General features: G+C 57.9%; 1 protein-coding gene across 1 annotated transcript; it reads right to left on the bottom strand.

The window, feature by feature from the left end:
* Positions 1-22196: 22196 nt before the first annotated feature.
* CACNA1I (calcium voltage-gated channel subunit alpha1 I) lies at positions 22197-124834 on the bottom strand. Its single transcript, XM_032594039.1, is given in 41 exon segments — positions 22197-23064; positions 23067-23532; positions 24476-24534; positions 24537-24674; positions 26193-26241; positions 26243-26359; positions 28155-28277; positions 28650-28748; positions 28750-28797; positions 29067-29210; positions 29212-29406; positions 29854-29975; positions 30604-30682; positions 33754-33824; positions 34708-34841; positions 35492-35601; positions 37093-37244; positions 37829-38021; positions 38591-38680; positions 41110-41235; positions 42539-42665; positions 43125-43309; positions 43842-43910; positions 44194-44317; positions 45054-45154; positions 45473-45943; positions 46596-46798; positions 47803-47896; positions 48367-48522; positions 49269-49386; positions 49669-49854; positions 50517-50668; positions 58364-58785; positions 61357-61669; positions 65014-65106; positions 66659-66974; positions 73149-73308; positions 86155-86252; positions 102923-103056; positions 104749-104860; positions 124596-124834. Coding segments are annotated over 41 exon segments (6549 nt in total). The 3' UTR covers positions 22197-22903.
* Positions 124835-141204: the final 16370 nt, after the last annotated feature.

Below are 141204 nucleotides of genomic sequence, written 5' to 3'. Positions count from 1 at the left end.
CAGAGGGCAAATATCCCAGAGAGAGGCCGGGAGAGATGCCCTCTCTCCTGGCAGTTAAGTCCCGGGATATCCCCCTCATGCTGACAACAAGCTCACTGTATTTAAACTGGGTCAACAGGGGCGCCTGGTGGCTCAGTCGGTTGGGCGACCGACTTCGGCTCGGGACATGATCTCACAGTTTGTGGGTTCGAGCCCCGCGTCGGGCTCCGTGCCGACAGCTCGGAGCCCGGAGCCTGCTTCGGATTCTGTGTCTCCCCCTCTCTCTGCCCCTCCCCCGCACACACTCTGTGTCTCTCTGTCTCTCAATAATAAATAAACATTAAAAAAATTAAAAAATAGTAAAATAAAATAAACTGGGTCAAGAGAGGTTTGCTCCTTCCGATCCAACACAGTGACGATGATGCTTCCCTCATCTGGCTGTGGGCTCCTGGGACAGAGACCCGGCTGTCCCCTTCTGCTCACCCAGCAAATGCTGACTGGTGCCCTTACAGGGGCCTCACCCAGACCCTGTGAGGGTGCACTAAGCCCATTGTCCCCTTGCAGTCAGGACACTGAGGCCGAGAGGGTCCATCATTTGCCAAGAAATGACAGGATCACGTCTCACGTTGGGTCCTGAGTCCACTGCAGCGGCTTCCAACACCGATGTTGCTGACTCAAATCCCATGTCCCCACTTGTACCAAGTTACGTCGAAGCCCCAGCCCAACTCCCTGAACTAGGTGTGCACCCTGGATCCCTCCGAGTCTTGGCAGGGGGGAGGTTTGGGGTTGCACCAGCAGCACTTCTGAGAAACGGAAAGAACCGAAGCAAGGACCAGGCTGCACCCCACGGTGTCGCTCTGGGGTCCCCCAAGGGCTGCTGGGCTGGCCGCGCCCTGACTCCTGAAATCACCTCTGCGGCTGCACCGCAGTCCTCTGCTGGGAGCTTGAGGCCACGGGGTAATGACGAAGAGACAACAGACAGACCGGCCTGGCTCGGGAATGGGTGTGGTTTATTACCCTTCTGAAGCTCTGCATTGTGGGAACAGGGAACAGTGCGCCTTGGAGGGACACATTGCGGCTGCGGCTTGTATCAGTTGGAGAATAAAAAAGTTTTCCCCCAGTGGGCTATTTCCCAACCCCGTCCCCGCCCATCGCCACGACAAGTAGAAGCGAGACTTCCGTTCAAGGCACATATGTGACCCTTGTGCTCAGGGACTCCATCTGGGTCCTTGTCTTCACCCTTCACGGGCTCTGAGGCTCTGGGAGCTACTTGCCCAAGGGGGTTCCAGATGGACCCACATGCTGGTGCCCCTGGGTCCTCTCCCAGGCCCCTGATAAGAACATGTGACTAGAACCAAGATGATGTGACTCTCAGGTGGGTTTGCTGGGGGACAGCGACCCTCGGAGACAAGTGGTCCTCTCCAGGGGGTAAGAAGGTACCTCTGAGAGCAGCCATAACCAAGGGGAATCTGGGAGGAAGGGCTGTTAGCCAAGGTGGGCTGCAGTCCCCTTTCCCTGGAGCAGAGAGCCCAGGGCTGCCCCCTCCTTCCCTCGAGGCAGCTGGTCTCCAAGAGGGGAGGCCGCAGAACAGGTCCCTGGAGCCCTCCAGACCGCCCACCTTCCCCCAGGGTCTCGGCTGGTACAGGATGGACCTCTCACGCTAGTTTGGAGGCTCCATCTGGACGGAAGTCAGTGTCTGTTCTGGAGAAGGCGCCCCGGGAGTGACAGGGTCAGGGAGCCTCATGGGCTGGTATTTGGGTACAGCTGGCTTCCTGGGGCGATGGGACACGGGGGACAGATCTAAAACGAGCAGTGAGAAAACATAGTGTGCTGAGAGCAGGCTGCGTCCTGCAGCTTCAAGAGGGCTTCCTGGAGGAGGAAATGCTACAGACACGTCTTGTAAAACCAGTAGGCGCTCATCCAGCAAAGCCCAGGGAGTTGGGGAGGAGAGGGTACCCAGGCCGAGGGCTCGGCATTAGCAAAAGTGGAAGGAGGAACATGAGTGTGTGAGGTACTGTAGCTAGTGTGAATTTTCGAGACGGGGAGCAGAGAGAAGGCTGGGAGAGTGGGCAGAGGGCAGCCGATGTCAGGGAGGAAGGACACCGAAGGCATTCAGGAGACAGGAAGCCAAGTCCTCAGGGCTTGAAACTCACTTCCCTTTGGCTCAGGGCCTGAGCACAGAGAACTAGAGGCCTGGGCAGGTCCCAGAACAGAAGTGGGCTTCATCCTACAGGTGGAACAATAACAAAAGTCAAGGGCACGAGGCCTGGGGACGGCAGGCAGGCAACAAGGCAGGCTATTACACTCAGAGAGCCCTGGGGAGGGAGAGGCCCTCACAGCTATTAAACCTGGTCACTGATTGAAGAGCTTGTGGAGCATCCGCTAATGATGGCTCCAGGCTGTCCCCAGAGGCCTTGCTTCTGGAAGGTAGGGTGCTGCCAGTCAGCTCCAGGTAACAGGAATTCTATTAACATATAGCCTCAGTCCTCGGAATCTGCTTTCAGGTTCTAAAGACAGAAGATAAATGGCCCTTATCATTTTTATGTAGCTGGTGTCACTGACAAAGCCACACTGAGCTGCTTTTGAACTGTTTATTAGGCACTTCAAGACCTTTCTCCAGGAGGAAGACGCATCTGGGCTGAGAAATGACTCCTCGTTCAATGTGGTCCGACTCCCCAGGATCCAGGTAGAGATGCTCTCGGCTCCAATTAAAGCTGCAGGGCCTGTCTGAGCTCTGGGCACCTGGCCTGGCTGGGGTGATGGCATCCATGCCCCCACCTGCAGGAGGCAGGCATCCTAGACTCAGCTGCTCAGCAGGCAGCCGGCCTCTCTCACCAATGGTGGCAAGAGAGGAAGGGGGCGGTCCGCTGAGAGCAGCGGCCTGATCTCACAGAGAATCCTCAGGGCCACTCCACGGGTAGGATGATGATCGCTGTCCCCCAGCGGGGACCCTGAGGCCCAGGGAGAAGCCAGGCCCAACACTGGCCACGGGCCCTGCGGCACCCTGGCCCCTCCACCTGGCACCTTCCCATCCTTCCGGTCCTTTCCAGGGGCTGGGAAGGCCAGGGGCCTGGAATTGGCTGGGTGAGGCTAATGGGGGAACTTTTTTTTTTCCTAATGTTTATTTTTGAAGGAGAGAGAGACAGAGCGTGAGTGGGGGAGGGACAGAGAGAAAGAGAGAGGAAGACAGAATCCGAAGCAGGCTCCAAGCTCTGAGCCATCAGCACAGAGCCCGACGCGCCGACGCGGGGCTCGAACTCATGAACTGTGAGATCATGACCTGGGCCGAAGTCGGACGCTTAACCGACTGAGCCCCCCCAGGCTCCCTGGCTAATGAGGGATCTTAACGCCACCTCACACTGGACAGAGTCACTTTGGACTCCAGCCTCGTGTCTTTGGGGACCTCTGTGAAGGTCAGGACAGAAGCTGTGAGCTATTTCCAAGTTCCAGACAACTTAATCAGGACACAATCCATCCTTTTGATTATAGACCTAGGTCCTAGACCATCTTTCAAACTAATGAGAAATCTTGTTTGGACGTGTCAGGCTCCCCCCGCCTCCCATTTTTTATTACTTTCTCCCAGAGCCTTGCCTGAATACAAATCTATCGGGTGCGGGGCCGCTTAGCCTGCCCATCCCCTCTGCAGCTGGGTGCTTTAACCCCACATCCGCGCAGGACTCTGGGGAGCCCGAGCTTGCCCCAGGAGCCCGGGGCTGAGACCGGCCGCTGCTCCTGTGGGGGACCTGCTCTGGGGGCGGACTTCACACTTGCCGTTCTTACTCCCTGTTCCCTGTTGTTGAACGCAAATTTTCACGGGTGAATAAAAAATCCCACAAATGAATGGTTCGCGTTCCAAAAGCCACTCTCAGCCAGCAACAAAGTTGCAAAGACAACAGCAAGGTTGTTCTGAAGCAGAAGGCCAGGAAGAGGAGGGGAGGGCAGTGAGGGGAGGGGCGCAGGCACCAGCTGCTGGTCTGGGAGGGGCCTGGAGGTGGGCAGGACACCCCAGACCGCGTCCAGGAGGCCAGATCAGACTGTCCGGGGAGACGGCGGTCAAAGCGAGTTGCGCCAGGGGCCCGTAAAGACCTTCCCCGGAGAAGGACATTTGCGTGAGGACATTTGTGTTTTTCCAGCCCAGTGGCCTCAGCAGGACCCAGGGAAACAGCCCATGCCGGTGCTCAGAAGGCAGGCGGCATATAAGAACACCCACTAAGGGCTAACGCGGACCAAGTGTTTTACGTAACTTTAGCTCCCCGAACACTCGGCCTTCTCGTGGCAAAATGGGGAGAACCAGTCCCTGCTTCCCGGGGCTTCATGAAAACCAAGTGAAACAGCAAAGGCTCAGGGGGCCACGCCGGAGGCTGGCCTGTGGGAGGAGGGCCCTGCGGGCCGCGCTCCCCAAGTCCCCGCACCTCCTCCCTGGCGCCCCCGAGCGGGCACAGCCTGTGCCCGCTCAGGCTGGGCACTGAGTCAGAGCCTGAGTCACGGGCTGCTTCCTCCAGCGAGGAAGCTCTCCTTGGCACACGCCGTCCGGTTACTCAGCAAGGGACCCCGCGTGGGGACGGCATCTGCCACCCAGGGATCCGAGTTCCTGTGAAGCCTGGTGATTAGTTCAGGAAAGTTCCAAGGTGCAGCGTGCTTCCCCGGGGCACTGGGGTGAGATCTCTGGACGTGCTTTCAGGAACGTGGCCGGGTGGCGAGGTCGGCCTTCCCAGTGCTTCCCCCGACCCCGCAGGTCAGTCTCCTAAACTGCCAGGGACCCTAAACAGCTGGGCTCTGGAACCAACCTGCTTGGTGGGCAGGTTGTTGGAAGGCCCGCCCTGCTGTACACCTGCTGTGGTGCCTGCCCGCCCCCCCCCCCCCGGATGTCAGGAGAACAAACCGCTGCCCCCAGGGGAGAGCGAGGCCCGAACTGCACTGCGGCTCACCCCCAGCAGACCAGTGTCCCTCTCTGGGCACCCCCCTCCTGGCTGCTTCCGGCCCCGGCAGCCCCCTGATGCCCCGGCTGGAACCCTCCCTGCCCCGATGGGGATGAGGTGGCCCAGAGAGATCAGGGCAATCGCACTGCCAATCATGAGTTCAGAGAAACGGTCTCGGGCTGAATCCGATTAGCCTCCCCAGGGCCGAGCGCGTCTCCCACGTGTGCCTCCCACACCCAGGCCAGTCGGTTCTCCGCGTCCAAGAAAGCAGGCCCAGCGCTTCCTGCCAGGGCTGGCTTCCAGCCTTAACAGATTTCACAGCCAAGGTATCTTTCCTGATACTCAGCTGCTTCAACCCATCACTCCTCCTTACTGCCGTGAACCTCGGGCTGCACGTTCTCCTCCTCCACGGCTGTGCCCTTCAGAGGTTGGCAGAGCAACTTGTTTCTTGGCTAAGGGACAGGCCATCCGTCTTCTTAATCTGGCCTCATAAATCAGCCACGTGGGCACCCCCAGCTCCCCTGCTGTCCCCCAACCCCTGAATCCTCTGGGCACTTCTCAGGGCAGCGCCAGAAACTCCAGCCCCTCGCGGGGTGGGGGGTGGGGGTGCATTGTGCTCCCAACGTGCCCAGCACCGTCCTCCCTCCCCACTGACGGGCGAGGGGCTCGCAGCTGCTCGGGCGGGAGTCCCACCAGCCGGCAGCCGCTCCTGTCACCAGGGCCTTCTCCTGGAACGGGGACGTCTTAAGCTTGTTGGGATCAGTTGCCCGTGGCGTTCCGCTTAATCCCCCTGCCAGGCAACTGACAGCTTCAGCGGAGAGGAGGGGCAGGAAGGACTGTCTCAGGACCCTAAACCAACCCCTCAGGGGCACGGCCTTCAGTGTGGACAGTGGAGCAGGGTGCACTGGGGGTCTGAGGAGGAGGGGGAGTTAGAAGCATCCCAGGGCCAAAGACTCCATATTTAGAAAAAAGCACCTGGACTGTAGCCCCTCGGGAACCCTACTTAGCCCACTCAAGGGGCAGTGGGATCACCTACGGTCCAGGGCCAGGCCTGGCACACGGCCAGCGCTCAGGAAGGCTTCCTAAGAGTACAGGAGATGTGTTAACTCTGGTGAAGAGAAAAGGTGTGTGTGCGTGTGTGTGTGTGTGTGTGTGTGTCAGTAAGTTCTTGATGGAGGGATTTTTTTTAAGATTCACAAAGTTAAGGGGCGCCTGGGTGGCTCAGTCGGTTAAGCGTCCAACTTCGGCTCAGGCCATGATCTCGCGGTCCATGAGTTCGAGCCCCGCGTCGGGCTCTGTGCTGACAGCTCAGAGCCCGGAGCCTGTTTCGGATTCTGTGTCTCCCTCTCTCTCTGACCCTCCCCCGTTCACGTTCTGTCTCTCTCTGTCTCAAAAATAAATAAACATTTAAAAAAATTCACAAAGTTAAGTATTCAACTAAAATTGATTTAACGTCTGCTCTATTCTGAGCAGGTACGGATGAAAATACAGTCCTTGCTTGATAAAGTGTGTATGCCAGAAGGCTTCCTGGAGGAGTAAGGATTATTAACCCTGCCACAGGCTGGAGAGACTTGGGGACCATTAGGCTAGAGCAGAGGTCCCATGAATTTGGTCTAGTATAAGCAGTGCCTGGGAACTTGTTGGAAATGCAGGTTCTCAGGCTGCATCAGTCACTCTGGGGTGGGGCCTGGCCTCCCCGGCAGGTTACAAGCCCTCCAGGTGATGATTCGGTGAGAACCACTGGGCTGGGGTACAGGAGACCCACAGAATGGCTCTATCATTCTGCAGTTTGACAGTGTGCATCTGGGGAGCAGGCAACGCAGAAACATTTGTGAAAGAATGAGATATTTGGTATTTCTTCAACGAGCATCCAAAGACGGGAAATACCAGAATCTTATGGACATTTTACCCGTTTTATCCTCCAGGTTGGACGTTACCAGAATTGCTCTATAAAGTCGCTCCCCGTTTGCCCACCATCCTCACCCCCATTCTTGCCTCTGGGAACCCCCTTCCTCCAGGCATCACTGTGCTTTAGGAGGGGCTCTCGTGAGGGGCTGTGAGAACTGTGGACCCGCCTGCCTTTGTCTAACGGTGTCTTCCTCTCATTCTTGAAAGATATTTTTACTTGATGCAGATCTAGGATCTGCTCCGTTTATTTTCATATTTGGCGATACGACTTTCCAGATCTAGCCTCTGTGCTGTCAGGCACCTGCCGTTCAGGGGTGGTTTTGTCTCTTCCCTCCGGCTTCTCGTCAAGCGCTGGCCTGCATCCCCGCGATGGGTCCAACTGTGGAATTTTTTCTTTATCCCTTGCTTGGGATTTATTATGCTTCCCGGACTGAAATTCACATCTTTTATCAATGCTAGGAAATTCTCAGCCATTACCTCTTTGAATAATGACTCTCGTCCATTCTCTTCTCCTTCTGGAACTCCAAATAGAGAGGTTCCATTTCTTTTTTGCCCTAACGCTCCCACCTCCTGGCCTCCGTTTCATATTTCCTGGGTCATTTTCTTCTGTCCTGTTTTACGCATCCTGGTCATTGCTTCCGCCTCATCTTGTCATCCCTAATTTTCCCTCCGGAACTAGGTCTATTTGCTGCTAGGGACCCGGTCCATCCGTCGAGTTTCATGTCTCCGTTATGCCATTTTTTCATCTCTAGAAGTTCTACTTGGCTCTTTCTCGTCTCTCTCTGATAACTTTTATAGTCTTCCCTCCCCCCCTTGTCTGTGTTCTCAATCCTTCTTTCTTTAAACATTTTTAACTTGCTTATTTTTATTCTGTTCTGATCAAACATCTGAAATCTTTTGATCTAGTTTTGCATGCGTGGTTTCTGCTGACTATGACTCATCGTGGATTGTCTGCTCCTGTGTTTTGCGATTTGAGACCATGAGCCTGATGCTGTCCTTCGGGGACCCAGGAGGACCCAGAAGAGGGTGGAGGGACGCTCCAGCCGCGTGCCCCGGCCCGGCCAACCCAACACCACTTTATGTCACTAATTGGCTTGGGGTTTTCTGGACCACTCAGTTTACAAACCCGGATCCCAATCCCCAGTGAAGGTCAATCTGAGTTGACACATTCTCAGGAAGGAACGTCTGTAAAATCTCCTACATTGCAGACGCCGGGACAAAGGGGTGTCCTTTGTTGTCTTTCTTGGCCGGCAGTTTGGTCTTTGTAGGTTAGCCACACGCTGAGCATACCACTTTGAAGGTTGCAGCTTGAGGGGAGGGTCTCCCTTCTGACTCTCAATCTTTCGCGAGCTCATGATAAAATGTCTTCGCTTCCCCGTGTTGCGGTTAAAACTCAAGTTCCGAGTCTCCTGTTATGGGCAAATGCTTTGGGACCCCCCCAGAGGGTCGGCGTTTGCTTCTGTTTCTGGTGTCAGCTCCCTCATCATTTCCGGCTCTCGGGACTTTCCCTTCCTTCCTTGCAAACTAAGCTATGTGCTGAATAAAGTTTGTGGTAACTGATCCTACATTTTCAGGCGATTTGTAGCAGGAAGGTGTCCCGCTCCCCCAACCCTGTGCTGGCCGCCGCAGTCCCCAGACCACTTAGATGCGGCCCGGCTCTCAAGGAAGCGCTGGGCGTCAAGGACATAGACGCAGACACAGGTGACCCCAGGGCAAGGACGCGACAGCTGCAGTGGGGCTGAGGGCAGAGGCTGTGGTGACTCGGGCAACGGCCCGGCCCGTTCAGGGCCTGCTGGGTTGTACCGGCTGCACCAACCGGCACACTGGGGACAGAGAACAAAGTGGACCCCACTCTGGGTGCAGCAAGTGGGACTCTAGGGGGACCCCGGCTCCCCTGGCAGGGAGGGGCCCCAGCAGGCAGCACTTCGAGGCCTGCCCTCTGCTGGAAAACCTCAGCTCCCCAGATGGCACCTTGCTTGGAAGCTGCTGGCGTGCTCGGGCCACCCGCTGTGCAAACATGTCCTCAAGAGGCCTCGAGCCTGTAATCACTGCCGAGTCTCCTCCAGGAACGAGGGCTGGCAGCCGGCGACGTTCCCAGGTCAGGGTCTACAGCGACACGGCAGGGCAGAGGACAGGCATCTGGGCCCCTTCCCTCGATGGGCGACGGGTCACAGCCCGCAGGGACAAGGAAGGGTCCCTGCTGGGAACTGACGGGCACACTCTCCTCTCTCACAGGCGGCCCGGCCTCCTCCGCCAGACCCCAGCCTTGGGAGCTTCTCAGTTCCCAAAGGCTGACAGGTCTGACGGACAGTCTCTGTCTTTTAGTCCTTCGTCAGTCTCTCAGGGGAGTTAGACTCATACGTGACGCCAACTCTGAGCGTCCCAGAGGGGGACAGAAGGAAAGACACAGGCGTGGCTGATGCCACGGACGGGTTCAGGGAAGGTGCTGTGCAGCTGGGTCTCTGGGTGAGACCCACACACGCATCTGCAGCAGGAAAGAGAAAGCTGGTGGATTGTGCCCGACCGGCATTCACTCCACGGCTACCCACCCAGGAGGCCAGGTCTGGGGGAAACAGAGTGCCACTTAAAAACCCATCATCTCAGGGGCGCCTGGGTGGCGCAGTCGGTTAAGCGTCCGACTTCAGCCAGGTCACGATCTCACGGTCTGTGAGTTCGAGCCCCGCATCGGGCTCTGGGCTGATGGCTAAGAGCCTGGAGCCTGTTTCCGATTCTGTGTCTCCCTCTCTCTCTGCCCCTCCCCCGTTCATGCTCTGTCTCTCTCTGTCCCAAAAAAAATAAATAAACGTTGAAAAAAAAAATTAAAAAAAAAAAACAAAAACCCATCATCTCAGACTCCCCTCCTGTCCTGCCCCAAGATCCACAGGACACGAATCCCAGAGGGAGGAGGAGGCCTGCGCTGCGGGCTGGAATCGCGGACCCGCTCCAACCACTGCCGCCGAGGGACCGTCCCCGGGGCCACATGGGCCCACGGAGTCCTTGCCACCCCCCCGATTTCCCTCAGCCTGGACCAGCCCTCTGACCTCCGTGGGGACCTACTCTGGTCACCGCACCATCCTCCAGAGAAAAATTGCCCGTCCTCTGGCGACCACGGTTCGGAGCAGAGTGTCTGGGTTTTGGGGATGGAAGAGCAGTGAGAAAGCTGTGAACACAGGTCAGTCCGTTAATTAGCTGTGAAGGACACAGTAAAACCTTGGACCGCGAGTGGCTTAGTGTTACCCAAGCCGAGCAAACATCTCTAATAGATGTTAACTAGATAAACGAGCGATGTCCCGCAACACGAGTCGTGCGCGACGCCGAACGTCATGTGATCACAACTGAGCCAATGGTTCTCGAAATTCGCTTTGATACGCAAGTGCTTTGGATGACAAGCATGTTTCTGGAATGAATTACGCGTGCAAACCGAGGTTTTACCGTACTTAGAAGCCCACAGACATCTGGGAAGGATCCTCTATTTTCTTTTTTCTTTTTATTTTTTTTTTAATGTTTATTTTCAAAGGAGAGAGAGACAGAGTGTGGGGGGTGGAGGGGCAGAGAGAGAGAGAGACGCACACGGAGCCCGACGCGGGGCTCGAACTCACAAACCTCGAGATCATGACCTGAGCCGAAGTCGGACGCTCAACCGACTGAGCCACCCAGGTGCCCCTCTCCTAATCTCTTATTCCTCAAATTTTTGTCTTAACTACTAAATTATTATGTAGTTTATGCTAATTTTTAAAAATTGTTTAATGTTTATTTATTTAAAAAAAATTTTTTTAACGTTTATTTATTTTTGAGACAGAGAGAGACACAACATGAATGGGGGAGGGGCAGAGAGAGAGGGAAACACAGAATCGGAAGCAGGCTCCAGGCTCTGAGCCATCAGCCCAGAGCCCGATGCGGGGCTCGAACTCGCAGACCGTGAGATCGTGACCTGAGCTGAAGTCGGACGCTTAACCGACTGAGCCACCCAGGCGCCCCTGTTTATTTATTTTTGAGAGAAAGACAGAGTGTGAGCGGGGGAGGGGCAGAGAGAGAGGGAGACACAGAATCGGAAGCAGACTCCAGGCTCCGAGCTGTCAGCACAAAACCTGATGCAGGGCTTGAACCCGCGAACCACGAGATCATGACCCGAGCCGAAGTCGGATGCTTAACCAACTGAGCCACCCAGGCGCCCCTAGTTTATGCTAATTTTGACCACCCTATAAGATAATCCAAACGCAGGAGATTATACCAACATTGTATGCCTTTCAGGCAATGCGCACACTGGCCAGAGGAAAGAACACATATTCAGACTCTGCATTTCAATTCCAGCTTCATTTACTACCTGTGGTGATCCTGAAAGTCTTTGGGTTTTTTTTGTTTTTTTCAACTTTTTAAAAAAAGGTTTATTTGTTCTTGAGAGACAGAGTGTGAGTGGAAGAGGGGCAGAGAGAGACAGAGGGAGACACAGAATCCGAAGCAGGCTTCAGGCTCTGAGCCGTCAGCACAGAGCCCGACGCGGGGCTCGAACCCACGAGCTATGAGATCACGACCTGAGCTGAAGTCGGATGCTTAACTGGCTGAGCCACCCAGGCACCCCGAGGATGGTCTTTCACTTACATTCTCCTTAGGACCCGAGGAGCCAGCCAGAAAGAACACAGCCCCTAGAGCTGGCTGATCAGGTGGCTTTGCCTCTCTGAGTCTCCATATCCCTGACCACAGAAGTGGGAACAGTAACACCCACTTCTCCAGGCTGACATGAGAGTGACGGCCGAGAAGCCCCGGGTACACCGGCGGTGCTCGGCCAGCATCCCGTCCCTGGGTCCAGCCCCTGTGCAAATGCATATCTGTGGGTGCTGGTGCACTCAGGGAAGTCCTCCCTGTGTCGCACTGATACTTGCAGGAGCAGGGCCCTGAAGGCTTTCCTCTCAGGCCAGGGCTGCTGATGGACTGAGCAGCCTCCTCCCTTGTGAAAGGAGGGGTGGAGGTGAGGCCCATAGAGCCCAGCAGTGGTGAGGCAACTTCACCTCTACATGTGGGACCGACCACGTGAGAGTGAGGCACCCAGGAGCCCTGGGCAGGTGTCTGAGCCGCTGACCCGGAAGAAAAGAGTCCAGGCTCTCAGGGAGGGCAAGCCCAGCCTCGGCAGCCACACCTACTGTGCACCTGTTCTGGTGGGGGTAGCAGGGGGCGCAGAGGTGAAGTCCACGCGTCCACAAGCTTCTCTCAGCTACAGCACGGAGCCTGCACAGATACTCAAAAGACGTAGCCACGGTTACCTGATTTCACCCGCAAGGCAGTTTGCATCTCTACTTCGGAGACTGGGAAACTGAGGCACAGAGAGGCATGACACCCCCAGGCTGACACAGTTCAACCCTTCTGAGCACTCAGACCTGGGGAAATCCCAGCTCTGCCACTTGCTCACTGCACAACCCTGGGGGAGTGACTCCCCATGCCTCAGTTTCCCCATCTGTAAATTTGGACTCATCATCGCTTTCTTGTACACTGGCCGTAAGAATGAAATGAGATCATGCACGTGAAGGAGCCTCATCAGATGCCTAGCGCAAAACAAACCTCGATTAGAGTTACTATGCACCCCACAATGCTATCCTTCTAATTCTCTCCCATTGAGCACTCCGTACTTGCTAAGCGAGTGATCGTTCCCAACATTTTGCTATGAAAATTGCAAACACACAGCAAAGGTGAAAAGAATTTTTAGTGAACACCCATATACTACACCGGTAAAATTCTACCACTTACATTTAATAATACAAGCTTTATCGATATTCATCCATCAGTCCATCTTATTTTTTGATGCATTTCAAAGTAAACTGAAGACATCAGTCCAGTTCCCCCTAAATACATTAGCACTTACTGCTTTGGATGTGAAATGTACACACACTGAAATGCACACATCTTGAAAGTCATTTGCTGAATTTCGACAAACGCGTATACCCACGTAGCATAAATATCCCTGTCAGAACAGAAGACATTGCCATCATCCCGGAAGGACTTCTCAGGCCCCTTTCCAGTCAGTCCTGCCTCTGCTCCCAGGAGGCCACCGCTCTTCTGACTTTTTCCCAGTTAGAGTAATTTGCCTGTAGTAGAATTTCACAAAATAGAAGACATGATTTCGTAACGCAGGGCAGCATGTACTTGTCTCAGCTGCCGATGGCTACATAACGAGTTACTGCAAAGTTCAGCAGCTTAAAACAACACATTTATGATTTCACAGTTTCTGAAGGCTTAACTCGGTCCTCCGGTCCCCACGGCTGCAACCGACTTGTCGGCATGGGCTGCAGGCTTGCTTTCGGGCTCTACTGACGAGACTTGCATCCGAGCTCACCCAGGAGGGCGTTGGGGCGCCCCCCCCAGTGGATGTTGGCAGGAGGAGGCATCTTTCAATTCCTTGTCAGGTGGCCTCTCCATAGGGCGGCTCATCGCACAGTAACCAGTTCTCATTGGAGGAAGTAAGTGAGGCGGGGCAAGAGAGGACCTACAAGATGAAAGCCAGAAGCTCTTTGTGGCCCAGAAGTGACATTCCTGGGGACGCCTGGGTGGCTCAGTCGGCTAAGCATCTGACTCTTGATTTCAGCTCCGGTTCAAGATTTTGTGGTTCGTGAGATCGAGCCTTGCGTCGGGCTCCACGCTGATTGTGGAGACTGCTTGGGATTCTCTCTCTCTCCTTCTCTCTCTCTCTCTCTCTCTCTGCCCCTCCCCCCTCAAAATAAATAGATAAATAAACATAAAAAAAAAAGATGTGACATCCCTGGAGTGACCCCTGCCACCTGGCTGAAATAGCTCAGATGGGAGAGAATTAGGGTGAAGAAGTGACTTTGCGTTACATTTGCTATTCGTTAGAAAGAAGTCACTAGGTCCAGCTCATGTGCAAAGGGAGGGGGTGACACAGGGGCCTGCGGACTGGGAGGCCGGATCATTGCGAACCACCTGGGAAGCTGCCTATAGCCCTCTCTTGTGGGACGCCATGGCCTGCCCATCGCCAGCCAGATCAGCCTTCCTGGTGACTTTCTCCAGGTGCTCATCTGGTTCTGGGAGATGACCACGGTGCCGGACCTGGGTCTGTGACCCTCAGCCTGGCCTCCTGGGTAGGAAGATGCTCCTCCCTCATCCAAAGCTGACCTTTGCCTCTGCCATCCTCCCAGGAAGAAGTGCTTGTGGGGAACACCCCAAGCAGGGTGCCCTGGGTGGCGGTGAGTAGCTTACCTGGGTCTACGTTTAGCTGGCACTTCCTGATGGCTCTATGTGACCAGGAGACTGCTCGTCATTTTCAACACCAGCACGGCAGGCTGTCCCCTCATTTGCCCAGGGAGGGTGACTCTGGGCCATGGTCTCTCAGTGGGCCGATGGCGGGAAGAAGCCCGTACCTTCCCAGGAGACACAGGAGGCAAAAATGCAGGCACACAAATTCACCGTATGAGGACAGAGAGCACAGAAGCCGGCCCAGGCCATGACTCGCCCCTGGCCTGCCTGGGACCGTGAGCCCAGACCGGGGGCTCTGTCCCTGGTGTGCTTTCTTCCATTGTAAATCTGAGGGAAATGGCCAAGGAGAGCAGCAGAGAACCAGAGATGGAGGGAAATCAGACCAGCCGGAGAGACAGATGGACAGAGAGACACAGGCAAAGAGACAGAGAGGGAGGAGTGAACGGCAGGGAAGACCGAAGGACCAGGGCAGGAAGAGACCGAAATGAACGAAATGAAGCCAACCGAAACATCAGCTCTAGCACCCAGGGGAGACCTCCCTCCAGCACCTGGCATCTGCTTCCAGAGAAGCTCAAAGCCACATCCCCCAGGTGCTTACATCTTGGCTTGACGATAAGGACACCCCCGAAGCTGCCAGCCTGGTCCCCTGCCCTGAGCCAGGGGCCCAGAAGCTGGCTCGGGGACCCCAGGCAGCTGCGCAGGGGGAGATCAGACCCGACTCCCGGAAGAGGGCACAGCCCGGCAGGCACTGCCTCCCACCTCAGGATGGGTGTATCAGTGCAAACCACTTGTGTGCTCTCTCTCTTAAAGATGAACATTAAAAAAAATTTTTTTTTAAAGGACGAACCCCATATGATCTCACTTACATGAGGTCCCTGGTGGCGATGAGTTCCCGGAGACAGAAAGTGAGATGGAGGGTGGGGGAGGGGTGGGGGGTTGCTGTTTCATGGGGGCAGTTTCCGTTTGGGAAAACGAAAATTTTGGAGATGGATGGTGGTGATAGTTGCACAACATCGTGAGTGGTAACGCCGCTTAAGCGGAAACTGCAAAAACGGTTACAATGGTGAATTTTAGATGTATGCTACCACAGGATAAAAATATACGTGGCTAATTAAAAAAAACAAAACCAAACAAAACAGCGAGGTGTTGAGTGAGAATCAGCGGAGAGTGGGGACAGCCTGGAGTCACAGGAAATTTTCCAAGGTGGCAACGTCCAAGTCGAGGCTTGCAGGCTGAGGATCGAGGAGCCTGGTGAAGGAGGCAGGAGTGAGGGGAGTCCAATGGGAAGCCGAGCTGGTGGGTGGGTGAAGACCAGAGCACCCAGGGGCCCTCGCACGGGTGGGGCAGGCAGAGACAGGACCAGAGGGCATTCCCGGCTCAGGGTCAGAAAGACATAGGGTCGAAACTGGCAGGGAGGCCACGAGCAGCCTTCCAGGGCCACCGGGGCAGGCGTATGGGCAGGGAGCTGCCCACCTCTACCACCCGCGGCCCCCCGCAACCCCTTCCCCTCTCCGATGGGCTTGCCAGATTTAGCAAATAAAAATTTGGATATCAGATAAACAACAGATTGTGTTTTCAGTGTAAGAATGTCCCCAATACTGCACACTTCCACTAAAAAATTATTTGCAGTGGAAAATTTCATTGTGAAATTCAAATTTAACTGTGTGCCCTATTTTATCCGGCCACCCTATTGACTTTGAAGGGCTGCTGATGTGTTTGCGTGGCTGGCTCGCTCTCCTCCTTCAAGCCTTGGCTCAAACGACTGGCTTCCCAGGGGGTCGTCCCCGACCACCCTGATGGAAGGGCCCTCCCCTGCCCTGGTCACTCCCTGTCACACACGTACACCCGCTCCACAGCCTTCCTGGCACTGGCAGGCTCGGAAATGACCTCGCCCATGTGTCTGCTCCTTATTCCCGCACTCTGAGATGCAGGCTGATGGGTTCAGGGACCTGTCACTACACCCTCGCAGCTGGCATAGGCCTAGCACGTAGTATATGCTCAACCAATACCTTTGGAAAGACGGAAGGGACACTTCCCTGGAGGGGCAGTCAAGAAGGAGAACCAGAGGATGTGGGTGGCCTGGGGGCACTGTGGGTTGGCTGGTCTTGCCCACGCCACCACGTCCCCCTGGTGATCGGAGCAGCCCTGGCCTGGCCCAGATATGGGGTCTGCAGGTCCGAACCAGCCCAGCCCAGGCCAGCCTTGTCAGCTGCCCTTCCCCGCAGGACCAGCCTCCTGTCCACACAGTCCCAAGGCAGCCACGTTACCATGGCAACAGCGATCGGAGGTCACAGCGCTGGAATCCAGAGGACGCCTCCCTCCTGGAACGCCACCACCTAGTCAGAATCTAATTTTCATTACAGCCATAATAGTGGTTTTGCATAATTGCACATATATTAATACCTAACGTGCCAGTGCCTATTTGGTTAAAATTCATGAATTCGGGTCTAAATAAAAAGTGCTGATGGCTGAAGTTTTTCATTCTCTTAAAGTGTGCTTGGGTCGGTTTTTTAAAGTCAGTCTCTCTCCTTGGCAACAACTTGCTCTTAATCCTATTATTAATGGGTAAGGGAGAGGAAAACAAAGCAGGGCCCGGCTCCCCGGGGACGCAGCAGCTGCAGAGGGGGCCGTGGCCACGCAAGTGACAGTCACCCCTGGCACTGCCTCCCTGTGTGACCCAGAGTACACCATTCTGTCTCTCTGGGCCTCGGCTTCCTCTGGTAGAGAAATGAGAGATGGGTTTAGCTGGCCTCCAAGATCTCTTCTGCTTCCAAAACACAGGCACGTAGCTGACATTTGCTGAGGCTCAGCCTGGCACCAAGGAGGGACGATGGTCACTGTCTTTGAGCTGGGACGCAGCCAGGCAGCAGATAAAGCCACGGAGCAGCTTGGGAGGCTTCCTGGAAGAAGTGACATTTGAGATGAGACCAGAACGGGTAAGTAAGTGTTCGCCAGGGAATGGGGAGAAAGGGAACAGGTGAGGCGCTGGAGGGTGGGCCTCGTCCTACGGGACACTGAGGACAGGCCCAGGTGGTCAGGGCCAAGGCCATGTTTAGACAGAGTTGGGGCAGAAGGAGTAAACCGGGTGCCCACTCAGCCAAGGGGCTACTGCCATGGGGCCTGTGTTCCCCAACACTGGTCACCCTGCCGTGCGTGGGGCTTGGGCACAGTGGCTGGGGCCCGTGTGGAAGGAACCACAGACAGGGCCGCACTGGGTTCTTCTCTGTGGCCCCAGCATCCAGCTGGATCGGGACCCACTAGCTTATCTTCCTCACAAGTGTTAGCGGAGGGAAGGAAGCCAGAGCTTGCCTGAGGCCTCCGATCTGTCAGCTGAGGTCTGTCAGACCGGGGGGCCCCGCACACCTGCCTCTCTTGCCCCAGACCTGGGCCCCCCTCTGGCAGGCGGCAGGGCAAGGCGGCGGCCAGAGAGAGGCCCGGGCTGGGGGGAGAGGTGTGGGGTGGGCCGCGCGTGGGTGGCCCCCAGAGGGAAAGGCCTTGGAAAGGCCTGACCACAAGGGTCCCGGGAACAAGGAGGCAGTGGCGGGATGGGGACAGAGACGGCGGGAGCAAAGACTGGAAGGAGACCGCAGGAAATGAGGCGCTGATCGGGGACGCGCCAGCTGAGGGGTCAGGACTTCATCTCGCCGGCAGCCTGGAGCCCTGGAGAAGGGGCCCCTGGGTCTGTCCAGTGGGAACCCGTGCTGGCGGCTGGGAGCTGTGGATCGGAGGAGCTCGTGCTGGCTCCGGGAGGTCTGTGACCATGCAGGGGCACCCCAGGTGATGAGACGCCTTAGCAGGCAGCAGAGTGGGCGATCCGGAGAGGCTGGCGGCAGGCAGAAGGGCAGGCTTGGTGGTGGGTCGACGGTGGCAGAGGCAGAGGGAGGAGTCGCGGCCAGCATCCTGGTTTTCAGGAGGGGCTGGGTGATTGGGGAAGGCCATCTCGGGGTTTGGGATACATGGGGTCTGAGGCGCCAGGTGGGGGAATCCAGCAGCTCTGTCTCAAGGGGCTGGGAGGGGAGGGGCCGAAGCCAGGGGTCCACAGGAGCCAAGGTTCCCTGGGGACCTCTCGGCCCCGGGATCCACAGCTGGGCGGCTAAGCCAGGCCTCACAGGTGAGGGGTGAGGCTCAGGAGGGGCAGCCCGCTGGTCCAGGGCCCCAGGGTTCAGACGGGTGGAAAGTGGGGGTAAGATCCCTCTCTGGATGACGGCAGGCAGCCGGGTGCTGGGGCCAGGCCTGCTCTCACAGATCCGGGCACCGCAGCAGGTGTTGGGACCTGCACTCAGGTACACTCGCTGCACCTGTGCATACGCCTCAGGTTCGCCCCCTCTCCCTGCACCCCCCGCTTCGTCTGCAGGGAGGCAGATGCCCAGGTAGAAAGGCCTTTCGGGGGTGCCCCCGCCTCGGGACACCCAGAGCAGGGAGAGCCTAGTGCTCTGAGCAGGTTGGCAGTCAGCCTGGAGCACCACGTCCGGCTCCCTCGGAGGAACCTGGACGGTGGCAGATTTCGCTATTATCTCCGAGAGCGGCAGCGGCCACCGGAAAGGGATCACAAGGCAAAAACGGGGGACACGGGGTGAGAGGACAAAAGGTAGCCTTAGCTCACCCCCATTCTTCAGAGTGGGCGGGGCCTCAGAGACGGAGGTGCTGCCCTGAAGGTCACACCCAATGCCCCCATGTCCCTGCCCCGGCCATGCCCCCAGGGAGAGAAAGGATACATGCGGGGGACAAGAGGCCCAGACAAGGCTGGTGGGGATGGGCAGCCCCTCTCGCCACCAGCTTGGCTGTTCTGCTCTCAGCCTGTGGATGTCCAGCCTCCGGACTTCTCTGGGCCTCTTGCCTCATCTTGGAGGGCAGCTGTGACAGTTGCCCATCCCAGGGACCACACCCCAGGCCTGGCGTGTTCCCTCCTCCCGGCAAGTACACAGCAGTCTGTCCTTTCCTGCTCCTAGGCAGGTGGGTCACCCCCACCCCTGGATCCCAGAGTTCAGGCTTGGCCAACCAGAGCATGGCATCTCCATAGCACATACCCAAGTCAGCTGATGAGATTCCATGGACTTTGCCAGACTGTCAGGGAGAGAAACTGTCATTCATCTGGGGATGGGTAGACAGGCCCTAAGCCTGGGCTGCTGCTGGCCACTAGGGGAGGAGGGGAGCAAACGTAGAAGGAAGCTGATCCAAGAGGTGAAGAGAGGCTGTGTCCTATTAACACAGTTGGAGCCCTTGATCCAACTATACCTGAAGCCGACACCATCTCTGGGCTTTTTAGCTACTTGAACCACTAAGTCGTTTCTTCTTATTTTTTTGTTTCCTCTCCTTTTTCCTTTTCTCTCTCTCTGGCTCTTCCTTTTATGCTTAACACTCGTTCGAATTGGGTTTTTGTCCTTGCAGCCGAGAGTCCTAATAAGACCCGTAATATGAATTCAGTTAACAGTGCCAAAGGTGAGTAGATTACTCCCGCACAGGCCCAGCATCTTAGCTACGGAATCAGAGCAGGAGAGCCAGGCTCTGCCTCCTCCCCAGCCCAGTAGACCTCAGCCATGGGAGGACCTTTCCATGGGGGCATTTTTTCTAGGTCCCAGACACCCTAAGCCCCACAGCTTGAACATGATGGAGAAAACCTATCACCACCCCACCCCTGGGACCCCCCCCCCAGCTCGACACCCACCCTGCTACAAAAAGAACAGCACAGACACGTAGAAAATTTCTGAAATAGGCTTCTGGGTTTTTATTCAAAACAACACGGTGGGAGCTGCCACTTGGTTTCTCTATGCCCGGGCCATCTGGGCCAGCAGGGACCAGCGCCGTCAGCAACGAGGAGGGAAGTTCATTCACACCATAGAAACTGTACAGCGACTGGGAGTGCGATAGTCACAGCGGCAGGGCCAGGCTGAGGGCTTCCTGGAGGAGGCGCCCTCCGCCTCCTCTCCAGGCCGCAGCTAAGCTGAGGCTCCACCAGGAACACTGATTATTGCACAAAGACAAAAAAAAAAAAAGTACGTGTATCTGGGCTAAAGAGCGGCTTCTAAGACCCCAAGCCCTTACACAGCGCAGCAAAGAGGGCCGGAGGTGGCCCTGGACACAGAAGGCTCTAGGGGAAGGATCTGGTGGGAGGACGGGCCAACAGGCTGAAACCGTGCACGCTTCATCCTTTAGGGGGCTGCCAGGAGCAAAGGCGGCCAGGGAGGGGACAGGAAGAGGGTTTGACCACGGCAGGCCACGGCCCCTTCGGGTCTTCGGTCCGTCTGCGGGGGTGCCGAGGCTCCCGCCAGCCACCACTCCACAGAGCCCCGCGAGCAGATGGCTTGGGGTGCCGGCACCAAGTTCTCCGCTCTCCCCGGGGCCAGATCTGTGCGACTTAGGGTAAGTTTGTGCTTTTGTGATGAACAGGTCGCAGGATCAGGAGGGCAGAGGGACGGCTAATCCCCTAACTCCTGTACACAGGAGCTCACAGGAACAAAGCCAAGCGCCTGGGAATAGCATCTGGAGCCCTCCAGGAAGAAACGCCGTCTCCCGTGACACCCCCCCCCCCCCCGGCCACCCTGGTTAACCAGGTTAACCTGGTGACACTAAGGAAGCTACTTCCCCGGTCTGTGTGTGCAACAGCAGCACACGCGGCTCAGGGCCGCCGTGCGGATTAAAGAAGATGACGCCTGGGCCCAGAAACCGGACGCTGCTGACCAGCACCGGATGCCAACCCTCGAACCCCAGTCTGTCCTCCACTCGGCCTTTCCGGGTCCCACGTCCCTCTCCCAGGTTCCAGCACACGCCCGTCCAGGAACACGTGGACAGGCACGCTGTCTCCCCTCTGGCCGCGATCGCTCAGGGCCAGAGCAGTGCCGGGAGGGAGGGTGAGGCAGAGCTACCTGTGACCCCTTCTGCCCTGGAGGGGCACCCCGTAACAGAACAATCAGCGCGGCAAGGGAGGCGGCACAAGGCTCCTGGAGCGGGCAGCTTGGGGCGCGGGCCCGGCCTCCCCCACCAGCCGAGGAGCCGGCAGGAGCAGGTGCGGCAAGACCCCCGGGGTCTACACGCTCCCTGAGCGGGAGGCCGCCATCCTGGGAGGGGGGTTCCTTGCTTGGACATCACCTTGGCGTCCTCACGGCGGCCCACCGTCCGCGCTTCTGGGTGAGGACGGCAAAGCTCCAGAGGCTCCAGGGCTCACCCTGTGCCACCCCCCACGCCATCTCCAAAGGGAAACGCTTTACAGACCGCAAAGCTCGAGCCACCCATTACCTCCTCCCTGGGCTGCAGCGTCCAGGCCCCAAGTGCCCAGGAGGGACCGGAGCCCATCCAGGCAGCCAACTGCCCAGTACCATTCGCCAGCCTGGCCTGAAGGCCAGTTCTTTAAGGTCAGGGTTTGGGAACGGGGCCCCCTCGGCAGGGCCCAGCAGAAGCCATTGAGGAGATCTCACGAAGGCGAAGGGCCTGGTTATTGCTGAAGTGCAGTGTCCCCCAAACTTGCAGCCTTCCCCCTCCCCAGGACTCTGCCTGTCTGCAGACGACCTCCTCCGCCACACTCCCAATGTCCTTCTTCAAAGTCGCCTTAAATCCACTCGCTTTTGAAAACTTTGCCTTGACCTAAGCAAGGTCTGGAAATCGTGGGTCCAATGTGCTGTTTATTTCCTAATAAATACTGAAATAAATGCGTAACTCTTCAAATAAAAGAAAAAAACACCCATCTGTGAACCCATTTTGGGAAGCACTGCTATTTGAAACTTGATCTGTAGCCTGGGAAAGTGGTCGGGACAGGGGAGTGGGGCTGGTCCTAAGGCTAGGCAGGTGCCCCCGCCCCTGCTTAGAATCTTATCAGGTCTGCTTCTCCCTGAACTCCACAGGAGGGGGGCAGAGCTGCTCAGGGGGTCAGCGGGGATCAGGACCTCTCAGAATGACCATGAGCCAAGGTCCGCCTGGAGGGTAAAAGGTAGTTAAGTAACTGTCACTGACTGTCTGAGCCCAGGGGGCCCGCAGGGCACCCTGGCCAGCACAGACCAGGCAGGTACTCTTGACCTCCAAGCATCTCATGGCCTGCTTAATACCCTTTCCCCTTCCTCTCTCCTGCAGCCTCCGTGCCTGCCCTCGGCCTTCCTGGGGGCAAAGCCATGGCAGACCCCCACCCCTGGAAGTGCCCACTGGCTGAGCCCCCTGCCCAGCCTTGGAGCTACCCTCCACCCCCACCCCTGTGCTAAGAAATTACAACTATTCACCCCTGATTTTCCTAAAGAAAGACGTCTAACTGGTTGACTAAGAGTGTGCTCTGGGGCATCTACAAAAGACTGTTCACAACAACTAGACAGTCAGGAACAAGACAGACACCCCAATACGTGGGGGGAGGATCTTAGCGGCGTTTCTTCTTTAAAGGAAAAAAAAAACGCACCCTGAATTTCACCTCTTCTTCTGGGCCTGTCTCCCCGGCCATGGGAACTTCAGAGGCCTGAGAGCCTCTCCCAAACTACTCCCAACCCAGGGGAGACACCAGAAAGCTCAGCCGTTATCACGCCAGCAGCCCCATCTGCCCTGGGGTAGGTTTGGCCTGGGTCCTAAGCATCAGGCAAAGGCCCTGTCCGGGCACCGGCCTGCACCCCCCAACTTTAGCACTTTCTGGAAATCATAAGCTCTCAGTAAAAAAAATAAATAAATATATATGTCTGTCTCTCTCTCTCTATATATGCATATATATATTATGTATATGCACGGGAAGGACCACAGCTGGGCCACGGCTGGGGCCACCACCGAGCCTCGGCTAACCCAGACCCTGTTCAAGCCCACCCTCTCGGCGGCCTGGCGCTGGCGGGCCCCTGCGCGACCCCCAGCTTGTGGCCGAAGTATTGCTGCCTGCCCCCCTGGCTCCTGAGGTAAAAGAAGGTGAGACGGGGCGTCCGGCCGGGCCCCTGCAGCCTTCATCTCTTCCTCTTGCTGGCGGCCTCCCCCGGCTGCAGCTCTCCCGGGGCGGGCGGCAGCTCGGGCCGCGAGGGGGCCGGGCCCGGCGCGTCCTTGCTGCGGTCGGCGGCCCAGGAGGGGCTCCGGGCCAGGCCGCGGGGCCGCGAGGGGGCGCGCGGCGGCCGGGGCCGGCGGCCAGGCTGCTGGTGCTGCTGAACCTGCGGGCGGGCGTGAGCCCCGGCGGCGGGGGCGGCGGCCCGAAGAGGGACCGTGAGCGCAGGCTGCTGAGGGTCTCCGAGTGCTCGCTGCCCGCGCCCCCGCCGCCCGCGCCGCCCCGGCCGCCCGCGCCCTCCTCGTCCGAGGGGTCCATGGAGTCGTGGTGGGTGCAGCCCGGGCTGGTGGAGCCGCCGCTGCTGTGGCTGCGCTGGTGCGCCCGCAGCCCGCGCAGGGTGAACAGGCCCCGGCCCCGCAGGCTGAGGCGGCGGCGGGCGGCGGGCGACAGGCCGGCCCGCGGGCCCAGTGCGGGGGCCGGGGGCCCCAGGGCGCGCCGGGGACTGTCGCTCAGGGTCAGGCTGTCCTCCAGCGTGGTCTGCAGGCTGCCGGCCGAGCTGCTGCGGCTGGCCTCCAACGACGTGTCGCTCCCCGTGGCCTGCAGGGAGGCAACAGGGGCTGGGGGCCGCGCAGTGTCCCCCAGCCCTGCCCCTCCTCCGGCGGCCTGCCCATCCCAGGGACACAGGCACGTTCAGCCCCTCCCGAGCCTCAGGAACTCCCTCCCGAATACGCCCAGGACCCCACAGCCTCTCCCCTCCACCACCCATCCGCGCTTCTGGGTGGTCCTCAAGGAGGTCACTGGCGGTGGCCTCCGACTGGGTTCCCTGCCCCACCGGGCTCCTCCGGTCCTCAGCTGGGAACCAGGGTCATTTTACTCAAATGCAATCACATCGGTCACACCGTCACACCGTAGCCCTCAGGGCCCCCACCCCACCCTCTGGGACCTTCCTTCCCACCAATCTCCCCCTTGCCTGCCCCCAGTCCCTAACCCCACCCCCCAGCCCCAGCCCTTGCTGACTGGAATCTCTTCCCCAGACACCCAATAGCTCACACCCTCACTGCCTTCCCAGAGCCTTGAAATGCTCCCCGCAGAGCCCCTTCCCGATGCAACATCCTCTCTAGCATGCATCACTCTCAAATCGACTGTCCTTTTTATGCATTTATTTTGCCTTCCCATCTCCCCTCGCACCCCTGCAACACAGAAACTAAGCAGTCCACCGTGCAGCCTCCCAGCCTAGCACACAGCCTGGCACAAAGCTGGGGTCAGCGGTGGGACCAGCGCCGTGCCCAGCTCGGCTGCTGTCATACTGCGTGAGCCGGGGCAGCTCCTGCTCCTCCCTGAGCCCTGGCACCCACAGAGCCTGTCCGCTCTGTGCCCTCTGCCTGCCCAGGAGGTGGCCCTGGCCAACGCTGTACAGGAGGTCCCGCAGGCCAGACCTCCCATCCCCCAGATCTGCCCCTCCACCTCCACCTGGACATCAAGGTCACACTCAGATGTTTCCCCAGCAGGAGAGCTCCCGGAGACGGGGAGGCGCCCATACCTGCCGGAGGAGGGTGCAGTTGACATTCGGCGACCGCAGGGATGCCCAGGAGCCCTGCGGGCAATCTTGGGGAGCGTCCCAGCGCCAGCCACCTTCTCCTGCCCTTTCTGGCTGGCAGACACAGCAGGGTGGAAGAACTCCGCAGGCATGGGCAGGAGCGGGCTGGAGGCATCCGGGGAGAAGGGAGTCGGGGGTGCAGCTGGGGAAGGAGGAGAGGAGCGGGGGGAGAGGGCTCAGGCTGGTGGGTCCCTGGACGCTGGGTTCTAGGCCCGCAGGCAGAGAGGGCTTCCTAACAAAATGACCGTGAGACCCGTGGGTAAGTCTCCCTCTCTGAGAGTTGGTGTCTCCACCGCGAAACCCCTGTGACCCCTGGCACGCGCAAAGCAAGCCTTTGGAGCCAGCGGACCCAGGCCCCAGGACCCCTGGTTTCCTTCCTCTGCGAAACAGGGACCACAGGCCTACTTGAAGGGGTGGAGAGAAGGCTGTAAGACAAGAGCCAGCTGTGGGGCTCCCGGCCCGGGACCAGGTGCGCGGCAGATGCCTGCTATGATCAGCCACCCTCTGAGGGTCTGGACACCCCATGGGTCCAGCCAAACCTGGGGACCCCTCTGGGAGGGCGGGCAGGGTGGGCACCGCACTGGATGGGCAGAGCAGACGGAATGCTGCTGGACCTGTCTGGTCTGCTCTGCTGGGGATGGAGAGGGGCAAGGAGAGGGTGAGAGGAGGGCTGGGGCCAGACCTGGGGCAGAGCCAAGATGGCTAGACAGCTTGAATGCCCCCACCCGGGGGAGGAGGGGTTCCTGTTTACATCATCTTATTATTGAAGGAACACACAAATGAATGGTCAACTAAAGGGGATGGGATTTCATTCAATCAGAATGGCTCTGGGTCCTGTGCCCTGTCTTCTGGTCCAGGAAGCTGGGGTCTGGGGTCTTGGTACCTCAACCACCAAGGTTGGTTTTAGGGAGAGTCCTTGGAAAAGTCACGCTACCCCCAGCTCCCAGAAGGCACTCCATGCCAGGCCTTCCAGAAAAGTACTTGGGGTGGGCCCAGGGTCTTGGGAGTCTCTCTTCTGCTGAGCTCCTCTCTCTGCCCTCTTCCCCAGCCAGTGCTGGGGAACCAGATTCCCATCACCCTCCAAGGGGACTAGAGGTGAAGGTGAACCCGAACGATGAACAGATGAACTTGGTCCTCTCCTCGTGCCCACAGCCCAGCCAGAAGCTCAAAGCACAACACAGGATGCTGAAGGTAGGGCCGAAGGATACATTTCAGGACATTTTACAAAAGGGCTACTGAGGCCATGAGGCTTTCTGTTGTTCAACATCTCCTTCTGTGAGATCTGTGGGACAAACACCTCTCAATTTCAGCTCTAGAAAATTGCTATGATAATTTGGCGTAATTTTGGATAATTTTCCTTCTGTTTAATGAGAGCTTCGTGTGACCTGTTTCCCTTTTCACCACAGCTCCTAGGAGCTCACCATGAATCTCCTGGGCTTCTGGTATAATTGCTAACTCACCTCTCTGTATTATTGATCTTTCGTCATGGTTACCTCAGACCTGAGAGTCCCATCTTTTATTGTCAAGTACCCATCCGGTTCTTCCTGGACTCAATGTTTAATAGTCTGGGCAAAGACACTAGGAAAGCACTCAGCCAGCCCCTCTGAAGCAGTCGCCGGAGACTGGGGCCGCGGGGAGCTGGTGGGGGCCCCACCCTCACCTCGGCCGCTCTCATGTTTCAGCCAGGACCGGACGGGGTTGGATGGGGCCAGTCTCCCTCTCCCACAGGAAGTTCTCAGGATCCGACGAGACGGCCGTGTTGGACAAGGGGAAGAAGCATTCGCCCCCCTCTCCTCCGTGCATGGGCTCAGGGGCATCCGGCTCACCCTACAGGAAGGGAGGGAGACGGGTCAGGGGGTGGAGAAGGGGACAGAGGCCGAGCCTGCCCCAGATGCCTTTACGCCCCTGCTCCATGGCCCGATGCTCGGGCCGCTCTCACTGCCCGAGATGGCCTTCTCCTCGCCTCTTCCACCTGCCCACAATCGTCATCTTCTAAAACCCGGTGAAAGGGCCCCACTTCCAGGAAGCCCTCTCTGGTGTTCCAAGCAGGATGCAGTTTCCTGCTCCCTCACTCCTTTCTTGACCTCGAGACCCCAAGGGTCTCCTTGTCTCGGTAGCCGAATGCCTGGTACAGAGCTGGGCCCCGTGTAGAAGTCAAGTGCAGGTGGTGAAGGGATCAGAAGACAGGTGGAGCACTGCGGGGCCTCCCTGTGAGCACGATCTCTCGGACAGGTCCCTTCGCTTTCCACATCCATAAATGAAGAGTAACCCCTCCTTCCTGGCTGTGGCGCCCGGAAGCTGCCTGGCAGTCCTTCCGGCACTCCCTAGGCCTTTCCTCAGCCCTGCAGGCAAGGTGACCCCGCCCAGCAAGCTCCTCTAGAGCTGCCTCAGTGCCCCCTTTCCAAGGCAGATGGACCCCCCATGACTTCCTCTATGAGTCCAGAACAAAACCAGACTACACCCACCAAAGGCCAACCAGGCCCCAGAAATGGTGACCCTGACATCCTGTGTAGGGGAGAAGCACAGGGGTGCGGGGAGATGCAGGAAGGGGCTGCAGGAGTTGTCAGCTGTTAGGGAGGGGAGGGAGGGCGCAGGGAGGGAGGGAACTAGAAGGTGGAGCTGATGGACGATGGCCCTGGGGACAGTGGTGCCAAACCCAGTCTGCCCTGGGGGCCTAGGGGAAAGAGCTCTCGCGGGCAGGGCCACTGCACCCCTACCTCAGGCCAGGCAGTGCCCCTCCCCCTCCACAATTCTCTTACATCCCAGCCTCGAGGTCACAAGCCCAGCGGCAGACCCCTCCTGCCTGAGTCAGCAAGATGAAGCCAGTGGCCCTTCCGGCTCTCCAGGCCTCCTCGGACCGCCGATCTCAGGGGCAGAAGCTGGGTACCGGCCCCAGGGCTGGCCTCCCTGTTCTGCCGTTGCAGCTGTGTGGGGTGCACAAGCCGCCTCACTCCTCGGAGCCCCCATTTACTCAAGTGCGAAACGGGGCCAATCCCCAATACCAAGAATCGGGAGACAAAACCTGAGTGTAAACGTCTGACACACAGCAGGCACTTTCATCTGGTCCCACTCCCCTCTGTTCTCTGCAGCCTTGAGCCCCTACGCCCCATGGGTTTGTCCTGCTTGGAACAACTCCCATTAAATGAATAACAAATATCCAAATAGGGGGCGCCTGGGTTGGCTCAGTCGGTTGAGTGTCCGACTTCGGCTCAGGTCATGATCTCCCGGTTCGTGAGTTCGACCTCTGCATGGGGCTCTGTGCTGACAGCTCGGAGCCCGGAGCCTGCTTCGGATTCTGTGTCTCCTCCTCTCTCTGCCCCTCCCTCACTTGTGCTCTCTCCCTCTCTCTCAAAAATAATAAATGTAAAAACTAAATAAATAAAAATAAAAAATATCCAAAGAAACGAGCAGTGGCTGAGGCCACTGACTGCCATGACTGGGGCCCTAGCTGGGTCTGTTGCCGTGTGACTTCAGATAAATCACTCCACCCCTCTGAGTCCCACTGCCCTCATCTGACCCACCAGAGATGGGGACCCACCACACAGCAGGTGCAGCGTAAATGGTGCACTGGGAAGCAGCAGTGTCCTGGCCGGCCAGGCAGAGGCCCCGCGGGACCACTCACCCTGCTGTCTTTGGGGCCGAGTGGGCAGGCCGTGGGGCCCTCCAGACTCAGGTCATCACCCAGCAGGATGGAGGAGGACTTGTCTGAGTTCAGGGAGAAGGCCTCCGTCTCGGCCAGCTGCACCTGTGGGGAGGGGCGGCGGCCTCAGTGCGTCCCTGGGGCAGGGATGGGGCAGGTGCGGTCCTCCGGAAAGACACGGGCAGGTGGTTAGGGGTGCAGAGACCTGCTGAGCGTGGGCGCTATGCCACCACGCTCAGGGAGCCCGGTCCGGGCAAGGGGTGGGGGTCAACACGATGGCATCACAACGGCAGGTGCCAGGCCGGGCTGGGCCCAAGGGCGGGCTTGTTGCCGTGGGCTGCGAATGCTGCAGCTGGCCCACTTGCCCCCAGACCCAGTGCCCCTCGAAGCTGGCCGGCATTGGCCAAGTGGGCCCAGGCTGTTCCCTCGGGTTGGCCCCCACCGCCAGGCGCCAGCTCCCTCCGAGGCTGCCCTCACCTCTTGCTTGTCGTGGTGACACTTCTCGCAGCCGGCCGGCGAGGAGTAGTGATGGAAGATGGAACCGGACAGGTTGTCAATGATGGTCAGCTCCCCCTCACAAGGAGTCCTTGATGATTAAAGAGACGCTGTCCAGCCACAGGTTCTCCTAGGCGGACGGGGACGGGGTGGGGACAGGCGGGATTATCGGCCGGGTCCGGGGACTGTGGGGTGGGCGAGGCTCGGCCGCCCTCCCGGTTCTCTGCGCCCGTGGCCTGGGCCCGACCCCCTCGTCACAGGGTCGCCCCTTCGGCGGGGCAGAGCAGGCCGGGGCCCAAACGACCGAGGTCTCTGCCTGAGGCCTCGGAGGCCCAGCTGCCCCTCCACCCCCGCAGTGCTGCCCTCGGCGACCCTCGCGCCCTCTCCACCCCTGCCCACCTGGGCCGGAGAGTAGCAGCGCCGGCACAGGCGGCCCTCGGCGTCACCCCCGCCGCCCGGCCCGCCCGGGCCTCGGCCAGGCGCCCCCGGGGAGTTGGTGGGCGGGCCGCGGGCTGGACCCAGGCCGTGGGCCATCTCGAGCTCCCAGCTCGGCGTCCATCTCGGCGTCCTCCTGGGCCTCCTTGTTGCTGTCGTCCAGGTGCTTCATGAGCACGGCCACCACCACGTTGATGAGCACGAACTGGGCCGTGAGCACGAAGCTGACGAAGTACAGCGGTGACACAAACTGCAGGCTGCTTAGGCAGCTGCGCTCATCGTGGGTGCAGTCCCGCAGAGTGTCCTGCGCCGGGTGAGGGGCCGGTGAGGACCTGGGGCCCCATCCCCACCCTCCACGAGCCCCGCCCTGCCCAGCCCAGGCCAGACTGGGGCCACAGCCAGAGAGTCTCTGCCAGGTGAGGAGCAGCTCCAGGGCCTGGACCCAGGAGGAGCGAGGCCTGCAGCCCCAGCCCCGGGCTATGGGCCCCGAGTCCTGGCCTCGGGCAGAGTCGTGTCCCCTAGACTCGGAGCACCGATCCCGGAGCGGCAGCTAGGAGCTGACAGAACGCGTCCTGGGCTCATCGCCACCTCGCTGAGCTTTAGAGCCCCAGGCGGGTCCCTCTGCCTCCCTGTGCCCGGCACTCCCCTCCCGCATGCAGTGGGGCGCCGGGCAGGCAGGGGTCCCAGGAGCGAGCGCCGTCAGGAGCCTTGCTCCCAGAACCCAGACTGGTTTCTCTCTCCCCACGGGTACCTTCATGATCCCATTCCAGTTATCGCCAGTCGAGACCTGGAAGAGTGTGAGGAAGGCCATGCCGAAGTTCTCGAAGGTAGCATGCCGGCTCATGCCCTCGCATGGGTTCTCGTCATTGCAGACTGAGAGAAGAGAGGAGGTCAGCCCTGTCTCACTGCAGAGTCCCCTGCCTGGCCCACCCTGCACCCGGGCCTCCCGGCCCCGTCTCGGAATCCCCGATCCTCAGAAGCGCGTGTGGACCGTGCCCAGCCCGCAGATGGAGAAACTGAGGCTCAGGGAGGGCTCACACAAGCTGGCACTCAGACTCCGTGAGCCTGGCTCCCCGCCCCCTCCCCCCACTCATATATCAGGTCCTCAGGGAGAGGATACAGGGGTGAGGGCCAGCCCCCAAGGGAGCATCGCTTTCTGAAACCAGCCCTGTGCAGGGCTGGGTCGGCACGGACTATGTTGCCCTCGGCCTGTGCCCTGCCCGCTCTGCTCTCCAAGTCAGAGGTCTGCTGCAGAGGCCTGGAGGATACAGGTGGATCCAAGCTAGCATCTCTCAAAAGCTACTACCCGTCCCCGGGGGAGGGTGTAGATGGCTGAGGGTCACCTCAGGATGGGGCATCCCCCCACCACCGAGACCCTGATGTGACGCTCTGCGGGTGTCTCAGGCCTCCCCACCCTGCCAAGGCCTTCCTCCAGGCCTGTTCCACCCCACGCCACCCCCCCCCCCCCCACCAGCCCAGGTCTGCTTCCGGAGTCACTCACCCAGCTTCCCGAAGAGCTCCACGCCGAGGGCGGCGTAGATAAAGAAAAGCAGCATGAAGAGAAGGCCCAGGTTGCCCACCTGTGGGGAGAGCAGGCGGGGCGGGGCCAGCCTGAGGGTCAGGCTCCAGTGCCCACGTCTGCCACCCCGCAGTGACCTCCCCGGGGGAGGCCGGGTCCCACACGGGGCACAGAATAGTAACAAAACGCTTGTGCAGCCTTTCCCGTGGGCGGCTGGTTCAAGCGCCTCGCGTTCATCGGCTCGTTCACTCCACACGACCATCCGTGAGCTACGTTTTACTCCATTCTGAAGACAGAGTCGTACTGAGTGATGAAGTGACTTGCCCAAGGTCACACAGCTAGTAAGTGGCAGGACTGGGATCCAAACCCAGCAGGCTGACCGCAGGCTCACAGCTGCCCCTCCACACACCTGTGTGTGGTGGGTACCGTCCCCTGCCTGAATGCAGAGAGGGAGGCAGGGAAGTCTCAGCAACAGGCTGCCTCCTCCCCGAAGCCCTCCTGGGTCCCTCCAGTCTGACAGTGTGCGTGTAACCGGGGGACCCCTGTCCCTGTCCTCTGCTGGTCTGGGAAGTCCTTGAGAGCAAGGACATGGCTGGATTAAGTCGCATCTGCCGCCTCAGGCCAGCACGGGGCCTGGCCGCGGAGAGAAGTGCCACACAGGAGTCGTGCAGGGTTGTGAGCCCAGAAGCTTCCTGCAAAACCCAGCCACCCCCATCCCACAGCTCCTGTGGGAACAAAACGTCCCAGATGACAAACCTATTTCAAATCTATCCATACACCAGAGACCGCCTTTAACTCAGCCAATGGTTAAGACAAGGCTTGAACATACTCTTGCCCTGGAAATGGAATACCTCCTAGAGCCCTCAGAAGGCCTGCACGAACAGAATCAGAAGGGGGTTTGCGTCGATTGCTACAGGGTAAACCACGTTAGCCACAAACTCCTATCGTTCCTCTGCTCCAGAGGAGGATTTCCTTCTGAGCTGCTCTACAATCCTGCCAATTGTGTCCGACTAATTAAAAGATGCCCTATTCATTAACGGTACGAGCACTTCTCAAGCAGCTACAAAGCAAGGCACTGGGCACGGCCCTGGCCCTCGGGTCAGCCTCCCTCCCTACGCAGACCCAGGTGAGCCGCGCTTCTGAACCAGGACGGACGTCACCTTCCCCATCAAGCCCTCCCTCCACCTCCAGCATCTCCCTGCCTTCTCACTGGCCTCCCTGCCCCCAGCCTCTCCTGCGACCCACTCGCCTCACGGTCAGTAGAGCAACCTTCTAAAAGGCAGCTCTGCCTGAGGCCTCCCTTGTCCAGAACCTCTCGTGATGCCCACTGCCCACAGGGTGAAGTCCAAGTTTGCTGTCCTGGCATCGAAGCCCTTTGTGACCTAGCCCTGTGGGCCCCTTCCCGGCCTAACCTTCCAACCCCAGACTCCAGCCACACAGAAATCAGATGCCATTTGCACAGTCTGTTCCCTCTGCAGGGAGAACCCTCCCTCTGCCTTTGCCTGGTAAATGCCTCTGCCCCACCCCTCAAAGCCCAGGTCACAAGTCACCTCCTCTGAGAAGCCTGCCTTGTTGCCTCCTCCCTCTGCATCGGGCGGGGCTTGGCGGGAAGTGTCATTTTCATACCACTTTATATAGAATGGAGGAGGAAAGGTCAGCTAACAGATTATGGGGGATTAAGGTGCTGATGTAATTCTAATGACTATTATGTTTCCTACTTGAAGCTGGGTCCTCCTGGGCATCTCCGTGTGCCCTGTGCAAGCTCAGGATTGCCTAGGGGTCAGGGCATCGGAAAGGCGGAGGAGGAAGGCATAAGGAAGCCAGGGAGGCTGGGGCCTCACGCTCCCCACCCCCATCCCTAGGGAATCTTACAGGGCGCCTCCTATAACCCAAGTCCTGAGCCCTGCTTGATGAGCTTTAATTGATTGTTTCACACAACACCCCTCGAGATAAGCACTGTTATCATTCCCACTTCACAGGCAAAGAAACCGAGAGACGTGAGAAGTTAAGTCGCGTGCCCCTGGTCTCACAGAGGACTAGGCCTTGATAAGAGGCAAGGTGGCTTGAGTCTGGGCCCCAACCCACCTCCTGTCTGCACACCCCCCACCAAGCCCAGCTCACCCCCACCTCCCATGTGCCAACCCCCTCCGAAGACATTTCCTGTTAAGAAAAACCACGTCTCTTTGAGTGCACGCCCCGCTTGCTTTCCAGCCAGACCCGACGCGAGGACCCGTGCGGCTGTCCCTTTGTAAGCAGGCTGCTGGGATGCTCACACCAAACGAGAATGGAACTCGCTAGCACCCACAGCCCAGGTCCCTGAGAGAGTCAGCTCTTCCTCCACCTTCCCAGGGTGGCTAATCTTTCACCCTCATTTTTATCGCGCAGTATTCGTGCCCTTTAAAACGCCTAAAATTCCTGAAGACTAGATGAGTCACAGTGAATAAATGAATGTGCCTGAGGCTCACCTCAGAGCAGGTCACCCTGAGGGGAGGGACGGGGGGGGGGGGGCGGGGGGGGGGGGGACGACTGGGACTGCAGAATTCCCAGGAGAATGAAAACTGCACCCTCTGTGGCCCTGATCCTCTCTCCCTTCCACTGAGCAATGGGATGCGGGTGGGGGGACTTGCCTCCATCCTAGGGTTTCCACCCAGGTCAAGGTCTCACGATGTCCCCCCCAAACATGTCCTATCTGAACCCCCCCCCCCATTCACATCACCACCTCCTTCTGCCAAGCCACTCTATAAGGTCAAGCTCAAAGTCCCCTGACGCCTTCCCTGACTTCCCCCAGGGAGCATCAGGACCCCCATCCCTCTCTCCCACCACTTTGTAGGCCTCCCTACATTGCCCTGCGGCATCTGTCCTTCCGGTAGTCTGTCCTTCCCACTCCCGAAGGCAAAATATGGCTCCTGAGAGCCCAGCTCAGCGCCAAGAACAGAGCAGGCCTTGGCGAGCACCTGAAGTCAGGAAGACAGGGGCAGAAGGGACCTTTCCATCTCCCACAGCCCCTGCCTCACACTGCCTCTCGGGAGACAGGATTCTGCCAGGGCTCCGGGCGGGTTGGAGGAGAAGGAAGCGGAGGCCGGAGTGACACCAGTGAGAGCCAGGGGGGCTGCCAGGAGGAGTGGCTCTTACCTGGGGCAGAGCTTGCACCACGGTGTCCAGCAGGGCCCGCATCCCCGTGGCCATCTTCAACAGCTTCAGCACTGCGGGCGAGACCCAGCCCGGCCCGCTCAGCCCCGGCCAGTGGCGACGTGCGTGTGCACGTGTGTACGTGTGTAAATGAGCAGCAAAGTGAAAAGTGGAGGCGCACGTGAGCAAAGGGGACGGCTCTGTGACGCCACGCTGGAAGAACGTGGGTGCGGCCTGAACGAGGGGTGCACAAAGACACGTGGCACAAGGCGTGGACGTCGGTGTGAAAACGTCCAGGAGAAGGAGGGCACGCGCGGTGGAAACAAAGTGTGTCCGCGAGCACGAAATTCACGAGGTGAGATAAAAGCAAACCAATGGGCGCCCACATTTCTCCCTTCCCTCTGGCTAAAGAGGGCTCCGGTGTGAGGTGCTGAATTTCTCTGCGCCCCTCCCCACCTCAGACCCTGGAGGCCACAAGCTGTGGCAGGTGGAAAAGCAAGAGGCACCTGGGCCAGGGCTGAGGCAGGAGGCTCTTGAAAGCAGTGGAGGGGCAGCCTTGGGGTGAGGTGCGGGGGCCGCGGGGGAAGCCAGGGTTTTAAGAAGCATAGAGGCCTGGGGGTCCCAGCCAGTGCCGGACACATGCCCACGAGGAACTAGAACCGCATCCCGGAATCTTCCCAGCTGCCCCGGGTTCCTTTCATCCCAGCCTGAGACTGGTCTGCACGGGTCACGGTGTTATGAGGAGGTGCGGGTGCAGTGAGCGGTCTGTGGACGAGGATGCATGTGTACACACGGGGGCAAGTGTGTGTCTGGTGTGTGCTCCCCCTGGCTGCCGTTCTTCTCCCTGCTCCGCAGCCCATTACCCACCCACGCCGCACCCCCTGCCTGTCCCCAACCAACTCCTGGGAGTCCCAGCCTGCCCCCACCCATCCCCACCCCATCACCCTCGCCCCTCACCCCGAGCGATGCGCAGAACCCGCATGATGCGGATGATGGTGGGGTTGATGGGCAGTGCCGCGTTGATCTCAATCTCCTCCAGCGTGATGCCCATGACCGACAGCAGCACAATGGCCAGGTCCAGCTGGTTCCACCTGCTCAGCCGGGCAGAGGAAGGCAGGAGTGGGAGGCAGGGTGAGGGGCACTCTGGTTTAGAAATGCCTGGGTTGGGAGGAGGAACTTCCCAGCTCTCCACCCTCCTGCTGTGGCCCGCGGGGATGTGTGGCCACCCTCCCTACGAGCCCCACCAGACCCCACTGGGTCTGGCTCCCTCTCTGCCCCCCACAACCTCCAATCCCTCAAGCCAGAGGCTGACCAGGCTAAATAAACAGCTCTGGCCTCCTGCCGGGGAGGAGGAATGAGCTGTGACTTCTAGATCTCAATCTTGAGCCAGATGCTTCCTCCGTGCGGCCCTGGGCTAATCCATCAACGTCTATGAACCTCATTTGTTCCCTCTGAGAAGAGGGACTAGTGTGAGGTATGCCCTGCTCTGCCTGCAGGTTGCGGAGAACCCATGAGAGATGAGCTGGAGAGACTTGGGAGAATGCCCTGCAACCATCAGGAAGAACCATAATCGCTTCCTGTTCGGGGCCGGAGGCAGCACCCGGGGGCCGCCGGCCATCAGTGCCCAGACACTGATTGGTTCCCCTCCTCTGGCTGCTCCAGGCTTCCCCAGGGGTCGGGACTGCTCCCCCATCCTGCAGCCTACTCAGTGCTGCCACCCCGGCCCAGCCAAGCCACTCACCGGTCCTTGAAGAAGCGCCTCAGCCCAAACGCCACCAGCTTCAGCACAGCCTCCAGCACAAACACGGTGGTGAACATGTAGTTGCAATACTTGAGGGCTGTCTCCAGGGACTATGGGGGGCAGGGGGAGGGGGCAACGAGAAGCATGATCCAAACCCCATGATCTGCCACTACCTTCTTCCACTCAGAAAGCCTCTCCGCCTTGGGGCACCTGGGTGGCTCAGTTGGTTAAACATCGGACTCTTGATTTCGGCTCAGGTCATAATCTCGCAGTTTGTGAGATCGAGCCCCAAGTCAGGCTCCATGTGCTGACAGCTCGGACGGAACCAGCTTGGGATTCTGGCTCTCTCTCTCTGCCCCTCCCCCACTCGTGCTTCTTTCTCAAAATAAAGCAATTAACTTAAAAATAAAGTCTCTGCCTTTTAAGGAGAGAATTTAGTCCACTCACATTTAGTGAAATGGTTTATATATCTCCTTTTATTCCCTCCACTTTAATTAATGTGGACTATTTATTTTACATTGCTGTTTCTTCTTTCTGATTTCTGCTGGTCTGGTCCAATCACCCCTCTTTGGAGACAGTATGAGATAATGGTTAAGGGTCATGGTTAAGAACCAGACTGCTTAGATATGAATCCTGGCCTGGCACATATTACCTATTTACTATGTGACCTTGGACAAGTCACTTGATCTTTCTGGGATTTAGGTTCCAAATCTGCAAACGAGGGATGATAATAGTACCTACCTCAAAAAGTTACCGTGCAAATTAAATGAGGTAATAGTCCAGTGCTGGGCCCATAAGAAATACTTGGTATTACTATTCTACTTCTTCATGTTAGTTTGGAAGTTCTACAATTGCTCTTCATTCTGCCAATGGCTGCCTTCCTTTCCCCTGCACTTATAATATACCTTTCCTGTCATTTAAAGTAAGATATGAATTTCTCACATGGAAGTTCCGCTTCACCCTTCATCCCTCCAGCTCCGGTAAGGTGAGGCTTTTAAAATGCACTTGCCCTTACGTGCTCCTCATGTGGCCCTCACAAACACTGCTGGTAACTAGTTGGGAACTGGGCATCCTCTCCCATGCCAGTGTTTGCCTCCGATGGTCCTGCCACCTGGAAGGCCCCTCCCCCAGGCTCCATATGCCCATGTAGTAGTGGAGGCCACAGAGTAGGCCCTGAATGCAAACCTAAGTTCTAATCCTGGCTCTACGACTTACAGGCTGAGTTATTTGGGTAGCATTTTTTTCTGAGCCTCAGTTTCTTCATCTACAAAATGAGATGAAAGAGAGAAAGGCCCCTGCCCCATCTTGGGCCGCTGTGAGCATTAAAGTTCATGTTTGTAGTGTGTTTTGCAGACACACTGAATACACCACTGTCACTGGTACCCATGTTCAAGGCAGGGCCCAAATGTCACCTCCCCGCTCCCCAGGAACAAGTGACATTTCCTTTTCTCTCATTTGTCCCACCAGGCCATGAGCGCCCTGGGCACAGGGCCCCGAATGGGGGTGCTGCTCAGACCCTTCTGCCTCACCGTGGCCCTGGGTCCTACTGAGGACCCAACCCTCCCATGTGACCTCAGGCTGGGGCTGGGGCTGGGGCTCACCGTGGGCTGGTTGTAGTGCTCCAGGGACATGGTGACCACATTGAGGCAGATGATGAAGGTGATGAAGATGTCCAGGTAGTGGCTGGTACACATGGAGTGGATGAGCAGCCGGGTGGGACAATAGGTGGCATAGTAGGGCAGACGCTGGGCCTCTGCGGGGGGACGCGGGGGGGGGGGGGGGGGGGGGCACAGACCACAGAGGGTTGGGGCCCAGGTAGGGAAACAGAGCACAAGAGGGAACAGCCAAGAGGAGGGAGGAAGCAAGGGGAGAGACGTGAGAACACCCCGGGACTTGAGAGTCAGACTCAGGTCTCCTCCGCCCAGCCAGGGGGCCACAAGGCAAAGGGGTAGGAGGTAGGGGAAGGCAGCGAGGAGGGCGGGACAGTGACCGTCCCTATCTACCCCAAACATGCCCGCGGGGCACACAAGGGCTCCGGGTCTGCTGCTGCAGGGGTCCCACAGCTCAGGGCTAGGCGTCCGGGCCTTTGCCCTCTGCTGGGCTGAGCCACCGGGGAGTCGCCGGTGGACTCCGGGTGGACACCGACAGGGGACGGGGTCACCCAAACAGGCGGATGCGGAAAGAAGGGGCAGGGCCAGGGGCGCAGAGTCTACCCTCTGTTCCCCTCCTGCTCCCAGGGTGAGACCCAGGCCTCGGCCGCCGCACCGGAGGGACCAGGGGCGCAGGCGGAGGAGGCCTGGGCCCGGGCCGGCCCGCCCCGTGCGGCCAGCCACTCACTCCGGCGCTTCTTCTCCAGGCGCCGCAGCCGCTTCTCCTCGCGCCGCCGCGCCTCCTCGGCCTCCTGGTGCTGCCGGCACTTGTGGAAGTTCTCCACCACGACGCCCACGAACATGTTGAGCACGAAGAAGCTGACGATGAGCAGGAAGGAGATGAAGTAGAGCAGCATCCAGGGGTTGTGGTTGGGCACCGGCTGCGGGGAGCAGACGGGGCTGAGGCAGGCGATGGGGCGGCGCGGGGCGCGGCGCTTTGCAGAGGCTCGGGAAGCCCCCCGCAAGCAGACCCTGGCTCCGACACCCTCACGGACTCCCACCGGCCTCGGGCGAAAACTCCGGCCCCTGCACCTGGCTCGCGCGGGGGGGGGGGGGGGGCCTCCCGACCTCGCTGCCCTACTTACACCCTCCACCACCTCCTGCCCTCGACGCTCAGTTCCCCAAACACGCCTCAGGCCTGCCCCTGCCTGCTGCTGCGGCCCCCCTCTTCCTCCTCCTGCCCTTGGTTCTACCCGCACAAGGCCCTGACCCTCCGCGCACAAGCCGGCTGGGAGCGCTACCCTTGCACGGCAGGGGGATTTGCTGAAGCAAACGGAACAATGACTTCCGCTGCCCAAGAGCAGCCTGACGGTGGATGACCCAGGCGAGGATGGTGTGGGCTGGGCCGCGGCGGGGCCGTGGGTTCTGCCGATCCCAGTTTCAGACAGCTGGGCCCCAAAGACACCGCATCCCTCTCCCCCCGCCGCCCCCGGCGCTAGCCCACACGCACCTGCTGGTCCACCGCGACAGCATCCAGTCCGTTGTACATGATGTTCACCCAGCCATCCTTGGAGGCCAGGACAAAGAGGGACATCAGGGCCTGGAAGACACGGGAAGGGGAGGGCATGGGGGGGTAGGTGCAGACAGCTCAGGCGGCTCCTGCCCCATCCTCCAGGAGGCACAGAGACAAAGAGGCCTTCCCCGAGGATGCCAACAAGCCCTTCCTGAGGATCTACTATGTGCCTGCCGTCTACCCGGCAGGCACTGGTGCCGGTGAATGAGGGCTAGACCAGGAGTCCTGGGTTCAGTTCCGAAATTAATTCAAGAAAACTCATGTGCCCTTTTCCCCACCCACAGAACGCCACTAATACTTAAGTGCCTGCCTGCCAGGTCTGCTGGGAGGGGCAGCTGGAACTTTACACCGCAAGGTTCCTCACAAACACGAGGGCCCCCTGCCGCCATCACCCCAAGCTTGCCTCCAGCACCTGGAAACGGGAGGCCGGGGCACAGCCCAAGCTCTGCCACTCACTGGTTGGGTGACTTGGGGCAAGTTCTTCAACTTCTCTGGGCCCCGGCTTCCTTGTCTATAAATGGCGGTAATTACCCCCACTAACGCGAGCCTTTAAATGGAAGCAATGCCCAGGAGACACCAGCCAAGGCTCCTGCACGGACAGCAGGCCAAAGCAGCCTCGTGTCCCCTCCACAGGACTGCGGGCCGGTCCCAGAGCAACAGCACAGCGCCTCACACACAGTAGGTGCTCAGTAAAGGTTTTCTGAGCTGGACGGTACCAGTGCCATTCTTGCAAAGCCCAAGTACGCTGATACCAGACCACCAGGTCTTGACCAGAGGGCTTGACCAGAGGTCGCACACCCTGCCGCTGAAGATCCCCCGTGCTTCCAGAACACTCGTTCATTTGTTGCAGCCCAGGCCCCAGGGCTGGGGAGTGGGTCTCCCGCCCTGCACTGGCCCCTTCCCATCCACCCGGGCACAGACTCATCCTCTTCCCGCCAGGTGGGAATGGGGCAGAGAGCTGCCTGGAAAGGGCTCAGGCCCGGGAAGAGGTCAGAGCAAGGGACACACAGGGAGCCCTCCTTGCCCGGGAGATGCGTGAAGCCCTCACAGGCCAAGGGGCAAGTGTTCCCGTGAGCTCTTGGATCACAGAGGCCTGAAGTGCAGAGCCTGGAACTGAGAATCACAGGCTGGTTGTCACTTCCCCCAGATGAGGACACTGACCCACAGACGCTGGAACCTGCCTGAGGGCGCACAGCCGGTGACGGGCCAGCAAGGAGTCGAAGGCTCTGGGCCATGCTGTGACTCCCTCCAATGGCTCTGCACGCTGAGAACACCTTACTTCCAGGTCCAGGGGCTTCAGCCTGGCATCGAGCATGCCCAGAGTGGGAAAGGACTAGGGATGCTCCATGGGAGCGGGCCGGGGCCTGGCGCTGAGGTCAGGGAGTCACGGACAACCTCATAAAATGCCCTCACGGGCCTTCCCTTGGCTTCCTGGATTTTAAAACCTCTGTTTTATCAACCATTCAGTTGTTAACAACTTGAAAGGCACTGACTGCTTCTGGGAAATCTGGAGGGGATGGGGGGAGCTCCTGTGTCCCGGTTCCTGACCCTCTTTCCCTGCCCACTCACTGCTTCTCAGTGGCCCCACGGCCCCTCCCAGGGGGCAGGTGGAGAGGGATCCCTCATCACGTGAGGGGAGAGTTTCAAAGGCATCCGGCCAGCCAGAGGGTCCCTGGGTCACAAAGACCTCGATCCTGCTTCCTCCTTGTGTGACCCGGGGAAGGCACGCCCCATCTGATCATCCCTAGCCACCTGGGTGGGCCCTCAAGAAACAGTAATTGTGGGGGGAAGCATGAGGCTCTTTGGAGGCAGCCAGGTGGAGGTTCTCAGCTGGGCACTACTCAATGGGTCAAGCCTGGCAGGCCCCCAGGAGAGGAGACGAAGGGCAAGGCAGGAATTGGGCAGGGGGCCTGCCAGCCCACTGAGGTGGAGAGCAAAGTAGATGGGTGCCGGAAGAGGAACCCCCCCCTCTGCCCCGACCCTGGGCCAGGGGCTTTGCTACACTTTGTCACCACTGCCTGCCTGGTAGGCCATCACATTCCCATTTTACAGATGAGGAAACTGAGGCTCAGAAAGCCTACACCCACAATAAGAGGCACAGAGCTGAGACTTACATCCAGGTCTGGCTGTCTCTAAAACTCTTGTCCGGGTCCCCTGGGTGGGGGGTGGGGGCCAGAAACCAATGTCCACTGAGGCACCTACTAAGCGCCAGGGACTTCCGGGACACTCTGCACTCAGGATCTCTAAGCTTCATGCTACCTGTGAGGTGAGTTCCACCCCCCACCCATTTTGCAGAAGAGAAAACTGAGGCCTGGAAAGGAGAAGGCACAGGGTCGGTCCTGGCAGAGCAGGACCAGAGCCCGATCTGTGATCCCAGGGCCGTTGGCACTGAAGAGCCGGCACCCCCACCCACTGGGGGGGCGGGTCAGGGCAGGGGGTACGCAGGTGGCGCTCACCTGGCCCAGGTTGTCAAAGTTGTACTTGTGGTGGACCCAGCGGTAGTTGGCAGCCACGCAGTCAGAGCGGTTGGTGATGTTGCGGGTGTCCACACCCAGACAGTGGTAGAACTTGCCCTTGAAGAGCTGGGGCGGGGGGGGAGGGGGGAGGACCACAGGGTTAGTGACGGGTCTGCTGAAGCTCCCGGAGTGGGGGTCAGGGGGCTGCAAATCAGAAGAGGAACCTGTCCCGCAGGGTCACTCCCTCTGTGCACGACGTGGGCCAGGCACCCGACCACACCACCTCACCGAGTCCCCCAACACGAGGGAGGGCTACTCTCAGCCCATCTCACAGATGCACAGACTGAGGCCCAGCAGTGTTAGGTAATTTCCCCAAAGTCCTAGGAGGTTTAGAAAGTAGCAGAGCCAAGGTTCCCACCCTGGTCTGTCTGACTTCTGGACTCTTTCTCAGACCTCACTTCAGTCCCGGGGATGCGGGCAGACGCTCAACAGGAGAAAGTTGTCTGCGTATCCCCAAGGGTGAGAGACAGAAGTAAAGGGACCCTCCCTAGGGACCCAGGCGCTCTGCCTGGAAGGGGCGGTGTCACTGTCCACATGGAGTCCACACCACACCCCTCCTGCCCAGGTGGCTGTTACAGATCTCTTAGCAACCCCAAAGCACACCTGTGCCTGGAAATCCTCTGCAGCCACAGCCCCAAACCCAGGACCAGGTGAGGAGCCTGGGGGCCTCGGCGCAAGGAAGAGGAAGGTCTCAGCAGCAGCTCAGACCCCAGAGGGCCCAGGTCATTCTGGCCGTTCCCCTGTCACACACTTTTACAATCTGCCTCACTCCTCCTCCCTGTCCAGCCCTAAGGTCCCGTCCTCCTCCCGAGCTCCAAGCCAAAATCCGAGTTAGCTCAAGGCCCTGCCTGTGTCCCAGACTCTCCAAAGTCTCTGCCCCAGAGAAACTGGCCCCAGCTCCTCAGCTACTGTTCCAGGTCTTTCCCACCTTGGCCCAGCCCACCATCTGGCTCATGTCTCTATGCCAGCCAGAGCTCCTGAGCTCACCTCCACGCATGTGCCCACCCTCCCCCGAAATACCTTCCACCCACCATGATCTGCGGGATCACTTTTCCTTCAAGGCCCAATGCCAAGGCCACTGCCTTCTGGATGCTTTTCCTCTTGCTCCCAGCAGCCCTGTGTTTCTGTGTAGCTTGGACCCCTGTGATCCCACTTACCCAGGCTTCTTTGCACTCAGATGTTTAGGTCTGTGTCTGCCTCCCTCCCTGGACTGAGAGCTTACCACTGGCAGGGACGGGGATGCTCTACCAGGGCCACCTGAGCCCCCAGGCTGGTCAACACAAGGGCGGGAGAGTTGAGCAGGAATACGGAGCCCCTTCCCCGACCACGAACTTCACCCCAGCGCCTGCCCAGCCTGAGCACCCCTCACCTGCACCCCCAGGATGCCAAAGATGATGAAGAAGGCACAGCAGATGAGGACGATGTTGCCAATGGGCTTGAGGGAAGAGATGAGCGTCTCCACCACCAGCTTCAGACCAGGCGCTCGGCTGATGACACTGGAGGCAGAAAGGGGCAGAGGCACCATGAGCCCACGGCCATGTCTGGAGACAGCACCCACTGTGCCCAGAGTCACCAGGGTAGAGAACCTCAGACCCCAGATCTATATGCACAGGAAGGCACTATGCCCTACCCCTGTCCCCCTGGGGTCCACGCCACACCATCATCTGGAGACTGAGGGCCAGAAATGGCAGCGAGCCACCCAGGGGCACACAGAAAGTGGGTAGCAGTCCTGGGGGCCACCTTCAGCCCTGCCTCTTCAGCACCCCTCTCCCGCTAGGGTTTCCAGACTCCACCCCCAGGAACAGCTTCAACAGCCTGGTCCCTGTCCCTGCTAATCTGGCACGTGCTATCAGAGGAATGAGTGGGTAAGGAGGGCTAGGGTGAGAGGTCCACTTAGACCCCGGGCGCTTCACCCGAACGTGCAGGGATTCCCCCATCCACGGGCACATCCTCACCGCAGGGGCCGTAGGGTGCGCAGGAGCCGCAGGACTCGAAGGACCCCTAGGATCTTGGCTCCCCCGGCTGAGGCCACAGACACCACTATGTCAATGATCGACACGAAGACGAGAAAGCCATCCAGCACGTTCCAGCTACTACGCAAGTACGCCTGCTCGCCAAAGTACAGGCCCAGCGAGACAACCTGGGGGCGGGGCGATGGGCGGAGTCAGCCCGACTTCGCCGACTGGGGGGCGGGGCGGTGTAGCCAGCCTCAGTGAGGGGGCGGGACGCAGACAGGCAGAGGGCTGGGCGGATGGTCTGGCAGGGGTCAGGTACCCCACTGCCCCCCTGAAACACAGGCCCGGCGAGCCGCCCCATTGCCTACTCGCCGCATATCTGGCAAACCCAATTCGATTCAAAGCCAAGTGCTCTGGGCAGCATCCGGAAAGGGATCCTTCCCCTGCACCCCACACCTCCGGCAAGTATCTCGGTGACACTGTAAATGTTCCCCTGCATTCGCCTTTCCCTCAGGATATGAGCTCCTGGAGAGTGACCCCCTCCGGGTCCCTGGAGCCCAACCTAGGGCCTGGCACCTAGCAGGGGTGGGCCTCCCACACCCTCTGTGGAATGTGGCCGAGGGACAGGTGAGTGACAGGCTTTCTAAGGGGTTTGCCCAGAGCCAAGGGCCCCCACGCTGGGGGTGGGAGAGGGTCCCCGGTGAAGCTGGGGGCTACCTTCAGCGTCATCTCGCCCACGAAGATGGCTGTGAAGATGTAGTTCGACACAGTGAGGAAGATACGTTCCTGAAAGAAGGGAGATATTGTGGGCCCGGGGGCTCCCCAAACTGCTCAGTCCCCTGGTCGGCCTCTTGCCCTCAGCCAAGGGGCACCGTGCTGCTACTTGGGTCTCAGGAGGCATCCCATCTCCAGCGGCAAGCTCCCGCCACACCTCCCTCCACGGCGCCTGGTGTGGGGCCTGGCTGAGCTCTCCTAGCCCCCTCAGCCCCTCACAGTGTCCCATAGCAGGCCCTGGCGGCCTGCCCTTCCGCTTTGTCCCTCGCCCTGCCCGAAGGCTTCGGCCACTCACGGTGCTGCCGGCCTCGATCTGGGGCCTCTCCAGGGCGATGGTGATGCAGTTGAGAAAGATGAAGGCCAGGACCACATAGTCGAAGAGCTTGTGGGCAATGATGGTCTGACACAGGACTCGGAACCTGGGCAGGGTGGGCGGGATGCCACATGAGTGTCAGTGTGCCCCTTGCCCCAGAGGGCCCAGACACACATGGGGACTAGGATGGCCATGAGGAGCAGACATCTCTCTTCTCGGGCCACACAACAGGTGGTGACTTCAGGTCTGTTCAGGTGCCCACTCGGAGCTGCCTCCCCTGAGCACATGGCACCACAGGATAAAGGCCATCCATCTTGCCCTGGCACTCAAGGCCTTCCAAACACCGGTTCAAAGCTCTGAGCCTGGACCTCCAGCCATTTGGACACACATTGCCTGATGCTCCCAGCTTCTGCCCCCTAGGCCTTCCCTCAGGCTCCTCCCTCCGCCTGGACCAGCCTCCACCTCCTCACAACCCCTGCTTCACCTACTGGAATGCTATCTCCATAGCCTCCAAAACCCAGCACAAAGGCCTCCTCCTCCAGGAGGCCTACTGATGCTCCCTCCAGGTGTGAGCACCCCAGGCTACATGAGGATTTGTCCAACCTGGTGTCAGCACAGGAATGGCCTGGACTAGGGATGCCCAGGGAGCCCCCATCCCCCGCCCCTGCATGAACACCTAGACCCTCCCCCAGCCCTGCAGACCCTCCACCACTGGGCCAGAAAGGTCCTCTGGACTATGGAATACCCGCTACCAGGAGCCTTGCCTGGCTTGGCAAGTATCTCTCCCTCCCGGACACGCCAACCCCCTACTCTAACTTCACACCGAGCCTGGCCTCGCCCACCTGTTCTCAGGGGAGAAGAGGTAGACAGACCAGTCCTCGCGGACCTCGCACCAGTCAGGCTTATAGACGTCGATCATCTTGCGGACGCGGAAGCACAGGGTCTGGCAAGGCCAAGATGGGAGTGCAGACGGGTCGGCGCTGCGCAGAGCTGCGCATCTCCTCCCACCCCGGTGGTCAAACACCAAACTGGGGCCGCTGGCCGACCTGCGGCCTCTCCCAGGAGAACAGAACCCTCGCCCCGCCCAGGGAAGGCTAAGAGGCCTCCTTTACCAGCGGGGCGGGCGGGTCGCTGGGGTGGGCAGTTCCGGCCCCGCCCCCTGCCCGCCCTCCTTGAGTCCCCTCCCACTCTAGCCCCGCCCCTGTACCCCTGGGCTCTGGCCCCGGGCCCCGCCCCTAGACCCCGCGCCCCGCTCGCTCACGTAGTCCATCTCCTCCTCGTCCTCCCCGCGATCCCGGCGGTCGTCCATTTTGGTGAAGACATCCTTGGCGATGCTGGGCATCCTGCCATTGCAGTCCTCGTGCCCGGGGGCCGGCCCCACCGCCCTCCAGGTCGCCCGGGGGTGGGCGCCCACGGCGGGCACCAGCTCGGCCAGGTCCATCGAGTCCCTGGTGTCGAGGGACAGCGTCCGGCGGTGGTGGCGGTGCCGGTGCGCCGGGTGGGGACCGTGGTGCACGTGGTGGGCGTGCGGAGCGTGCAGCGGCGCAGCCCGCGGCGGGCCCTCGTCCCTGGGGCCCTCGCAGGCCCGGGGACCGCCACCGCGCTCCGCCGAGAGCAGGGACTCGTGCTCGGCCGACTGCGGCTTGTGCTTGAGGCTGTTCCAGCTGGAGCGGCGGCTGGCCCAGGCCCCGCTGCGGCCCCACGGCCCGTAGTAGGAGCTCCGGGAGCTGGACTGGAGGGAAACCGGGCTCGGGTCAGCGCACCCGCCACACACACGCGACCCACTGTTGTGACTGGAGGCAGCCTGCACACCCGCTGAGGCCTGGCTGGTGGGTGACAGAACAGGCTAGACCCCAGGGGTCCTCTCCCTGCCCGGCTGTCACTCCATCTGCATCCATGGATGTGTGGGCGCCTCTAGGGTGTGGTTACCTCTCCTCCTGCCACCTCACTTCCCTTGAGGAAGCCAGAGCACGTTAGGGTAGTCTTCCCACTTTACAGGTAAGGAAACAGGTTCAGAGAGGGCTTGCTCATGGCCGCACAGCTTGAAAGTGGCAGAGGCTAGATTTGAACTCTGGTATGTCTGACCCCAAAGCCCAGCTCTTTGCCGTCTGCAGTGTGGCCACGATAAAAACCCAGTTCTCCACACCGGACGCACTGGCACCATTCATTCACTCATTCATTCATTCTTTGTTGCCAGGCCCTACTCTGGCACTAGGCACTCAAGAATGCAACACACATGGTCCCTGCCCGGTTCTAGCTGGAGAGTCTGGTCCCCTACACCTGGGCACCAGCCTGAGGCTAGACTGACAGGCACTTCTCCCCAGGGTCCCTCCCCATACACCCCAGCAGGAAGCACCCACCCAGAGCACCCCTCAGGGACTCACCAGGGAGCGCTGGTCACAGCTCATCCTCCCCAGTGACATGACGCTGCTCTTGCGGGAGCCCAGGGCCACCAGGACGGGGTCCGGCTGCAGCGAGAGGCGGGGGGCGGGTGCCGCAGCCCCGGGGGGGCCCAGATGTCCACCCAGTGGGAGACTGGGGTCCAGGTGCCCATTGGGGGTCATGGGGATTGGGCAGATCTTGGGATCTGGAGGGTGAGATGGAGACGGAAAGAGGGGCAAATAGAATAAGAACAAAAGAATTCATGAGACAGACATGGATGGGAACAGAAATAGAGAGTTTTTCTGGGGAGACCTCCCCCACCTTCCCCGTTGGACCCTTCCTGCACAGCTCTCAGCTTTCTTTTTTTTATTAAGTTTTTAATTTTAATTCAGCATAGTTGACATACAGTGTTATATTAGCTCCAGATGTACAAGGTAGTGATTCAACATTTCTTTTTTTTTTTTTTCATTTTTTTTAACGTTTATTCATTTTTTTAGAGACAGAGCACAAGCGGGGGAGGGGCAGAGAGAAAGGGAAACACAGAATCCGAAGTAGGCTCCATCCAGGCTCTGAGCGGTCAGCACAGAAACCGATGTGGCGCTCGAACTCACGAACTGTGAGATCATGACCTGAGCTGAAGTCAAATGCTTCACCGACTGAGCCACCCAGGTGCCCCAGTGATTCAACATGTCTACACATTACTCAGCGTTCATCGTGTCAGCTTTCTCTTTGGGTGAGTGGATCCCCTGCCTCCTGTATTCAGGGCCAGGCTGTGTTCACCCATCATAGAAACCTCACTCCTGGGCCCACTTTAGGAAGCAAGGCAAAAATGGTACAGCCCGGTTTTCAAGGAGGACACTGGCCATGGGTTGGGGAGGCTTGTTCCAAGCTGCCCCATGGGGCCAAACAGGACCAGAAGCCAGGAGTCCTGGGGCCTGAGGCTGTCTCTTCGCAACAGGCCACACCATGGAGGGGTGAGGGTGAAGTGCACCTACCTCTGTGGCTAGAATTCAGGAGGGTTATGAATGTCACTGACTTCTTTTGGGGGGATTTGCCTGTTTCCTTCCATTATGAATGTAAACAAACCACAGAGAATGAGCGGTCCTGGAGCCTGGGCTTAAGGGGAAAGCTGATGCTGAGCCCTGAGCCCCCCTGGATCTCTCTGGGGAAGGGTCCTGGTCCCCCAGGTGACAGTGGAGACCTGTTTACCTCCGCCGCTATCCAGGCCCTCCTGAAGCTTGTCGAACTCCTCCATGTTGGATGAGCTCTGGTCCTCGTCCGAGTAGGAGCGATTGGCGTCACCCTGGGAGACCATCCCTCTTGTTGGAATGCACGTTGGCTCAGCCCTTCCCTCCCTCCTGAATTTTTCAATGGGTCTTTCATGCCCATTTTACAGACAGGGAAACAGAGCCTCAGAAAAGGAAAGTGAGAAGCTAACGAGGACCGAGCCCATAAGCCCACACCCGCCTGACTGCAAGTAACCCCTAAACCTCAGAGAAAGGAGGAGGCAGGATCCAGATCTCGGGGGCTCTAGAATTTCAGAGATGGAGAGACCTTGTCCTACACCTCCGAGGGAGAGACAAGGATCCCGTTGCGGCCTCCACTTGCATGCTTCCTGTGACCGGAAGCTCACCACCTAATTGACAACCCCCTCCTTCGGAAAGTGTTCCCTGCTAGATGTCTGACTTGCAGCCCTCCCCCATCCGGACCCCTCCCCCACCCAGCCTGGTCCAGGCCCCATGCGGGTGCTTCCTCCGCCAGGGCCGCACTCACCTCTGCCTGGAAACCCTCCACCAAGATGGCCACCAGAAGGTTGAAGAGCACATAGTTGCCGAAGGTCATGAGGGCGACAAAGTAGAGGGAGGCCCAGGGGGAGGTAGAGGCCATGCCATTGTAGAGGACAACGTTCCAGTCCTCCTGGGTGAGGATCTGTGGGGGGAGGGGGAGCACAGGTCAGCCCTGGGGTACCCCCAGGCCCCGGCCCAGCCCAAGGGCAGAAGGCATCCACCGGGTAGAGGAGCCTAAAGGCACCCTGCAGCCCGTGCACACCTACAGCACCCTCTCACACGGGCCCCAGCACACCCAGGGACCTCACGTGACACGGCCCCAGCTGGCAGTGTGCCCACCTGGCACAGCCCATGCCCCTCACTCACACACTGCGCTGCCCACGGCCTCCCCGCCCCCCACCCCGCTGGCCCACAACCCACCTCCTGCCCTGATTCTCACTCTCTGCTGATGGGTGCTCCTTCCTGGCTGCTCCCACAGCCCTATCCTCTCTACTCTATCTGCTATCTGCTCGCGCCCCACCCCCCCCCCCCCCGCCCCTCCACGAGCCCACCCTTCTTCCTTCTGCCCTCCGGACCCGTGCACACTCATTTAACCATGGCGAGAAAATAGCCTCAGGGAAGAATCCCGATGCACCCAGGTCTCGGGGCGGGGGTGGAGGGGCAGAGACGGGCACCAGGTGGCCAGCCAGCTCCCAGAGCCAATGCAGTGCCAGCCTGACCCCGCACCCACACCTGCCTGCCGGAGCCCGGAGCTGAGGGGCCTCCCTGGCGAGCCACCCCCCCCCCCTTCTCTGGATTCTCTGAGGGGCACCTCTGAAAAGCAAGCCAAGCGGCGGTCCTGGGAGAAACCCCTTTCCCGGACACACGTGAACACGCGCTGCTGCTCACCTGGAACACTGTGACGATGGCCCACAGCAGGGAGTCAAAGTTCTTCCTGTCGGGGACCGTGTCTCCTGTGTCCGTGCGGAGGCTGAATTTGCAGCCAAAGATGTGCATCCCGAGGATGCTGGGGGAGGAATGGGGTGGCTCAAGGGACCCACCCACCTTGTGTCGTTCGTTCTCAGAACGGCCGGGTGAGATGGCAGGGGCGGCGCTGGTTCCGTTCTACAGAAGCCAACGCTGAGGCTCAGAGGGCAAGTCCTCGCTCAGAGCCATAGGCGATGCAGCGATGCATCGGGACTCGCACCCAGGTCCAGGGTGGCGCCTGGAGAAGCTCAAGCAGCCATGTCCACCCCCCCCCCCCGATCCCGCCCCAGGTCCGGCCCTCCCCAGGGTGGGCAGGGCTCACCTGAAGATGAAGATGAAGAGCATGAGCAGCATGCAGAAGGTGGCCACGTTGTCCATGGTCTTCATGAGCACCACCAGCTGGCGCCGCAGCGCGGGCATGAAACGCACCAGCTTGAGCACCCGCAGCAGCCGGAAGGTCCGCAGCACCGACAGGCCGCCGTCCGCCTGCCCCACAATCTCCCAGATGCTGGGAGGAGGCAGCAGGGGAGAGAGGCAGGAGCGTTCAACGGAGGGCAGAGCAGAGGGAGAGGAGGGCAAGGGGAGGCCAGTGGGGGGGGCAGAGAGGTGGAGAACATCCACTCATTCATTCATCCCACGAATAACATGTTTCACGGGCCGTCGCTGCTCCAGGGCATGCTCAAACCAGGGGCTCTTGACCTGGAGTCCACGGACACCCCCCACGAGCAGTCTCTGGCTAGGTAATTCAGGAGGTCTACGAAGGCCACTGACCTCTCCGCGAGATTTACCACTCTTTAGATCATGAACGAAAACAAGCCACAGAGAATGAGCGATCTTTATGGCTTTTTGACCGATCAAAACCGCTGTTTTTATATCTTACAACAGCTGATGGACATTATTCCCAAACACTATTTATACCCATCCTTTCTTTGGGATGATGGTGGTCCCAAGACCTGCTGCTGGATCTTGCTACTTAATGCATTAATCTAGAAGGCCGTATGTTACTGGAGGACAAATTTGTAAATATTCGAGAACTGGGTTTCTGCGCAATTGATTTCCTTTGTGCCCGGACGTGCTTTGTTTACCGGCGGGGGACAGGGCACTAGATTTCCCCGCCCCCCTCCCCACTCTGCTTCCGGGCCCCCAGCCCGCTGGCAGCAGGGGCAGCACCTGATGATGACGATGATGCTGTCGAAGATGTTGTAGGGGTTGCGCAGGTAGTCGAAGAGCCCGAAGGCGGCCAGCTTCAGGAGCATCTCCAGGGCGAACATGCTGGTGAAGACGACGTTACAGATCTCTAGGATGTTGGTCAGCTCCTCAGGCTGTGGGGGCGCAGGGACAGGGAACGGGGACCCCGGTCAGGCCAGAGCACAGCCATGGATCCTCTGTGGACGCTCATCGGCTGCAGGACCCCCAGGGAGGCGGGGAGGCTGAGCGAGCTGGCAGGTCAATGTCTTCGCTGGACCGCAACGGCCTTGAGAGCCTCACAACTCTGCTGCACCTCTGCTGTCATTAAGAGTCCACTGACATGGGGGGACCCCACGGGGCTGGCCTTCCACACATTTGGAAACGATGCTGGTACTGCACACTGAGGGGACCTATCAGAAAGCAGGCTTGGAAGGGGCGCCTGGGTGGCTCAGTGGGTTGAGTGTCTGACTTCAGCTCAGGTCATGATCTCGTGGTTCATGAGTCCAAGCCCCGCATCGGGCTCTGTGCTGACAGCTCAGAGCCTGGAGCCTGCTTCACATTCTGTGTCTCCCTCTCTCTCTGTCCCTCCCCTGCTCACACACTCTCTCTCTCTCTCAAAAGTAAATAAACATGGAAGGAAGGAAGGAAGGAAGGAAGGAGGGAGGGAGGGAGGGAGGAAGGAGTCTCGGAAGCCGATGCAGAGCAAGACAAGAAGACAGGCCAGTAGACGCCAGAAACTCCCTGTTTGCCCATGACCCTATCCCACTTAGGAAGCACTTGCCACACACAGGACCTGTTTTTTTGAACTTTACAGGCATCGTGTCACTCAATCCCATAAGAGCCCATTTTGCAGATGAAGAAGCAGGTTCGGAGAAGGCCAGCCCCTGCCTTCGGCTGTGGGGCTGGTAAGGGGCAGAGCCGGTATCTGAACTCAGGCAGCCTGCCTCCAAGGCTCCCACCATTAACCTCTGCCTGTGCAGACCCCCCGACGGAGCCCTCCCCACTCTCCCCTTCCCCAGCAATGGCCACGTCAGGATCGTGGGTGGCTGGAGACCACTGTGCCCTGTGAAGGGAAGACAGAGACCATGCGCCTACTGTGTGCCACCCAACTCTTTAATGTCTGCGAGCACCCTGGTCCAGGGGGCTGGCTTCACACACTTCTCAGGGGAAGACACTAGAGCCCAGAGAGGACAAGGGTTAAAGTCACCGGCTGATCAGAAAGAGACTAGCACCTTCTGACCCTGGAGCTGTTTCCCTCCTGGTTTTTAGCAGCAAGAGACACCCGTATAAGCGGAACCATCTGAGCAACCCTGGAATCCAAAACAGACCACACTGCAGGCCATGACTAGGAGACAGGGTTCTAGGGACATTCCCCCCCAACCTCAGTTTTCTCATCCATAAAACGAGGGGGTGGAGTAAGATGATATTCATTCCAGGGCTCCCCGCTAAGAGCCATACGGGGCTCCAGCGCCTCCCTTCTCTCTCTAGGACTGTGAAAGTGCCGGGTTTCTGTTCACCAACAAGCCTGAATCACAGAGAGGGGAAGGGCCGTTTTTTAGGCCTGAGCATGCGCACCGAGCTTGACATCCGGCACAATTACGGACGCCTCCAACAATCTGCTGGTGCCTCCGTTTTTCAGATAAGGACACTGAGGCTCGGGGAGGTGAACTGACTCGCCCTGAGCCACCCGGCCAGGAGGCAGCAGAGCCACAAAATCAGACTCCAAACTGCTCTCCATCACACACACAGAAACTCCACCTGAACTCATCCGTCCTCTCCGCTCGTTCAGTGTTGCATGCATTCTACAGGTGAGCTCAGCACAGTGGGCTGGGCGCGTGCTACCCAGGATGGCCAGTGCTGAATGCATCAGGGCATCCTCCCTGCCCCCAAGAAGCGCAGGTTCCGGTGGCAAAGCCCAACCCCCCGAGCTGACAAACAGCCGTAGGTGCTAAAAACAGAGAAAGGTGAGGGAGCTTTGAGGGAACCGTAATCCTGCAGTCAGGTGCCTGTAGGGGCACCTTCCTGGAAGAAGTGACATCTCAGCAGAGCCCTCAAAGCTGAGAGGGGGAACCCAGTGAGAGGGAGGAGAAGAGAAGGTATCTGGGCAGAGGCACCGGCCAGCGCAAGGTTGGGGAGGGGGGGAGAGCTGCCAACCATCAGCACCCCCAGCCCCAGCCCAGCCCCTCCACCAGGCGACAGGGCACCTTCCGGGCCTGACTGTGATTCCATTTGGGTTAAAAGGAGAAGAGAAAAAAAGAACCGCCCTTCCGCCTTGTGCCGGGAAACCCAATAAAACTGCCAAGTCCTCTCAACGCCCAGATAAAAGAAGGCCCCGTTTCCATCTGTAATTACATTTGACTCACAAAATGGTCCCGAAAGGGAAGTGGGACCCTGAGACGGGAGGGGGGGCCCGGTGGGGGGGAGGAGCTGGGGCCCGGCATCCCCGGCGGAGCCAAGCCACCAATTTCCCAACCTGCCACCACGAGATCAGCGGGGATGAGAAGTGTGGCCGCTGACAGTCCGTAATGGCGGCCACTCAGCTTGGGGCCACACGCGCTGCACACACACACTCCCGCCCACGAGTGCTGGGGAGGCCACCGCTCTCCGGAAAGGTCACCCGCGCGCCCGCCCCTCCCCCCCCACTTGCAGCAGCTGTTTCTCTAGTCAAGTGCACACCTGTTAATCTTTCTCTAATGGACCATCCATCACTCCCGCAGGCATTTTTCTGGGAGAGAGACAGCGAGCGGGAGACAGACAGATGAACGCAGGCTATTCTGTATCGTGAGACCGAGGTGGGAGGGTATGTGAAGAGGGACGGGGTGGGGAGGGGGGAAGCCACGACGGAGATGGACAGACAGACGGACAGACAAATATAGATACGGCGACTGAGAGGCAAAGGTGGGGTGTGGAGACATAAGGCAGAAAGAAAAACACAGATAAAAACAGAATAAGGGACCAGGATCATGACATTGTGGGCGTCGGTGCAGGAGCCAGGAAAGTGGGAGACAGCAGGCAGACAGACCGCCAGGCAGAGGCTGCAGAGAGGCATCTGGAGGTGGCCAAGACCCCAGTGGAACGGGGCGAAAAAGGGCAGAACACCACGCTGAGCTGGAGGCAGGAGGAGCGAGGGCAGGTAAGGAGGGACTACATCCTGGAGGCCCAAAGTGGAGGGAGAGGGACAGGGGCCCACTCCTTCTGGCCCCATGCCAGGCTTGGAGGCACAAGGCTGGCCATTTCTGCAGGGGTGCGTAAGGGCCCTGGTGGGCAGGAGTCCCTAAGCTGTCCGCGGGAACCCCTGGAGCCCGGTACCATCCCATGATGATAATGGCAGCCGGTGTTAAGCGTCTCCCACGTGCCGGTCGGTGCTAAGCACCTTCCATGAATTATCTCATCTAAATCTCAAACGTTACCCTATAGTATCCCCATTTTGTAGAGGGGGAAACAGGCTCAGAGGGAAGTGACTGCCCAGGGCCAGGGCCAGGCAGTGGCGGAATCACATCTCAACCTGAATCACAGGTATTCTCCCTCTGGCCTGTCCCCATCCCCATGGCTGTGACGGCATCACCTGCCCCACTCTTCTGACTTGACGATCCAGTTCAGTACAGACATGTCGCTGCCCTGTTTAGAAGCCTTCCGTGGCTCTCCACTGCCTTGAGGCACTTTGTGGATGGATGGCCCCCTCACCAGCCTCCCAGGCTGTCTCCTGCCCTTTGTGCACATCCTCCTTGAGGGTTCAGGGTCCTTTGGGGGAATGCCTGAGCTCCTGGTCCCTGTACCTGTGCCTCCTCTGTCTCACTGATGAACTCGTAGTCAACCTTCAGGAGCCATTGCCCGTGCCACTGCCTTTGGGAAGGCTTCCCTGACTGCAGCCCATGTTGGCTCTCTCCCCTAAGCGCCCACAGAGCTGGAATGTTGGGCACTAAGCCAGCCCGTCCTCCTCTTCCCAGAGTCCTCCCAGACCTGGGTCAGCAATGATGTGGGGGCTGCAGAAGGGAAAATAAAGACTGCTTTGACCCATCCACTGGTCCGGAGGCCTTGAATGCACTCTCCTGAGAGTAGGGGCCAGTGGACATGCCCCAGCCGGCCCCGGGGGGCTTCCTGCACCCCATCCCTGCTGTCCATCCAGCCAAGCCCTCTGTTTCTTGTTGTCCAACTCGGTGACCTCCTTCAGTTCCAGGATGGGATGGGACTGAGGGCAGCCTTGCCCGCCTTGGGAGGAGTCACGCGCCTGGAGGGGTGAGTGCCGGGGGAGGGAGAAGGGGGCCATAGGGACTGCTCCCGGGAGCAAGGCTTCCCCACCCAGACCTCCCCCACTGCCTCCTGTCTGCTTTGTGGAACCTCCACCTCCACCTTGGCATCCTGGAGCCCTGCTCTCTCAGTTGCTCACCATATCACCTGGGCATGCCTCAGTTTCCCTATCTGCTCAATGGATATGAGACACTCGCCTTGCCTGCCCCATCGGGCAGCCATGAGGATCACAAGGGGAAGAAATGTGGCAACACACAACAGTGAGTGATGATGGAGGAATCTGACCCCATCCGCCTGCCTGTCATGTAGCCTCAGCCAAAGAGCAGACTTCAGCCCCGTCTGACCACCTCATGGGTCACAAGCAGGCCCCTGCCTGGATGACCCCCCCTTTTACCTGTCACCGCCTCCCAGGCCAGTCCCTGCAAGGAACAGCATCTTTGACCATGAGGAACCTAGAGACGTGGGAACCCCTTGTGATCTGGTAGCAAATGGCCACTTTGGCCGGAGACACCTGCAGTCTCACCTCTCATTTGAGCACCTGAGACCACAGAGGCAGGGGTGGCGGATGGAGTAAGAGAGCAATGCCCAGGCTGTGCCCCACTGTCACTACCTATTGTCCCCATGGCCGCGCCAGTCTCCCTGCCAGGCCCCTGCGATGCCTCCCCTCCACGGTCTCCACCCCTGCAGGAAAGGGGCTGTGCGTGTTCACCCATCTTCTCCTTCTCCTCCTCCCCACTCTCCCGGCCCCCCAGTGGCCCTGGGCCACCTCTCTCTGCAGGCACCACCTCAGACGGGGCTGCTCAAAATAAACACGGGGGCGGATCGTTTCCCGCCATGCCTCGTCTGGGAGCAGAGAGGAGTGGGGCAAAAATACCAGCAGGCCCTGAGCAGGCCCCGCGCGGAGCTCAGCAGAACAATGGCTGCCACTCCAGGCTGCTTTAAAAAGAACATTTTAAAAAATTCTCCCTCCCCCTCACTTTTTTTTTAAAATTCATTAATTTTTTGAGGCTCCAGACAGCAGGAGGTAAATTCACCCCAAGGGTGGTGATGTGAGGTTCAAACAGAAGACTCATAAATAATTGCAAATTAGTGAGCACCTACTACGTGCTGGGCTTCTTAATGCACTTAACCCTGCCAGCCCCTCTGTGCAGAGGGTCCGTGTGCCGGTTACAGACAGAGCTGCTGGCTGAGGGAGGCCAAGTGACTTGCCCGAGGCCGCCTGCTGGTCAGCGGCAGAACCAGGGAAGGAGCCCAGGCAGGGGCAGCAGGGGGCGAGCAGGGTACAGGCCAGGCAGGGAGGCCCTGAGATCGGGCTGGTGGGGAGGCGGAGGGGCCGCGGCCCACAGAACCCTGGCAAACAGGCCTCTGAAAAGTGGCCCTGATCTGTAGCATATGCCAATTTCTGTGGTGTAAAGACTCCCACCACGGCCAATTCCAAGCTACCAACTGTTTAAAATCAGGCTTTCGACGTTCCCGAGTGACAGAAAATTGGCTCTCGCAAGCCGGTTCCCACAAGCCCCTGGCGGGAACCGTGCCCAGGCAGCACTGTGACAAGCCGCTCAGAAATTAGAGCCAGGACCCCAACATCACTGTTTCCCCACGAGACCCCCCTCCGGGACCGCTGGCCCAGCCAGGCTTCTGCCCCCACCCCACCGGCAAGCCTAGGCCAGGAAAGGCCAGGAGCCTGAGCCCTAGGCCAGGAGGTCTGGGCTGCCTCTCTCACCAGCTTTACCCTGCAGACAGCCTTCCCCCCAGTCTTCCCCAGAGACCTTTTTAATTAAGCTGGAAAGGCTGGCAAACCAGCAGCTCCAAACAGAGTGTCGCTGCAGCCCCAGGGGCCGCATTTAAGGAAATTGAATGGAGCCAGCGCTTGGAGAGCTAATGAAGAGGGAAATGAGAGTGTGGCCCATCGCGGGGCGCAGTGGGCGGGTAGAGGGCCTCCGCAGAAAGCTGGCGGCAGGAAAGCAAAGGGGGGTGCCACATTCTGAACCCCGTGGGGGTGTCAGTCTTGCCACAGAAAGATGTGGGTTCAGGGGCGCCTGGGTGGCTCAATCGGTTGAGCATCCGACTTCGCTTCAGGTCGTGATCTCATGGCTCTGTGGGTTCAAGCCCCCCTTCGGGCTCTGTGCTGACAGCTCGGAGCCTGAAGCCTGCCTCGGATTCTGTGTCTCCCTCTCTCTCTGTCCCTCCCCTGCTCAAGCTTGCGCACTCTCTCTCACCCACTCAAAAATAAATAAATGTTAAAGAAAGATGTGGGTGGGGCACCTGGGTGGCTCAGTCGGTTGAGCGTCCGACTTCAGCTCAGATCATGGTCTCGCGGTTCGTGAGCCCTGCGCCAGCCTCTGTGCTAACAAACAGCTCAGAGCCTGGAGCCTGCTTCAGATTCTGTATCTCTCTCTCTCTCTCCCTCTCCCCTGCTCATGCTCTGCCTCTCTCTGTCTCTCAAAAATAAATAAATGTTAAAAAAAAATAAAAGAAAGATGTGGGTTCAAACCTGACCCCTGATTGTCTGTGGGACCTTGGATCAGTGACATCCCCTCCCTAGGCCTCAGGGTCACTAGCTGCCAAGCAGGGTGCCCTCACGGGGTAGGGGTCAGGTCAACGGAGGAAACCCACCCAGGGGCTAGGTGAGTCAGAAAACGGTGTTTTTCGAATGGAGCCAGGAATGGACTTGTCACACAGGCCGTCACCCACGGTATGACCTATTTGCTGGGCACATGTGTGCTAACCCCCCACAGCCCTCCTTCCTGTGTCCCTACAAGTAGCCTCTTATCTCTTACACATCCTCCCTGTGCTCCTGCCATCTCCCTTGGGGCCATGTCTCTGAACCCCGATGGCCCAGGGGGCCTGGGACACACCATGAACTCAGCCAACACCCACTCTGCACTCCACGCACCCAGTGCTGAGGACAGAAGAAACCACAGGGTTGGCCGAGGAGGGAGACGGGGGACAGTCTTTGCAGGGCAACCCTGGGGCCACCCTCACTGCCGCCGGGCTGCGTGGAGGGTGGACTATGTGGGGACATCAGGGACAGGAGGACGCCCAACCTGCTGAAGGCACTGCCACAGAGGGACCTTGGCTGTCAGAGGAAAGGTCTGTGTTTTGTGCCGAGGGCAATGGGGAGCTGCGGCAGGTTGGGGAGAGGGGAAAGCCCGGCCTCGGGAAAGACCACGCCAGCTGTTTGGGGGGGAATGGACAGGAGGGCTCGTGGGAAAGGCGATGACCGGAAGTCAGGTTTGGCAGGACGGACAGGGGAAGGGCTGTGGGTGCCTGGTGTCCAGGCCGCGCCACTCAGGAGACGGGAGCTGGATCTCAACCCAGCGGGCCCCAGTACCAGCTCCACCTCCCTCGCTCACTCACCCACTAGGCACACACCTGGAGCTTCCCTCTCCTCTGGGCTGGGCCCGGGGCTGGGCACTGAGGCCACAGGGCAGAATCGGACCCGGCCCCGGTCAGGTGGGAGACAGACACCCAGGGGATGTTCAACAGCCCGGGCTGCGTGGGGCCGGCTTGGGCCTAGGCGTCCAGCCCTCCCCCCACGCCCATGCCCGCCCCCGCGCCCAGCGCCCGCCCCCACTGGCCTGCTCATGGTGTTCGATGCCCATGCTGACGGTGTTAACCAAGATGGCCATCATGATGCCCCGGTTGAAGTACTTGCTGTCCACGATGCCTCGAAGCTTGGCTCGGGTCTCCCGCCACACATCCCCGCACAGCCGGGCCGCCCCGTCCGCCTGTTCCTCCTCGTCCTCCTTCTCCAGGCCTGAGGAGGTCCCATCCTCGCTGCTCCGGGCCCCGTCCCCATCCACCTCCTCCGAGTCACCACCTGAGCCACCAGAGCCCGAGCCCTCCTGGCCCGAGTCGGTGCTGCCCGGGCCCGAGGGCCGCCGGCTCCCCTCGTGCTGGCAGCGGGGACAGCTGGCAGGATCGGAGGCCAGCATGGCAGAGATGGGCTGCACCGGTGTGTGGGGCATCGGGTCCAGGGGACTGTGTCGAGGGCACAGCTCTGCGAAGCAAACACAAGGCAGGGTCGGCGCCTCAGGTTACACAGGCTTGAGGGGCTCCGAGGGGGCAGGACCTGCCCACCCCAGGGGTCAAGCTAACCCTGGGACACATGTGTGCTTCAAGTTCCTGTGGCTCAGGTTCTGTCTGGGTGAGGAGGTCGAGTGGCTTGTAGTTCCTGGGGGATTGGCTTTACCTCTCTGGGCTTGGCTGGCCCCTGTGACAAGCGAGGGCCGTGGGGAGGGTTCTACTGTGGATGTGTTGGCGTGCCTAGAACAGTGCCTGGGGCACGTGTGTTTGTCGCCTGTCCTGGCTACATCATCTCCTGGCCCGAGGCCCAGCCCTCCCACGGTCCTGCTTGCTCACATTGGACTTGGGGAAATGGCTGAGAAAGAGTTTCTAAAAGAGCTTCTAAAAGAGTCAGCTTGATGTGGCAGACGGACGCCCCTTAGAGCCAAGGTGACCTCTCCATCTTCAATTCTCCTCCCACCTGTATGTGGGGCTTGTGTCCCGGGGAGGGAGGGAGGCAGGAGCCCTGGGCAGGAGGCAAACCCTTGCTCTAGAAGGCCCCTGAGAGTCGGGGTGGCTCCAGGGGAAGCAGGCAGGAGGGGCTGACGGGAGGCACAGCAGGGAGTGGGGGGCAGAAGTGTTCACCCCGTGTGCTGCCCCAGGGAGAGTTTAAGAAGCCTGAACCAGTCTTAGACCACAGTTCTGCCATCTTTAACCATTTCAAGGAGGTGTCAGAGAGGTTCTTCCTGGGTGGTTTGGTCTCTTCTTTATGTTTACCTGTACTGTCCCTAAAATACACGTTTTCCTGGTGCGAGCAAAGAAAAGCTATTAGTGATATTAAAGGGAGGAGTGCCTGGGTGGCTCAGGCGTCTGGCAGAGTCCTGGTTTCTGCCCAGGTTATGGTCTCAGGGTTCATGGGATCAAGCCCCATGGGGGCACAGTGCGGAGCCTGCTTGGGGTTCTCTCTCTCTCTACCCACCCTACCCTGTCCCTCCCACATGCGTGTTCTCTTTCTCTCTCTCAAAATAACTAAATAAACATTTAAGAATAATAATAATTAAAGGGAATGAAAAACACGTAATGCCTACCCTCCCTTTCCAGATTTGCCTCCCGATATCTCCTGAAACCCCGGACGAGGCCTTCTGATTCATTCATCCCCTGGGAGCCGGCGTGGGCAGGCAGAAGCCCGGGGTCAATCCCACTTCAGTAAGGCCCACCTCAGCCCCACTCGTGCCTGGGGCTGGGCCCCCTGAAACTTGTTTCCCGGGGAAGCGGGAAGGTACTGAGGCCCAGGGGCAGGGGGCAAGGTCCCCCTCCAGAGAGCCCCCTGGACTTCTTTCCACACAGCTTCCCCGGAGAGGGTGGGGGGCAGCAGCAAGAAGCCCGCGTCATCCAGGGACCCTGCAGGCAGACCCCAGCTGCCCCGTCCACGTGCTGGGCCAGCCCACGGGCCACCTGGAGCCTCCCGCAAGACCACGCCTGGACGGCTGGCGCCCGAGGAGGGGTGGGCGGCAGCTTCGAGCATCAGTTCTCTCTCCGGCTTGCCTCCCAAGAATCTCAGGGCTTGAGAGCTGCAGGGGCAGGGCCCGGGGGTGGCTGACTCCCCCTGCGCGTGAGCCTCATCCTCGACCTGACGGAGCAGGAGACTGAGGCCCACAGAGGGGCCCAGGCTGTCCAGGTCACACGCTGTGCACCTGCTCCGGGGCTGGGACCCTGCTGACTTCCGTCTTGGCACCAGCTGGGGGGCGGGACTCCTCTCCTAGGGCGCATTGGCCTTCTCCGGGGAGCTGAGCGGGAGTGTTCATTTCCCTCTGGACGCAGGCCCAGCAAACCCAGCTCTGATGTCCCTGATGCGGATTTTGTCACGGACACGCTGCGTGACCCCAGGTGACTCCCTTCACCTGTCTGAACCTTGGTTTTCCCATCTGAAAACGGGATAATATAACTCACTCTGCCCTCTTCTCAGGACCGTTTTCTAGAACAGACGAGAGAGTGAATGGAGAGCCCCTTCTGAGCCTAACGGCCCAGAGACAGAAGATCTCTGGTCCCCGACACACCATGCCTCGGCACGGTGGCCACAGCCCCCTTATCCCAGGTGGCTGGTCGTCACTGCTCTGGCGTGCTAGCACGTGGTGGCAGCAGGAAGCCACGTGGGGCGTGAGGCAGGCTGAGAGGAGTGGAGCGTTAGCGTTTTACCAGACAGGATAGACAACCGTCCGTTTCTTTCAAGTGTGAATCCCGGGCAGAGCCTGGGTCCACGTGTGACCCCACTGGGGTCGGAAGGGGATCCTCCAGGGCTCGGGGTGCTGGGTGCCCCCAGCCCGAGGCCAGCCCAGACCGGGCACCGGCAGGGGGTCAGGAAAGCAGGGAGGGAGCAAGGGGCACGGACCGGAGCTCCCGAGGGAAGACCCGGGTTCTCAACCTGCCGGACGGCTCTGCCTGTGCCGAGGAGACAGGGGGGCGCGTTCGCCAGCGGTGCCGTCGCGGGGTCCCCAGAATCCCCCGCTGGAGGCACACGAGGCCTGAGCGGGGCACCCCGGAGGCGGCGGCAGGCGGGACCACTTACTGTAATGCCTGGGCTCCTTGGCGCGGGGCCCGGGCTTGGCGGAGGGGGACGCCCCCGGGCCCGGGGCCCGGCGCCGGCTCTGCAGGGCCTGGTAGAGGCCCAGGGCACGCCTCCTGGCCTTGCGCAAGATGTGACAGACGTACTGGAAGATCTCCTCGTAACAGTCGCCGGGCTCCGCGTAGCTGGCCACCGTGCTGGAGGACAGGTAGCGCTGCCGCTGCTCCAGCATCAGCCGGTGCTCCCGCTGCTTGGTCTCCGAGAACTGGGTCGCTATGACAACGAGGCACAGGTTGATCATGAAGAAGGAGCCCACCTGTGACCAACGGGAGGAGAGGACAGGGACAGGGACAGGAACAGAGGGGACAGATTGGTGGGGGGAGGCAGACGTGGGGGAGAGGGGAATGAAGGGGTAGAGAAAGAGAAAACGGGGAGGCAGAGGTGATGATGCGGTGACAGAGGTGGGGTGAGAAGCAGAGGGGTACCGAGGCAGAAAGGAGGACAGGAGGAAGAGGGGCAGGGACAAATCCGAGGCACGGAGCAGGGACAGGACAGAGCCAGGAGACAGACAGCCAGAGCCAGCAGGAAGGACAGAGAGACGATGAGGAGAAACACCGAGAGGGAGGGACGGAGGCTCAGAGAGTGCAGAAGCGGAGGGCGTGGGAGACACAGGGTGATGGGTGCGAGGAGGCGGGGAGAGAGAGGGGCAGAGGGTGGAGGGCCCAGAGAGACGGAGAGGCACGGGCACAGATAGGGACAGGAAAAGACTGCTGAGGCCTTGCTCTGACAGGAGGCCAGGGCCCCAGGACAGCGGTGGCCCAGGCAGCTCCCCAGGCCCCACTGGGACCCGCTTTGAAGCCCGATCCCCCAGGCCCTCGGACCCCGGCCAGGGACGTCAGTGCTGAGGCCAGGGAGGGAGGCCCACACCCTCTCAGGCTATCCAGGCCCTGAGTCCCACCCCGGCCCTACCCTCTCTCTGGCCTTCACTTTGGCCTCAGTTGGGCATCCAAACAAAAGAGAAGCTTCCTTCAGACAGGGTTTACTTGTGTGGCTTTATCTGTGCTCGGATGGAGGTGGTGGGGGAGGCTACCCAGTCAGTACTAAGAATCCCACCACCTCATGATGCAGGGCCCAGTTCCAGTGGCCTCCACAGGCCGCAGAGGGCACAGGTAGGTCCTAGTTGCCAGAGGGCAGACCCCTCCTCTGGCATTCGCTAAGCCCTTGAAAGAGATCAGCGGCCCTACCAGCAAGGAGGGTCCACCTATCAGCTTTTCATCCTCCTCCGGGCTACCTGCCGGGCAGTTCACGCAGGCCACAGTCCCAGCCACTGATTCACCCTCCCCTCCTGTCCCCACGTCACAAAGAGGGAGCTGGGCTTCTGGGGTTATCGAGGGCTGAGGGGAGGGCTTCCTGGCTGGAGGACCCTGAGAAAATCCCCAGGTACAAAGATGCCCCTCATTGGCCCTCTCGGTTCTATCTTCCTCCAGCGTCTCCTGGAGATCTGCTGCGCATCGGGCCCCTGTGACGGGTCACCAAGGAGGAGAGGGTGCAGACCCTTCTCTCCGGGAGCTCACGCCTATCAGGCTTCTAGACAGCCTGCCTCTACAGCCACTGCCCCTGTGACCCAGGCAGCTCCCCCCTTCCTTCTGGACCTCCGTTTCCCCGTCTGTAAAACCCAAGGCTCAGGCAAGACAAGCTTAACACGTTTCCAACCAGAGGGAGCGCTGGGCACCAGAGTCTGAGGGCTGAGGACCTCTCACCTCTCTGGGGCTCAGGATCCTCACCTGGGGAACAGAATGGGTAGGTGCCCCTGCATGGCCAGGATGGTGAGGGCAAAACGGAAGCCCGGTGGTTCAGGCTTTGCTCTCCGGACCCTTCCCAGCACCCAGAAAAGTTCAACATCCTCAGCCCCCTGCCAGTACCCTTTCTCTTGTGACAGAGCCACCTGGGGCCCAAAAATACCAGCAGTAAAAGTGGCAGGGCACATTTATTGAGGCTTACTGTGTGCCAGGGGTCATGCCCGCCTCAGACTCTGTCTCATCTAATCCTCCTGAGAACCCATAAGCCTAGGTGCCGTCACCATCCCCCACGGGACTCGGGGGAGCTAACAGACGTGGCTCGTGTCACGCTGGGAGTTACCAACTTGACATCCCCACCCCTAACTCTATCAGGAGGGGCAGACCACATTCTCCAGTGCTTCTCTGGAATTCGAGGCTCCTCCAGCAACCCCAGTGGTTCGAAGTGCCTCCAATCAGGACTCTGTCCATGTCAAGGTCTCTGCAAGTTGCCCCCTGCCCAAGAGGCTCTCCCCCCGGCTGCCTGCCCTCAGCCTTTAAGGCTCAGTTCTGGTAATCACCTCCTCCAGGAAGCCTCCCACTCCCCTCTTCCTCCTCCAAGCTAGATTAGAAAACTCCTTTGGGCTCCCTCAACCTCTCAGGATTCCTTCTGCCGTGGCTCCTAATATGCTGTCTGGTCAATGTCAAGCGTAGCCCATCTTCCCGCCCCCCGCCCAAGACTGTGAGCTCCTCGAGGACAAGGCCGGGCCCACCTCACTGCTCAGTGCCCAGTGTTCGGCTCAGGGCCTGGAGCAGGGCAGGTCTCCCTGATGGTGCTGGGGAATGAACAAACCAATGGATGAAAGGCAATGCTGAACAAAGTCTCAACCCCCTTCTTTTTATCTGGGGGTCTCTTTACAGGTCCAAGGCCCCTGCGTCCCCCAGGAAGGCATCAGAGCAAAACCAACAGCAGGTACGTCTCGGGTCACTTGCCAGCTTGTCCTGAACCCCCAGGTCAAGGTGCCACCAGCTCAGGAAAAGGTGCTGCCCCAGAGAGCCAAGCATGCCCTCTCCCACCATCGGGACACCAGAGAATCCAGCCTCACAGCAGTAGGGAGTGAGCCAGCACTGACTCGCCCAGGAGAGAATCACCTTGACATTTTGGGGATTGTGCTGTGGCTGAAGCCGCAGTCAGGCATGACGAGGTGGATAAGCTCGCTCTGGGCGGACTGTGGAGGGAGGCAGGAGGGGCTTCCCAGAAGGACCCTGCTCCGTGAGGCAGACAGAGCCCCGCCTCCACCCCCTAAGCCACCCCCGCCCCCTGCATCCGAGAATTTCAGGGAGCCCTGTGGGGAAGCAGCCCCCGGCTTCTGTTTCAGAGCATCTCCCCTTCCCACCACGGGAAAAGAGGAACAAGCTGGAGCCCTAGACAAGCTCCCATCCTGGGGCTGCACCTAGCTACGGTCGTGAGAAGAATGTATTCCCAGAGACTACGAGGCAGAGAAACACGAGCAGGAGCGACTAGATGGTCTTAAACGCCCAGAAATGAGAAATGAAGGCAATCGAGAGTGATGGATGCTTCCCGCAGCCGCGCTGATGAGTCCCTTCAGTCACCCGCTGCTCGGAGGCATTTAAAAATGGCTTGGCTGGTTCAGTCAGTGAAGCACCCGACTCTTGGTCTCAGGACTGTGAGTTCGAGCCCCGTGTTGGGTGTATGGATGACTTAAAATAAAAGAAAAAAAAGAAAGAAAGAAACCCTGCCCCTCCTGCTCCCTCCCACTCAGCTCTCTTGGCTCTGAGGGGCTCCCTGGGAACCCCCCAGCCCCATCCCTGGCCCCTGGGTCCGTGAGCTTCCCCAGAGAGCCCCAGCTACCCTGACACGTACTATGATAAGCAGGATAAAGTAGATGAAGTTGTAGAAGGAGTGAGCATCCATCACATAGTACATGATCTCCACCCAGCCTTCCAGGGTAATCACCTGCAGCCAGAACAAAGCAGAGGACCGGTGAGCCCGAGACAGGAAAGGCGGCACCCTCAGGAAAGACAGGCGACCAACGCAGCGCCCCAGACAGAGGCCCCACTGTGTGCCAGACTGCTGGGCACACATTCTCTCTCGAACCCTCCACAAGGCTCCACGGGACGGCCATCCTCGTCGCCCATACACGGGTGAGAAAACTGAGGTTCAGAGAGGTTACAGTATTTGCCCTCTGTCACACAGCCAGGAAGGCGGGGAGCCAGACCTGAGCCTGGTCCCTCTCCAGTCTCCCTCACCAAGGCAGGAGGGCTGGAGGCAGGGGGCCCTGGACTCCAACTCCAGCTCACCAGCTGGGCCTAGGGTACAGCTCAGCTGAGCCCAGGAGTGTGGCTATGATGGGGCTGGTGTGACTGTTGCCCCCGTTCTCCTTCCCAGAGAGGGAGGCAGAGCAAACGCTGGGCGCTCCCTAGCAACTGCCCTCTCCCAGGCAACCCATTCACACCCCTGGGGGCTGAGGGTCTCAGAACACAGCTGCTGGGCTGTGATCACATCCCATCACGCCTTGCAGCTCTGAATTCTGTGATCTCGATGCTCCCCAGAGCAAAGCACACAGAGCAGCCGCTTTGATAAGGCCCTCCCCTCTTCTCGGGGCTTCTCAGCCACCACCCCTTGCTCCAGCCCTGTTCTTCCTTCCGAGGGCAGCGGGAAGGTGACCTTTACCAAGCGCTCACTCCACACTTGGCTGACTGTTCGGCTCCCATCATCTAGCTTCTTCTTCTCAGCCACTCAGGGTGAGAGGGGGCTGTTATTACCCCCACGTTAAAGGTGACAAACTGAGGCACAGAGGCAGGAAGCGGTACCCAGTCTTAGAGCCCTCGTTTCCTCAACACGCCCCACCCCGGTCGTCTGCAGCGCAGTGGGGCCGTGCAAGGCACACAGTAAAGTTAACACTGTGAGTGTGTGTATATGTGTGCACTGAGTAAAATGTATTTCTTACTGACTGATCAACGAAAAACGTCCGAGAGATTCTACCCAGACAGACAGACAGCTCCTTGGTGCTCACCTTGAACCTTCCCTGCACTCAGGCCTTGGCTCAGGTGGTCACCTCCACCAGGAATGTCTTTTCCCCCACGTCCTGTGTGCAGGCCTTGCCTGGTCAGCCCCTCTAACAGGCGCGAATCTGGTCTCTCCCCTCTAGGTCTGTACCTCACTGCCGGGATCCATCGGTCCCCAGGCAACCTGGGGTTCCACAAAGAGCACAGGCTTTGGGGGCACCCGGCCCTGGGTTAAAATCCTGACTCTCCACTAACCAGCATGTGATCCATCAAATAGCTTGCTTCCTTTCTCTCAAACCTCAGTTGCTCTGTCTATAATAGGGGCACGATAACGCCCATCGCGCCAGCAAGTCGGGCAGATTTCAATGAAACAGGCGGCCAACACCTAGCACAGAGCCCCCCCTGCCAGAAGAAACTGTTCCCCCCCGCCCCTCACCCCACCCCACTCCAGTCTCCCGGGCCCCAGCCTGTGCGCTGGTGCCAGGCCTGAGCGGCCTCACCTGGAAGATGACGATCCAGGCGTAGCCGATGTTGTCGAAATTGATGGCACCCTTGTGGGGGTTGGCGCTGCCCGTGCGGCACACGTTATAGTAGCGGTTCCAGTTGACGCACAGCCCGCTGGCATTGAGGTCCTGGCGCCCCGCCCCGAAGTCGTAGACATCATCCTTGGACAGGCAGCACTCACGGCCCTGCTCCTTGAGTGGGGGGATCTCGTGGCAGCCCATGATGCCATTGTCCCCCGAAAGGGAGCAGATGAAGGGCATCTCGTCGTCCTCCTCTGGCTGGTAGTAGGGGGGCAGGGCCACATCCCCTTGTCTGTGCACAGGTGATGGCGGGGGGAAAAGAAGAGAAGGGGAGGGGTCACCACCAGGAGGAGCAGGAAGGGGAAAGGCCACATAGTGTGACAGAACTGTCCCAACAGGTCCTGTCACTGCCTCTAGACCTTTGCCTATGTTGTTCCCCCACCTGGGACGCCCTTCCCCATGGTCAAAAAATCTCCCACTGACCCACTGCAGTCAGTTCTAGGGTCCCTTCCCTAAGGGGGCCTCCCCAGGATGGAGCAGGGCTAGTCCCTGACCCGCTGTGGCCAGACTGTGCCCTGCACACACCCGCATTGCTCCTAGGGCATATGTACCCAACTACTCTTGGAGCCTGAAGCTCTTTTAGGACAAGGACGGGGTCTCAGGCTCCCCAGTCCCCATACACTGTTCGGTCAGCACAGAGTACACGTTTAATCAACAAACGTTGAATTCTACTGATCCAACAGATGAGGATCTGATCCTCTGCCTGCCCCACCCCTTCCCATCTATGTAACCTTGGGCTGTTAACTTCCTCTCTCCAGACCTCAATTTCCTCATCTGTAAGACAGAGATGACAATCTCTGCCCCGCCCATCCTGTGAGGTTAAACAATGAGTCATTGCAACCCAATCAAAATCCCAACTTGTTTGTGTCTGTGGAACCTGGACAGATGGTTCTAGGATTTATCTGGATGGAAGAATAGGCAAGACAGTTTTTTTAAAAGGAGAAAGAGGAGTGGAGTCCAGTCTTACAAGACAGCAAAATACAACTACAATTATTACTAGAGTGTATAGTATTGCAAGAGGAACAGAAAGATTCATGGAATACCACAGAGCACAGGGACAAACCCATACATAAAACAGAACTTAGTCTATTACAGAAACACCTTTTCAGATCCATGGGGAGAAGAAAAATTAAACAATAAATGCTTCTGAGACAACTGTTATCTGGAAAAAGAATAGATCCCTACCTCACACCATATACAAAAATAAACTTCTTGGGGCGCCTGGGTGGCGCAGTCGGTTAAGCGTCCGACTTCAGCCAGGTCACGATCTCGCGGTCCGTGAGTTCGAGCCCCGCGTCGGGCTCTGGGCTGATGGCTCAGAGCCTGGAGCCTGTTTCTGATTCTGTGTCTCCCTCTCTCTCTGTCCCTCCCCCGTTCATGCTCTGTCTCTCTCTGTCCCAAAAATAAATAAAATGTTGAAAAAAAATTTAAAAAAAAATAAACTTCTTGAAGACTTGGTATCAAAAGAAAAAAAAAAGAATGTAAATAATCTCATTATTAATTATTTATATTGATTGCACATTGAAAATAGTAATCTTTTGGATATATTAGGTTAACCAAAATATATTACAAAATTTAAAATAATAAACTTCTGGTGGATTAAAAATCATAAATGCAACAAACATAATCACAAAAATATTACAAGAGAACGGGAAATATTTCTGTTAACTCAAGATATATAAGGCCTGGGATACCTGGGTGCCTCAGTCAGTTAAGTGTCTGACTCTTGGTTTCGGGCTCAGGTCACGATGTCACATTTCATGAGTTTGAGTCCCGCATCGGGCTCTGCATTGCCCGTACAGAGTCTGCTTGGGATTCATTCTCTTTCCCTCTCTCTCTGCCTCCTCTCTTTCTCTTCCTCTCTCTCTCAAACGAAATAAATAAACTTAAAAGAAATAATTGAGGAAAAAAAAGATATACGTGTAAGGCTTTCCTGGATAAAATCTACAAATCCAAATTCTACAAAGGCAAAGTTCAAGACTGACTATATAAAAATGTAAAACTTCTATGAGACAAAAGAGAGCATACTAAGTAAAAAGACAAGCTAAATAAATAAATAAATAAATAAATAAATAAATAAATAGTAGAGGCAGGCAAACTTTTTCTGTAAAGGGCCAGATAGGGCCATATGGTCTCTGTGCCAATTACTCAACTGCACTCTTGAAATGCGAAACAGTCATAGGAAATAGGTAAACAAGTGGGTATGGCCGTGTTCCAATAAAACTTTATTTACAAAAACAGGCTAGAGATTGCCACTGTCCTGGGATAAGTATTGGCAATATATAAAACAAATAGAAGACATCTAGACTATGTTAAAACCACCTGTCACTCAAAACCACCTGTGCCCCCACTAGGGGGTAAAAGGACAAAAGAAAAGAAAAGAAAAGAGAGAAGAAAAGAGAAGAAAAGAGAAAAATTTCACAGAAGAAATAAAAATGGCCAAGATGCTTGGCGGGGGGTGGGAGGAAGCCAACGTATCAATATACAGGAAGAGACGCTCACTTGACTGATAACAGGAAAATGCAAACAAAACTAACACTGAGATCATTTTACACCCATCCAAATGGCAAATATTTCAGGCCGATGGTACTGAGTGCGGAAAAGAGTGAGCACAAACACACATGCGCATACACTGTTGGTGGGAGTGTAAATTGATATAAACTTTTTGGGGGGCAATTTAGCGGCATCCGCCAACAATGAACACGTACACATCCAACCCAAATACAAATGGCCACCTGGCAGTAATAAAGGCACCCCTGCAATTCAGTGGAAAAAGGGTGGACTTCTCAACCAATGCTGCTGGGACAACTGAATATCTGTACAAAAAGGGAATCTGTACATACCACACTAAGAGACGGAATACAGACCCAAATGTGAAAGATAAAACAGGAAAGCTTCTAAAAGAAAACACTGGAGGATATTTTCATCACCTTGGGTTAAGAAAAGATTAAACTGGACACAAAAAGCAATACTGTAAAAACGACTGGTAATCTGGACTTCATTACAACTAAGGGCTTCATCGTCCAACAGCACCATTAAGAGACATATCTATCTATCCACCAAAGGACTCAACATATCTATCCACCAAAGGACTCAAATCGAGAATACAAAGAACCACTGCAAATTTATAATAAAAAGAAAGACCACCCAATCTAAAAACAGCGAAAGACTGTAAGAGACACTTCATAAGAGGATACACGTGAAAAGTGCCAACCGTCACTAGTCATCAGGGCAAAACAAATTAAAACCACAATAAGGTACCACTGCACTCTCCCTGGAAGAGTGACAGTGAAAAGGACTGACGTTACCAAATGTCGCTGAGGATGCCGGGCCACCGGAGCTCTCAGACTTTGCTAGCAGACATTGAACGCAACCATCTTGGAAAGCCATTTGACAAAATCTACTAAAGCTAAACGTACGTGCACCCTTAACAATTCCACTCCTGGGTATTTACCCAAAAGAAAGGATGGCTATGTCCACCAAAGATATGTATGAGAATACGCATGAGTCATAAGAGCCAAAAAAGAAAAAAAAAAGAAAAAAAAAAAAAAAAAAAAAGGAACAACCCAAGTCAACAGTAGAATGAAAAAAAAAAAAAAAATAAGTAGTCGTATATTTGCTCAATATATACCCACAGCAATGAAAAAGAAATAAAACCCACAAGAACGTGGGTGAATTGCAAAGACACATTACACTGAGCCAAAGACGCAGACACAAAAGGTAGCATCCTGTATGACTGCATTTAGAGAAACCTCAAGAACAGGCAAAACAAATCTACGGCGATAGAGGTCAGAATAGTGGCCGCTTTGGGGTGAGGGGGACAGGAACCGGCAAGGGGCAGGAGGGAGCCTCCCTAGGCCCCCTAAGTTTCTCTGGGTAGCTTTACACTGGTGTGAACCCACGTAAAACATCATTAAGCTCTACACTTTCGTTGTGTCCACCGCTAAACGCAATTTGTATCTTTAAGAAACAAGCATAAAAATATACATACACTTTGGGGTGCCTGGGAGGCTCTCAGTTAAGCGTCCGACTCTTGGTTTAGGCTTGGGTCGTGATCTCATGGTTCATGGGATCAAGCCTCAAGCTGGGCTCTGGGCTGGCAACACGGAGCGTGCTGGGGATCCTCTCACCCTCCCTCCCTCTCTCTCTCTGTCCTTCCCCCGCTCATGCGGGCACTTGCACACACACAACCTCTCTCTCAAAATAAATAAATAAACTTTAAAATATATGTGTGTGTGTGTGTGTGTGTATATACGCATACATTTTGACCGGCGATGATGAGTCTAGCCATTGATCCCACGTGTATATAAGGATCACACGTGTACAGGATGCGTCCTGCAGCCCCGTACGGAAGAACAAAAACTTGGAAACCACGCAACGTCCATCAACAGGGGCTGGCTAGATGAACTGCCTTTTATCCGTGGAATAAGAAACCCTGGTGTAAAACGCCCTCAAGACACATTGTCAAAGCAATTCGCATATTTAAAGTCTGTCTGGGACGCGAACGGCCGTGTGTGTAGCTAACACTTCAGACGGAACCCGGGAGAAGGGACCAGACGCCTTGCAGAGGACATCAGTCCTGGGTTCAGATGCCGGGCCCCGCCACTTCCTAGCTGGGCAGTACTGTCCTGACTCTGTGCCCCAGAACCCTCAAACAGACCGTGTGGGGTCTCCCCAAGGGCTCATGAGACTGAAGGGGTGCTCTGAGCACCCTCACCGGAGGCAGGCGCTGCAGGCAGGGGAACCTGGGTTCTCACACCGGCTCTGATGTTGCCAACCTTGCCCTGGAGCAAGATACCCCTCTCTTGGCCTCTGCCTCCCAGTCTCCACAAGGGGTCAGATTTCAGCATTACCTCGGTCACACCTGTTGCGCTGGAGCACCTCATCATTGTTAACCAGGTAAATACACCAGTCTAGAGACACCCAACAACCAAGTGAATGAACTCACCAGTGTAATTTCAGGAGGAAATCGAGCAGGCTAATGCAACAGAGTGTCTGGGAGTAAGGGGGTGGTGAGGGAAGGCCTCCAGCAGGTGGTGACCTTGGGGCTGAGGCGGGACGATGAGGAGGAGGCCACGGAATGACCTAGGGAAAGACCCGTGTGGGACAGAGGGGTCTGGAACTGTCCTGAACCCCCAAAGCTGAGAGCTCATACCCACACACCTCCATCTTTGAGGACCAGCCCGGGAGAAGTGGGTGCCCCCCGCTTCCCGCTGCTGTGGGGCCCACCTCTTCCAAGTGACTGACACAAGAGTAGGCCCCCACGTGCCCACGGGATCCTTCCCACAAGGGTGCCCCTTCTCTGGTCCCCGCGGCAATGGGGGCACTGGGAGGGTGAACCGGTCCCCTCCCCCGTCCTCACCCCGGCTCTCGGGGTTAGCTTCCTCTCCACAATTGACAGGACATGTGAGAGAAAGCTGAGCCCACCCTGGAGGGCGTCCCAAGCCTCCCGCAGTCGTCCTCCGTCCACGAGAGCCCCTCGGTGGAGGCACCTGTGACCAGTTCCCCAAGGGCAGGAACTCTGCCTTCTGTTGTGTCCTGAGCACTAAGCACGGGCTTGGCAAGAGCTGACACTCGAGTGCTGCTCTCGAGCGAGAGGCTGGTTCGGTCCCCCCGGGGCCTGGCACAGGGCAGGAGCCCGCCGAGGCGCAGCAACGTGTCAGCATCCTCCCGTCCAGACGCATCCATGCGGGTACGCACGCCCAAAAACGCCGCTCCTCCCTCACCGCGGAAATTCCACAGATGTCAACTCTCCCAGGCAACTCAACCCGACTCCTCCAAGAGCCAGAGCTGGACTTCTGTTGAGATGGCTTTTGACAATCACCTCTCTGGGGTGGGGAGCCCACCCACCCGCTTATCGAGGCAAACGGGCCGACTGTGAGTTGACCTTTCCTGGATGACTGGGAGTCACCAAGAGAGATGTCTGTGCTGGAATTGGGCCAGGTTCGGTGTCTGCCTTTGAGGGTTTCTGCCTTCTTATTCCCTGTTGGCATCACATCTGCTTGGGTCTCGGCTGTCCTTTTCCCTCCTGTTCGAGCCCCCAGTTGGCCGCTTCCACTCTGCTGGCCCCGTTCCCAATTACCGAGTAAGTTAAAACTGTGTATGAAGTAAGAGTCACTAGGAGCTGAATTCGCACCTGAGGGCCTATTTGAGCCCGGGACCCTGTGATACCCATTTTGAGAGCTCAGTGGCCTTTTGTGCTCCTTTTAGTGTCCAGCCACTCACGGGAGACCCACCACCAGCGCACCTGAGCACATTCCTTGGCTTCTCTCCGCTCCTGGGAGTAAGGGTTGGGACCAGGTGCTCCACGGGGAGACCCTCCCCGTCCTAAAACATCCAGCACCCCTGCCGCCCCCGGCAAAGCTGGCTGGCTGGCAGCCACCCGGGTGGTGGGGGCGGCACTCACATGGTGAAGTTCTCCTCCAGGAAGCAGCGGTTACGCAGCAGGCCCGCCCAGAGCTGCACGCCGATGATGCCGAAGATGAAGAAGACGAAGAAGCAGAGCAGGAGGACATTCCCCAGCATGGGCAGCGTGTCCAGGAGCAGGTTCACCAGGATCCGCATACCTGTGAGTGGGGGAGGGTAGAGAGACTGTCAGCCTTGGGAGCAGAAGTCCCAGGAGGACAGAGAGAGAGCAGGGTTAGAGAAACAGAGACAAGGGCACGGAGAGGAGAGGTGGGGACACGCGGGCAGGGGCTCCTTGGGGCTCCCAGCCTGCTCAGGGGCCATTAAGCAGACCTTCTCCTTGATGTCTGCCCCTCTGCCCAGAGGCCGCAGAAATGGCTCTGGGCCCCACCACTCTTTCACCAGATTCCGGATGAAAAAGCAGGTGTTTACGGGACACTGTTTATGTGCCAAACTCTCTTCTGGGTAATGCAAAAATGTGATGTCCTTCAGAGACCTTGAGCCAGTCCCTTCCCCTCTTAGAAGAGAAGGTCCTCAGCAAAGGGGCCCAAGAAGACAGCAGCCACCCTGCAAAGGTTCCCCAGCTCAAGAGCCGCACCCAACTCTCCTGACGCTCCCACCCCACAGAGCAAATGGGGGAACGCACTCCACTTCCAGCCCCATCCCACTCTTACCACCCTTCACATCTACTTCCCTATCCTACCCTTCGGCCCCTCCTGCCCTGGGCTGACCCATCCACATGCCCTCTCCCTTTCCACAGGCTCGGTCCCAACCCCTGGCACCCTCCACCCCTCCGTCTGTCCCCTTGACTCCACGAATGGAGCTCTGGACACCCCAGTCAATGCAGAATCCACAGAAGCACAAACCCCAGGCAGATGGGTCACCTCCCTGGTTTGGCCCAGCCACCTTTCCCAGCCCTAAGAAAACATCCCCACTCCCCCACTCTAGTCCCCATGGTTTGCCTGGGCTGCCGTGGAGATCACATGACATGGGCCTGACCAATCAGCACATCCTGTTCCTCTAGCCCCAGTGATTGGTCCAGAATAGGCATGTGACTCCAGCAGGACCAATGAGGGTCAACCCTGAGACTTCAGCTGGAACTACAGAGGGAAATGCTCTCTTTGTGCAGAGGTTGCGAGCTGGGCAGACTTAAGGCGGGAGCTGCTGGGCCCATCTTGCCTCAGCAGGGCAGCACCCGCCTACAATTGAAGCCAGCCCAGGAAAAACAGAGCCCAGGACACAACAGGGACAATTCTTGACAACAGCCTGGAAGGACTGCAGGAGGTGAACCTTATGAAATTGCTGTAAAATGTGCAGGTACAATACCATGAATTTTTCTTGGGAGAAGATCCACACCAGTGTCTGTGGTCCCAAAGAGGGTCAGGAGTGATGGATCACTCTTGAGTACATACCTTCCAAGCTCCTGTGAGATCTGACTCTACCTACCTCTCTAGCTTCAGATCTCTCTCTCTCTCTCTCTCTCACACACACACACACACACAGACACACACACACACACCCTCTCACCAATTTGCATCCTATGGTTAGCAGTACCAAATTATTTGAAGTTCCCTAAACATATTATGGGATTTCACACCTCCATGCTTTTACTCATGCTTTCTGGAACACTCTTCCATCTCTCTTATGCCTGGTGAATCCCTATTCAACCACCACAGCCCAGCTGAAGCTCTATTTTCCCTCTGTAAAGACTTCCCCTACCCTTTCACATTCCATCCCAGGTAGAGTCCATCCCTCTCTCTTCTGCTCTGGGCAATCTCAGCACCTCTGACCTAGGGTGACTTGCACAGTTGTGCAAGTTGCATACCGCACAATCTTGGAGGCCCCATTCACTACGTAGCCTTCTAGCGCTAGTGTATTATCATTTGTTTACCCCTTCCTCTTCCATTGGGCTGTAAGCTCCTGGGAGCAGGACCTGTGTCCAGTCAGCATTCTCAGAACCCAGCAGTTCCTAGCCCAGAACAAAGCCTCAGCCAACATTTGTTGAATGCGTGATGAGTCATGAGGAAAGAATGGAAGATTGGAGAAGGGAGGATGAAAAGACGGTGACAAAGAGAACAGTGGCCCTATTCAGATTTTTATTTATTCCAGGGGTGATGCTAAGGTGGTTGTTAACGAGGGTAGTTATTTCGGATTTGCATCACGAGCTCTGTGTGGAGTGATTTCCAATCAATAATTAATGCCTGCCCCGTCCTCCCTCCCCACAAAACTAGGTCAGCCTCCTCCCGGAGAAGGCAGTGGGTCTCCCTGGCAGGCTGCTGCCTCCAGTTGAGAGCAGGCCAGGGTGACTGAGGGCTAAATACCCCACCCCCACCCTCACCCTCAATAGGGATAGCCCAGGGAGCGTTGGGAAGGGAAACAAGGAAATAGACCAAGCACCCTTGCGATCCATCCAAATCCGGGCACCTTCCTGGAGGGACTGACTTGAGCTGGGCCCTGCAGGATGACAGGAGCTTGTGGCACACGCACAAAGGCATGACCGTTCAGAGAGCGCATCGAGGCCATGCTTGGGGGTGGCCGCAAAGCGGGATCTAAGGAGCGAGGGGCCCTGGGCTAGGGGACTGGTCAGGGAAGGCCATGAGCAGATTCTAAGCAGGCCGAGCCCTTGGACAGGGCCGTCCTAGAGGATGGGACAGCGGCAGGACGCAACCAGCCATGTGAGAAGGGGTTGGGTCAGAAAGGCCTTGAGGGAGCAGGTGGCTCTGAGCCACCCCAGCCTGACTGTTCCATGGCTGCCCCCCCATCCCCCAGCCTTTGTTGCTCGATTAATTACATTTCCCTTGTTCTCCAGGATATTGAAATTCTGAAAACCTGCCTGGCTGGCTTCCCTGAATGGCAGCCCGTCCGTCCCCCTTCCCCTCCTCCCTCTGCCAAGCCAGGCCCCAGCTCACTCCACAGCCCTCCCTTGGGCCCAGGGAGTCCCAGGGCCACTGAGCCAAGGCATAATTAGCTAATTAGGGACTCAGAACGAATCCATCTTTCCGTGCCAGGGAAAAGGGGCCACAGGATTAGGGAGTCAGGGAGGACCCCGCGAGACCCCAGCTAATCCTCCTTTTATGCCTGCAGTCAAGTAATTAGCTGAGGCGCGTCGTCGGATGGTTCCTCTCTGCCCTCAGTTCCCCCGGCACTGGGCTCAGGAGGTGGAGGCAGAGAGGAGAGGCAGAGAAAGAAATGGAGACAGAGGACAGAGATGGAGAGAAAGACCAAGAAAGGCAAAGACAGAGATGTCTGCCTCAGACCATCCTTCCCACTCAAGTCGAAGCCTATCCCCAGCCCAGCCCTCCTCCTCCAGACGGTCTCTGATTTCCACCCCACACCAGTGAAGCCTTCCTGCCTCCAGTTCCCCCAGGTGTTCACTCACCATCGCTCAAGATGAACTTATCTGGTTTTGCTTTCTTAGTGTGATGTCTCGGGCCTTCAGCCTGGGGTAGAGGCCAGGACCAGACTCCCTGGCAACCCCATGAGTGTGGCTGAAGGCCCTGCTTCCCCAGGCGAGAGGGGAAAGAGGACCCCAGAGTCCCCAGGACATCCAGTGCTTTGGTGAGTGCCCAGAGCACCAGCCCAGGACGGGACGCCTGGGTGCCTCTCCTGATGGGGCAGCCCTGAGGCCGGCCTTGCGCCCGCGGGGCCCCAGTGGCCTCATCTACAGAAGACAGTGGTTCCCATCCGGTCAGCCTCTCGAGGCTGGGACAGGACCTCAGAGGAGGAGCCCCCAGAGCCAGAAGCTGCCAGCAGTCCTTCCACCCCCGTGGGGAAGGTACAAATTCTTAGCCCATCCCCAAGCCCCTACGCACAGGCCCCAGCCTGTCTCCCCAGCCGCACCTCCCTCTGCCCACCACCCCACATCTAACCCTGCGGCTCCAGCCGGACTGGCAGACGCCCCCAGCATCCCTACTCTTCACCCTCACACACACGCTGCCCCCACCGACAGCACCCTCCCCCATCACCACCTCCAGGATTCCTATTACTATTACCCTGTGTGGGGGGGGGGTGCAATGCTAGGTCCACTCCCCAGGACAGCAGCACCCCATGCCGGTGTGACCTGGCCAGGCTGACCCCCTTCCAGCCCCCCGGAAAGCCCTCACACACACTCACAAGGCCATCTCCCCTCCTTTCTTAGACCTCAGCTGAGTGGTCCTCTTTTCTGGCCCCTGGGCTGGGCTGGTAGCCCTGCAGTGAGCTGCCCACTGCCCTGCCCTCCCTCCATCGCAGCACTTATTACGCTGTCGGCCTTCGTCAGTTCATGGCTCTGCCCAAACTGACCGCATCCTAAGCAGGAGGCCCAGAAGGGGTGTTCCGCATCCTCCGATCTAGCCCGGGGCCTGGCAGAGTGGCCCCCGAGGATGGCCACGAAGGAGTGACGGATGGGTGGATGGATCCATTCGACCAATATTTAGTGAGGACCTACTACGTGCCAGGCGCTGTTCTAGGTTCTAGGGGTGCATCGGTTAAAACAAACAAATGAATAAATGGACCAAGTCCCCTGCTCCCAGGAGGTGGACATTCTAGATACGGGTAGGGAGAGACAAAACCACACACATACTAAATAAATAAGTACATCTCCTCATTTGTTGGATGGTGTTACGAAAACAGCAAGTGGAGGAGCGGAAAGGGACGGGGGGCGCCAGGCTGGGCCAGGGGTAGGACAGGTATAACCTGGGGGCCCGAAAGGCCTCGCTCGCAAGACGATCCAGGGCACAGACTCACAGGAGGTAAGGGAGTCAGCTGCGTGCCCCTCTGGGAAGAGCTCTCTAGGCAGGTGGAACAGCCAGGGCAAAGACCCAGAGGTGGGGATGAATCAAGGAACACCCACCCAGGAGGCCAGCATGGCCGGAGGGAAGCGAATGAGAGGTGGCAGAAAAGGGACTACCCCACCGGTGTGAGAACTCCGGCCCCTGTTCCACTGAGCGTCACGCGCAGAAGACAGACGTAGCTGAGGAGGGTTTGAAAGATCACCCCAGCTGCGGGGGCAGGTGGACTATGGCCGGCCGGGGTGGGAGAAGGCGACCCATAAGCAGACAGCCTGCAGGACGGTGTATAATCACCCACATGTGACCCCCGGCCTGTGCACACACAGCAGCACCTGGCAGGGGGGCCAGGCCTGTGGGCTCGGTGGCCATATGGCTGCCGCCTCCTGAGGACAGCCCTGCCCTCCCCTGGAACAGAAATGGGGAGCGCTGGGTGGGGGCAGGGGGAGGGGCAAGAGAGCTGTGGCCCTGCTCGTGCCCTCCCTGCCAGGCTTCCTGCGTGACTCTCGGGGGCACTGAGCCTCCCGTCCATCTGTTCCCATCCCGCCCGGCCTCGCCAGGCCATCGCTCACCTGCCCCTCTGATAATCCACATCTGGCTGGGTCCAGATGACGATGACAGCGGAGGTAGGGGACGTGGCTAAACTCTGGAGCTATTTTGAAGGTCGAGCGATTGATGGGATGTTGGCAGGGGTTGGAGGAAGAGAGGAGGCAGGGCATCTCCAAGGTCTGCAGCCTGAGGACAGAGCCACAGAGCAGCCGTCGCGGGGGACAGGCCTCCTTTTGGATACGTGGAGTTTGGAGCGCCTGGTACACGTCCATGTGAAGCCATCTCATAGGCTCGTGGGGCCTGGGGTTCAGGGGAGAGGAATGTAGCCTAGAAGTATCATGTGGGTGCATCAGGGTACAGAGAGTCTCTGGATGGCATTTAAAGTTGGGAGCTGGATGGGGCGCCCGGGTGGCTCAGTCGGTTAAGCGTCCGACTTCGGCTCGGGTCACGATCTCACGGTCCGTGAGTTCGAGCCCCGCGTCGGGCTCTGTGCTGACCGCTCAGAGCCTGGAGCCTGTTTCAGATTCTGTGTCTCCCTCTCTCTCTGCCCCTCCCCCGTTCATGCTCTGTCTCTCTCTGTCTCAAAAATAAATAAATAACTAAATAACTAAATAAATAAAGTTGGGAGCTAGAGGGAGACGGACGGTGGGCAAACTGATGGCAGCTGCTCAACCTTTGCACCCCTTTTCACCGGACACCCCTAGACCAGACCCTCTGCTCAGGAGAAGCTGGGCAGCAGCCAGCCAAGAGGGGGCGGCAGCGGGGGACCTGGAAGGAGGTGGGGGGCGGGCTTCCTGAGACGCATCTCCCCTGGAGGTCCGGGGTGCTGTCTGCAGACAAGAGCTGTCAGGCCAGATTAGTGTAGCCACTCTGCCAGACCAGCTCAAGTAGAAAGAACCAGATCTGCGCCGGCCTCCACCAGGGGTGCAGCCCGCAGCCAGGAGAAAGGGTGCCAGGCTGAGGGCAAAGGGGGCCGAGGCTGTGGCTGGCCCAGGGGCGCCCCCCTCTCGGAGGCCTGGCTAGGTCAGGGGAGGGTGCTGAGCCAACAGGAGAGGCCGTCTGCTGTTCCTGCCATTGCCAAGGCCAACTAATCAGGGGCACAGTGGGTGCCAGGGAGGCCCAGCCGGGCAGCATACGGCCGTGCTGCTGAGGACACAGCTGCTGGCCCCAGTCCAACGGAGGAGGGGCCTGGGGGCTGATGAGGGGCCTCGGTGCCCCCTCCTGAGTTGGGAACAGATGCCAGCCAAGGAGCGTGCGCCCCTAACCCTCTATCCCCGTGCTCACGCCCCAAGGTGGCCCTGGCCCCTGTCCCACAGAAGGTCCCGGAACCCACCGTGGCCCAAAGAACTCCCACTCATTCTTCAAATGTCCTGTTCCCCTCTCCTCCATAAAACCTCCTCAAAGTAAATATTAGTGATCCTTCCCCTCAGTCCCTGCTGCCTCCATTACAGCATGTGACCCACTGGCCCATAGGTCCCGGCTAGGGTATCTGCCTGCAGAGAATGGGCTGTGTCTACTCTCCATGGCCCCTTAGTGAATGCTACTTTGGATGAATGAATGAATGAATGAATGAATACATAGTAGGCCACTCCCTTGACCTGGTATCCTGTGCAGGAATTGCTCCCTCCTGATTTGTAGAGTAGAACTTGAACTTGATTGCAGGGGAGGGGCAGAACAGCTCTCACCCTGCCCCCACCCCCCTAGCATTTACCCATTCACACACCTGGCAGTCTCTTCCTGTTCCCAAGTCAGGGTCTCACTAGGTGTTCTGGCCACGTGTTTTCCCACCTACCTCCCTCTCTTCCAAGAAGGCAGCAGCCCTGGGGAAATCAGGCCCTGCACCCATCTCCCCTCCTCTCTCCCCACTCCTCCCCTCCCTACCTTCCCCCTGGGGGCTGCCAGGCCTTTCTCTGCAGGGTGGCTTGGGAGCCCCTGTGGGCACCAAGGACAGACAGCCCTGAAGTCCAAGGTGTGGCCTGGGGTGGAAGCCTCCTCCAGCTGCCCCCAAGACCCAAGGAAACACACACTTCAAGCGAACTGCCCAGATTTTCATGCAAACTCTGTCTCAAAGTGAGTCTCCCAGCTTCCTTTCCGACAGATGCCCCGCAAGGCAGAATCCAAGAAGAAATCCTGGGGCCTCCTTCACCCATGCTCAGAATGGCTGGCCTAACCACAGCCCAGCCGGGCATGAACCTGGGCGGAAAGGGCCAGAGCAGGCCTGGGGTGAGGGGCACGGTGCCAGCCATGAATTCAGGGCCCCTCGGCCTGACAGGCAATTGAAAACATGCCTGTAAGACCAGATCATTCGAACGCCTCTCATTCTGAAACTGGGGCTCTGAGGATCTCTGAAACCAAGAGTCTAGGATTCTGAGGCTTGACGAGTCTAAGATTCTCTATGACTCTCAGCAAGATTAATCCCACCAGGATCCCACGCAATCAGTATACGGCACGGGTACTTTACCAGGAGCCAGTGTTGTGCGGACATTTTGCTGTCCTGGTCTAGCAAGGGAGGGCTGGGACCCCATTTTATGGGTGGGGAAACTGAGGCCTGAGAGGCGGAGCCACTGCTCCAAGATCCCAGATGCAAACCCTAGTCTAACTGCTGTGGATGCTGTGATCTGTAGCCCCAACACTGGGACCCTCCTCCCTCGGTGCGAGAAGCTGGGATGGGCCGGTCCACTGGGCACCTGCTGTACTCCTGGGGTGCAGACTAACTCACGTGGAGGTGCTACGTGCATCCTCATCGTGCAGACAGGGGACCGGAGCAAGAGAGGAACCTTTCCCCAGGTCCCGAAGCTAATTAATGCAGGACCAAGCTTTGAAGACTGGCAGGAATGTTCTGTACGAACCGCTCTGCACCCCTGCCTGCCTAGACTTGTCCCCATCAGGTCGCACAGAGCCCAGTGCCACAAGAGCTCTGTGCTCTTGACAGTGGAAGGTGTTCAGAAAGGGCCCCGAGGGCATCACTTCTGCTTTGACCCTGGATGTGGGCAGGGACTTTCCTGATGCCCTGCAGATGGTGTGGCTGTCTGGGATGCTACAAGTCACAGGGAGGAGAAGGCTGTAGAAAGGAGCAAAAAGCTCTGGGGTCGTGAGAACACAGGTTCAAGTCCGACCTCAGACCCCCCCCTTCCCCCACGGCTATGTGGCCTTGGGCACTTTACTCAATCACTCTCTGCCTCGGTTTCCACATCTGTAAGTGGGCATCGTAATGGCACCAACATCCTAGAGCTGTTACAAAACAAGATGATAGAGCCAGGCAAAGCACCGTGGCGAACTTGCCCATTTCAGCCATTTATCATTATTAGTAAACCCCTAGAAGATGTGGAAAGCTCCCCTCCCGCCTTCCCCTGACACGCGGCCCCCTGCCCACCCAACATTTCCACCTTTTGCACGTGCAGGTCGGTCTGCCAAAAATGCCCTCTCCAACCCTCTGTGTGCTTGGTGACCATCTCCCCAAATCAGCCTCCGCAAAGATGCCCTGATGCCCCCGCCCTGTCCTCAGTGTTCTAGTACCTTCTCACAAGAGTAACGCCTACTGACCACTTACTGCACCCAAAGTTCTATGCTAAGCTCTTTACACACATGATGACATTTCATTCTTACAAAACCGTATAGAAATTGGTATTATTAACCCCATCTTACTGTTGGAAAATGGAGGCCTGGAGAGGAGCATGGGGGCCCAAGGCCCCACAATGGGCAAGTGGAAGGCCTGGGGCTAGAACCTGGGCCTGCGGGTGTGGAGCAGAACTTCAGCTCCTGGTCCCCCAGCTGGGACCTGTCGGTGGCCTCCCCCCCATAGCTCTGCCAGCCTTGCCTCCCTGTCTGTGGGTCCTGCCCTGGGAGCACATTTCCTGCCTCTCTGCATCACCGCCACCCCAGGCCCAGCCCAGAGGCCCCTGCACAGGGGTGGGTTATTGCTGAACCCGGGACTGTGAGCTGGGTGAGCTCTGAGGGTGGGCCGTGGCCCAGGCCAGGCTCAGTGTCCCCAGCAGCTTCCCACAAGCCTCCTGGCCTCCCTCGCACCCCTCTCCACAGCCAGGGCTGAGGCGCAGGCTGGTCGACTCTAGATGTGGGCCAGCAACTCAGACTCAGTGGGCTCAGGGCCTAGCAGTGACTAGGCTGGTTTCTTACTGGAGAAAAAAAGGCACTTTTCATATTTAAATGGCATGGCGTGGCCAATGGGCTTTGGGAGGCACCACAACATGCTTAAGGGGTGTGCAGGCCTAAGGGGTGTGCAGGCCGAGTGAGGAGTGAGGCCCAGAGTGAGGCCTGGAGTTGCCTGATTGCCCGGATGGCACACTTTTAGAGATGATCCAGCCCCATCTTGCCAAGGCCCAGAAAAGGATAGTGATTTATGAAGGCCACAGCAAGGAACCAGAACCCAGCCTCCTGACTCGCAATCTGGTGCTTTCCTCTCTCCCTCCCTCCCTCCCCCCCTCCCCAACCTTCTCCTCCATGCCCCGCTTCCCTTTATCCATCAAAGGCAGAGCAGTGGCCTGGACCCAGACCTGTGGGGCCAGGTGGAGGGACCTATTTCACAAGGTTTGTAAAGAGCACCATGACTCCCAGGTGCCCCATCCGTCCTGGGCAAAGTCAAGAACTACACATTAATCCAGTCCCTCCTCTTGCTTTGTGCAAGAGTAGAGAAACTGAGGTCCAGAGACACGGGGGGACTTCCCAGGTCACACAGCAGGCTCCCGGCAGAGCCAACAACCAGCACTTGCATTCCCTGACAACCCAACTAAGTCCTCCTGGCGGATCATGTGGAGGCTTTTGCAGCCGTTGCTGTCCTTTTTAAATTGCAAGTAGCCACCCCGCTCTCCACGGTTTTGCAATTAATAGCCCATAATTTCACTAGCGCCAACTCCCTGGGCTGCCACCTAGTGGCCAAGCTGAAAGCCACAGGCCATGGTTGAAAAGAGGGCGCCCCCGGGGGCCGAAGAAACTCTAAAGACAAACAGGAGGACTTGGAATGTTTCAGGGCAACATCTAGAGAAAAAGGAGGCAAGCAACCGAATCTCTCTAGAAGGCACTTGTAAGAACCTGTGCCACCCTCCCCATGCCACCCGTTCGCTGGCGACTCGGGGCAGAGGGCAAAGCTGTCCCTCCTGTAAAGGAAGGGATGAACCACCCAACCCCGCTCTAACAGCCTGAGGCTCCTGTTAATTAAATTCCTCATCAGTGTGAATTCATCTTAAGGTCTCTTTCCCAGGGGAGCGCAGGGTGGTTTCTAAGTGGGGGGAGGGGACGGACGCATCGAGTACGGTTTGGATCCCAGAGGGTCTGTGCCCCCAACGCTCCCCCACGCCGGGGTCTGAGCCATTCTTTGCCAGCTGCGAGGCGCAGTCAGCTCTGAGCAGGAAACACATTCCCCATCGACGGGGCCCGGGGCCTCCCAGTCTCGTCTGTTAGCGGGCAGGAGGCCCCACGGGAAGAGGCCGAACTCCTCTCTGGGTGCTCCAGGCCACGCAGCCTCCAAAACTGGGAGCAAGTCTCCGGGAGCAAGGGGCCCATCGCCGTCCTTCTCCAGAGAACCAGGCAGGCTGGTGCTGGGGACCTGGAAGTGACCTCCACAGCCAGGAGCCGCCTAATGAGCTCCTCACTCGGGGCAGTGAGAGAGGGAGGAAGAGGGCCCCGGGAGAGACACAGGCGCCACCCACCTCACGTGCGCACACACACGTGGTCGCCTGTGGTCACAGAGACCCTCATACCCACGTGCACGCACACCCGGATGTACAGAAACTCCCCCTTGGAGACCCGCATCCTGTCCCCTCCTCTCGTAAACCTTCTCTTCTCAAATGTCCGGGCCGTCAGATCCCACCCTCGCCCAGTGTGTCCACTTCATTCATATCTACCGAGCGACTCGAACATACCAGGGGTCGCTGCGGGCGCCCCGTGAATGAAGTCCGCCTTGTGGCCAGTTTCCTCAGAGAAGGGGGTGGGACATGAGGGAGAGGAACACACGCTGCAGAAGGTGTGCCCGTTAGAAACTCGGGCTCCAAGTTCCCTGCCGTGTGACCTTGGACTGGTCACGGCCCTCTCTGGACCTCATTTTCCTCATCTGCTAAATGGGCTAAAGATGGTTTTGAACTAGGAGCCTCGCAGGATTGGTGGGGGTGGAAGGGGTTGAGAGAAGCTGGCGCTTAGGGTGACCTCGCTGGATGTCCCCCCCCTGCCCCCAAGAGTCTCCCAGGGCAAGGGGAAGCGACCGACGTGGTACCACTGAACCGCTCCTCCCCCGTCGCCGATAGCTTTGGTTCTCATCACTCACCCCTACCCCCACCCCTGCCTCCCAACCCCTCCCTCAGGACCTTTGTGGTAGCCCTCAGGGCCCCCTGGGATTTCCCAGCAGGTCAACATATGTGTGGGGAGATGACCCTGTATGTGCGACCTTGAGACGCCAAGAGCCCCCAGGCCCCCTTCGGACTTTGCCCAACCGGAGCCGGCCTGCCCGTCTCAGAACAAAGCCATAGTCTGGCCACCCTCCTGGCCACCTTGCTCCACAAATACCCTGGAGCATGGCCTCCCCTGCGCTACCAGGCCTGCCGACAATCAGGCCAGCCCCAGCCTGTCTGGGGAGAGGTTGGCTGGATAGGACAGGTGACAAAGCCCCAAGGCCCCAGGGTTGAGAATTGGGGGAGTAAGGATGACTCTGACCGTGGAGGAAGAAGATGTGCTAGGGGCCCTGCCCTCTTCTGCAGATGGGGAAACTGAGGCTCAGACAAGGAAGAGAAGCAAGCGTTTGGATAGAGCCAAGGAAAGAGTTGGGCTCAGGACGGACAGAACTCCATGCAGAACCCTGTCCTGCCACTGAATTGCGGTGACACCATGCAAGCCACTCTGAGCCTTACACGGTGAGTTGGGAGGCTCTGAGTTAGGCATCCGTATGTCAAATACCACCCAGGAGGTAGGCAGGTCTCATAAAACTCCCTGTCCTTCCCTGACGGCTGAAACCCCATGCAGGCCAGGTACTCCCCTCCCCCTCTCCTTCCCCATCCCCCATCCTATTCCTAACTCAGGGTAGTGGAAAGAACACAGTTCAGGGAGTCAGGAGGCCTCTTGAGCAAGTTACCTCGTGTCTCCAAGTCTTGGTCTCTTTATCTCTGTTTTCCTGTGAATGGCCCGCCTCCCTCACAGAGAGATTATAAGGCTCAAGAGAAATCATGGAGATGAAAAGCTTTGAAAACTATGAATCTGGGCAGATGTCGGGGCTTGTTGTTATAACATAACCTTCCGGCACTAGGCAGGCGGACAGATGGACGGAGGGCTGGGTCCTCGCGTGGGTCGGCAGACACGCGGTGGGGGGTGATGGAGCTTGAGTTCTAAATCAGCACGAGCTGGGATCCCCTCCCCACTGAAATGCTGCCCGATACTCTCAAACTAAGCAGCTTCTTTTCACACATGTGTCCACCTTGATAGCCACCCCCCCCCCATAAGGAACCTTGTCCCTAAAAAGCCAGACTCCCCAGAATGCTGCCATCTGAGTTCTTTTGGGCCTCAGAGGTGTCAGGACCACTCTCCAGCATCTTCAGGCCCAAATACCGGCCCATGAGCCTGGTGGGAGGAGGACCCACATCTGTCCAGTCGCTGAAGGACCCCTGTACCCAGCACAGGCACCGGAAGGTGCAGGTGAGTCTTTTCTTAGCGCAGAAGTGGCTGGCGGGGAGCGGGGAGGGGGGACCAACTCACTGGGCACACGGTTGATGGCTTTGAGGGGCCTCAGGACACGCACGGTGCGGATGGCCGACAGGTTGATGTTCTGGAGGTCCAGAGAGTACTCGACCATCCTGCAGAGAAAGGGGGGAGAGTGAGGGATGGAGCAGGAGGGACACTCAGGGCCATGGACTATTCCACGGCCATCTAGCCACCCATGCACACCCACCCGTGCCCACAGCTGCCTGGAAGGGAGACATAAGGAAAGGGCTCAGAATCCTGGCTACGCCCCAGTCAGCTGTGTGGCCTGGACTGTCTCCTCCTAAGTGGAACCGGCTGTCTCTGCCTCCGACTGTCCTGGCGGTGCCGTGGATGCGGTGGAGGGCGGAGTGAATGGAAGAGCAGAGAACTTGGGTCCCCACTGAGGGCCCAGCCCTGTGCCAGGTGCCTCTTGCCCCTGCTTTCCCAGCAGCCTCTAATCTGAAACAAGGAAGGTCAGCAGAGGAGAACCAAGGAGCTGGGAGACCCCCAGCTGACCCCAGGTGGTGACCGGAAACCCGCACTATGGGCAGAGGCCTAGAGCTTATATCTTGCTTTATATCTCCCCTGGCCCCCAGGCCCCCAGCAACCCTGGGTCAGATGCCCAGATTTACAGATGAGGGGAGGAGCTGGAGAGAGGTGACGTCACATGTCCCACGTCACCCAGCATCTGGGCAGAGGCTCCAGCCAGGCTCAGGCCACACCTGCCCCCCTCCCTCTCTGTTCTCCTGGCCTCTGAGCCCAACTGCGGGCTCACACCAGGCCAGGTGTCACAGGCCACATCTCCTGCGATGTGACAGGCACGCTGTACTTTGCTTGCAGGGAAAGTTCACTCTCTCCTGGGCATGATCCCCGCAAGGCACCCAGGCTCCAGCTTCAAGGCTCACTGCGTGCCCCAGTCCAGGCCTTGGCACCCATTGTCCCTTCTGCCTGGAATGCTACCTCTCACCTCTCTGTCCACCGAAACCTTACTCACGCTTCAAGGTTCCGGGCAGATGCCCCTGGAGTCCTGGAAGTTTTTCCACACCCGAGTCCACGATGAACCAAGCCAGTCTAGGCACTACAGACACAAGTGACTCCCAAGACCTGGCCCCAACCCTCAGGAGTACCCACTCGCGCCAGGGAGAGACTCAAAGGCAGCAAGGATGACACTAGGGCCCTGGCCACTGCCTGAGTTCTCTCCTTCAGGACCTCATCAGACGGCCCCGCCCTCCCTCTCTACACTCGACCAGCCCTGAAGCTCCTTAGAGACAGTCGGCCTCCTCCAGGAAGTCTTCCCAGATCTCCACAGAAGGCAGATATCTGAGGTCCCCTCTGTGGTCTCCTGGCTTCCACCGGATCCTACCCGCTCAGTTGCTACCTGCCCCCACTTTTCTCCACTGAAAGACAGGCTCCTGGGGCCTACGGCCTCGGCCTGACCCTGGGTGTCCGGCTCACCAGACCCTTCCTCCCCGTCCCCCCTCCCCCCCATCATCCACCCCGGGGCTCCAGCACTGCGGCCGCTCCACCTGTCACCGCCGTCAGCAGGAAATGAAGGCTTTTCCTACACACCGTGCAAACCTGTCCAATTGTTGTGGAGCCGCCGCCCCCTCCCGCTGCTTGAAGAATAATTGAGTGAAAGCTTCTTTGCCTGAAATGCCTCCATCCATCCCCCAGCTTTCTGGGGCACAGGCTCTGGCTCCCATGCTGGCTCTCTCTCACGCAGAGCCACACACACCTGCACACAACCGTCGGCGCGCGCACACACACACACACACACACACTCCTCGGACACCCTGATCCACACACACTCCCGCTGGAGCCCAGTTTTGGAGAGGGGGTGTGACAAAAAAGTGACAGAGAACTAGAACTGGAGACGACCTGGGGTCCCCAAGGAAGGGAGGAGGAGGTGGAGGAGGGGAGGAGGGGGAGGGGAAGAGGCAGAAGTGGGAGGAGGAGGGGGGAGGAGGAGGAGGGGGAGGGAGAGGAAAGAGGGGTGCCAGGAGCGACAGCCTGGCAGAGAGGGAGCTGCAGGTTGAGGGTGGCCCAGGGGCAGCGGGTGAGGAGAGAGGGTGATGTGAGAAGGAGGCCGAGGGAGCGGAGCTGCAAGAGGGTTCCGTGCGTGGGTGAGCCAACTGTCATTTTCATATTTTGTAGAAAGAGCTCTCCAGGCAGCCAGGGAGACGCGTGTGACGGAGGCACCGTGGGGGCGGCACACACAGCACACAAACAGGCGCTCACACTGGCACGGGCGCACACGGACCCTCACACCCCAGGCCTAGGAGAGCCCCCCCCCCCGCCCAGCTCCAGCCAGCCCCCCCCCCCCCGCCCCGTGCCCCACCACCACCTGCCCTCTTCCTTCCGCCCTGGCTCCCTCCATCCTGCCAAGGGGGGCAGCACCAGGCCCTGGGGAGAGCGAGACCCCCAGAGCTCAGTTTATGCTTTGCTGGGGTGTGCTGGGGTGGGGGATCCCAGCCTCTGCCAGATTGAGCCCCCTCGGGATCCTTTGTTTTGGGAGCCCCAGGGCACACCTGCTGAGCTCTGGCAGGTGACAGCCCAGGATTTGTCCCCATCCCCATGAAGTCTCGCAATAAAAATAAATACATGCCTCATAGAGGGGTGGCTAGACAAAGAAAACACATGGTTTTTGAGGGCCTACCGCTTGCCAGGCAGTTCTCGTTCCTCACCTGCGTTAACCCGTTCGAGCCCCCCTTTACTTGGATCCCACCGCACCCTGCCTCACCCTCCCCTGGACCAGGATTCCACACCTTGCCCCGCTGCCCTGGTTCCGTGTCCCCCCAGGCAGAACCTATGCTCCACAGACTGGAACTACTGACTCTTAATTAAGTGAGGCAGGCCCACCGTGGCCTGCCCCCACCCCCCACCCCCGACAGGGGACAGGGGACAGGCGACAGGCCAGGGCGAGGATGGGAAATATCTACAGATACAGATGAATAAACCCCATGGTGAGAAATCAGGTTCGCCTCCCCTTTACGTTTCTCTAAAACAAGGAGGGGACTGGCCCCTGGGTTGCGAGCGAGGCGCAGGATGTAACTGAGTGTTTCCAAGGCCCACGATTACCCAGAGTCAGAAGCTTTAGGGTCTGAGCACCTCTCCGATGCCAACCCGCTGATGGGAAGCTGATGAGACTCACGCCCATCTCTGAGGTGGACTGAAGCAGCCACTGCCTGGCAGGCCCAGCCCCTCCCCTTCGCCCCTGACCCGACCTGACCCTCCAGGCCTTCAGTGTGGGAACACATCACACTTTCTGCAGCCTACTGCAAAAACTCCCCGGAGACCTCAACTTGCAGCCCTCAGGGTCTCCACTGAAAAGCTCCCATGAGAAATTTCTTAGAGAATTTAGTGTTAGGATCGTAGCTCTGAGCTTCCTGGCAGTCAAGTCGAAAGGGGAAAGGTGACGAGTTACTGAGTCCTTGGCAGCAGGAGAGATCTTGGTACGGTGGATCCTTCCGGGAAATCCAGTTGCCTAAACATTTCTCTGAGATTCTAACTCTCTCTTCTATATATCTACCTGGGGGGTGTAATATTGCACCTGCATCCCCCGTCTGGGAAACAAGACAGGGTATAAATGCATCCAGTGATAAAGAACACATAGTAGGTGCACAGTGAAGAATCTAATAGTTCTCACTCTTCTTTGAGAGAAAGAGGATAGAAAGGGGGACACCGGACAAGGATGGGGAGAGATGCGCAGAGTTGCAAGGGTGGAACTGTGGGTTTAATTCTATGCCCTGGGAACTGTGCTGTCCTGACAGTAACGCTGTGCCCCAACTTGGGACAGTCTGCTCACAGCTCCCTGACCCCTGCCCTAGTCCCATGACCATCCTTTTCTCCTGACAGCTTGAGCAGCCTCCTGACTGTTCTCCTGTCTCCTGCTTCTTCCTCCCACACTCCTTCTTCAGTCAGCCAAAACTTCCTAAAACTCAAATCTAGCTGTGTCCCTCCCCAACTTAAACCCTCCATGGCTCCCCACTGCCATCGGAACAAAGTCTAAGCCCCTGACCGTGGCCTACAAGGCCCTCCGGTCTGGCCTTCCCCTCCCCCCAACCCCTGCTCCTCCTCTGCACATCTGCGGCCTATCAAGCTCCCCAAATACACGCCATTCTTGCCCCCCTTTCCTTTGCTCGGTGCCCCTTCCCCTTGCTCTCAGCCTCCCTTCAAGACCGTCTCCTCCACGGAGCCTCTGCTCAGCCCTTCCCTGCACCAAAGGCTGAATTCACCCCGTCTGCTCTGACTTACTCCACAGTCTGTTCACATCTCCTGCCTAACATGGGTTCCCCGGAAGCAGATCCCGAGCCAAGAACTCAGGAGGTGATCCCGGGGAGTGTGTCGAGGGAGTGGAAACTGAGAAAAGCCAACGAGGGGCTGTTGGTGAGCCGGCTACTGCTGTGGAGAATGGGGGCACAATCGGGACCCCCTGAGAGACTGTGGAGCGGGCCTCAGAACGGGACCAGAGACAGCAGGGAGGCGGGGGAGGGGCGCTGCAGCATTCCCACAGACAGGTTGAATGCTGGCCACGCACCCCCCCTCAGACGCACCCCCGCACCAGCCCCACACAGCACCCAGTAGGCACTCAGGGATCTACTTAGCATGAGCACCACCCGTGACAGAAGAAGCTACCGCCTCCCACCCTGGATGACAGCTGTGGGGGACCCCCCCCTCCAAAAAAGAAGGTGAAGAGGGGTCGCTCTATGGGTGAATAACCATTGGGCTGACTTCCTTCGGGCCCCAAGTAAGACATCACTTACGAGAGCGAGAAATTAATTTCTAATTACACAGTTACTTTATCACGCAGCTTCGGTGCTAAAAGTCTAAAAAAAAAAAAATCAACAAAAACCCCCACTACCTCCTGCCAGCTCCCAAGCGCCTAATTAGGTAAGTAATTTAGCTTTAAAGCGAACACTTTTGTCCTGACATCACCCCAGGAGGGGAGTAGCTGAACCCAGTTCCAGGGCCGTCCTTGAGGAGAGGGGCTCAGGGGTGGCCATGCCAGAGCGGGCTGGTACACCCTTACTGATTCCTGCTGAGGCGCCCTCCCTCCCCCACTCCCAGATCCCCTGCCTCCCAAGAGAGGCCCAGAGCCCCGGGCCTGGTCAACCACTGCACAGGATCTCCCCCTCCCCCCCCCCGCCCTGCCCCGCCCCGCCCCCAGCCACTGTGATCAGTTCCAGACGGGCATGTGACCCCAGGTGGGCGATGGGCGGCAGGCCAGCCCTTGAGCTGGGACTATAGGGAAGAGGGCTCTCCTTGGCTAAGCCGCCGCCTGGAAACCCTAAGGCGCTAAGGGCCATCTTGCCTCCGTGGTGGCCTCAGAATTCTACCAACACAAAAGGCGGCTGAGTCCAGAGCTGGAGAGAGGCAGGATCCTGGCCATATGGTTCGAGCACTCTCTCTATCTGAATCCCAGATCTGCCCTCTGCTTTTTCCGGTTCTGTCAGCCAATACACTCCCTTTGGGGCTTGGGCCCCGTTTGCCTCGGGTTTCTGTCACTGGGAACTCAGCGTCCTGGCTGACTGACAAGGTTTTCCTCAGCATTCACACGTGCCGAGCACTTTACATACCTTCTGGTGGGGGGATTGCGGCCCATTATGGCCCATCAGCTGAGGCTCCCAAAGAACCCAGCTCACACAGCCAGAGGGCAGGGGATCCGGAAGCCCTGCCCAGCTTACCCTCCGGCTCACCAGGCATCAGGCCAGCCGCCTTCTGGCTCGCGACACCCTCCTCAGCTGGTCAGGCGGCCGGTGAGCACAACACACATGGCAGGACATGGAATAGGGCCAGCATCCCTGTGGGCAGGCTTACCCAGTGGTTAAAGCGCGGAGCCTGGATCCCGTCCCCAGCTCTGCCGCTAGCATACCGTGTGACCCTGGGCAAGTCACTGAACCGACCTCCCAGGGCCGTGAGGAGCAGGAAACGGGTTCCTACGCGGATTCAGTGCTGAGAACAGGGCCTGGCCCACGTAGGAGTCAAAGAAGAGTCAGCCGCTATTATATCACAGCCTCATGTGCTGCCTCAGCTCGCGCTTGCCCACGAATCGCATGTGCCTGCTCAAACCGCACCCCCTGAATCCCACCTCCTGCCTGAGAAAGCCCGGGCAGCACGGGCCTCCGGAAGCTCTGGCAGGACCCCGGCGCCGTCCGCCACGTGGCCTGCATTCCAGGAACACCTGAACATCGCGTGTTCCCAGAGTGCAACATTGCCCTTGCCAGGCGTTCGCCAGTCTTTCTACCTGGTGCACCTTCCCGTGCCTTCCAGATCCCACCCCTGGGCAGAATTGGGCTCGCCCGCCTTGTGTCCCACCCTGCGTCGGTCAGGGCACCTCTGGCTCTGAGGTGTGCTCTGACGTGTCCCTGTTCCTCGGGGCAGGGGCTGGATCGGAGTCCCAGCTGCGTCCCCAGTGTCCAGCCCAGGGCCCGGCTTAGAGGCGGGCTCCCTGTACCAGCTTGTCAAACGAATAACTTGAGGGACAAGATCAGAAAAAAGAAAAAAAAAAAAAGGCTCGGAGCTGACAAGAAGCAACATGAAATGACTGAGACGTAACGTCTTTCCAGGAAATAACCCCTCCCAGAAGATGGTTTCTGTGTGCCGCTGATAAAAATAGGGTGTTTCCTCAATCTTTGCAAGGGACCCACGGGGGCTTTCTTAAAATGTAATTTAGGATGTAGCTAATGGGAAGGAAACTGAGATGCCGGAAATGGCAGCTCATCTGTCAGGAGGCAGCTCTGTGATGATTCAGGCTTGTACTAGTGGGTAACTCGACGGCCAGCCTACGCCACAACCCCACCACCTAGCACACAGTAGGTGTTCAGCGGAGGCAGGGAGGGAGGAGATACCGGAAAGAGGGAATTGAGGAGCGATAACATTAGCCCTTGACCTTGACCAGCACTTTCTGATTTATGGGTCACCGTCACCCATAAATCCTCACACACATCCTATGGAACCAGAAGTACAGGGGTTATTAAGCCCATTTGACTGTTAAAGAAACTGATGCTCTGAAACCAACTCGGGCCGAGTTCAGAACAAAGGAAAGATCTGGGGCCACAAAGTCAGAGGAAAGGCTGCAGAGACACCCCAGGAGGGTGGGATTCAGGGCAACTCTGGGGACTGCAGCAGCAGGAGACCCCAGGTCTTCGCTTGACAAGGCTCCACTCAGGTGACAACACTCCAGTGACTTCATCTCTGGGTGGAGGTGTCAGATAAACACAGGATTCTCAGTTGATTTGAACTTCAGATAAACAATAACACATCACGTTTAAGTATAGGTCCCAAATACGCCTCATGACGTCTGCTTCATGAAATTTAGCACAGCTACACCGGTCTGGGCACCGTGGCAGGTGGACTTGGCCGCTGGGAAGAGACACTGGGCTCTACCAGAGTTTGGGGGGTACATGTCCCTCTCAGAGGACTCACCCGGCGGCCTTCTGAGGGCTGGTGACGTTGTCCAGGTCCCCAGGGGCGGACCAACTGGAATATTTTGGCCTCTGAAAAGGTAAAACCCCTCATGCTGTGAGCCAGCGTGGGTTCTGGGGCCGGCCGTAGGTGAGCACATGCCAGATCTGGCCCATGTAAGCTGTGTGACGTGGGACAGGCTGCTGATCTCTCTGAACCTCCACGCCCATATCTGCAACAGGGGGTTCACCACCACCACCACCACGCCCCTAACCACCATCATCAATTTCTCGGGATTGTGAGGATGTAAGAGAGCACAGCACCATCAGTAAATATTAGTTCTGGAAAATTAGTGACCAGTGCCGATTTCTGCTCCTGCCCTTCTCCCTTCTCTGCTCTCCTCTGCTCTCACGGTAACAGGCCCCGCATTTTGCACACCTAACCTCTCCAACCTCGGGCCACACGCCACGGAAGACCCTGAACTCGCATTCACGCCAGGGGTACGCCCAGACCTAGGTCTGGCCAATCAGAGCACAGCCCCGTTCCGGCCGCAGTGATTGGTTCAGGGATGAGCACATGACCCACGCCAGCCAATCCAAGCCAAGGAAGCTACGTTCCGCACTCATTGGGGAGTGGCTGTGAAAGGGCAGGGGTCTTTCTGGTGACTCCCAAGAGAGTAGCCTGTGAGCCCTGGGCTGACCTCTGCCACCCGCAACCCAGGAGGAAGGCTGCCGGGATGTATGTCGGCACAGAATAACGAGCAGAGCTGTAGGATGGGAGGACACACTGTCTAGTGACATCTTCCAGGATTCTGGATCAAATGGGCCCTGAAGCCAGAGACCCCTGGGCTTTGAGTAAAGGAAATGATAAACTCCCTTAAACCAGGATCGGCAGGTTCCTGCCCCATATAACTGACAGAACCCTTCCTGATTCATGACTGACTGGCGTCTGGCTTGTCAGCCTGTAGCCAGAGAATCTCTCTACCCCTCACCCCTCATGGCACGTAGCATCCTGTTTCCATGGAAACAAACCTGCGTGGTTATCATGGCTCTCATCCACTCTACTCCACAAGCAAATAAGAAAACCATCCACCCCGAGGTTCCCACTGGAATCTTCTCAGATCCACGCCCACCCGACGCCAGTTCAGCTTCACAAAAGTGGCCCCGGATACCCTCGCCCCCAGCTCCACGGTGCCTGGGCACGACAGATTCCAAACAAACATGTCATGGAGACTCCCCCTCCACGCTGGCCCAGAGCCAAGCTCTGGGGACTCCGCGATGATGAGTCAGCCTCAGCCTTGCCCTCAGAGCACCCAGTGCTGGGAGCAGACAGACCTGTAGAGCCCAGGATAAATCAGGATGTAAAGATGTGCCCTGGCCCTGCCAACACATGGAGTGCTTCCCTGACTCACAGATGATGCGCATAGAGTCATGGAGGAGGGAGGCCAGCTCCAAAGGCTTCTGGAAACAGCCACAATGATGACATTCTGACACCCATAACCACAGCCCGATCTGCTAGCGGGGACAGGCCTCTGCACAGCTTGCATGGGGTTGGTATTTGACTTTAGAGCCAAGAGCAAACAAAGAAACTCGGGCCCTAGTTGAGGAATGTGGTACGCTCTGAAAGTTGCCCACATAATGTGCTTTCTCTCTTCTTCCAATCCTGCCTGGCCCCAGGGAACAATTCTTGGTTGCCTGAGCCAAATTCAGCGATGTTTTCTATTTTCCTAGCTTCCCCCGCAGCGAAGGATGGCCACGAGACCCAGTTCTGATCAAGCATGCCGGCACGGGGGAAAGATCTAGGGAAGAAAATGTTATCTTCCTGATCCAAGTGGACAGGCGTGGCCGACATAGCCTTGTCTCCCTTCATCCTTCCCTCCTTCGGCGCAGACACGAGGTTCACAGCCTCAGCAGCCGCCTTGCGCCCATGAAAGAAAGGCCCGGAAAATCACGGACGTCAGCCCCCACGTCACAGAGCCGCCATCAGCACCCACCGACCTCAGAACTTCGTGTCACGTTGGAAAAAACACCCCAGGACTTGCTCAAGCCACGGCTGGTCGACTTTTCTGCTACGTGCAGTCAAATGCATCCCGGCAAGCCACGCGGAACCAGGACTCAATCCCAGCCCGTGGAGCCAAGCTCCCTGGGTTCACCTCCTGGCTCTTCCCCTTACCAGCTTGCGACCTTGAGGAGGTCACTCCCTGTTACCGTGCCTCATCTGCGAAATGGAACTGACCACAGTCTGCCGCTCAGAGAGCTAGTGTGAAGAGTAAACCAGATCATGCACAGCTTGGGCCCCCAGTGAGTACTCAGCAAACAGCAGATGCTTTTATTTTTTCTCACACCCCTGGATAAAGTCTAGAAGGATTCCATTCCCTTTGCTTTCTACAGAACCACCGACAGGCACTTTGGACAAAAGGAACTCTCAGCGAGCAACTGCAGAGGGGACGCGCCTGCCTGCTCTTTTTAGAAAGCTCTAGTCCGGGGTTGAGGAACAATTCTTATTGACGTTTTGTTTCCCAAGAGCCCGTAAAAGTCAGGGTGGGGAAGCTGTTCCCCGTGCTGCGCTCACTCACTCAAGAGAAGAGGTTCCCAGGGTATGATAGACTCCGAGCCAGCCTCTCCTCACTCCCTGGCGGAGGTGCTGAATGACTGACATTATTGCTATTTGTGCTGGTATTTTTACTGATGACAGAAATTCTGAGGGGGAGTCCTCATGGTCCTGTTCATGAAGTACGTCTACTTGTCATGAGAATTATTTCAGATCCTGGCCCTCTCGTGCTTCTTCCCCTTCCTATGGCTCCCAGAACTGGGAACCGTCCTCTCCACCTGGAGGGCGTCCAATCAAGAGCATCTTGAGGGTCACATAACGAGAGCACCTGCCTCAGGGCCACCTGGGCATTTAGCTAAAATGCAAATTCCTAGGCCCCCCATATTCCTGGGTCTGGATCCCCAGGGTGAGGCCCAGGAATCTGAATTTTTTTAATGTTTATATATTTTAGAGAGAGAAAGACAGAGCATGAGCGGGGGAGGGGCAGAGAGAGAGGGAGGCACAGAATCCGAAGCGGGCTCCAGGCTCTGAGCTGTCAGCACAGAACCCGACACGGGGCCCAAACTCCTGGACCGCGAGATCGTGACCGGAGCTGAAGCCGGAGGCTTAAGCGACTGAGCCACCCAGGCGTCCCGCAGGAATCTGCATTTTAACATGTACTCCCAGAGATCCTGCTGCCCCTTGAATTTTGAGGAACACTGAGAAGGGGCGCGAGGCTGTGCACGTGTCTGAGGAGTGGGGTAGTCGCCCCTTCCTGGTGCGTTCCTCCTCATCCCTTAGCGGCTCCATTTTCCACACCGAGGCTCTCTCTGGGAGAGAGGCCGTCATAGTTAGAAGCTTTCAAGGGCTTTCAGGCTCAAGGCGGCTCCTGTTCCCTGCACTCATGCGAGGCGGGGCCCACGTCAGCCACCCAGCCATGCCCTTGGCAAGGCTCTGGCTCAGCCTCAGAGAGGTCGCTGTGGCCCAGTCCTCTGGCCCTGCTTCACCTAAGAGAATCATCATCAGAATTCTCGGGGAAGCCTTTAACAGAAGTGCTCAGGCCCTCTGGCAGTGGCCACTCATGTCAGGGGAGGAGGCAAAATTACCAGCATAATACACCAAGGGAGAGAGACGATCTCTCAAGTTCAACAAAACGCCATTGGATATTTCATGACCTCCTAATGGACAGAAGCAGAAGAGCGTAGCTTAAATAAGACGGTGAGGAGGGTTAAACTTTATCCAATGATTACTGGAGGTTTCTCACGCTGGAAGAGTCTCCGGCGAGGTGCCACAGGACCCCGCTGCCCAGGGCTGCCCAAGCACAGGAAGCAAATATAAGGAGCAACCGAATCAGGACTCCAAGAGATCATTGCAAGATAAAAGTAATAGCAATAAATGCAAAGTTTGGTACTTGGGTTAAAAAAAAGGTCAACTGTGGGGTGCCCGGGTGGTTCAGTTGGTTGAGCGTCCAACTCTCGACTTCAGCTCAGGTCATGATCTCGCAGTGGGGGCAACGAGCCCTGCATCCGGCTCTGCACCGATGGTGCAGAGCCTGCTTGGGGTTCTCTCTCTTTCTCTGTGCCCCTCCCCTGCTCTTGTGCACGCGCGCGCGTGCTCTCTCTCAAAATAAATAAACAAACTTAAAAAACAAAAACAAAAACCTGTTTTTAGTTCCCGGGTGAGAGAGACCTGGCTCGGAAAGTGAACACAACCAGGGGGTGGCAGGGAGCACAGCCGCTCAACGGGTCACCACATGGCACTGGGACAAGGGCAGCCCATTCTCTCCGCCCCATGAGTCATCGCTGGGAGGTTGGGGACCTGCTCCCCCACCCCCACCCCCGGGCACCACAACAGCCTGATGTGATGCCAGCAGGTGAAGCTGCCTCATCTGTTCTTTGACAAATGGTGGCAGGTGTTGGGCACATTTCACATGAAGGAAAGTGAGACTCGACGGGGAAAGGAGCTGCCTTCCAAATTCTGCAGGACTGTCATGAGTCTGTCATGACAGAGATGCCCCTGCCCGCAGGCTCTGGGACCCCTGTGCGATCGGGCCCCTGCCCCCCTCTCTGCCCTCATCTTCCAGCACCCACCTCCCCCCCAGGAGCCCTAGGCTCCAACATCCCCCCTCACGCCCCTTCCCCAACAGCCCGAGGCCCTCTGCGTGCTGTCCCCTCTACCCAAGATACCCTTCCCCCGTCCTCGGCCTGTTCAGCTCTTACTCACTGCCCAGGCCTCTCTTCTTCAGGAAGGCATACGCTGACCCCTGCGTAAATCAGGTCCCTGCTCCATGACCCCATGGTTCTCTACAATTCTTTGCAGCAGCATCGATCCCAATTTAGGATTTATATTGCATTCTTGGGTTTATATCTGTTTTCTAAACCATGAGATCACAATGGCATATCTCGTTCATCTCGTGGCCCCCCACTGCCCAGCACAAGGCCTGGCATATAGTAGGTGCTCAATAAATGCTAATTTCTGTAGAGGAATAAGTGAATGAATGCTCTCATCAGATGGGAGCTACAGGAAGACAAATTCAGTTCAGTGAAAGAAAGAATTTTCTAGCACATCAGGCGTGCTAGATCGCTATTTGGGATCGGCTGCCATGTGAGTTCCCCACGGCGGCAGCATGCAAGCAGAGGCTGATTGGATATGGAGATGAAGGCTCTGACCTCTAAGGAACCTTCCAGCGTGGAGATTCTGTCTCCTCCACAGCTTGAAAAAGGAGGCAGTAATTTGGGGAAGGGGAGGAGCAGGAAGGAAGAAAACGTCTTTGGGATTGGGATGTCAGGCTTGTTACTTGGGAAACAGAACATTTATAGCCCCAGGCTGGGCTGGGGCTGGGGCTGGGGGGCTGGGCTCTGGAGCCTCAGGTCGTGGCTTCCCATCCTGCCCTCTGCACCCACACCATCCCTAGGCACAAAGGACAAGGAGGACCTCGAGAATAAGACAGGTCTGAGTCACCTGAATGTGTTCATGACCCTAGCAAAGAAGTCTCCCATTGAACCTGCCCCCGAGCCAGGACCAGCTACATAATTTGTGGGTCCCAGTGCTAAATGTAAATGCAGGGCCTCATTCGGAACTTGTTGAGAATTTCAAAACGGTGAGAACAGAGCATGAAACCAGGCACGGGGCCCTATGGGACTGCACATGCGCACCGCTCTCCCTTGCCCCCAGGAGGGGGCTGGCCTGTGAACCTCACCCAAGGACCACGAGAAGATACCAAACAGACCTTGGCGCTCCTCACTGTGCTCGACCTTCGTTGTCTTAATTTATAAATATGAGCAGACGGGGGAAGCGGTAAGCAACAGAGACTCTTCAAGTCAAAAGGGCAGGGTGGGGGTGCTCATAGGAGGCAGTGAACGGAACCAGCAAAACAAAGGACTTCCCCGAAACACGAGTCAAGAAAAACTGTCCTCGGGGCGCCTGGGTGGCTCCGTCGGTTAAGCGTCCGACTTCGGCTCAGGTCATGATCTCACGGTTCGTGAGTTCGAGCCCCGCATCGGGCTCTGTGCTGACCGCTCGGAGCCCGCAGCCTGCTTTGGATTCTGTGTCTCCCCCTCTCTCTGCCCCTCTCCCGCTCACGCTCTGTCTCTCAAAAATAAATAAACATTGAAAAAAAAATTTTTTTAAAGAAAAGAAAAATTGTCCTAAAACTTGGAAATAAGGCAGTGGGAGGGCAATATTTCTCACAATGTCATTTTGGAGCGTTATTTAACAGACCCATCTAAGGATTATTTCATGATCCAGGGGAAGATACCTTTGTTTGAGTCACTATTTACTGTTAACTAAAGGTCTTGCTGTTGTGAAATTACATGTTAACCTGCAGATTTTCGTAAGTGATTTCTGTGCATTAGAAAGGATAACCCCCAAAGTTATGGCTTTATGACCCTGTAGCCTGTTAACCAGCTTTGCTTCTGACCTAATTCTCTTATCCCCACCTTCTCTCTCCAATGCCTATTTTCCTAATTCTGCCGATTACCATCCTACTGGTTCCTCATTAATGAGGTGAGTAAATCACGTGCCTTTTAAGATTTGTGTGCGAGTCTGGGGCGCCTGGGTGGCGCAGTCAGTTAAGCGTCAGACTTCAGCCAGGTCACGATCTCGCGGTCCGTGAGTTCGAGCCCCGCGTCGGGCTCTGGGCTGATGGCTCAGAGCCTGGAGCCTGTTTCCGATTCTGTGTCTCCCTCTCTCTCTGCCCCTCCCCCGTTCATGCTCTGTCTCTCTCTGTCCCAAAAATAAATAAACGTTGAAAAAAAAAAAATTTAAGATTTGTGTGCGAGTCATTTTTTGTTTAACTCTTTGGAAATTACACTTTGACTTCACAGTCAGGAAAGGACTGTTAAGAAACCTAATTAATATCCATAAGGAGAGTCGAGTGACTATGGCATCCATAAAACAAGAACAGGTCTAAGCTGCTCTGAAAAATGAGAACCCCAAAACGAGAAACGATCTTGGGAATTAACAAGATGCAGAGGAAAGGAACAATTCCAGACGGGGCAGTAACTGGAGGAAAGGACACCGTTAGTGATTCAGAAGACAAGTCAAGGAATTCTCTTCTAGTACAGAGGAAATCTTCGAGAGAAAGGGGAGAGAATGCAGAGAAGATAGAGTGGGGAAATATCCAGTTAATGGGAAATCCAGGAGGCTGCAGAGAAGAATGGGCAATAACCAAAGAAACAATAAAAGAAATTTTTTTCTTTTTTTTTTTAATTTTTTTTTTACCGTTTATTTATTTTTGAGACAGAGAGAGACAGAACATGAACGGGGGAGAGTCAGAGAGAGAGGGAGACACAGAATCAAAGCAGGCTCCAGGCTCTGAGCCATCAGCACAGAGCCCGACGTGGGACTTGAACTCACAGACTGCGAGATCATGACTGGAGCCGAAATCGGACGCTCAACCGACTGAGCCGCCCAGGCGCCCCTTTTCTTTTTTTTTTTTTTTTAATTTTTTTAATGTGTATTTATTTTTGAGACAGAGAGAGAGAAAGAGACAGAGTGCAGGGGAGGGGCAGAGAGAGAAGGAGACACAGAATCTGAAGCAGGCTCCAGGCTCCGAGCTGTCAGCACAGAGCCCGATGCAGGGCTGGAACTCATGAACCGTGAGATCATGACCTGAGCCGAAGTCAGACCCTCAACCCACTGACCAGTCAGGCACCCCTAAAAGAAATTTTTTTCTGACTGGAAGGAAAATACCAGTTCTAGAAGGCCCTGCAGGGAGCAATCCTACACCTAGACTTGCCCTAGTGGACTGTCTGAATTCTGAAGGTAAGGAGAACACCCTATAAGCTTCCGGCAGGGGAAAGCCGGGAAAAAGAAATAGACTTGAACTAGACTCACCTGCAATACTAGCTTGTGGATTTGAGTGGACCACACGCAGGGCTCTGGGGAGAGAAATTAGGACTCCAGAACAGACAAAAACTATCCTTCACACAGGAAGATCAAAGGAACCTATGTTTGGACAGGCAAGACTGAAAAATGACGCTGTCCAAACACCTTGTCTTTCAGAAAAAAACCTCCTTAAGCATTCTGGTCCTCCAGCCAGACCAAAATGAGGAGAATGAAGTTCTTGACAGAGGGGTGGCGTGGTCCACGAGAACCCATATGAGCCCCACAGAGCTGCCAGCAAGGCCTAAATAAGTGACAGGGTGGCTGTGACATTTGAATTCTGTTCTCAGGGAAGGGTGTTTAGACGATGCGTAACATTTTTTAAAACACTAGTGGACAAATCGTTTCATCTCAGAGCATCCCTGTGGCACCTAGCATATTCTTGGTGGCACTGACTTCCCATCTCGGCCATGTGCCTGCCCTCCCTCCCTGCCCCTTCTCAATGGCATCTCACACAGCCGCACGCAGGCATGCACGCTGACACACACACATACACGAATACACGCACTGTCACCTACACTGACATGCACGCACAGGCCTCCAGCCTTCTCTCCTCCTCCTGTCTCTCCCGCTTCTCAGTTGTACTCTATGACCCATTACTGGGCACGGTTAACACCTGTTTGTCCTTCAGCTCTTGTGTGTCGGCTCCTCAGGAAAGTCCTGAAGCCCCCAAGCCCCCAACACAGCTCAGAGGTGCTCTCAGAAAACCCCAACGCTCTTCCCAGGGGCCTTATCCCGGTGTGTGTGACAAGTGCACGGCTGTTGGATGCCTCTCCCCAAACAGTCGTTGGGAAGGACAAGGCCTATTCTGTGTTTGCTGTCCTTCATACCCCATACCTAGGATGGTGCTGACACTTAGTAAGAGCTCATCCAACCCCTGGCCGCTGGGTGAATGCACAAAGAGCCACCAGCCCGGTCTGACCCAAGAAAGCAGGAACAAGGCCCAAAGCGGAGTCCAAGATGCTCCAAGTGGGCTAAGTTGTAACCTGGCTTCTCTCTGACCACGGCCTGTGTCCTGACAGAAGCAACCATGGTTCGGAGTCACATATTTCCCGAGTCTGTGCTCTGTCTCTGAGTTGCTGAGCGATCTAGGGTAAGAAAAATAATAGCTAACACTGATCGGGCACTCATTTTGCTGTCGCTGTAATTATTGTCTCTCCTTCACAGATGAGGAAACTGAGGCTTAGAGAGGTTAAGTAGCCTTCTCAAGGTCATACAGTTAGCGTTAAAACAGACCCAGTACCAGCTGACGGTGCCGAGGACATACAACTTACCAGAGAGGGGAGGAAGGAGTGTCTGTCTGTCCAGGCCATCCGGCAAAGGGCCATCATTCCTCCCACCCCAGGGGTCCGGGAAGGCCCTACATGATGTGGCATCATTACTGTCACCAAGAAGCCCCACAGAATATTTCAGTTATGTCTGGCGTGCACCGGAGGCGAAGAGCTGTCTGAGGTACGCTACCTACCCTGCCATGACAATGAAGAAATCCAGTCGGTTCCATGTGTCCCCAAGGTAGCACTTCTTGCCAAAAATGCCCAGGGCCACCATTTTCAGCACCATCTCCATGGCAAAGAAGACGAAGATGAAGTCATCAAAGACCTGCAGGGGCAGGAGGAAGGCAAGAAGCAAGGGACAGGATGAGGCTGTGGAGGAGGACCACAGGGTTGGAGCCACAGTACGAGGCAGGGACCCAGGCACAGACACGAGAGGCCTGGAAGAGACCTGGACACGTCTCCTCTTGGGCAGGAAGAGAACCTCAGAGGTCCTGGCCCAATGGGGTCATTTCACACATGAGGCCACAAAGGCCCAGAGAGGGGAATAAACTTGCCCAAGGTCACACAGCCCACTCTTTTTTCCCTAAAGTCAGGCACACTGACAAGGGACCCAGGAGGGCAGGGCAAAGGGCTCCCCCTAATAATAACTGCCAACCACTGGGCTAGACAGCTGACTTTCATTCTCGTTTCTAATTCTCACAGCAACCCCACAGAGAGCCCCATTTTACAGGTGAGGAAACCGACTCAGGGAGGTTCCGCGACTTGCCCCAGGTCACGTGGAAGGTAAGTGGCAGAACCAGAACTGACATGCAGATCTATCTGACTCCAAAGCCCACGGGGAAGGAGCTTTCTCAAAACAGACTTGACACCTTCCTCCAGGAAGGTTTCAGCGCTCCTTCCTCTGTTCAGAAAGGAGCCCCCAAATGTGTCCCTCAGCATGGGCTCAGGTGAGTATATATTTCCTGAGGACACGGTCTGAGTAGAATTCCTCTTTCCAGGATCAATGAGGGCTGTAGTCAATTCACTTCAACAAACGAGCCCACTCACTGTGCGCTGGGACGTAGGCTGGGAGTCACCGACATAGAAAGGGGTCCTTGGTGAACTCACCACCTGGTTGGGAAGTCAGCCTGAGGCTCATCCCTTGTAACCCCTTGTAACCCCACCCAGGGGCCTGAGGCTGCATGAGGAGCTTGTCACCCACTCAGACCCAAGATCCACCCCAGAGATTCTGAATCTGCAGATTTGGGATGGGCCAGGTCTGGATTCTTAACAAGTGCCCCAAGGCATTCTGAGACCCTGGGCTGCTCTGAAACTGCTGAGTCCTGTGGAAACACAGGAGGAATTCCTCCCAGGAGGAATCTGGCTTTCCCAGGGAGAGGCCATGGGATGATGATTACAAATGATGACAGATGGTCAGACCCATCTGTAAAATGGGTACAACCCTAACACCCTGCACTACAGGTAGACAAGTTCCGAATAGAGTCATGGCAGGTACCAAAGATAAGGCCCCCACCTGGGACCTCGGAGATGAAAACAGGGGAGCCACTGGAGGCCGGCTCCTGAGGGCCACTGAGAGAGGGTTATGGAACTTGGCCTTTATCCCAAGAGCACTGGGGAGCAATGTGTCAGGGTCACTTGTGCTCTACTGGCATGGGACAGTATGGTCAGTCTGGGGTGGGGAAGAGCAGGAGAAGGCTTGGGGAGGCACCTAGATGGGGGAAGATGGGAGCCTAGACTAGGGCAGAGGCTCCAAAATGTAGAGTAGGGGACGGAGGGGACGGAGGGGAAAGAGGATCAAGAAGGGGCATGGGTAAGACCAGTTGGGAGTGATGAAGAAAACAGCCAGTTAAGCGAGGGCAGGCCACTGAGCATGACAGACAGGGTGGGGCGTGGCGGGTGGGCGGGGCATGGCAGGGAAGGGGCGGGGTGCGTGGGCGGGGCATGGCTGGCGGGGGCGGGGGCGGGGCCGCGTGGGGGGGCGGGGCAGAACAAGCCAGGCAGGGCTGGCCGGCCTCACCTGCAGGATCTTGCAGCGGTCCGACAGGCAGTCCATGTCGTCGCAGGGCTGGTACATGCCAAGTGTCACGCAGTTCAGCAGGATCACCAGCATGCTGACACATTCAAACCATGTACACACCGAGTCAAGGAAAAAACGGTCGGCAAGACTGTAGCCACGGGAAGGCTGAATGCACCCTGGAACTTAATACCCCCACCCACCCCAAACGCTGGCATACACCCCATTCCCCCTCCAGATGCCTCCTCTGAGTGGGTCAATGCCCACTTTTTTAAAGACCTCGGAGACCAAAGACCAGTCTGCATACCTCACAACAGACACGGCTGCTGGTGCCAGACCCATCAAAGAACTCAACCCCTACCAACCCTACTGCTTGAGAGACCCCTCCCCGACTTCCTTGCCCCAGCCTGAGCGTCCCCCTCAGGACCAGGAAAGGAGAAGTCCACAAGGGCCCAGCTGGCAGGCCATCTCTGGATTATCCCTGCCTCTCCACCTCTAACCACCTCTCTCTGACTGTCATTGCCTCCCTCCTGTGACCACCTCTCCCCTCCCCTGACCTATGGCTCCTCCACATCTACCACTAGCCCTGGAACTGGAGGGGCCAAAGGGCCTGTCCAGTGTGGCTGAGATGGGCCGGACACCCCTGTCCTCTCCTCTTCCAGGGGCGGGGTTAGAACTCATCACCAGTTTCTGGAATATCTGAGCGTTGGTCCTCCCCAGCCTCTGCACCGAGGAGGGTAGAGCTCAGCCTTCACAGGCAGGCCAGGGGCAGAAACTCTGCAGCCACCAGCTTTGGGCAGGGCCCCCAAAGTCGTTTTGTGGGCATGCTTGCTGTCTCCATTCACAGCTGGAACCTCCATTCCAAGGGGACAGGGGTCTTGCATTCATACCTCTAACAGTGACAGGCATCTAGGTGGAGCTCCGTTACGCGAATAAGTTAAATCTCTGTGGGCCCTGCCAGCTCTGACACCCAGCGATTCTGGAGTGTCTCCGAATGAAAACCCTGGCCCCTTGCTCTAAGCTGGATGTAGCCACACTGGCCAGACCCCACCCAGCGGGGGCGAACACCTCTTGCCTGATGGGAGCCGACCTGGTTTCCCTGGCAACGGCCTCCCTCTCATCCCCGGGTCTCGCTCACCCTGGGATGCCGCCTGCCTTCCCACCTCCCCTTCAGACCCTCCTCGCCCAGCCCTGCTCCTTCCTCCCCCACCCCCCACCCCGCTGCCACTCTCCCGCCACAGCCTGTAATTAATTGCAGTCACTGCTAGGGCCCCCTTCTAGCCTGAGCGCTGCTCCAGCAGCAGCTTCATCATTAATTAACTTTTTTGAAGTTCAAGCGTTCTAATTACCAGTGAACATCCCTCATCCCCCTGGTTTTTTTCTTCCCCTTTCCTGCCATGCTTTCTCTAATTCCAGCTGCCTCCTCTGCTCCCTCTGCCCTCCCTGCCAGCTTCCAGTTCAAAGTGCACTTAGCAGGTATCTCCCGGAAGCCTGGAACCCACCCCCCCTCTTCCTCATCAGGGCCCTGAGCGACGGAGGTCAGCAGGCCCATTTTCCAGAGGAGGAAAATGAGGCTCGGAGAAACTAGGGGCCTTGCCTCTGGGAAGTACCAGAGCTGAGACTCACACCAGGCCTGCTGGACTCCAAAGCCACTGATCTCCTCTGGGCCTCCGGGCCTGTCCCGGCCTGGGACTTCTCCTCCCTCCCCTGAGGCCTCAGACCACGCCCACTGTCTCTCACCTGGGCCCTGACTCAGCCTCCCCGGTAGCCTCCAGCTGTGGCCTCTGCCCCTCCAATCTGCCCCACGCAAATCACCAGGCCAGCGCGGTGTGCCCAGCGCCATCAGAGCGCTTTGAGCGTCACCTCGTTTAATTCTCTGAGCGCTATCGCCAGTCCCGCCAACAAGACGAGGAAGCGGAGCCGCGGAGGGGAACGTGATTTGCCCAAGGTCACCAGCTGGAAGCAGAGCTGAGAGACAAAACCCGAGCGTGCTTTGCTTTGCCTCCAAGCCATTTTGCCACTGCCGGGTTCATCTGCCTGAAACACAGCTCTGATTAGCCTTTCCCTATTCAAAACCCTCCGTGGGTCCTGGCTCCGTCATCGTCCTCAGCCTGACATCCAAGGCTGCCTACACTGTGAACTCAGTGAATTCTGCCTTTCTCTCCGATTGGCCTTGGCATGCGCTGAACTTCTTGCTGTCCCCAGGCATACCCTTTGCATCCACCTCCTACTGTCTCTACCAGGTCAAACTCCTACTCATCCTTCACAGCCCCGTCCATTTGTCCCTTCTTCTTGAAACTTCCCTTGAAGCACCCCTCCCCATTCACAAGGTGGTGGCTCAGTCTCCTCTCCGGAAGTGCTCCCTGTCCCCCTGATCTAGCTTGTACCGCGGTAACAAACTTGGCAGTAACCGTAACCGCCGTGTGCCAAGTCCCTAGGGACATGGCCCTGACTCTCAACACAGCTCACCGGGGTGGGGGGCAGATGGGGAAACAGGCCAGTAAGCAGCCCGAGTGACCTGACTCAGTGGTGCCCAGAGCCCCTGTGTGGGGGTGCTTCTGCTGTTACCCACTGTACTGAGTCCCTCGGTGAGGCAGATGGAGTGGCTTTCACCTCTAGATGGCTCCGCTTCAGACATTCAGAGGTGGACAGTCTCAGCCCTCCCCCCGAGGCACTCGGGGAAATCCCAGATGGCAGAGTCTGGGTTCTTTCCAGGAGCCCGGGAGGCTTAGAAGTCAGGCCAGAGCTGGCACTGGTGCCCACAGTTGTGACATGCTCCCCGCTGCCTCAGGGATCAAAGGCACCAGCCCTCCTTGAAGCGGAACCAGACCGTGCGGCGTGGGGAAGGAGATTGTCAGAGGGAGTCAAGGTCTCCGGGCTACCTGGCCCAATGCCTGATGTTTCCACCATTAGCCACAAGCAGTGGGGAGCTCTGAGAGCGCATGACTCTGGGGTTCTGGGACAGTTCGAAGGTGGACAGAGGCCCCAAGAGGGTGGTGAGGATTTCTAGGTAACAGGGCAGGCCAGGACTTGAGTGCTGGCTCCACAAGGGCAGGGAGTCTTCGATGGCTCCCACTGCCTCGCTCAGCAAACTCAAAGCCGCCTGCCTGGCACCTGAGATGGTGCAGCGGGGACCCTGTCGCCTTGTCTGCTTCATTGCCCAGACCCTCACTCCTGTCAGGGTAACCTCTGCCACAGAACAACTCCATCGAGGCCCTCAAAAAGCAACTAATCCAATCCCCCATCGTGCAGACAGGAAACAGAGAGACAGAGAGCCATCCTAGCAACCCAGCGAGCAGGAGCAGAAGGGACCCTCAGACAACAGACTCCCCACCCATGGGGGTCCCTGAGCCATGGCTGGATTTCAAACAAACGTCAAAACCCCGTGTTTCCCCAAATGTCCAGGCTCTGCCCGTGTGGCACCTGCTCAGCACAGATCCCGGATGGGCAGCCAAGGGCACCTTTGAGGAACAGGGACGGGGGAACAGACCAGCGGCGACCCAACCGAGTTTCCCTGGCAGACGAAACCTTCCCAGACACCCACCCAGCTGGGGGAGAAGAAAACACAGGGTCCTTGGGGGCTGTAGAACCACCCCACCACCACCCCAGCCCCAGCGTGAGACTCAGCCCCACCTCCAGCCAGCCCCCACTTTGTGGCCTGGCTCCCATCCTGTTCCCCCTGCTCTGCTGACCGTGCCTCCCAGGCTCCTCGGAACCCCGGGCCTAACAGCCCAGCAGTGAATTGATGAGCATATACCGAGTATCCACTGTATGCCAGGCCCCGGGTTAGCAGCAGTGATGATGGTAAAAACGGCAAACGTTTCCCAAGTGCTCTGGAGTGTTTGTTTGCCAAGGAGCTTTCCAATCAAACAGCACGTACTATCTCATTTAAACCCTACAGCAAGCACACGAGGCAGGGAGCCCAGATGCTGCGGAATGCAGAGCCTGTGTAGCTGTGGACCTGGGACCAGAGTTTGTCATGCGCTGTGCAGCAGGGAAAGCCCGCTTCGCCAGCCTCTCCGGTAACAGGTCCCAGGGGCTGCCATTCTTTGGCTTTGCGGGGAGAAAAGCCACCTCACCAGCAGAGGACTGAAATCCCCAGCTGATGTTCTGTGCTGACTATTTAGTATCCATCCCCTCGGGTAGAGAACAAGAGAACTATCATAGCCCTTCGGACCCGTGTTGGCCTCCCAAGTGCTGAATCTTCACTAACAACCTTTCAAGAAGAATCAAAGCCTGGGTGGCTCATTCGGTTGAGGGTCCGACTTCGGCTCAGGTCGCGATCTCACACGCTTCGTGGGTTCGAGCCCCGCGTCGGGCTCTGTGCTGACAGCTCAGAGCCTGGAACTGCTTCGGATTCTGCCTCTCCCTCTGTCTCTGCCCCTCCCCGCCCCCCCCCAAAACTAAACATTAAAAAAAAAAAAAAAAAAAAAAAAGAATCAATGGGTTTAGACCTAGCAACGCAGGGTTGTCCCAGACCCACAGCAAAGTTCCCTAAAACCGGCAGGTATTACTGTTATCCACATTTTACATACAGATAAGGAAACCGAAGCACTGAGGGTCACACAGCTGTTACGGCAGGATTTGAATCTGCCCCCTGCTGACTACTAACCCCGCCCCCCATGTTCTCAGCCCCGTGTTCTGCTGCCCCCAGGCACAGAGCCTGGAACACGAGAGACCCTCGACTGGCATGGGCCCAGTGGAATATTTGCTTTTTCCTCCTTGCCTACATTGTCTCCTCCGGTCTGGGTCTGGGTCATGGAGTCAGGAAGGATGACATTCCACCCTCGCGTGGCTGGGAAGGATGACTATCCCACCAGGAGGAGCTAATGGGGTGGGGGATGCTGGCAAGGGGAGGCTGATGGTCTCAAGGCCCCCCCTTCTCGGTAAGAAATCAAGCGGGACCAGAGTCGTAACTCCACCCAACGGCTGTCTTGAAAACTGGAGGGACAGGGTCGCTGGGGAAGCCACCGGGCCGGGGGCCTCCTCGAACCTGCCACTTCCCAGAGAGAAGAGGGACCAGATGGAGGGGCAGCGCTCGATGCCCCAGCAGGCCCCTCTGGGCGGCCTCTTCTCCGGGAGCCAGAGCCAGAGGCCAGCACGGTTACCATGGTGACCACCACCCTCCATCCTGGAGGCCCGGATGACAGTCACGGTTTCTGTAATTCGGAGGGTTCTGGGAGGGTGGGTGGGGGCAGGAGTGCCGGGTTTGGCTGAGCCAGCCAAATTTGTTTTTATTTTTGTCAAATCTATAATCTGATCCATTTCCCAGGGTGCACCTCAGTTGTCTAAATAAATCAAGTGGAGGAAGAAGCCGGAAGCTGCATCCCCCCTGGGCCAGAGAGGCCGGGAAGATGGGCCAGGCCCCTATGCGGGGGGCCCTTCCCCTACTGGTCCTCAATGAGTCCGAGGACAGAGGCTCAGGACTCTGGTCTCCAAAGGCGGGGGCCTGAGGTTCCAGATCCTGGATCCCAGCTTCTACAAGGCTGGGTCCACAAGCACCCATGCAGCACCTGTTGTATACGTGGCCTGTGCATCAGTGCACTGAGACGAACGAGGCTTACTCCCACCCTGGATGTACCTAGAGCACATCCCTGTTCTGGAAGCCAGCTGCGATGTGTGGCTACCATTCTGAATGTCAAGCATGCTGTAGACCCTTGGGCTTTGAAGAGGACATCCATTCCCTACTTCGTTAATTTATTCATTGGGCGTGTCTTTATGAGCAAAATCCTCTAGAAAGCTGCTTGGCCTCTAGTAAAGCAAAACGGAGGCCCACGTTAGTGTCCAGGAGTGCCGCTCCTGGGTGGATACTCTGGAGTAATTCTGACTGAAGTCCACAAAAACCAGAATGCTCGTAGCTGTGTTATTCACGATGGCCCCAACCTGGGAACGACCCAGGTGTCCCTCACCAGGAGAATGAGGCAGGCAGCCCCCAGGGGACATGCGGCCATGTGCAGAGACATTTTTGATTGTCACGATATGGGGAGACAGGACACTGGCATCTAACGGGTAGAGACCAGGGATGCTGCTGAACGTCCTAGAATGCACGGGACGGCCCCGCCACAAAGAATTATCCAGCCCCACCTGTGAACAGTGCCAAGGCTGAGAAACGCCCGCGGCACATCCATTCGATGGAATACTCCCCAGCAACGAAAAAGGGCAAGCTTACTGATACACACGACAGCAGAGACGGAGCTCACGGGCATAATGCCGGGTAACAGCTGGACACCCGAGAGCAAAGAGTATGTGAATCCAATTTTACAAAGTGAAAAATCAGCCAGAGCTAACCCTGCAGTGAGGGAGGTCAGAGCAGCGGTGACTTCAGGCGAGCACCTGTTGGGGGTGGGGGACAAGGGAGCTCCCAGGGCTCTCTCCATCTTTAGGAGGTGCTCTTGTTGGCCCGAGTGCGGTCACAGTAGTGTATTTATATGGAAAAATGCCTTGAGCTGGACAAGACAGTTTGTGAGCTCTACTGCATGTATATCTTACCTCAATAAAAGGGCCAACAAAAAAATTATGAAGGGCAACCGGGACAAGGAAAAATCAAATGCAACAATTAAAACCACACAAGCACCTGCTGGGGTGGCCACTGTCCCAGACCCCCGCTCCCCCCCACCACGGGAAACGTCACCACAGCCCTGCAAGGGAGGGTGTGACAGGTTTGCCGAGACCGAGGCCGCAGCTAGTGAGGGATTTGAATTTCACACCATCCCGTCTTCTGTTTGTTTAAGGATTCGTTCCTCCCCTGCCCGCTGCAGCCTCGGGATACAGGCACGGCAGACATTATTACACCCATTTTACAGATGCAAAAATGAAGGTCCAGATACTTGCCCAAAGTGATATGGTGGTTGAGGTGGAACAGAAAACTGCTCCTTAAAGTGGACAGACCTGCTGGGCGGATGGTCCTAGGCCTCTCTGCTTACATGCCTCCAGGAGTGGGGAGCTCCCCATGTGACACACAGCCCTGCCCGGGCCGATTGATTCTGCTTATACGCTTCCGGGTCTCAGTGGGCTGAGAACTCCTGCGGGGTGAGATGAGGTCCACGTCTTAGAGGCCCCATAATTGGAGAACCTATTGAATTTGGCCAACATTTCTGATTCCCAGATGCCCAGCAAGCCTCGGTGCCCGGTGTAGACAGCCGGAGTGGGGGAGGTGAGGAAACAGGGGCTGCTAGCTTGGAAGAAAACCCCAGGGCGGACAGTCCATGGGATAGAAACTCCAGCCAAGGAGGCTTCAGCCACTGCCGAAGAAAAGGGGAGGGCAGGGCAAGGCCCTGTAGACCAGAGCCCCACTGTCTGTGGGCTGACCCAGCCTCAAGATCCCACCCACAAAGGAGGTGTGCCTTCGGGGAAGCCTCCTGGAGTCCTAGGCAGGGGGAACAGATGCCTCCCCCAAGCCCTCACGATGTCCTGAATGTCCCCCACTTATATCAGCTATGGAACTGAGTGTGGTCTGTTCTGGCTTCTTCTCACCACCAACCAGGCTGTGCTCTCCAAAGGGCAGAGGGTATCGATCCCTCTCTGTGCCCAGAGCCCTACCTGCAGCAGCTGCTCGGGGCATCTGCAGCCTCAGAAAAGAGTGAGGTCCCCATCACTTGGAGGCATCGAGGAGTCTAAGGAGGCATTTCTGTGCTGCAGGGATTTGTAGCCTCCCTTCCCATCCTGAACTTCCCCTTCTCCTTTCTAACATCCATCGCTCACTATGCCATTATTCGGCACCCCCTCGCTGAGACCCCCTCTGTTGGCCCACAGTGGTCTGGGAACCCCAAATGAAGAAGATGCCGTCCCTGCCCTCCAGAAACCACAAGCAGACACTTGGCGGGGACACAGACAGAGGGTGAGGGCTGGACAGAGGGTGATGACACTCTCCCTCGGCCTCCTGGGGACCAGTCCTCCGCCACACATCTCCCCTGCCTGCCAGCGACCACACACACACACACACACACACACACACACACACACACACACACATTCATGTATGCACTCCCACGGAGCCCCGCAGCCCTTCCAGCACCTGCACACGCTGACACGCGTGCACACCCTCCTCCTCGCCCATCTGGCCCGCAGCCCTGGGCACACCCGATGCGCTCTCCTGCAAACACAGCTCTCGGCTTCTCCGTACCCCCTGGGGAAGTTCATGAGCCCCTTCTCAGGATAATGTTTTTAATGCATACGTTTTTTTAATGCCCAGAATTAGAAAGGAAGGAAGCCAGTAATGTTAAAAGAGTTGTCAACACATTTAAAAAAAAAAAACAAACAAACTCAGGAGGAAGGAGAACCACTCGAGATTCATTATCAACACAATGAAGAGCCAGGGCCAGTGGCAGGTCTGATACTGTGACGGTAAAGCAGTGATGAAGTCCACAAGCACCACAATGTGACAGGGAGACATCAGCGATTGCTACTAGTGAGCCACAGAAACTGCCAGTAATCACACCGTGCTTTGTTACCTCCGTTCATAATAGAAAGAAAGGCTCCATTTCGGTCTGACATCAGTGAAAACAAACGTGCAGCTTGACCCCATCCAGGTTCAAGAACCCCAGGGGCGCCTGGATGTCTCCATTGGGTAAGCGTCAACTCTTTTATTTCGGCTCAGGTCATGATCCCAAGGTCATGGGATCAAGCCCTCAGTCAGGCTCTGAGCTAAGTGCAGAGCCTGCTTAAGATTCTCTCTCTCTCTCTTTGTGCCCCTCTCCCCACCTCGTTCTCTCTCTCTCCACCCCCACCTCTTTTCTAAAATAAAAAAAAGAGAAGAAAAGAACCCCAGGCTAAGATCTTGTTCTAGAAACTCTCTCTCCCTCGGGCCCTGGGGACACCTGGGCCTTCTCCTACTTCATGGGCTCCGACCCTCAAATGTTGGCCTTTCTCAGGCTCCCCACCCTCTGGTCTCCCCTCTCCTCTCCTTGATCCCACACCCACTCGCAAGGCCTCAACTCTGGTGGTCAGCAAGCTGACCAGGTCTGCAATCTGTCCCAGCCCCAGGCTCACTCCATCCTGACCAACAGACCTCCCAGACATGCCCTAGGTTGTCTCTAGGAACCTCAAATCCATCATAATGGGGTAGGTCATATTCTCCCAGACTGCCAAGTTCTCTGCACTTCCCTCCCCCAATGAATGAGGTCCCCCAGCCACCACCCGTGCTGGAAGTTGTCCAGATGAGGACCCTCCAGAGGCTCCCTCCCGCTCATCCCATTGTCCCTTTCAGAGACCTGTCCATTTCACCACCTAAATCTCTCCCCTCCACCCACAAATCTGCACCCCCACTGCCCCAGGCAGGCTGCACTCCCCACTCCTCACTCTGAACAGTCTCTTCCTTCAGCCTTGCCTTTTCTGCAAAGCCTCTACACGCAGCCAGTGGGTTCCTCCAAAACCAAAAGCCTTCCACGGCTCCCCACGGCCTTCCAGAGAGCTTCCAAACTCCTTGGCTTGGCATCCAAGGCCCACTGTCTAAGTGCTCTTGGCCAGCCTCCTCTCTGCCCACACAACCTCCACCTCCAACCTTGCTTGCTAGGATGCACTTCATTGAAAGCTTTGCTGCACATCTACTATGTGCAGGGCTGAGGGCCAAGGCCTAAAGAAGAGGCAGGCACTAATGGATCATGGAGCCTGTCCTCAAGTTACTCACAGTCTAGGAGAAGGTGAGGAGAATAAGTCAGATACAAAAGGCCTTACACATGGTACAAGAAGAGGGCTTGACTGGGCGTTGAGCAGGTAACAGGTGGATGAGAGACTGGGGGAAGTGTGTTGATCAATAAGTATCCGCCAAAGAAGGGAATGGATCAGTGAGTAAATGGGCTGATAGATGGACAGACAGGAGCATGGGGTGGGGCCTTTGGGTCAATGGATGATTGAATGGGTAGATGGTTGTGAAGGTGACGGGGGTGGGGGGGTAAGTGCATGAATGTAAAGGTTAAGGAAGGTGGATGGGTCAATGGGCAGATGAATGGATGAAGAGATGGAAAGATGGATGGATGGATGGATGGATGGATGGATGGATGGAGTAAAGAACGATGAGTGGGGACAAGGACAGGTGGGTGTACGGGAGGCGGTTGGAAATGGGACACTCTAGTAAATGGCAGCTCCAGGATTCGACCCCAAGTTTACATGACCACAGGAAACCCTTCAGGTTGGGACTCAGCACTGTCCTCTCTTCCTCCTTCAGAGATTCCCTCTCTCACTCTACACCCCCTTCCCTGCTGTGCCCACACTTTCAGAGCTCCCCAAGACCCCAGGGACCACCTGGGCCAGGGTTTCTCAGCCTGGGCACTACTGACGTTTAGGACCTGATTGTTCTTTGTCGTGGGCAACTGTCCTGTGTGTCGTAAGTTTTTACCCACTAGAAACCAGTAGCACACCCTCCCCAAGTTGTGACAGCCCCAAAGGCCTCCAGACATTGCCAAATGTCCTCTGGGGGCAAAATCGTCCCTGAAAATCACCGATACAGCCTAACCTCCCCCACACCACTATTTGATGGATGAGGAAACTGAGACCCAGATAGAAGGAGTGACCTGCCTGAGGTCACGAAGCTCGCACTCGGCAGACCCCAGACTGGACCTCGGGGGACAGTCAATCCTCAGTCATCTCCTCCCTTGACACAGAGGTACAGGTGAGAGCCTCCCCACCGCCCCAGCTCTGTGGGAGAAGCCAGGTGCAGACCTTGACTACCCTGCTGTCCGCACCTCTACCCGCCGCCCCCACCCCCACCCCCAGCCCTCCCATAGCGCTCCAAGCCCTCCCATCCCCATATAGCACCTCACAGTCAGCCACGCCTCCTCCTCCTGCTTTCTCATATAGAAAGAAACTGCCATCCAGAGAGGTCGAGCTGTTTGCTCAGCATCACCAGCAGTAAGCACCAGCGTCAGGTGGTACTGGTACTCAGCAGTAAGCACCAGCGTCAGGATCTGCACTTGGGGAGAGAAAAGGGAGACCAGAGCACAGCTCCACAGGGCAGACGGGGCCAGAAAGGTGGAAGGCAGCCCCACAGGAGAGCCAGAGAGAGACTGGCGGAAAAGACATTCCGGCTGATTAAAAAGACGGATCGATTTCTCTCGGAGAGAAACAAACGGGGCCGTTTGTCTCCCAACAGGACAGTCTGAGGGAGGTGGCAGGTCAAAGCTGGCTCCTGACACAGACACCCAGGCAAGATGGACGAATACAAATCCAATCATGTTTTAAATGCCCCAGGAGGGGGCTGACACTTCATTAGCCAACCAGCCCTCTTTCTAATTCTCCTGCTCGCTATCAATTACCACTAGCCTTGCAGTCAGGTCTCACAGGGCTGCACACGCCCTGGGTTCCGGCCCAAGCCCCACGGGGCCACTGCCGCCCTGGACAAGCACTCCACCTCTCTGGGCCCCCCTGACAAACGGGCCTCTCTAGAGCTGCCTGAGCTGCCGGGGAAGATGAAATGCTCCCCGCACACGGGTGGTCCTTAGTGAACGCCAGTGCCCTCCTGGGGCAGTGTCTCCCTGTGCCCTCCAGATCCGGACCCCAAATGTCCTTCGATGCTCAGCTCTCACTCCTGCCCTCACCCAGTGCACACGTCATGCTGTTAACAAAACATCCGGGGTGACCCCAGCTCAGCTCGGGCATCTGACTAGGCGCTTTCCTCAGCTGGGATGCCACCCCCACGCCCTCCACCTCTCACCCATCAAAGACTCTCTTGCCCTGGCTTGGGGGTCTCCTCCTTCATCAAACAGCTCCTGCGGCATCCCAGGCAGGCCCGACCGGCCACTCCATCCTCCTCCCGGTGGCCACGGCCCCCTGAGGGTCCCTCTGCCCAGCCTTTATCCCACTTTGCATCACAGGGGTATGATTCCGGTCACTGTTCTTTTTACTCTTCTCTCTGCCTGGAACACTATCCCTCAACCGTTCTTCGGGAAAACTCCTACTCACGCGGCAAGACCCAGGCCAAATGCCCCCTCCTCCAGGCAGGCTTCCCCAAGGCCCCCCAGGACGGATCGGGGGCAGCTTCCTCACCTGCAGCTCTGGTTGCACAGAAATCACCACGTGATGGTACCAGAGTCCAGCCCACCCTGCTGACCAACCAAGAGCACCGCATCCAGTCTGGCCACCAGAAGCGTCCCTAGGGCACAGCTTGATGCTGACTTTTGCATCTGAGAAAAGTCAACCCTCTCTATACCAGATGGAGAGCAACGGGCCATTTCCCAGATATGTGTTGCTCCTTCCAGCAACAGGGGCCACCTGCCCAGGCGTTCCCATTAGCCCGGGGCTGCAGGAGGAGGGGATACCCTCCCGTAAAGAACCCCTTCCCCAGACATAAGCCGGCCAGGCAGGTGCAGCATTGGCCTCAGAGTCTAGAGTGCTGGGCTCCAGTCTGCCCCGGCTTTCTGATTACTCAACGTGTGCCCTTGGGCAAGTCAGCCTCCCTTTTTTCTTGGGCCTCAGTCTCCCCAGCTGTAGAATGGGGCTAGCAAACTCCTGGCCCTGCCGCCTCACAGGAGGTGCTGAGAGAACCTGAGAGGCCATGGCGGGGCGGGACAGTACCGTATGAACTAGAAGGTGAGGCACAAGCCCATCAGTGCCAGGCACGCGCTGGGCAAGATGGAGGAGACAAAGCAAGCCACAAACCATCCTCCTGAGGTGGAGAGGAAAGTTGTAGCACAAAGAAGGACTGATAAAGAGCTGGAGGGTCAGGGCACCTGGGCGGCTCAGTCGGTTAAGCGTCCAGCTTCGGCTCAGGTCATGATCTCATAGTTCCTGAGTTCGAGCCCCGCATCGGGCTCTGTGCAGACAGCTCAGAGCCTGGAGCCTGCTTCGGATTCTGTGTCTCCCTCTCTCTCTGCCCCTCCCCCGCTCACGCTGGCTCTCTCTCTCTCTCAAAAATAAATAAACATTAAAAGAAAAAAAAAAAGAGCTGGAGGGTCAAGAGAGGAAGAAGCTGGAGATCCAGGAACACTTCCCACAGGTGGTGGCCAGGAAGCTGGGCCGGGGGGACTGGTGGGATTTGTGGCCACGGAAGCATGAAGAGGGCATCTCAGGGGGCAGACCCAGCATAAGCAAAGGCAGGGAGGCAGGGGGTGTCAGAGAACATCAGCACTTGTTTGGGGCTCCAGAACAGAAAGCACGAAGGGAAGCAGCAGAAAGGTAGCTGGAGGACAGCCCAGGTGGACCGTGGAAGGACTCAAATCCAGGCTAAGTGAGACTGTTCTGGGGGTGACCGGGAGCCATGGAAGGTTCTTGAGCGAGGAAGGAATGAGTAAACAAATAAAAGGCGGCAGGGAGGGAGGGAGACAACAGCCCTCCCTGGGCACGCAGCTCTCTACAGATGACAAACCCCCTTCCACACAAGGGAGCCCCAGGAGCCCCTGAAGAGAAGCTGAGGTAGTGGGGAGAGACCGGGTCAGGGCAGAGCTGATTGCCCATGGTTGCACAACTCCCGGCCGGTGCTCTCTTCGCCGTGCAGGGGAGGGGAGGGAGGGCCTGCCACCTTGTCAGTGGGGCAGGAGGGGTGAGATCCCAGCAGCCGTCTGTTTAGACAGAAGGAGATGGAAAAACTCAACCCCAGATGTTCCCAACAGCCCAGCCATAGGGAAAGGGGTCAGGACAGAAGAGATGGAGGTTAGATTACGGGAGGACTTCCTGACAGTTTAAAACCTTCAGAAGTTTCCTCCAGGCCTTTATCCAGTGGCCAGAGGCCCTATCTGGTGCAGCAGGATGGAGAGGTAGCATGATCAGAGACAGGGGATGGCCCAAAGACCAGGCATAGCAAGGCGATGGGGGGGAGTCTTCCTGCAGGTGACACCCCCTCTTCTCCTCTACCACATTTGGGGCTCCCCAGGCTTTCTCCTCCTCCCACTGTCCAGCCTCCAGGCCCTCCCACCCGCAGGAGCCAGCACGTCCCATCACCGACAGCCTCTCTCCTTGGCAGCCCGGCCCATAGGATTCTCAGGTCGTCAAAGACTTGGGGCCCGGGTGCCACCGCCTGCAGGACCCTTGTCCTGAGCCACCCCAGATGGCTCCCCACAGCTACCCCACTGGCCCCAGTGTGCTCACAGCTGCCGCTCGGCACTTAACGCTGTAGGAGCCCAGCCAGTGCTTGTTCTGAATTCCCACCGGACCCCCTGACATTCCCAGCTGGGGGCTGCCACGGCCTCAGGTCACAGATGAGCAAACAAAGGCTCAGAAAAGGCAAAGGCCTCTTGGCCAGGAAGCCAAAAGCTGCTCTTCCTTCACACTCACGCAAGCCACGGTCCCTGGGGTCACCTGAGCCCTCTCCCAACACCAACCCCAAGGCCGGTCTCTCCCCGCCAGCACCCTGGGCCACCGTCATTCCTCATCGCCACCCCGCAGGTGCCCGCTCTGGAGGGGCTCCCGACTGACGTCTCTCCCAGGGAGCCAGAGGCACCTTCCCCCGCCCCAAACGGTCATAGCTGTCCTCTGTGCACGCCTGGTGCATGGCACGCTCTCAGTAAAGGCTTGTCGAATGGTCTCACGAATGGGTGAGAGATGAACGAGAGCCCGTGCACCTCCAAGAAACGTGCCGAACCCCCACAATGAACAGCACGAGGCTTGAGCTGTGATGAGACCGTGGGCCCTGCCCCCTTCCTGCCCAGTGACTGGCAAAGTCAGAGGGTCTGCACAGCTGGGGTCTCGACCAGGTGGACCTCCAAGCAAGAGCAAGCAGAAGGCCGGAGCCCAGAAGCAGACAGAAGGGGGCCGGGGGCACAGATGAGAGCCAGGACCCCAGCCACAAGCACAGAGCGAGGGAACCCGCTCACAAGGAACAAGGCTCCTTGTGGTCCATACAGACACCACTGAGATGCTCCCTGAGCAGGGCCGGAAGGGGGTTCCCCACCAGTCCCTTCCCAACCTCATCGTCCAACCCTCCCATCCTGCAGACAGGGAGACCGAGGGCCAGCACGGGGTGGGGGTGGGGGGTGACATATCCAAGGTCACCGGCAGCTGGCATCTCTGTCCTCCCAGCCCAGGCTGGCGCCCTACCCCCCCCCCCCAGCCCAGCAGAGAGGCGGCCTTCACAGCCGACTGGCTTCCCACCATGCATGGCTGCTTTGCACCGCAGCAGAGGCGCTGGCTTAGCGCTGGGGCGGGGGAGGCAGCGGCCCCGGAGTGTGTCCAAAGGGAAGGGGGCTGCACAGCCCTCCGGGGGATGGCCCCAGGCAGGCCCCAGAGGTGGCCTCCGAATGTAGATGCTGAAACCCAGGGAGACCCTCCCCACTGTGAAGCAAACCTCCCTGCCCTGGGAGGAGGACCGGGCACTTCTCCAGACTCTGCAGGTGGCCGCTGCGTCCTGAATAAATGCTGAGGCTGGGGATTCAGAGAAATCGAGGTTTTCATCCCAGCTCTACTACATCCTGGCTGAAGAGGGGCTCTCACAGTCTCATCCAGGGTAGAAAATCGGTGGGTTTCCAGCTGATGGGTCCTGCTCCCAGAGGCGCCCGGCAAGAGGGGGCTATGCTGACCAGCAGCGCTCACATGGACGAGGCCGTGACTACCGGCAGCGTGACTGGCACAAACTTACCTAAATGACAGAGATCGAGTCTGATTTTCCCTGGAAACAATGTCCTCCGGAGGCGTATGTTCCACCGAAGGGCTCGATGCCTAACATCTTGCGGAGGCAAGCGGAGCGCTTGCCCGGTGATACGTGAGGGCCCTGTTCGCCTCTGAGCTCGGATAGGAAGAGTGATAACCACATGTGTGGCAGTTTATCTTTTTCTCTTTTTTAATGGTTTTATTTATTTTTGAAGGAGAGAGAGGGAGAGAGAGAGACAGAGCATGAGTGCAGGAGGAGCAGAGAGAGAGGGAGACGCAGAATCCGAAGCAGGCTCCAGGCTCTGAGCTGTCAGCACAGGGCCCGATGCGGGGCTTGAACTCACAAACCGTTAGATCATGACCTGAGCCGAAGTCGGACGCTTAACCGACTGAGCCACCCGGGCGCCCCTACACGTGTGGCAGTTTTTCTAGTCTGCAGAACTCCATTTGCGCATAGGTCATCGTGCACTGCTGTGAAGGGGGGGAGGGTACTACCCCCATTTGACGGTGGGAAAACGGGGCTCAGAGAGGTGGGAAAAACTGGCCCATGGTCACACAGCAAATCAGAGGTGGCAGGAGCCCCTGGGTCTGTCTGACTCAGGGCCCCAGCATTTTCCACATGCCAGCTACCCATGAGTCAAGCCGCGCAATCAATCCCCTGACATTTCAGACCCAGAGACCTCCCGGCTGAAACCCTGGCTGACGGTGCACACTCGAGGCCCAGGCCAGGCAGACGGTGGTGCTGACATTTGGGTGAGCGGCCCTTTCCCACCCCGGCTCGCCAGCTCAGGGAGGGTCCCGGCAGCCTTCTGACTCTCCAGTGAGTCAGGTGGTGACTCAGGGCCGAGCTCTGGGCTGGGTGAGGGGCTGAGTCAGGGAGCACCGGGTTCCACAGGGCAGCTGGCTCTGAGCCAGGGCCCCTCATGAACCACGGACGTCAGCACTGGGGACAGTCTTTCTGGGCAGACCCTGCCAGCCTGCCCTGCCCCGACCCTGGCCCGCCGGGCCTGATAGCTGCTCCCGCCGGCCTGACCCTGAGGCCTACACGTCCATCATTCCTTTGGATTCTTGATGGGAAGCAGAGCCGTGCAGAGTCTGGAAGTGTGGACGATCATTTATGGATGTCACAATGATTGGGGGCCACTACCTACTAATATTTAGGGACAAAAACACCAAATGTCCTGTAATTTGCCAGACAGCCTGGACCACAAAATGCTGTCACACCCAAGATGCCAACGGTGTCCCCACTGAGGAGCCCCCTGGTTAAGCACTGCCCCCTCCCTGAGCTCTCTCCCAAGGAGGAGGGGAGGAAGGGAGGTTTCTGGCCAGGGAAGAATCCAAGAGCCTGCATCACCTGATCAAAGACACCCCCCCACACACACACCAGGACCCTAAAGCCCAGCCTGAGCACCCCCCCCCCCCGTCAAGTCCCTGCTCCAGCGCCCCTGCGGACACCAAGGTCATGTGGGCCTGCACTTGCAAAAACCTGCCTCAGCCTCTCTCCCACCGATCCGATTCAGGCTATGAAATCTTAGCACCGAACCATCGTGTTCACAAAGCCTAGAATCTCGGGTCCTCAGACTTCCAAACACATATGACGGGCAGCCACAGCCACCAAATCTCAGACTCGTGCCCTCTTTGAAACACGGAACTTTACAGGCTTTGAATGGCAGAGGCTTAGAATGTTAATGGCCCTGAGCCTTAAATCTAAACTCTGAACGCTTAGACTTAATCACAGAAGCTTCCAGTAGGAGAGTCCCAGAACCTGACACTTCTGAAGCTGCTCCAGTGCAGAGTCATCAGATCTTTGGTCTAGGAGGGAACTCGGAAGCGAGGCAGCCGGTTCAGGCAGAGACCCTTCGTCTTTCGACCCAGCCTCAGAAGCTCTGTCACGGGGCCCGGGGAGCCCAATGTGCCCTGAGCAGCTCCCAGTGTCGGGGAGTCCCTCCCCAAGGAGGGGGCTGAATCTGACAGCCCTCCTCCCCCACGCGGCTTCCACACGCTGGGACCCAGGGCTCTCCCTGAGACAGGGGACCAAGCCCAGCTCTGCCCAGGGGCAGGTCTCCTTCCCTCCCCTCCCCTCCCGAGGCTGGCCTCACTGGCTCTCCCAACCCCAGCCTCCAACAGGCGCACAGTGTGGAGCCCAGGGCGTTGGTGAGGACAAAGGCCAGAGGACCCCAGGGGCTCTGTCTGCCCGACAGGCCAGAAATGTGGCAACCTGGAAGGGTCTCTGTGGGCTGCTCAGTGATCAGGGCCTGAGGTCAAGGGTGTGGGCAACTATGGCTGGCACCCCAGGCGGCTCCCAGAGCTAGAGAAGGCCGTGTCATCCAGACCCTTGTTTTTAAGTCACACTCCCAGGCCAAGTTAATCTGAGCCATGCCTCCAGCCCAGCCCAGCCCAGTCTTAGCTGTCTGGACCCTATGAGGCTCAGAAAGGTACAGCAACTTTCCCGAGGTCACACAGCAGCCAATGGCAGAGCCAGAATCAACCTCTGTCCCACCCAGACAAGGTCCCTGTGACACGATTCCACTGTCTCCCCAGTCTTCCAGTGAGCCTTTCTCTCCCTCAAAGGCCCAAAGCTCCTGTGGTCCCCCTTTTCCTGGCCTGGCCACCCCCCAGCTTACATGCTGCAGGCTCCTAAGGTTTCCCCAACATACTGTACTAAAACTGTTCCCATGGATGGTGCCTGTGTCCCCTGCCCCCGGGAGCTCCTCAGGGCAGACCAGCTAGCTATGTTTCTCTGTCCTCCACGATCCCAGGGCTGATGTCAGAGAGCACTGGGTGAACAGAGTTATTGAATAGACCCTCTAACCATGGCTGAGACCTCCTGAGCTGTCCCACAGAAGGACCGTGAAGGCTTTTGGCCCTCCGCCCAGCTAGGGGCACCCGGATCCACACTCCACCCACGCCAGCAGAGAGCCTCGGGTTTCCAAGGTCATCACCCAGCCCCTGACACAGCAGGGAGGCCAGCAGTCCTGGGCTCAGCATGGCTGCCTCCCCCAGCCTTTCTGGGGGCCTCGTCGTCACCCCAGCCTGCATCCCGGGTATCCCAGGTGTCCAGAGCTGGGCTCAGACCCTACCCTGGGTGGCCTCAAGCCCTGGCAGAGACTCTGTGCTGCTTGGTGGGCCCCAAAAGCCAGAGGCCACCATGTCTGGGTTCCAAAGCCTCCTCCTGCTCCTGGGCTCACCCCACGACCCATTTCCACACGGCACTGAGCCATCTTTCTAACACACTGATCTCTCCCTATCACACCCTGCTGTAAACTCGCCCTGGTCCCGCTGCCCTGAGAACACAGGCCAGCTCCTCACTCAGCCCCCTGCAAGCCTCCCTCTCCCCCCTCCGCCTCCTCTCTCCCCACTGTCCCTCACTCCCTCGTCCCTCTCTTCTCCTGGCCTTTGTTCCTGAGGTAGCCTCCTCCCCACCACCCTGTCCACCCAACACCGCTCATTACTGGAGACCCAGCTCAGACACCGCCGAAACACGCCCGGCGAACACCGAAGGAGAGCGAGCCCGTGGCGCGCCAGGCACCGTGCTGGGCGCTGGGTGCTGGGGTCCAGCGGCAAACAAGACACGCTCGGTCCGTGTGCCGCTCACCTGACGGTTCCCTGGAGGAGGCAGATGGTAGCTTCGGAATGCCACAACTAGAGAGTGACGACAAACGGAGAGGCCAAGGGGGAATCGGGGCACACTGCCCTGAGCGGGTGACACTTAAGCCACGGTCGGAAGGACGCAGTGAAGGATTGTGCCAGGTGGAGAGGGAAGGGAAAAGCGTTTCACAAGGAAGAGCACGTGGGAAGGCCCTGAGGCCTAGAAGAACGCAGGGGGAACAGTAAGGTGGCACCTGGTGGGCTGGGGGAGGACTTTGCTCTACTCCTCCAGGGAAGTGGGAAATAGCGAAGGGTCGTAACAGGGGCCACACGGGCAGACCAGGGGCAGCAAGTGCCTTCTGCCGCCTCGGGGTCCACGCCCACAGGGTCCCCTTCGGACTCGCATCATGTGGCCTCCATCAACCAAATGGCTCAGTCACCGGGAGCTGAGCCATGGGCCAGGGTCTCACTTAACACGGCCTCCCCAGTCCCAGCGTAGACCCGGGGCTCACACCGGACGACTCTCTGAGCCAGCCGGGCACTGAACCAACCCCCAGGTCATCAACGACTTCCAGAACGTTCGCATCAGCAGGACGCCAGGTCCTCATCGGTCCGCCCTCTGAGCCCCGACATTCCCCCAGACCCGCCATCTGAGCTCGCTCACCACCACCACGGCCTCCTATCCAGAGGAAGGTGTGGCAGGCAGGGCTCCATCAGGGAACAGCTCGGCCCCGTCACACAAAGGATATGGGTTACACACCATCTTGATGCACCAGTTCCGGGGGCTGGTGGTCTGTCGTAGGCAGAAGAAGGCAACAGGTGCCAGGTCCGGGTGAGGGACTTCAGGATCGGCTCCATCCAGGGGCTCCTCCAGGCCTGGAGGGGAGGGAGGGGGGCTCTGGGGCCCCGGCTGCTCCGTGACTCCCAGCTCAGCTGCTGGGGCTGCGGCTGCGGCAGATGAGGAGGGCGGCGAGGAGCTCTCGGCCATGTTGGCGCCGAACCAGGAGCCCTGGGGGAGGAAGAGACGTGGCACGTGGCAGGGGGTGCCTGGCACCCACTCCCCACCCCACCTTCCCTCACGGGGGACGCAGCCCAGACAAAGCAGCCGTAGGCCCCTTGTCCTCACTCTGCCACGAGGATTAGGAAAAAGCTGAGGGCCCGGATGCACCCAAGTCAGAATCCACTCCCAGTGAGTGGTCCTGAGACAAGTCTGGTCAACTTTGCTCAGCCCCAGTTTGGGGCGATGGAAAGTAAGAAGAATAAAACCTTCCTAGAATGTAATTGCGATACTGTTGGGGTTTTTGTGAGGCTTTTTATGAGACTAGAGCTATAGATTTATGGCATCGTCGAAAACAAAGAAAATCTGCAAGGAAAAAAGGGATGTTGGTGAAAAGTCAGACATTAGTGCCAGGATGACACGTGTTGACTAAGGACAGGTTGGAGTGTTACAGGGCCAGACACCAAGGGAGTTGGGCAAGCCGGGAGGGAATCAGGGCAGGCTTCCCTGAGGCAACGACACCTCCCCTGAGACGTATAGGGGAGCTCAGAAGGGCTCTTGGTTTAATGCTCTGCTGTCACCGAGTTGAAATTCTTAATAATGGTTGGCCAGGAGCCCCCGCCTTTTCGTTCTGCAATGAGTTCCGCAAATTACATAGCTGCTCCCGACTTCGGCTCAGGGGCACTCCCACGTCGTGGTCTCGTCTGACGTCGACAACAACCCAGGGGCACTACCGTGCAGACAGAGGAACTGAGACCCAGAGAAGGAAGGGCACACACGGCTACACGCTGACCCAAGTGTAGAAGCAGGGCACGCTTAGACGCCAGAGTCCCAGCACCCGTGCTCCAGATTTAGCGATGACTGACCATGGCCTTGCTTGGCCAATGGTGAAGGAGGAAGAACAGGCTTGCCCCCTCACCACCTGCTCTGAGAGGCCACCAGTCCCTGAATCCTCGTGCGCTGGGGTCTCCCGGGCCCCAGGACCCTGACGGTGCCGGGCTGGGCAGTGGGAGCTGGAGCCTAACTGAGCTCGTGGTGCTCACCGGACTACTGACCACGGCCGCTGAGCTGCTCACGGCTGATGCGTTTGGACATTTCTCTGGCTCCCAGGGGCAACAGGCGGGAGTTGGCACCTCCCGCCCCTTTGCCTGGCTGGTCAGGGAGGCAGAGTCTTCTCCCAAGCTCCAGGCTCTGCTCTTAGTTCCAGAAAAACAGCCATGGGCCTTACATAAGCTTTCAGGCAACCTGGCCCGCCACGTGTCAACCACTGGGCTGAAGAACATCCCCCCAAGGGGTGGCTCCAGGTCTGCCCACCACAGCGCCCACCACCCCCTGCTGGCCCCTTGCTTCTGCCACATCGGACCTCCCTCCTCAGGTCCTAGAGCACCGGCTGCCTCCTCCAGACCTCTGCTCACACGGTTCCCTGTCCCTGGAACACCCTCTCCTCCAACTCCCATCCCCTGTCCCCCAGGCCCTGACGATGCATGGATCTGTCCAATAAATGTTTCCCGAGCACCTACTACGTGCAGGCACCTCACAGGCTCTGCAGCCCTGCCAGTGAGTAAGCCAGATCTGGCACCAGCCTCCATTCCGCAGACACCCCAGCAAAGGAGACACACGAGTCAATTAATTTCTCTCCCTCTGGGCTCCAGAGCCCTTATCGCCACCAAACATACCGTATCATTTATGAATTTATATCTTTATGATTTAGTGCCTGTCTGCCCAACCTGAAAGAAGGCTGTAAGAGCACCCGGCACCATGGTCTGTCTCGTTCGCTGCTGTATCCTACCCGCCCCCCCCGGCCCAGTGCCTAGAACAGTGCCTGGAACATACTAGGTGCTCAGTAAATACTCGTTGAATAAATGAATAGAATGTGCGGGGAAGTAAACACACGGGGCGGGGGGGGGGGGGGAGAAGGTGGGAGTGGGGAAAGTGCTTTGCCTAAGGGAAGAGACATCGAAGATTAAAAACAGGAACCGGAAGGCACCGGCTTGCGGGCGTGTGATCTGTGGGACGAGCAGTCCAGGTAGAAGGAACAGCATGTGCAGAGGCTGGGAGGCTGGAATGAGCTCAGTGTGTTTAGGGAAGAGAAATGAGGCCAGTGTGGCCCAGCCGAGGGCAGGGGGGCGGGGGGGGGGGATGAAATTGAGTGTTTGGCAGGGACCCACTGTGAGCCCAGGCAAGGAGCTTGCGTTCTATTCCAAGTGCAACAGGAAGCCACGGAGGGTTGTACGCAGGGAGTAGTGTGCTCAGGTCTGTGTTTTTAAGCCATCCCTCTGAGGGCCGAAGGGAGAGTGGAAGAGCAGGGGTGGGGCAGGGAGGGCCAAGAAGAGGCAGGAAGGATGGGCTGGCCTGGCCTGGGATGCTGGTGGAGGTGGGAAGAGAGGGGTGGATTTGAGACATATTTTAGAGGCAGAAAAGCCTGGCCGTGCTCCGTCCCCGATGCCACCCTACCCAGCACCGCCCAAACCCCTCCCACAACCACATAGGTGCAAAGAGCCACCGTGGCCTGGGGAACCACACGTGACTCCCCCCTCCCACCTCCTCGCTCTCAGCTCTGTCCACTTTGTCCTGACTTGCTTTTTGCCTCACTTGGTCCTGCTTAAGACTGTCACACTGTCACAGTCCTTTTTCCTCACACCTCTCCCACCTCACCATGGGACTCCCAGAGACCACTACTCTCAAGGCCATCACCCCCAACCCACTCCCAATGCCCACCCAGCCTCCACCCTCTGACCTGCTCTCCAGGGCCCACCCAGCCTCTACCCTCTGACCTGTCACCCCCAACCCACTCCCAATGCCCACCCAGCCTCCACCCTCTGACCTGCTCTCCAGGGCCCACCCAGCCTCTGCCCTCTGACCTGTCACCCCCAACCCACTCCCAATGCCCACCCAGCCTCTACCCTCTGACCTGTCACCCCCAACCCACTCCCAATGCCCACCCAGCCCCCACCCTCTGACCTGCTCTCCAGGGCCCACCCAGCCTCTGCCCTCTGACCTGTCACCCCCAACCCACTCCCAATGCCCACCCAGCCTCTACCCTCTGACCTGTCACCCCCAACCCACTCCCAATGCCCACCCAGCCTCCACCCTCTGACCTGCTCTCCAGGGCCCACCCAGCCTCTGCCCTCTGACCTGTCACCCCCAACCCACTCCCAATGCCCACCCAGCCTCCACCCTCTGACCTGCTCTCCAGTGCCCACCCAGCCTCCACCCGCTGACCTGCTCTCCAGTGCCCATTCAGGGTGCCACCCTGTGACCTGCTCCGTATAGTCCCAGTTCCTTCTGCCCTGTGCCTGAAGGTCTGCTCCTGTCCCCGGCTGCCTATTCGCCTATTGCTAGAAGCTCTTGAGGGTTTGGCAGCTGTCCCCCTCCGCCCCCACCCCGCCTCCGAGCTCCAACCTGTCCGCGGACTGAGCCTCACAGACATGACAGGAGTGGCTTCCGGTGACAACCCTGGGGGATTCAAACTCGAGTCCCTCTGGCCCCAGAGCTCGGGCTGCCTCCATATCCTGAGACTCCTCCCTCAAAGTACTCCCAGGGTAGGCCTGCCAGGCAGCGGTATGGTAACTGGACTGGCCTCTGTGGGCAAGTACAGTGGCAAGAGAAGAAGTCCACTGTGTCTGGAACACACACACCCACCCCCACTCCCGACTCCACCAGCCTCTCGGGGCCTCGGCCTTTCTGTAAAGATCAGCCCTCCTCCTGCCTGCCTCAGCAGGCCTCACGTGATGTGGACGGGAAGGCTCTCTAAGCCCCGCGAAGGTGGGTGTCCAAGCATGCATGAGGCCAGCTGTGCCATCCCCAGGGGCTGCCGCCCCAGTCCTCTCTCTGCCATCGCCACCATCCCATCACCACCACGGCATCACGGAGGCTCTGAGCCTGCTTCTGTGCTAGGCAACAAGCAAGGGGCTTTCTGTGCATCGTTTATGTCAATTTCTACGACGCCCCTTGACGTACGGCAGAGACCACCCTTATTTCTTCTTTATGGAGAAAGAAACCGGGGCCCAGAGAAGTCAAGCAGCGCCCCTGGTCACTCGGCTGGTACAAGGCAGAGTCGAGGTCCCAGTTCAGGTCTGCCGCTCCACAGCCCAAGCACCGAACCATAACGGACACCACCCTGGGACAGGGAAAAGCAGCCTGGGACCAGGTCCTCGCTCCCAACTGAGTCACCAGACAGTGCCGATATACCTGCTGCTGCAACCAAGACCCCCAGTGTAGACAGACCCTCCAAGTCTTCCCAAGTCCGTGGGGAAGCCTGCCTCCCAGCATCTTCCAACTGGCACTCCAGAGCCCTCGGAGCGTGCTGGGGAGAGGCCTTGTATCTACAGAGCTCAGAGCCCTGGTGGAAAAAGCCTTGAGGCCTAGCCTGGTCACCCCAGGCCGTGTGTGTGTGTGTGTGTGTGTGTGTGTGTGTGTGTGTACGTATACATGCGTGTGTTTGTGTATTCACAGGCACACACAGGCAGACCATTTGTTTACCCCTTTATCGACAACCACACACATCAGCTGATGTCGCAGCTAAAAGAATAAGCAGCGACTTCATTCTGGGAATACTAGAATCTAGGAATCTCAGACTCAGCATATCTTAGAATCACCCAGAACCTTCGAGGCCCAAGGTATTAACTACAATAACCTCAGATTCTCTAGCAAGATGTTTCAGAGCACGGGCTGGAAGCCAGGACCCAGGCTGGAGTCCCCGCTCGGACACCAATCCACCGTGGCACCGCTCAGCCCGGCAGTGGCCCTCGGTGACCCAGCTGTAAAATGAGGGTGACAACAGTCCCGTGGCACGACTGCGAGAAGGACGGGGGATGCACTGGGGCGGCACACGGCAGCCCCCGGCCACACCACCGGACACTGGGCCGGCCCACAGGGGCCCCGCGACAGTCTCCCGTGCTTGTTCGAGCCGTCGGCCGTGCAATTCCAGAACCCCAGAACTTACGAGCCCCAGGAATGCAGTGCCTGGATTTAGACTCGTATGGGCCCCAGACCCCCACAAGGGGAGTCCCTGAAAAGAGCGGGAACCCCAAAGGGGCCTAGTCGGTCACCACATGCTCAGCAGCCCAAAGACCACACGCGCAACATTCACACACACACACAGCCGTGCACAACCGGGCATGTACTCTCACACTCACGCGCAGCATTTACTCACACGCGCTTAGCGTTTACTCACACCAACCCAAACGTGGACTTCACACACTCACCGTATTCACACAGACACACACTCACACACGAGCACGCGCGCGCGCCAATGCAGAGCCTCCATCTGGAGGCCCGTAGAAAAGTCCCTGCAAGGCTGCCTCCCAGAATCTTCCAGCCAACATCCCAGAGCCCCTGGAACCTCTGTCTGCTCCTTCTTCCGCACCACAGCCCTGCAGATGAGAGACGACAGCCCGCCCACCCCGGAGCCTCATCTGCCCCAGGCCTCTTGTCACCAGCTCCCTCAACCACTCCCTGGGCGACAATTTCCAGATCATCTGCTCCTTGGGACCCATCCCCCGTCAGACTTCTGTCTGCCCACTTTCCCCTGCAAGGGCCGAACCAAAAACCCAGAGTAGAGCAGAGAGGGCACCTTCCTGATCCTGCAGTGGGGCCCTCTCTCGATGCAGCCTGGGAGCCCCAGAGCCTGACGGGCAACCCAGTCAGACGGGGGCATCTCTGGTGCATGTGGTCCACTGGTCTCCTCAGATCTTCTTCAGGGGAACCGCGGCCAAGGCAAGTCTCCTCTAGCCTAAAGACGAATGGCTCCAGGCTGGCCCCCAAGTGCACGACCTGACACGGAACCTGCTCTGGTCTGGCCAGCTGAGCCCGCACACGCCGCAATCATGTTGGTCCCGTCACCAAAATCAACAGCTGGGCCTCTTAGCTCTGCGGCGTTCAATGAACTGAAGCAGACCGCCCTCCCGTGGGCAGCTAACAAGAGTCATAGCCAACGTTGTTTGTTGAGCACTTACTGTACGCCAGGCACCCGGTTACGATCCAGCGAGGTAAGTGTTTTTGTTCTCTCCACTAGCTAGGTAAGGAAACTGAGGCACAGAGTTTAAGGGATGTCCCCAGGGTCAAGAGCTACTGAGTGAAAGGATTTGGATCTGGAAGGCCCAAATCCATGTTACCAGTAAAAGGTCATCCAGGCAGGCCAGGCAGTGGACAGGACATAGCAGCCTGCCAACGCCCCCCCCCCCACTACCTGCCACACGTCTGTCACTAGACACTGTCACTTGTTTGTCAGCTATCAGCCTTATGGCAAGTGCCAGCAAGTGAAGCTGTATTTGAATCTCCATCCGTGTGTTTGAACATTTCCCAGCAGGCGACTCTGCTGATCATTTTTTACTCCTTCTGCAGTAATTAGGGCCTTGGGTCTTACTTCAGCTAAAAAAACAAGGGTGAATGTGGTCCCTGGAGACAGGGAGGCTGTTCTAGTAGGAAGAGCACTGGATCAGGAGTCTCAGGACCCAGGTTCGGGTCCCAGCTCTACTCTTGTTACAACACACAGTCTCCCCAAGCTTCATTTCCTCTTGTATAAAATGCAAAATGTGATTCCTTCTCTACCTCACTAAAGGGACAGCAAATGGGGAAGGAGGACAGCGTGTGGCCCCACGCTAGGCACAGCAGAGACACTCCTAAGCCTCACAAAAACCCTTTAAGGTGATAGGTACTGTCCCACTTGTACAAGAAGCTGACTCCCCCGTGATGCTAAGTGCCTTGCCCCTCTGGGCCAACCCCATGACTGTGAACTTGCTCGTGTCTCTCCCCCTTCGCGCCCGCCCCCACCCGAGGACAAGAGCCGAGTGATCCAGGGAGGAGGCCTAAGTCCCTGGACCGACAGAGAGCTGCCTATGGCCCTCACTGCTCATCAGGGTCAGCAGTCAGTGGCAAGGAGAGAGAAAAGCCTGATATTCTTCTTAAAATGCATCACCATCAGCAGAGACGCCTGGGTGGCTCGGTCGATTAAGCGTCCAACTCTTGATCTTGTCGTGATCTCACGGTTCATGAGGTCGAGCCCCATGTCAGGCTCTGCACTGACAGCGTGGAGCCTGCTTGGGATTCTCTTTCTCCCTCTCTCTCTGCCCCTCCACTGCGTGTGCGCGCGCTCTCTCTCTCTCTCTCTCTCTCTCTCTCTCAAAATAAATAAACTTTAACAAATGCATCATCAGTGAGACCATCATGGCCAGAGTGCAGGAAAAGGGGGAGCTGGCAGAGGCAGGGCATCTGCGACGAAGGGAGAAGGTCCGTGAGGCAGGTTCAGGTCTGTGCCAAATTCCAGCCCCAAAAGACCATGGCCTCCATCCTGGAGAAACTACTTCCCTCTTATCCTCTCCTGCCCAACAAGCCTCTGAAGCCCCCCACACTTGTTCAAGGACATCCAAACACCTTGTGCTTTCAAGCCCTCCACAATCTGCACCGCCTACGTACCAAACACAGCCTTGTTCTCCCCTCCAAGGGCACAAGAGAAAACCAGGCCCGGTAGCCATATGCCCACACAGCACCTGGCACAGGGGAGGCCCCAGGCCCCCTCTCGGGGGCACAGAAGCTCCAAGAAGGCAGGTTTTGTCTGCTCCCTTTTGTTCACTGCTAGGTCCCCCAGTAACCAGAACAGGTTTTGGCACATAGTAGGTGCTTAATAAATACAAGAGAGAAAAGGAAATCCGATTTGTTTTCTTCCTGCCTTACACTGGCAGCCGTGAGGAAGAGAGACTCAGCCCACGTCTTCCTGGATATCAGGATCCACAGGCCCACGGACCTACAGACCCACAAGTCCAAAAATCCACATATCCACAGATTCACAGACACATACACCCACAGGTTTACGGATCCTCAGACCCATGGACCTACAGCCCCACAGACCCACACACACGCGCAGTTACCGAGATCCATAGACCACGGATCACGGAGCATGAACACAGACCACACACCCACACCTCCCTGGACTGTGGGCGCAAGGGTTGAGGGCACAAGGCAAGAGCAGATCTTGGGAACATGTGTGTGGAAGAAAACATTCTGCAGAAAAGAAGTGGAGGGAGGGAAGGGGTCTGAAAGGAGCAGTGGGGGAGGGAGGACAAGAAAGGAAACAGGAAGGAGGACAAGAGATGGAGAAGAGGGAAGGAGGACCGTGCAGCCCGGTGGGGTCTCCCTGGACCCCCACACCCAGCCTGGCATCCCATCTTTCCAGACGTGGCGTTTGAGCACCCTGAGCTGGGGGCTGGGCACTCAGAGAACAAGGCAGTGGAGGGGAGCCTCACAAGAGCCTGTTTGTTACCTTGGAAAGCACTCAGAAGCTGCCTGGGGGCGGGAGCCCTTCCAGGGTGGGGGAGAGCCGAGTGGTATCCAGAAACAGACTTTCCTGGGAGGGCTGAGGCCCAGGGGAGTCCCACTTGGGGTGCGAGGTGAGGGTGGCAGAAACGGCAGCGCAGGGGGCATGACGAAGGGGAATGGGAGAGTCACAGGTAGCGACGCCCAGCGCTGAGGGTGTGGCGCTGGGTCCAGGACACGGAGGAGCTACGATCACAGCGGTCCCTAAGACGGCTTGGCTGTGGGCTGTCCGGGGGAGGCCATCTGGCGCCAGTGACAGTGAGAGAAGAGCCGTTCTCACAGCAACCTCTGCCCCCACCTCCGCACCCAAGGTCAAGGGGAGTCAGGGCACAGGGACTCAGGAACTGCTGCGTGATGCCCCAGAAGCACCCCGAATGAGGTGGACAGGAAAGGGATTGGGGGGGTGGTACTTCTGCCAGGCCTGCAGCCCCTCCCCAGAGCTGACCCTCCTGGTGCCCAGGGGCAGGGCTGGGTTGCTCTGAGCAGCTGGGGAGGGAGGGCAGCACCTCCAGGGCGCACGGGGCTTCATGAATTTGGTGTCAGACCAGCTCAGCCCCACCCCCCCCCCCCGGACGTGCTCCTCCCTCCTCCCTTTCCTCCCCACCCCCACCCCCCACTGCAGCCTCAGAATTGGTCCCCACTCAGTGTCGTCCTACCCTGTCACCCACTGGCATCCCCTCCCTCTGGCTCAGCCTTGACTGTAGAGGCAGCAAGGGAGGTAGCTAGACTCCCCACCCTGTCCCCAGCCCAGCCCAGGTCCTGGAGTCTGAACAAAAAGTTTATCCTGAAGGGTGGACAAGAGTTTCCAGAGCCAGTCCTTGGTGCTGAGGGGAAATACTGATCCAAGAGGTGACCTGACAGCGTGAGCAGGGCACGAGGACTGCAGTCTTGGGAAGCAGGCCTGATCTCCTCAGCCAGACCCTTTCCCACGGGCCCGGCCCACGGACACCACATCCCTGTCTGCACGGCATCCTAGCTCCCAGGTGGTGGCCGTTATCTGCCGGGCAAATCCTCAGGGCGGTGGGAGACGGAAGGATAGACTGGGTCCCTGCTCAGGCCACCCTGAGCACTCCAGCCTTAGGACGTTCCTCACATGGCGTGTCAGACCCCATCACACCATAGAGGCGAGAGACGCAAGCAAGCTTTCTCGCTCTCTCTCAATCTCTCTCTCTCTCTCTGTCTCTCTCTCTCTCTCTCTCTCACACACACACACACACACACACACACACACACACCTAGACCCAGAGCCCAGACTCCCAGGGCCAGAATCTAGCTCAGGGGTCTCCCCACATGCCAACCCAACCCACAGCTCAGAACCCCCAGGACCTTGAAGGAAGAGAAAGACACAAGCTGTGTTGTGATGATGCCTCAGCCTGGGCCCATCCGAAAGCCCCCTCCCCCAGGCATCATGCCCCCCCCAGGAGGCCCTCCCACCCCCTGCCAAGGCCTCTTGGCCCCCACATCCTCCACACACACCAGCCAGCAGACAATTAAAACCCAATCATCATAAACACTCATTATATAACCAGCCCCAACCTGCTGAGGATTCCTTTTACCCCCAAGAGTCCCCGCTCCAACCCCTGGCCTGGCTTCATGCAATGAAGCCTTGAGTAGCCCCCTGGGGGGGTGCTGCCCTGGGAGGGGGCCCACTACCACCTTGGCCTCCAGGAAAGTTAACGCCTGCCTGGGATTCCCCCATTCAATCCCCCTCCTGCTACTCTCCCTCTGCCAATACTCCCAGCTCAGCCCTCTGGACACTGACACCAGCTCTGGTCCAGCTGGTTGCAGAGCCGCAGCGACCGAGGGGCCGCGGGACAGACAGACACAGACCGCCGCCACCCCCCACCCCCAACCCCGCGGCCGGCAGCCTGACTTGTTGAATAAATTTCTGCAGCGCTGGCTCAGCCGGCTTCAGCATTGGCACCGAGAGAACTTTCGTGGCCTTGGAGAAGGAACCGGTCAAAGTTTCCCGTCCTTCCTCCCAAGGCACCTGCCTGAAAGCACGGGATGGGGGCCGACCTGATGGGCACGCGTGTGTCCGGGGAGGGGGGGGGGGGGCCGGTCCCCAGAAATAAACAAACGCCTCAGTAAAGAAAGCACCCGACGCGCCAAGAAACTGGCCTCGGAGCGGAGCCCTCCCTCCCTTCCCCCCACCGCCACCTACCTTGGCATGGACTTGGCAGGGCAGCGGGGGGTCGTCCAGGTTAGAGGCGCGGGGACGCCGCGTGCCCCCCCGAAGCCGGAATTCGAGGGGGACCCCCGGCCCCGCCAGCCGCTCTCCCCCCCCCCCACCCCGCCAATTCAGGATCAGCTGAGCCCCTGGGGCGCGAGGGGCGGCGGGCGGTGGGCGGCGGGCCCCGGGGCCCGGGCCATGGCGGGAGGAGACGGCGCGCGGCGGGAGGGGCGGCGAGGAGCCGGCAGCGCGGACGAGCGGCGGACCGCGCCGGAGTTGGAGCGCGCGGCGGGCGGCGGGGCGGGCGAGAGCGCGGCGCTCCGGGGCCGGGGCCGGGGGCGGGGGCGCCGCGGGGACCGAGCGGCGGGCAAGTGCCCGGGGAGGATCGCGGCGGCGGCGGCGGCGGCGGCGCGGGGTCCGGGCTCGTCCGTCGCCCGCCTCGGCTCGGCTCGCGCCTCCGGCCCCGGGCTCGAGGCGCGGGGTCTGCGCGCGGCGGGGGCTGCGGAGGAGCCCGAGCGCCCGGCGGTGCGGGGACGTGCGGCGGCGGCGAGACCGAGCCGCGCCGCGTGCGAGGCAAAGCCGTCCTTATACTGACACCAAATGTCTTCGGGGAAAGCTGCAGGCGCGGGACGCTGGAGGGGGGAGGCGTGGAGGCGACAGACAGACTCCCGGCGGCGGCTCGGTGAGCTCCCACCCCTCCCCGGAGGGGCAGGACGCCCGAGCCTGGCGGCCACCCCCTTAAAATTCGGGGTCGTGCCTGGGGGGAGGGTCCTATCATGGGGGCTGCGTCATGCGTCAAAAGGGAGGGACCCCGTTACTGACCACCCTCGTGTCCCAGGTGCCTGCTTGGCCACGTAACACTTCGGATTCTCACCGAGATACTGGGAGAGTGGGGGAGAGGGGCGCCCCCACCGCCCAAGAGAGGCGCTACCCATCTGAAGCCACCGCTTCTTAAATGGTGGAGCAGGCGACGATTCAACTCCAAAGGTGGCTCCTCTGCCCGGCCAGCTTCCCGCTTCTCATCCACATCCGCGCTTCCTTCCAACCTTCAGGGCTTGACTGAAAGGCCACCGCCTCCAGGAAGGCTTCTGAGAGGGCTCCGAAGTAGAACAGACGCTTTTTTCTCCAGCTACCAATGCCCCTAGCCTCTCCACTTCCCCTGGGCAGCCTGGGCCACAGGAGCCTGAGGGATGAGAGGCTCTCAACTCAGCCCTCTCCACCCCTACCTTCTCTCCTTGGAAAATGGGGGCTCAGGGAGGGGAGATGGTTCCTGCACTGGGCTGAGCCTGGGGATGGTTGCGGATACTGAGGCCTGTCCTGGGGCCATCTGCTCTGCAGATGGGCAGAGCTGTGGAGGAAGGAGCACTCATGTTTGATCCTGGTTCTGTGGCTTCCAGCCTGAGGACCTTGGGCAAGTCCTTTAAAGTCTCTGAGCCTCAGATTCCTCATCTGTGAAATGGAAATAAAAGTTCACACCTTGCAGAATGAGAACAGTCTAGAAAGGGCTTAGCACCATCGTGCCTGGCAAATAGTAGGTGCTCAACAAATATTCAACCCTTCCTACCCTTAAATCTGTCCAGGGAGGGGCACCTGGGTGGCTCAGTCGCTTAAGCATCCGCCTTCGGCTCAGGTCACGATCCCGTGGTTCAAGAGTTCAAGTCCCACGTCCGGCTCTGTGCTGACAACTCAGAGCCTGGAGCTGCTTCAGATTCTGTGTCTCCCTCTCCCTCTCTGTCTCTCTGCCCCTCCCCTACTCATGTTCTGTCTCTCTCTCTCAAAAATAAATAAATATTAAATACAAAAAAAATCTGTCCAGGGAGACAAGACAAACCTTTGTCACCAGACCACAATGAAAGGTCATGTCAGCACACCTAGGCTAGGAGGTATCTCGAGATATGAAGTAAGCCGGCCACCAGGTGTCCATTTGTGGAGCGGGTTTATTTCAGAAGGGAGTGGGCTTCAGATCAGGAGTTTTCAACGGACGGCCTCACCAAAGGCAAGAGGCCCGCACCTCGCTTTAAATGCTCCTGTGGGATTGAGATAAGAGGAGAGGTGATGGGTGGAGAAATGGCCTCGAGGAGGAAGACAGGACATAAGCCAAGGCATGGAGGCAGAAATAAGGTGGCTGGGGCAGGCACTCCATGCCCTGACCGGCTGCGGGCTCAGCTGGAAAGCCCCAGGCCCAGGAGAGTGACAGCAATCAGACAGGAAGTCAGGGAGAAGCCACCAGACACTGCTCACTTTCTCTCCGGTGTCCTCTGGCAACATTTTCATGAAGTTCAAAAGACTGGACAGGACCTTGAGAAGCCACCAGATAGCGAATTCTCAGGACTGGGTCTTTTCGGCTCCAAAGCGGCCGCCCGGCCCCTGCTTGCATCCCTGGGGTGACGCCGACCTCACCACTCCTCTGGGCTGCTGTTTTGCTCTCTGAGCATCTCTGATCATTCAAAGTTCTTTTTCATACGTAAGCAGAAATTTGCCTCCCTCCACGGTTCTAGTGCATTCCCCATCCCAGCAGGACTAATTACCCCCTCCCCAGCCACCCTCAAGCATCCACACTGGCTAGAGGTACTGTTTATGTCCACCCTCAATACTTTATGCTTTCATTACCCATTCTTCCTTTCTTCTGCCCTGAGCACAGGGGTGGGCTCTGTGCACAGGGAGGCCGCAGAGGGTCATAGAAGAAGTGGGGATACGGGGCGACCCTTGAACCTACTGGGGGATGGGGTTGCAACTCCAGGTCTCGGCAAGAGGCAAGGCTGCGGCAGTCCCTCCCAGAGGCCCTCGCTGGCTGCGGGAGCTTCATTTATTCATTATTGCTATTTATATTGTGCCTGGTATTTGCAGAAGGCTGCAGCAGCCGCACACAGTCATTAGGCCCTGCCATGCCCTGGGAACGGGGGCCTACCAGGAGGTAAGTGAGATGCACCCTGGCCCGGAGTCCCCTCGGTACACCTGCCTGAGCTGACAGCCGGGCCAGGCTCCCTCTCCACTCCCCCACCGACCAAAGCCCAACCAGGCCCCCCACTGCCTACTCCCAGAGCATCCCAGGCTCACTCCTGTCCCCTAGAGAACTTTCTAGCAATTGAAGTGGCTAGAAGGGTAAGGAGAATCTATTAATGGGGATAAGCAAGCTGGGGCTGAAGGAAACTGGGGCGGAATTCCTGCTCCAGGACATGAGACGGAGTCCCTTCCAGAACTAAAGATCCTAAACACACAGAGATAAAGATTCCGATACCCTCGAAATCCACACTGATTTATTTCTCAAACACAAAGCGTTTATCTGCGCTAGGCCCTCATTTAAGCTCTTGACAAATATTAACGCATTTAATCCTTTCCACAATCTTGTAAATCGTCACTACCGTTTTACAGAGGAGGAGCCGTTGGCACAGAGAAGTTAGGTAACTTGCTCAAGATCACACAGCTAATAAATGGCAAAGCTGGTATTTGAATTCAGGGCTTCTGGCTCCGGAATCTGTGCTGTTAACTAGGATTCTGGATTCCGAGATTCAAAAACTCTAAGAGTTAAAGTTTCCAGGATCCCACACTGGCAAAGTGGCCCCCACCTACCAGAGCAGAACCTGGCCCATGATACCCTCACATAGGCCGCCTGTCCCCCTTTAGAACACATTCCCCCTGGGGCATGGGAAGGGACTGCTCTCAGTGCCAAGCAGCATCCTGAACACCTAAGAATCAGGCCCCAGGAGCAGCCCACTGTGATAGGAAAAAACCAATGGCCGAAAAAGAACTTCAGCATCCCGAAAGCCTTCATTAAGCATCTACTGGGTACCAGGCCTCTGCCAGGGCCAGAGCATGTTATGCGATGAAAGGTCTGGAAATGCTGTGGGTGACACAGGGAGGGATTTGGAGGGTGGGCCAAGAGGATACAGAGGAATGGGTTCCAAGAGGCCAAGGTGCCCTCCAAGCCCAGTCTAGGGGTTGAGGCTGGATCCGGAGAGGAAGTTTCAGAGAGAAAGTGTGGAGCGTGAAGGGAGAGAAAAGGAGGGACAGCAAAATGGAGGAGACAGGGTCACGTGGAGGGGGAGCACCCCCAGAGAGTCATGGAGGACCCGATGTGAGTAGCTTGTGTGGCTGTGGCACCGGTTCCCCTCCCTCTGCAAGTCTCCTGGAAAGTCAGCTAGATGCACACGGGCCTCGTGCAAGTGCACGTCTGGTGTGTGGATGTCAAGTCGGAGCTGACATGGCTGACCGGGCCTGGGACCAGCCAATCCATCCCCCAACTGGACTAAGCTGGCGGGAGGTCAAAGCCAGAGAGGACCAGGAGGATGCTAGCATCCCCCACCCTCCCTGGGGTCACTGTGGCCACAGGACTCCTGCCCAGGCAGGAAGGGTGAGGTTGTGGCATTTTACCTAGATAAGGAGCAGGGGGATCCCTCCTCCCCACTGACAGGTGCCCATTTACTCCGTTAGCCCACTGAACCCTGGCAACAGTTCTGGGTGAGAGGTATCATGAAGCTCACTTTATAGATGGAAGAACGCAAATCCGGAGAAATTAAGTAAATTATCCAGGGTCACGCAGCTAATGAGCGGCAGAAGCAGGATTCCACGCCAGAGTGAGCGTGTGTATGTGTGTGTGTGAGACAGAGACAGAGACAGAGGTCCTTCTCCCACCTGCCCAGGAAGGAGGCTGGAGACAGAGGGAGAAGGGACAGATTACAGGATCCTCAGGTTCCTGCCGGGCGGCAAGTCCCTGACTCTCAGCCAAAGGCGGCCACTGACGCCCTAGAAGCTTCTGGATGTGGTTTGAAGAATCAAGTCCGAGTGCATCTGGAAAGGACTCGATACCGCAGCAGCCTACAACCAGCAAGGGTGAGGACGCAGCGGCAGAAGAGCAGCAGGGAACTGCCCACACCCAACCCCAGACAGAGGCACCAGGAGCCCCCCTCACACCCGACTGGTGCTCGACCAGTGGCACGTCATCTCCTTCCTGCCTCACAACATCCGGCAGGCACAACCTGGCATGCAGTAGGTGTTCAATATTTGCTGAGTGCACTTCTTGAAAGCCAGTGGTCTGAGCAGTCATTTCCATTTCCAGATCCATCTTACTGATGAAATTGAGGTCCTGAGAGGCGATGCGGCATGCCATCGGTTACCCCGGGTGGTTACTCAATGATACTTATTGACCACCTACTATGTGCCAGGGGCTAGATATACAGCGATGACAAAACCCAGCCCGGTGGGGGACAGCCATGTTCAGACAGCCAGGGTAAGTGGAGTAGAAGAGGAAACCATTGTTCCTGGGAGAAGGCTTCACACAGTAGCCCTTGTGAACTTGACTCTGTGAAGGCTTAGAGGGACTTGGGGAGTGTGCAGGTAAGAGCTTTTCTGCCAAAGCATGGCAGGAAGGTCATTCCAGGCAGGGGTAACAGCAGGAGCAAAGGCCTGGGGGTATGAAGGTGCAAGGCTTGTGTGGGAACAACAGGAAGTCCCAGCCTCTGAATGCCAGGCTGAGGGAGGTGTGAGTGGGGAGGGGCAAGGTCGGGTTTGGGGAGGCCCTGCTGGGTGCTGTGGGAGCTGAATGCAGAGGGCAAGATGAGGCCCTGAGGCCTGCACCAGCCTGGGCCGTATTGCTCACAGGAGGGACGAGACAGATTTTGAGGGATGTTTCAGAGGGCAGAGGAGCAGGACTGGAAGCTTAAGGAGGGAGGGAGGGAGGGTCCTGGTTTCTGGTCCTTCCCTGGGTGGACGGTGGTGCCTGATATCTCCCCCAGCCTGGCTCCCAGAACCTCCCCAGCCTGGGAAGGCAGAAGGTGCGGTGGGGATGAGACAGGCACCGAGAGGGAGAGACGGCGAATCAGGGAGGTGTGGAAGCTGGAGACAGAGGACAGGGGCAGAGATGCGAAGGAAGCCTAAG

Source organism: Lynx canadensis, chromosome B4 (assembly GCF_007474595.2).
Source record: "Lynx canadensis isolate LIC74 chromosome B4, mLynCan4.pri.v2, whole genome shotgun sequence".
Taxonomy (NCBI): domain Eukaryota; kingdom Metazoa; phylum Chordata; class Mammalia; order Carnivora; family Felidae; genus Lynx; species Lynx canadensis.
The sequence above is the reverse complement of the archived record's forward strand: the minus strand, read 5'-3'. Positions and strand labels throughout refer to the sequence as shown.